This window comes from Molothrus ater, chromosome 1, assembly GCF_012460135.2.
Source record: "Molothrus ater isolate BHLD 08-10-18 breed brown headed cowbird chromosome 1, BPBGC_Mater_1.1, whole genome shotgun sequence".
NCBI lineage: Eukaryota > Metazoa > Chordata > Aves > Passeriformes > Icteridae > Molothrus > Molothrus ater.
This window is the reverse complement of record NC_050478.2, coordinates 37,448,935-37,593,113: the sequence shown is the minus strand read 5'-3', so window position 1 is coordinate 37,593,113 and position 144,179 is coordinate 37,448,935. Positions and strand designations below refer to the sequence as shown.

Genomic DNA, 144,179 nt, shown 5'->3' with positions numbered 1-144,179 from the left:
CCACGATCTGATTTTGTAAACTATGACTATAACACTGTGTAAGATCAAGTGCTGTCACTTGCTGAGCATCCTTATCTCCTTAGAGATGAAACTGGTCCAAGGGTTTATACAAATAATCACACTGTAAGGCACAGAAACACTGTTATGCATCTTATCCAAGTGTTGGAGGCTTTCCTGCTGATGGGAACAGTAGGGATGAGAAAAGTGGGAAATTAAGACAGCTGCACAGTTCTGTTGCTTTCATATGGGAATGTGCTGGAGACAATCTATAGGGCAGCATTAGGAATGCAGGAATTGTTACCTCCAGAGCAGGAAAGTGTGATTTCAGGTGTACACAGAGCAAAAAATGCGACTGAAAGTCCCCTTGCCTCCTGATGAAGATGGATCCTGATCATCACTGAGAGAGCTTGTCAGTATAAATTTATAAAAACCTTTGTAACTATTTAGAAGTTACTATTCTTATGTCACCTTTAGTGGGGGAAAAGGAGAACCAAACAAAACCCAGGCTGCCTAACTTGGTTTTAAGACATAGTTTCTTTTGTTACATTTAAACAGAAAAGGTCCAAATTTCATTTTTGACAAGTGTCTTACTTGACATTTTATATCACTCATGTCTGTCACATTGTATTTTCTAATGCAAAGTGACATAGGCAGCACTAAGCCAGAGTCACCTGTCACACTGTTGTGTCTGCAAAAAGAATTTCTATGAGCTAGAATTTGCTTAATTTCAGAGGTAAAGTAAGGATGCCCTACAATGAACTTTTCCTTTTCTTTCCAGAAAGCAGATGACATAGTGGAGAACACCTTTCTGATCCCTTGCAGTTTTATTCCCTGGGATAGGAAGTGAATTATTTCTATAAATGGCAAAGGGGATACTGGCTCTTCTCTCAATTTAATAGTTTTGGGTTTAGTGAGCATCGTAATCATTAATAATCTACTCGATTAAGATTAAACTAAACTATGCCAGATGTTAAAACAAAATGTTAAAAAGCCAACAGCTGAAATGGGACTGGAGCAGTATAAATTATCCTTCTAGTACCTAAGAGAGGCAGTCACAGAGAGGATGTAAGCACTCTCTCCCAAAGGAAGGAAAGTGACAGAGCAAAAAGCAACATGCAGAACCTGGGGTATTACATAAAGTTATTTACTGTGAGAGCAGTTAAACATTGGAAGAGGTTTTCAGAGAAGTAGTGGGATCTCCTTTGCTGGAGATATTAAAGACTTGGCTGGAGAGGGCCCTGTTTAACCCAGTCCAATGGCCTGCTTTCAGCTAGAGCTTGTACCAGATGATCTCCAGAGAGACTTTCCAACCTAAAGGGTTTCCACCACTCCAAGATTCTAAACAATTATTTCTGGGGGAAAATATTGTTTAAAAGCAAACAAAAAAAAATCACTGTATGCTACTATCATCATGTGTTATTTTTTCAAATATAGCACAGCAATGTATACTAGCATATCTCAGACACCTTTAAAAATAAAGATGAAGCTCAAAAGTTACACTTTGTTGTGAGCTGAGGCAAAAATTATCATTCACTAACTGTCTGTATAGCACTTTACACATTGCTGTTCAAATGTGGGTAGCTATGGGCACCGTAACAAAACATTTTGTAACTCTTCCTATTTTTTGCACAAACACCTTGCACATTAGCACTTAACCTTATCTACAAACAAAAGCTAGTAATGAACTAAAACCCAAAGGAGTACTTAAAAACATAGCAGAGAAAAGAGAAAGAGATCAAAGCTTGTGTTTAATTAATCCAGCCTTTCCCGATGCTTTCTGATCTGCTTACTGACACTTAGCTAAAAGCCAAAACACTTGATATTCAATAGTAGACCCACATAATAAAAAGCTTAAAAATATTTCTGTCATAAAAAAATAATTAATTAATTAGTAGAAACCAGGGACATCAGATGAGATCGCAGCAATAAAACTGCTTAAGATTTTCTGGAAAGGAAATTTTTATATAGAATGGGATCAGTTTACTGACAGGGCTGTCAGCAAACTTGACCTGTTTTGTATACTGGATTTTTTTAGTAATTAATTAATTTCCCCAAAGTCTTTATTCAGTTAACATTACTGATAGAAATGCTTATAAACTAGCAAATGCTCCCAGTTAAGTTTAAAAAAAATAAACAGAAAATACATCTATCCATTTCTATCCCCTTCCTCTTGCCCTTGTACTTTCTGGGAGATCCTGTAATTCAGTTTTCTGAATAACTGTTTCTTGAGAGATGAAATGAAATTCTCTTTTTCCAGCTGCCCATATCATATCAGGTATCTTAATCAAGACACTCGTACTTACCACAGAGATGCCCTAATTACCAGACCATTAAAACAGTCTATCCCAGGATATCCATTAGAACAGTCTATCCCAGGATATCCATTCTCTCCTTTTGTGTTACACTTAATATCAACCATTACCATATGCAAATGGGACAGCAATGCTCTTGTCTCCACTGAAAGGTTATACAACCCAACATCCCCATCCTCCCTGATACTGCTGGTACTCAATTATTTACATCCCAAAGAAATTTAAGAATCAATCCCAAGTGACACACATAACCAATTCTTTCTCTCTTTTCTGAATCTCTTATTTATTTCTGCATGTTTCAAAAGTAAGACCACCTAAATGCAGAGCATAGCAGAAGACTCAGAAAAGGGGCCATAAGATAATTTTATTCCTAAACAGGCCAGTTCAACATCTGCATATTTTTGTGTTGATCAAATTTACATCAAATGATCTGCTGTGGTTTTAACTTTGTTTCTGGTGGAAACCTGGTATTTGCTAGCTCCTAACCTGTAAGAAAGACCACAAGCAGACTATGGATAAATGCCTAGTAGTGTCCCCTCTGGGTCAAAGTCCCATCTGGCTGTTTAGAAGTTCAAGGACCTTTCTTAAGGAAACACGAGATCAGACAATCTTATCTATTTGGTTTCAGGTTTTAGGAAAACTCTTCTGTTTTGCCAAAACAGAAGTCAAAATTTGGAAAAGTCAAAGGCATCCCTTGCTGGAATGGCATATATGTCTGCACCAGACCCACAAGACAGAACAATCTCAGGTATAAAGAAGGAGTTTTCTTGGAGTAATCAGTAGTTCCTAAAAAGCAAAACTGGTTGACTTCAACAACCCTGGTTCAAACAATTTCTTACATTTTTTATTTACAATTACATTATTTACAATTTCTTACGTTTCATTTTAAAGATATTGAAGAAGTTACAATCGTAGGATCCAAGCCTGCTAATGAAATCTAGCAGGTTTTCCATAGGTTCTCCAGGAGATTTTTTCATCACTCTTCTCAAATACTTATTTTTCTTTCAGGAAAAAAAAAGAATATACCCTTTTGCTTGTTATAGTTTTTCAGATAGGATGTATGTATCTTTCATTCCTTTAATATTCTTTTAGGTTCCTCTTGCTCATTCTTACCCATCTCTAATTCAACAGAGCCTCATTACTGAATGATTTTTATATCTTTTGAATTTTTTTTACCATATATTTTTGTGGCTATGTTAGAGACAATTCTCTGAAAAAAAATCCAAGATTTCTTGTTATTTTATTTCTATGTAAGCAAACATACACCACTTAAAGTCAGGGGGAAATTGGTGGGGATTTTTGTGGGGGGTGACGTGATTCAGCCCTAACTCTCAAGAAGTAAATAAAAATCCCATTCAGGATGTTGGATTAGTCATTGGCTATTTCCCTGACTGTAAGTCTTTCTTTGAACAATTGCACTACAAAATTAACAGGCTGAATAACCATGCTGTTGAATTAATTAACATGTTACATTTATTAAACATATTGTTACAAATGTGTATAAATAGAGCAATTCAAGTGTTCAAGGAGGATTTAAAGGAAAGGAAATTTCAATTAGTTCCTGAAGTTACAGGAGAAAAAACTGAGTTATTTCCATACCAGAATCACATTATCCTTTCTATAAGATGAACAGACACATAACACGATTTAAAGAACAGCTGAGATTTAAGGACACCACAGGAAATTTCTTCAATAGCTTTGCAAAGAAGATATTAAGATGAAGAAATCAAGTGCACTTTCAGCAAATTTCCAGATGACACCAAGTTGAGTGGTGCAGTTGGAACAACTGAAGGCTGGGAAGCCATCCAGAGGGACCTGGACGAGATCAAGAAGTGGACCCATGGGAACCTCATGCAGTTCAACAAGACCAAATGCAAGTGCTGCAGCCGGGTCAGAACAACTCATGGTATCAACACAGGCTGGGGGATGAACAGATCAAAAGCAGCCCTGGAGAGAAGGATTTGGGGGTGCTGGTGGGTGAGAAGCTGGACATAACCCAGCACTCACAGCCCAGAAAGCCAAACCTGTCCTGGGCTGCATCAAAAGGAGTGTGGCCAGCAGGGCAAGGAGGCATTCTGCCCTCTGCTCTGCTCTGGTGACACCTCAGCTTCAGTGCTGCATCCAACTCTGGTATCCCCAGCACAGGAAGGACAGGAACCTGTTGGAGCAAGTCCAGAGGAGGGCCACCAAAAATGCTTAGAGGATTGGAGCACCTCTTCTACAAGGGAATTCTGAGAGAATTGGGATTGTTCAGCCTGGAGAAGTGAATGCTCCAGGGTGGCCTGATTGCAGCCCTCCAGTAACTAAAGGAAGCCCACAAGAAAGATGGAGAGTAACTTTTTACAAGGACCTGTAGTGACAGGAAAATAGGGAGTGGTTTCAAACTGAAAGGGGGTAGCTTTAGATTTGATATTTGGAAGAAATTCTTTACTGGGAAGGTAGTGAGGCAATTGAACAGGTTGCCCAGAAAAGTTGTGGATGCATAATGCCTGGAAGTGTTTCAGGACAGTCCTGTTTAGGGACAGTGCCTCAAACCCATGGAAACTCAGGAAAGTTGTAAACTAGATTCCTATGGCAGTATTACAGATTTCTCATGATGGAAATACCAAATACCATAGCTTGCTTTAGACTTGCACAATCCAAACACACTATGGGTCCTTCCACAGAGATTACTGCATGTGGTTGGTTAGTGTAATGACCTTTAAATTTTATTCAGATAAAGGTAAACCAGAACAGCACCTGAGCTCTCCAAACCTTTAAATTCTCCAGTGAAATTATGGTTCTATGCCACTCAACTAAAGCATTTGCATTAATCAGTCCTAGGCACCACTTTTAATCAATGAATATCATAGGCTTTCTATGAGTCAATGGAGACAGAAAACCTCCCACAAGGAGAACATCCAAAGAACATCCAAAATTAACTCACAGTTTGAATTGCCCTTTTGTACAATGCTGTGATCACCCTCTTTTCCAGATGCAGAGAGCACAAAGGAAGAGCAGTGAGGTATCTGTCCTGGATGTCATTTTCCAGCAGTGACACCAGCTTCTCATCCCAGTCCTAAATCATGCCTCACCAATCTAGCAGATCCAGATTTGCTTCAATTTTTCATATGGTCATTTAGGCCTCTGCTGCATGCCCTTTGCTTCTTACTGCTGTCAGAAAGATGTACAGAACTTTTTACAGCCCTGAAAGATATAGGAATGTCATTAAAATGAACATAACATTACTAGAATAGCAGAAGGGGAAAATGAGCTCTTACTGTTTAATCAGCCCACTTAACAGTCTGGATTTGTTTTATTATTCTAATTTTACCATTCTAATTTTACGAACATTTACCCTAACCCTCATCTTGTTCAGATTCCTCCTCAAGTCCTAATTCATGACTGTTTGCTTAATACTTGAGGGATTAAGCCAGTGAAATTTAAACAATTTACCACAGGTCTTAAAAAGGTTTCTTTTCAGTTTTACTAGCGGCTTACTCATTTGATAGATCAGCCTGCTCCTAAAGCTTGCCTCTGGTCCACAGTGGGCAAATAGATTTATCCAAAAGAGATCTTATGGAATTCAAGTCTCCAGCTGCAACATTTGCAGGCTCAAGCTTGAAGGTGTGCTACAATTTCAGCTTTGATTTCCAGGCTGTGAAACATCCTCTGTCACAGAGGACAGGAGTGGAACACTTGGCTTGAAACATGTGAGAATGAAATTGTAAGCTGAGGCTATGCAAACTGAAGAGAAGTTCCAGCATCCTTCTTTAAAGTTCCCCTGATCTGTTGGAGAGCTTGAGCTGGAAAAAATGATGATGAAGCAGAGTGTAGAAGGCTGTGACACATATTACATGCCACTTGGGCCAAACTGCAAGTATATTGACACCCATGAAGTGGAAGCAAAAAAATAATACTGATAATAGTGTCTTTGTGCATACTATGCTTTGATAGAGGTAGCAATGTGACATAAAAATTAGCTGAGAACCAGAAATTCTGCATGATCACATATAACTCACTTACCAGAGCTTGGCTATCTGAAGGTAAATAGAAGTCAATCAGGTTAACTCCTACCCTGCATTCTCCTAAGCTGTCAGTCATATAAACAGACAGAATGCAAATGTGTTAAGCTGATGTGAACTGAAATGAAAAAAAGCCAATAATGACACCAGAATATTTTGAACAAAACCTCAGACTTGCATTCATTCGACTTTTTCATTTTTCTGCATTTAAAATTTATGTTTTGCTTCATGTTATGGGAAATGTAATAAAAGCAGTTAACAACATGATGTTAAGCTTCATTTGTGAACTGTTTGAGAAAAATCAGAATCTGCCCAGCCCATTAGTGAAGTGAAAATTGTACAGGCAGAATTCCAGCACTTTTGAATAATTGAATCTAGATTTGTTCATTAGAATAACCTTCAGGGAACTATAATGCAGATCCATGACATCAGCAGCTTTAATAGGAACAAAAATGTGAATTTGTCCAGAAGAGCACCATAAGGCTGATCAGGAGGCTGGAGCAACTCTCCTATGAAGACAGATGGAGAGAATTGAGATTGTTCAGCCTGCAGAAGAGATAGCTTCAGGGAGACCTTAGAGCACCTTCTAGTGCCTAAAGGGGGCCTACAAGAGAGCTGGGGAGGAACCTTTTACAAGGACATTCAGTGACAGGACAAAGGATGATGGCTTCGAACTGGAAGTGGAGAGGTTAACTTAGATATTACGAAGAAATTCTTTAGTGTGGGGGTGGTGAGGCACTGGAGCAAGTTGCCCAGAGAAGTTGTGGATGCATGATACCTGGAAGTGTTTAAGGCCAGGTTAGATGGGGCTTTGAGCAATGTGTTCTAGTGGAAGGTGTCGCTGCCCATGGCAGGATGGTTGGAACTGAATGATCTTTAAGGTACTCCAACCCAAACCACTCTAGGGTTCCATGGTGGCAGATATTCTCAAAATTTTTCAACACTAAATTTCATTTTGCCTACATACAAGTATACACTATACACATCTCCTTACACAGAAGGTTATTAACTTTGTCTCATGCCACATGTCAATGAGAGAAAGTGACAAATATAAATATATATAAATGTTTTTTCAGGCATGAGGGCAGCAGCTGGGGTGTAAGTCTCCTCTGCTGTCTCCCATTACAGGGTTCTCAAGAGGCAATGACTGTAACAGTGTCTCAGTCTCAGTCATCCACACCTACCAAGTACCAGTCACACTTTTCCACTGATTTCTCCTCTGCCTGAGCCTATCTTCACTTTTTGCCCAATCCTATGGCCTATCAGAAATCTCTGTCTTCTAGGCCTGTATATCTGCAACAGACTTCTAATAACTTGTTCTCAGCTTCTAAGTCTTACCTTACTTCAGTTGATTCTAAAAATTTGGCACTAAATTGGATGGGAAAAAAGTTTCCAAGTGGAAGTATAGGGATCTCTTACTGTATTACACCTTAGCCTAATGACTGTATATCTTAATCCTCCTCTATCTTGACTTCTTCCTGGATGAAGTCAGACCCCTTTGAAAGGGATAGTAACATTTCCTTTAATGTGGAAGCAGGGTGGCAGGGGAAGAGCAAAACTTGTATCACATCTCCCAAATCCTCTCTTGCTTTTCTAGTCCATCAGTAGGGTGGAAAGAAACATGTGAGAAACGGCTGTGGGAATGCTTTCTGTGGATAGCTGAAGCAGACCTGTGAAAATGACAAAATACCATCCTACTTTTGTAAGCAAGTGATGCCACATGTACAGGTAAATTGGGTATTTTACTAAATTTGGCAGTCCATGCAATATTCCCCAACTACAAAACTGCCTGAGTTTCTACAGTTTGAAACTATTGCATAATAGACATTACAGGGCAATCAAAATGCAAACAGTTTTTACTGGTTACGGCTTTCCATTATTTATAGCTTCATGTCCCTTTTGGGAAATGCCATCCCAAAATTAAACTTAATTTTAGTCTCCAAAATTAGGCAAGTCCTATGACTCAGTGGAGGAGAGAATGTTACACATGCATGCTTCTAAATGGAGCGGGCAGTTTAGTCTATTAGAATTCATTAGAGACTGAGTCATAATTGTGAAACTGAATTTACTTAGGACAATAACCTTCAAGAGAAAGTAAGTATGACAGTGAGCCAGTTCTCATTTCAACAAGAAGTCAGGCAGCCTCCAAGCTTCCTTAAGTGCGCTAATCCCTTCAAGTTCCTGCCTGGCAGGATTTAGGCTGCCTCCTCTTCTTTCATATATAAGAACTTTACCACATATGACACCTGCAAAAAATGTCACATGAAACTGGCATTTGGCTGCCTGGACTGTTTAGTCTGTGTAACATCATTATCAAGACACTGAGAATTCATTCCCAGTCTAGTTAAGGAGTAAAATTAGAAAGGGACCACATACAAAAATAACATGAATAAGTAGAAACAGCTGAAATAATTCCCTCTGCACACAGCAAATAAAGTCTAATAATAATTTATTAAAACAAAATGTTAAATGTCAGCTGAAGATCCAAGGTTAAAGTTAAATATTGGAAGTAGTATTCCAAGAATGAGAAGGCCTAAGTACATCACACTTGATCACAGATTATTGACTGACTTAAAAATCAGTGCTTAAAGAATCAACACATTGTCTGTCAACAGCTTCTCAGTTTGGCAGGAGAGACCTGCACCCCACTATGGAAGGGTTTATTTCAGTACTTAATTCTCCCAGGTTGAGTACAGCAAATTCTTCAGAGTCAGATTCTTTCTCCATTCTGACTTTGGAAAATACTTGGGGAAAGGATAACTTTAACAGTAGAGAATTTCCATCTATTTGGCCTGGTATGGTGTCACAGAAGTAACACTGGTGAAGACAGTTTAGCTCAGTTACAAACTTTGACAGTGATTGCAGAACAGCAAGCACTCGCCTTTCATTCATTCCTGGTTGAGTGGCTGCGCAGTGTGTGATATTCATGTACACTCAGGTGGTTCTGAATTTAATTTTGTCCCTAAAGTACATCATTTACAATTAATACTGATGCTTCACAATTCATTTAAGCATACAGCAGTCTTCTGTTTTCCACAGTGGCAGTTACGTTCCAACTCAATTGGGACCCTCCCTAAATCTATCCTCTAATAGCTTGCTTAATTTTATTTTTGTATTCCACAGTCCTTGATAACAGCAAGCTAATTTCTGTAACTCTGTTTGATGAAAATGTGCTGATGGAACTCATATTTCACTTCATTGACTGTAATGAGCTATTTCATCAAACTGTCCATGTGACACTATTATAGACAAAATGATAAATTTACTAATTTATTCACTAGAAATTTCATTGGAAATTTAAAAAGGAAAAGAAAAGAGCCATGAAGTGAGTTACATTAGACTTCCACCAAATGATATGTCAGGGTCTACATGAAACAAAAGCACTGACTACTGCTACACTTAATGAGGTGTAAACATTAAGTATGTGTTGATTAATCAGTAGGTTGCTTGAAACTAAGAACAAACCACAATACAGGTTTTCCCTTGTAAATATTTACAAGCTTTACCTTTTCAGTGCATGGGGTGCTGCTACCATTAGAAATCAGTTTCATTCACACACCTCCTCCCTGCCAGTGAGACCTCTTACCATGTTAAGCACATGGATTTGGATGAATTCAGCAGCTGACAACCAAGCTGTCATACCAAAGAAGTAATTCCTCCAAAGATAATTTTTACAAAGATTATTTGCATTTGCCTCTTTTAAAGAGGAGGAACTTGCAACTACAACGTTGTGTGGGATGAAGCACTACTTTGGAAGAACATCAGGAAGTATGTAATTATATGAGACGATTCATCTCATGCTAATATTAGGCCTGGAAATAGAGACAAGTATCACACGGCCTGCCTGGCTTATTTTAATTAGATGTCCTCCACCTGCTATTACAGTTCTGATCCACATATTTGATTGCTCTGCCACAGACCATCCGGAAACCTAGGAACTAGCCTGGAGAGCATGCCACTGGAAATGCACAAAACCAACCGCGACAATTATTCATAATTCTTCCTTGCATCACATTTTGTACCTATTCAGTGGCTTTCTTCATATGTACTCAAACCTGCAGCACACTCCTCCTGCAATACTAACTTCCTACACTTGTTCATTTTGGAAAACAATTTTGTAGGTTAAAAATATAATTTATAAGCCCACACAATTTTAATTACCTTCAAGAAACTATAAAAGCAATAACAAGGCTCAGAATAAAATAATATTTCATATAATGGTTAATTAATTATTTTTCTGGTCCATATACTTTAGAGGAAACCATTTTACACAGGGAAGTGTACTAGGGGTCTTTTTGTTTGGTTGGTTTGGGGTTTTAAATCCACTTGACTGTCACTTTCAGAAACTCCTTTCTTTGCTAGTATAAGCTAGTCTTTGCTTGAGGGAGATGAAGTCTCTCCCTTTTTAGTCTGGAAGACTAAAATCCAAACCAGATGATTGCATGAAGAGCCCAAGCAACTATTTGTAAGACTTATCTTGTGTTCACTTAAAGATATGCCATTCAGCATAAATAGAAAACTACCATGGGGACACAGCAAGAAGGCTTGTCTTTTCCCTCAGAGCCTGAACATTTTAAGACAGCCCACTCCCTACTCAAAGCTGAAGATAGCCACCTGAAGGCAGTGACTAAGGAGCAATCACCTTGCTGCTGGACAAAGGATGTCTTCTTAGGGTACATTACAAGAAAAAACTGCTCAGTTCACATGATCTAATTCAAGCCATGAACAAAGAAAGCAGTGATTTAATATTGATGTGATTAGCTGGCAGTCAGTAAACTATACATTCAGGATCAGTATCACAACACACAAACCACAATATTAGAATGAAATGTTAATTAATGGCTATAAATTTCTAAGCACACTGTAACTAATCCCAGAGTTACAGCATCCCCCAGGTTCACAGTTGAATACACACCACTCTCTTACAAGGCTTGAGGGCAATAAACCCTTACCATTCTCTTCTGGGGGTACAGTTTCCCTACTTGCACCCCCATCTTGCTGGAAATGTGGGTGGTCTTGCTTTGTTTGTATCCCTCTACAATCCCTGTGTGACTGAGACATCATACCACAAGTTAGCACACACAGATCCTTATTTTTTTGCTCCCAATCCTCTGACCACAGCGGCTGGATCACGCCAATGTGAAGGACGCTCTGTTAGGTCTAGACAGAAATTGTCATGCCAAAGGATGACTTTTGGAAGTATCAAAATAGGTTTTGACTGCTGCTTTCTTCCCACTTCCCTCCCCCATCCTGTCACAAATTTACATGGTGCTTCCATACGTCTTTTCAAGTTGACTCATTCATTTTTTTTTAAAATTCTTGGTTAGATGGAGGGCCATGTGGGTACCCCAATGAGGTTATACCAACTGGTCTAAATAGGGAAAAAAAAAACAGTGAAAAAGCTCTTCTGGAGAGCTTATTAGTTTCAGTACATTTCTACCCTTATCCATTTGAATAGCAGCTCACACTCCATCAAGGCAACATTTGCGGCAGACTCATGGCAGGGGTTAGCAGACCAAGAACATGGTGCATTATACTGCTACCAGACTCCTGCTGGATTGCACTCTGCTTGCTTGCATCAGGCACTGGGAAACCTCCTGCTCTGGCTTCAGTTTTAATTAGGCCTCAAATTGACAAAGATTTAGTCACATGAGGGATCAGCATTTTGTTCTGCTAAGGTACTCAGTCCTTAGGAACATAACCTCCATAGAAGGTACTTTAGAAGTTCAAACTTGGCTTTAAAACTAGGCAAAAAACATTGAGGAATGGAAGCTGCTCTCTTTTTATGAGAGCAAGTTCACCACGCTATAATTAAGATATATAGTTATGTAAGTCCTGAATGCATCAAGTAGCAAGAGAGTCTTCCTAAGAGACTTGTGTGTAATAGGCCAATTAGTCCCTAGATCCCTATCCTGGATTTTGAAAACAGTGAGAAGATCCAAGAAAGACTGATTCTTTTTGCTACTAGTAATGCATACTACATACCCATCTTCATGCATGCTCAACAGTAACCACTATGCTGATGATACTTGCTCAGTATCTGTCTGAGGAAGTTCTCAGTTCTCTTTCAGCAGGCTTTTCATAACACATAATTAGATGAGTTTAACTGTCCCTGCTAAATCTGCAGTCTCCAGAATTCCACTGTATGGTTAATTTACTTCTCTTTGTTCCAGAGCTATTGTGCTGGTTTTTGTATTCCATGGATTGATGTAGCAACCATCTATAAACATGAATATAGTCCTGGCATAATAGGAAAAACATGCAAACAAACAAACAAACAAACAAACAAACAGTTTCTTCTGACATGCAAAGGAATACCTTTAGCTCAGGCCAGACAGTTTTTATGCATAGCATGGAGGTAACTAGGAGAAGCAAGGGGCCTCTGAAAGTCACTTTTGCTCTCTATGATACATCAGGGAAGCAGAAGATACAAACTACAGGAGATATTAAAGATAGTTTGGTCCTCTTAGCCAAAGAGCTGAGTCTGGAAGCTGTTACTATAGGGGTTTAGGCTGCTGCTTTCAGGGGTTTTCCTAGTGGAGTAACAGTCTGTTAACAGTAAACAGAATGGGAACACAGCAGAAATATCATAAATCTACCAGTTCAATGCAATCAATATTAAATATTTAATCAAGTCTATTAAAATGGATAGCAATGCAAGTCTTCAAGGAAAACAGAAAAAAAATTATTTAACAGAAAAGACATAAAATAGTTTTCTGATTCAGTAAGCAGAGTAACCAAGCATCAGAGACTACAGATTAGACAAGTCTTTTCCTTTTCCTGGTCTCCTTATACATGTTCCAACCCATATTCAACTTTACAGCAAGACAGGTAGCACCCATCTATATGAATATGGAATAACCCATTTGCAACATTCTCAGACCATGCTCTCCCCACAATTCCTCAAGCATCAACCATGTACATCATCCCAATGCCTCTAATTTATGTCCTGTTTCTTAATAGCAGTGAGGAGAGTGATCCCAGAATCACTTTGCAGTGCAATGGACTATTAATGTGAGTAAAAACTGATCAAAGAAAGGTCACATTAAAAAGTCAACTACCCAGCTGTCAGTCAAAAATGTAAAACACACATGCTTTTAATGGTGGTAAATGTAAGATCCTTAAAATTGAAGGGCTATTCAAGTAGCTCTACTTAGAGGCATATAGAAGTAAAAAATTATTAACAAATCTCAGAATGAAAACTGCATAGAAATTTTGACATCAAGCTTTTGGCAGTGGAACTGAAACAGCCATTCCTTGACTGAAGTGCCGTTATACCATGAATATCATACTCAATAAATACAAAGTAAACTTAGCAAAGGAGACCAGTCAGAACAGAATGATGTATGGCAATCACCAGGGTGAACTTTCAACCACAGGGAAATTGCCAGTAATCAATTCTAACACTAAAATATCTTGTTTCATAACAATTAGAACACAATTTACATAGCATAGAAATTATTTCAAGTTACGAGTCATCATAAAACACATTCTTTCTATGAGGCGGTAAATTCTACCAACTAAGGTCTACTAGGCCTATATGCTGACCCTTGGTCAGCAGCCTGGGACTAAAACACTCCTTTTCACAGATTCAATTGCACTCTACTTTTGAGTTGGCACAAAGCATTTGTTGGACAGATCAGACAAAGTCTGTAAGCCCAACCAAACAGGCTTCCTCATCAGCTCAGAAGAAACTCTTGTTGACATGGCTGTCCATGCGGCAGCATAACTTGTTTTGGTCCTGTTTGCCTAGGCAAGATCAAAACACTGGTCATGGTACTTGGAAGCCAACTGCAACTTGCATGTTCTATATCTGTAGGGAAAATACGAACAAATTAAAGTTTTAAGAATCCTCCTTAAAATGCTAGGTTTTCTTTCAGAAGACAGAAAGAAATTTTTAAGCACAGTTTTGGACATCTAATCTGAGTCATATTACACACTTCAGCAACTTTGAGGGCTCAGAAAGAATAAAAATTAACGACATTTAATAAAAGCAAAATTTCTTTGGCAATTTCCATCTTGCTAACCTTAAAACACCAGTTCCAAACTGGATTCAGGGGACACTTTATTGGTACAGAAGGCAATTTCTTGAACTCTATCACTGTTCAGTGATGGACATTTAACAACCTGGCTGATCAAGTGTATTAAATGAGGCATTAAAATGTTTTAAGGCAGAAAGTAGGTATTAAAATTTCTTTGATACATTGTATGCATTTAAAGGCAACTAATTTAAAAGTTTCAGGTCTTCTTGATGGGCATATAAAAAGGTTTGTTATCCTGAGATTTTTCTCATTATTTGCTTTCGGAGTTCATTTACCCTTGATTCACTTATTAATTCCAGCAGGCTTTACTGTTCTCAGACAAGGAAAAAAACAGCATTTCATATACTTTGGCACAGTTATGGTAGATTAGGAAAGAAAAAGACAGAAAACAGAAGAATAATCCATAACCCAAAAATGACAATAAACTTCACCTATATTGCTCATTTCTCCTCTAATTTATCTATCCTGTAACAATGATATAGCTAAGGGCTGAATTCAGAAGGCTTCAGAAAAGAGAGACACTGCTCTTTTCAGGGGCAAGGTGAGCTGGCCCTAACTATTGCAGGGATAATTATGCTTCACTAGCTAGTGAAGTTTTCAATGAACCTGTTCATTAATTGAAATTCAGGGAGATTTCTTTTTGCAGTACAAACCAGCAAGAGTTTTGCTTTATTTCCTGTACAAACAAGCAGAAGGTATGAATCTGAATTAACTGCTCTTCAGGAAGAAAGGAAAGAACTAAGCAAGGCTCTGAATAGTTATCAGCTAGGGAAAAGCTGTAAGGAATAGCAAGCAACAAAATTGTCTGAATTACAATTGGTTGCCTTACCTACTCCTAGAGAAATATTACAAAAATTTAGGGAGGTTTTCAGGACTGTATCCTTAAAGTCTAGATGCTTAAACTCATTAACAGCATCATTAACTTTTTTTTTTTTTAGATCTAAGGAGATCCACTTCAAGGCATCTGTAGGTTTTTTGCCCTACTATCATAAGCATTTTGTTTTAAAAACTGCTTGTAAATTTAGCTATAAGCCTTTGTAAAGTCTAAGCCTATTTTTCCTTATGGTCAGATTTGACTTATTTCCCTTCATATCAAGGCCACCACTTGCCATTCTTTTCCTTTTTCTTTCACTCTGTCTCCTCTGTGGTGTATCTGGACTCAGAACCTTTGTCTCCACATCTTGTTTGTTTTACTAAACAAGAACACCAGGTTCTCCAAAATCATTACCTCGGCAAGAGCTTTCCACAAACAATGTAAGTGCATCAAGGTGGTTTTACAGCTGAAGAAATAGCCCTGCTGAGAAACAACGCCTCTTAGACCAGGGATTCAGTTAACACACCCATGCTGCCCCCAGACAGGCTAAAATCATTGGACACTGCTTTTTGGGGTCAGGGCCACTCTTAGTGATGGACCCTTTTGTTCTGGATGTTTCTGGGATCTGCCAACAAGTCCCTACTTTTTTTTTGCATGATGTAATTTCCATAGAGCTTGCCAAAAGTCTCATTTGGCTAACCCATGTATCAGGAACAGCAACACATCTCTGGGAAACTGTATAAAGGACAGAACGGAAGCAGATATTAAGCACAGATAAGTCAAGATACCCTTTATCATTTGAGGTACTGATGATTGAACTGTGCACAATTTCAAGGTAGAGTTGCACCAAAATCCTAGATCTTGATTCATCAATGTCATGGCAATGCTATTTATATATATGTCAGATCTGTCCAGAAATGAAATTCTCAAGGTTTTACTTGCTTTACTTTTACTAGTTGTAATTTTCTGTTTGTAGTTTAATAGACATTGGGACAAGAGGAAAAGAGAGCAGTGGTTCATTTTTCATAACGGTTATTTTTTTTAAAAGGGATTGACAGAGGCTTTTTTTCCCCAATTATAACTGCTGCTTTGAGCAGACAGTCAAATAACGATCCCCATATCCATGGCATAAATCTTTTTTTGTTAGGCTATGTTTTACAATTAGCGTTTGGCCTTCCTATGCAATTACAGTTCATCAAGCACAAAAAGTATTTGTCAGTCTATTAATTTTTTGCTGGAATCCTCCATTATTGCTCACTTGAGTGTGCAGATCAAGCTTCTTCAGGATCCAACTGGTAGTGACCCCTGTCATTAAAGAGGAATTCCATCCACTGCTCAGCCCTCCCCTGCATCAGTGGCTCCTAACTTTCTCATGCAAATTCTGTCAAGCCAAAAATGTCTGCGTCTGTTCTCAGTCCAGTGATGAATTATTTTGGAAAGCATGAATAAAATCAATTCAGTCACTTGAGTTAAGCCAGCATGAAAAATAAGCTGCGCTTTTGCCATATGTGCTGATTGAAATTTTCAAGCATGGAAATCTTAAAAATGGCTAATTCTCCACACGTCATTCCAGGTTGTTTTATAAATCCTCACAGAGGAAGGAAAAATTATTCATGGCTAATGAAAAATGGTTCAGTAATTTTAAACTTATGAGCATTTAAAGTCACACATTTGTTTAAATTTTCCCTGAAATAAGGGATGAGTTAATGCTGCTCAACTTTAAAGCTAATCAATTATCAGTAATGTCCCTGACTTTAAGTCTGTTTTAGTATACAATAAGTGTGGCTGTATCACATTTTTAAGTATCTTAAAAAAAAAAATACAATAAATAACACTGACATGACATTCATGAATCAAGAACTAGGATTCTAAGGTATTCCCAGAAATATGTGATTCCTCCAGTATCAACTCTACCATATCCAAAACACTCAGTACTTACAGCGACAGTTCTGCACCGTGTGAATCTTGATGACCTATTTTTTTCTGTTATTTAAACTCTTATCTAGCATACAATATACAGTGGCTAAAACAACAAAATTATGCTAGTGGTCATGTGTCATGGGTTGGGATAGGGACAGCTCCAGCCAGTAGGGTGGGAGGGAGGAATAATGGGCTGTGCAGCCAACACAACCATATTACCTACAGGTCAGGGTACACCAAGCTTCTGAGTCAAGACTTACAGAGAAAAGGGGAAGAAGCTTTGAGCTTTTGGACCCCACCCCACTAAATCAACATTCACTCATACGATGCAGGAGCCAAAGTTTCTTTGGGACTCCATAGAGTCAAATGGAGGGAGAAAAATCCTACTTTAAGTGCTTTCAGCTTTGAAGATAACTGAGGGTTAGGGAAAGTGAGATAACATGTCAGCAGATCATTACAGGTATGATAGTAACTGTCACCTTGGATTTATTTTATTTGACAGCCATGGAGGTAAAGTCCAGAATTATGGCAGATATAGGGTTAAAGCAGTCAAAGAAGTATAAAAGAAGAAAGTAGGGTAAAAATACTGAGATGAAGGAAATGAAAAGAGCTATAGTGCAGCGCATATGAGAAGATTAAAAGACCTACAATCCTTTAAGGAAACACTACTACCTAAATTTAAATCAGTGAAGAGTATTGAGCTAAAGACTATTTTTCTCTCCCAATTTCCTAACTGATCTCTCTGTCAAAAGTTTGATCCATCTAGAATAAAAATTTTTAAGCATAAAAAAGTGCATAAAAATGAAATAAGGATCTCAGTTAGGCCTCTAGTATTTTCATCTGACCTATTTTTCATCACTAACTAGCTACAGCTTTATGTTAGAAAGGCAAAGCATCTGTGTAATCTTAGTCAATAGTGTTCTCATTAGGAGTAACTAATGGTCTTACAATTGTTTGAAACACTTTGTTTGCTATAGGAGCAAGGTGAAAGTCTTGCAGAAGTAAATTAATTGTGGCAGTATTTGTGCTAGTTGAGAACACCTGCAGCTATTCCTGAGACCCAATGGTCAATGACACAACCTAATCTGGGAAGCAATGATATGAAAGTAAGGACCTTGTCAGTTAAGTAATCTTGCTGGTTTTAAAGATAAGGAATTTTTTAAAAAACCCAACCCCCTCCCACCAACCTACAATATTTTAACATAACTAGTATATTTTAAATAACGATTCAGCTGTAAAATCAACATCATGGGATCAGTACCTTCCATGGGGCTTTTTCATCTACATTTATTCCTTTATATCTCATTTAGTGGGGTTGCGTGTATTCAACTGTGCCAAATATACAAGTGTACACTGTTCCAAGTTTATACTGCAGGCAGTGTCCTCACAGGTTTCTTCACAGGTCTGCTGGATCTGATCAGAGCACAGGCTCTCTCCCCCAGACAGTGTCTAAATGCTTTTGAAACAGTCCATGTAATAGTTGATCTCAGTTGTGAATTGAGTCTGTGGCAGAGCTAATACCTTGATGCTAGTCAATGATCAAATGCTCTCAGTGAGAAAACGCCTGCTGCCTCAGGCTATGTTTCAGATTAAAGTCAGATCGAGTGCTAGGTTTTTTATGTATTATATATTTGTATTACATTTTTAAACTTTTCTTGAAAGTTTTTAACACCAATATAAACACATTATCAAGAGATTAATATATTTTAACCATTTTGATTCTCTCACAACATTTCAAACTTGTGAAGTCCTCATTCACCACTTCCTGTGAAAACCAATAAGAACCAAAAAAAAAAACTTTCATCTTGTTAATAGTGTGAACAGATGCCAGTAACGGTGGATCCTTCTACCTCTAACAGAGCAGGCATTACTGGACAGATGATCCATCCATAGGAGAAACTAGCAGTAGGACACCTGATACATATCTGCCCCATGCTAAGACAGCAGGGATTCTCTGATTTGCACAGGGTATTGAACCAAACTGCAGCAGCTGCATCTTTTCAGTCTAAGTGTTTTCATTGTGGCCCTTTTCTTCTATCCGTAATTGCTTAGTGGCTAGTAAGTTTAAACAGTGTGGAAGAGAATAGAACTCATTTTTATTTTACCTCAGTGGTTTAAAACTTATTTTGAAAGGAACTCAATCATTTGATTCTAAGCTAAGAGGGCAGAGGATTATCTGCACTCTTCCTGGTGTGGTTACACTGCCATAGAGCCAAGAGAACAAAGATTCTATGAGAGGAAATGTTTCAGCAAGACTATAGCTGAGGGTTAAAGCTCCTCAGTTCCCATACTGAGAATAAATTCACTTTTTAAATCAACTGTACTACCCTATTGTGACTTTTACAGGTTAGCAACCAGCAGACTTCCAGAATGGGCAAAAGGACTTGGTCATCATGTGACCATGCTGCACACATGCCTGATAACCTGGTGTAACAAACCTCCTGAAATGTGACAGGACTATTTTAGCTGAAATGCAGTTCATGGACCTAAATCAGGATTTTAATTTGTGGAGCTATAAATATTGGGGAATATCTAGATCTTCACTCAACACAAGGATAGGGTATTCCAAGCATTGTCACTGAGGCATCTTTTTGCAAGTGTACTGATGAAAATAAAAAGACCCTCAGTTAAACAAACACTGTTGCCATCTGTTATCCTTTCAGTTATTACAATCTCTAACTCCAACAGCTACAACTCAGTGCCAAATATATGAAGCAGTGCTGCCATCTGAAAAACATGAGTATATCCTGAGAACAGAGCATACTGTGCACTACCTTATATTTAGTAAATAACTGCTGTTTAACATTAAACCTCCTTGTACTTCTCATGCAGTTGCCTAGCTGCAAATGCAATGTCAGGTATTTTTATCTTTTGCAAGACTATGCTTCCACGAGCAATTATAATCTAATTAAAGTCATTAATGTTTATGCGCTAGGGAAACATTCAGTTATTTGTAGGCATATGAGTTTTTCCTGTCTTCCGATCCTTGTTGTAATTTCTGCTTTGTTGAGCACTTCTAAATATCCACAAGTTACTTGCCACCTTAAAGCTGTGCCACCATGTAGCCTATGGCACTGTTTTCAGTGCTTCTATTTAAAATTATACTGAATTAAAATGGGTAAAATATATTAAAGTTTCAGAACTGGAGCAGCTTTTGAAGCCAGGGTTTCTTTTTTCCTTTTACCAAAAGATGTTCAAGTTTTTCATACCATAAATCATGCCTTAATCAGAGTTCCGAACTGTCTGTGCCTTTCAAATGCAAGCAGATACCTAGGAATGTCTGAAAGAATACACCAGTGATTTCAGAACAACATAGAGCACTACTTTAATCCTCTATAAAAACTATTTTGGAGCTAGGAAGTGTCAGTGAGGTAAAGATTTTAAGATAGGGTTGGAAAATTTCCCATTATTTATCAGTTATATAGCAAATCTTTTCACCACTAAATTAATAATATTTTGTAAAGTGCTAGAGTTTTATTTTCAGAGTTCTGCTGGGACTTGATCCATAGACAACAAAGCCAATCCAAAGGATCCCACAGATTTAAGCAAGCTCAGGAGCTAACTTCAGTGCTCTCTCAGTGTCAGAACACAGGCCACAAGGCAGAAGAAAGGACAGTGGTACAATTTTTACAGGGTGTCTCTAATAACTTCCAGGTTTCCAGGTTAGGGCTTTTTCTGCTTGGAACTGGGAATGTTTGGGTGCAAGGTGAAACAGCCAGCCAAAGAACACATGATTTCATTTCAAGCAATCCAACTCAATTACTGCAGAGGGTGTGGGAAGTGATCTGTCTGTATCACTGCTGTCAGCCCAAGGGAGGATCACTACTGATGGCCTGTGACAAGCAAAACATTTTCACAGCTATGTCTACTAGTCTATCACCACAAAATGTTCCCCATCACTCTAGAGAAAAGGGGATTTAAAATACAGCTGTGGAAAAAAAAAAAGTATTTTCTCATGTAATTCCACATTTCAAACATTTTTCACTCCACATGAGTATGAAACTAAAGTTCTTGAAGGTTTTCACCAAGAGAAAGCATGCTTTCCCTGACACTTCCAGATCAGATTCACCAGGTCTACAACCTGGTCTAAACAAGGGGTGTGAGTTTAAGCTTTTTTCTAACACAGCATGAGCACCAGGTTTCCTGGGGGTGGGACTGTTGCATATATATGTTATCTATAAACACTCAAACATTTTACTGCAGCCAGGACTTGATCCCAGTAGTGTTTGTGAACTTGATTGCTATGGTTTGGGACAATTGCTTATCCATCTTTATCTCTCCCCAGCATGGGGTCGAGATAGCTGTCCCAAACTAAGCTAAATATACTTCAGTTTGACAACAAGTCACTTAATGACAAAAGTAATTTCAGTAAAATATTCCCAACCAGTGTCAGTAATGCTCCTTTTGGAACACATTCTAAAGAGCAATCAGCATGGCCAGCCTGACCTTGTCTGAAATCTGTTCAGAAGACATTTACTTAATGAGACTAGAAAGCTAGAATAGAGTCTGACGTGGCCTGTATTCTCCACAGACTGGGATGCTTTTTAGCTGGAGTGCCCTTTAGTAGGGGTCTGCTGGCTCTAAAGTACAGTCCCATGGTCAAGGCAGTATGGGTCATTAACATTGAGTCAGCAGGATTTAAGCACATATTTTACATGCAAGTTGTTCTAAATATGGATTAAGAAATCATTGATCCTTGGGAATTATTCTTAATATCTGTAGAATTAAAAAATGCCGACAGACATTCTGTCTCAATAACATAAGCATAACTTCATTTACAATGTTTTAACTTGACTTAAGAACATGTAGAGAAATAGTCTTTCTACAAACTGTTGCATCCACAATCCTAGGGAAAAAAAAAGTAAAACCTAAAATATTTTTCTCTGTTTTCAAACTAGAAAGATGTCAAGCGGTTCTGAACAGCTGAGTTGCTTGCATTACTCAGGGGAAGTGTTCATCAACATTTAGGCATGTAAACTCCATATATTTGAGGTTCCTTTAGCACACCTTGTTTACTGTGTATGTCAGGACATTGTAAGTTTAAACATTATGCTGAGAAGGTTTAATTATCTGCTACTTGCATCACGTATCTCCAGCCCACACTTTACTGTCCAAGCTATTAACTGGAAGTTTGGAATGTGACTACAGGTTAAAATGGATTTATTTGATTAATGTGTGTATACAAGTGTGGGTTCTCTTGTGAACTATTCAAGTGTTGAGTTTAATTGAGCTACAGCTGGTGCTGACTATGTTTTCAGGGAGTAGGGATTTACTGACTGATTGACTGTCTTTCCCTTTTAACCTGGATGAAGATGTGTTCAGGAGAAGTGAAATTTCCTGATGATACAAAACCACAGGGAGAATAGAAAAAAGAAAAGAGCAATAAACTCAATGAAAATAAGAGCACATAAAATCAAGTAGTTTATATAAAAGGAATGAAACTAGACATGCCAGTTAGAAAATGCATGAAATCAGGGATTTTGTTTGTAAATCTCCAATTCAACTGGGGAGGAAGGAAGAGGGGAAAAAAACCAGTAAGAGCTGCTATTCCAATGACAATGCAAATCTCCTTTGGAGAGGCAGAATAAATTAAATTAATGAACTTTTAAAACCCTTCAGCTGAGAACCTCTCTCCCTTGTTGGCAGAGCTAGATACAGCTGTTCAAATGGTATCACAGAAGGAAAGCAGAAAATCAGAAAAAGTAATTTCAAAAATTTCCTTCCCTGCTCAAGGATGTCAAAAATCCTGTGTAACTTGTAATGAGTACTGCTTATCCTAAGAAAAGGCAGAGAAACCAAATGCAAACTGCCAAGGTGTAACCAAAAGTATAAAAGAGAAATAGAGCTATCCAGTTAGAAACAAACAAACAAAAAAAAAAAATCCCCCCAAACCTCCACAGACTTCATCATCTGGAAAAGCACTGCAAAATTTAACACTTGCCATCATTTTGCCTGGATAGAGTTCTGGACAGTGACCCAGAAAGAGGCCACCACAAGGGCCCTTTCCAGATATTCTGGATGTGCAAAACCAACACCCCACATCCATCCTGCTCCTATTCCATCTTCCAACATTAACAGAGCACATCCTGCCCTTCTGTAGGTGGGAAAGTCACTTCCGTATTTCAAGTTTTTCTTCTGTTTGACCTTTCCTTTTTTCCACCAGTAATGTCATTGCTGTCTTTCCATAAAATGTGATCTGTTCTTTACATGAAGGTTTAATATAGCTTTTTTTTCCTCCTCTCTTGCAAGGGAGAAATACAGTCATTTTTAATTCTCCTTAACATATATCTTGTTGCTGCCCACAGTTATAAATTAAGATGTTCTAGAAATATGCTTTGTTTTCATGATTCATATTTTTATTCACTGAGAAAAAACATGTTCTATGCAAAAATAATTGAGGAAATCTAATTATTTAGAAAATCAAAGTGGTTTTGAATAATGTCCCTAGTATGATTTTGCATGTACAGTCTAGAAAGCTGCAACATCAGATTTTCAAGAAATTTCTTGGTTTTTTATACTAGGATAGGAGAAGTCATAAGAACACTCTGTGCCAGGTTTGCCAGTATCTCAAAGGCTTGAAAATCTCAACTGTCATTTGACTTGACAGGTCAGGGAAGCAGATGTACTTCTAAAAACACACATGGGAGCTGGGAGCGAAGGCATACAATGTGTGGGACTGTGATGACATTATGTCACTGAGAATTTTGTCTTTTAACTTGGATTTCAGAGCATAAACCCCTCTAGCAGGCCAATCTTAAGCTTCTCTCCCCAGTGCTGTAGCTTCTCTCCTGTTCTATAACCCTGGTTGACAGATATATCTGTCAACAGATGGCTGATTGGAAGAACTGGCTCTTTTTGGCACAGGGGGTCACCAAACAGGAAAGAGCCATGTGCTCAATATAATACACAATAAAATGTGAAGCTTGAGCTCAAATGACAGAGTCTGTTTCCGGTAAATGAGATCTGACAAGTCTAAAGAATGTATCGAAAGTGTAAGATTTTATTCACATGGTAGTCAGAATAACTCCCCAAAAAGACCTATCCTTACCCATCTCAGAGGAATTCAATGCATGCTAAAAACACTAAAAAATTAGAATAATAGAAAAAAAAACCCAAAACACACAAAACCACAAGAAAATACACACTCCCAGTAGTAACCTCTGATTGCTGACTATCACAATGGCAGAGAGAGCCATAAATTCCCCAAGTTCTTTGTTACAGTGTGCACAGTACAGTGCAGAATAAGAATGAGTCGGTGCCTCTGCTGTTGACACTTCTTTGAATAGTTTCCCATTCATATGGATAGAAAAGAAACAAGTTGTGGGGAAAAGTTACTGAGAGTTCTTCCTACTTAGCAGAGTATAGAGAAGGTGTTTACAGTGTGGTATCCCCTCCTTTTTTCTTCCAAGTATAATCTGTGCTCTACACAAGAAATAAATTAGGCATCTTTCCAGATTTTATGAAGAACATTTAGAAGAGAGATACAAGTATGGAATAAATTTAAAATATTCATGAGAAAATAATGTAAAAACATATATAAACATTAACATGCTGAATTTTAAAAAAATTGTACCAAGATTGACAACTATGGCTTCATCCTTGCTGGTTTGCTTGTATGTTATCAAATATACCAATATACTGTATTTCCATTTTATTCCAGCAAAAGGAGATAGCCTTTGCTTTGGCCAGCAAGTCTGATACTTCTTCTGTGCTGGAGTAATTAAAAGCAAAGCCAAAAAGCTTCTAATTTCTATAAGGATGTATTGAAATCCCACATTTTTTTTATTATCTTCCTCCAAAGTACTATTTATAAATTCTGTCTTTGATAGCTTTTCTGCAAACTATTTGTGAAGCACATTCACTTGCAGAGTAATCTGGCTCCACCAAGTGACGATTGCTGTGATTGCTAGTCAACACCTGGACCTAAGAAAACACAAAAGGGTCCTAAATATTAACCTAATTTGGTAATGTGGGATTTTGCTGGATAGCTTTGAACTTCACTATATCATACATTTTAAATAGATTATCTTAAAGTGTAGATGGTAAGGGAAAACACTGAAGCAACGCAATGAACTTACTTGTCCCACTGGATGAAATTTTGTCTTACAAAAGTACCCACTGGATTACTATTAGTAACTCCATCAACAACACCTGTGAGAATAATTGTAGGAGGGTAGGAGGGAGGCAGGACAGTAAATTAGCTTCCTGAAATTCACTCCACACCTTCCAGGTGAGGATAGATAATGAGAGAAAGCCTGCTGGAATATCAAGAATGCGTATGAATGAACTTGCTACACACAGTCCTTAATGTAAGGTCTAAGAGAACGTGCTCTGGACAGCTAAAAACAAAGTGAATAAAAATCACAGGTGTAAAGAAGATTATTATAAAATGTTTTCTGCAAAACTAATTTTGAACGATGACACATTCTGAAAGGGAAGTTTTTAAAGTACTTCAGGTGGCTAGGGAGGGACTATGAAAAGCCTGGCAGTGAAACTGGAATTGCTTTGGATGCTGCCTGCATTGACTTTGTGAACCCACCCAAAGACCCTGGGCTTAGATTTTGCAAGCTGACAGTCAGCTGACAGCTGACTGCATGAAAAAGTATCTCTGCTGAAATTTGAAACTACCATGATGCAGTTGAAAGGTTTTAAATATCACTGTTAATCAATTGTAAACTTTATCATAAACAGCAGGATTTCCTTTATCATCATTGTTACATGCAGTAGTTCGTTTTGGTGAGGAAGACTATGAAAAGGCTGAGCAAACTCAGAGTTTTACTTTGATTAATTCTTAACAGAAAAACCAATGCAAGGGGCTGACAGCTATTGGTAAGAATCATAAACCAACGCCCATGGATGTACACATACACACATACAAACTATTATAAATTAATTTAATATATATTAATATCTTTGGATTATCATTCTCTCTGCCATTGTCCATAGCTATACAATAATGCAGTGTTTATTTAATTTGTGTGTTCTCAGTTATGTGTTCTGTTCCTTTGAAAAGACTGGTTGAGGAGGAAGCCTGCACCATGGAACAGGAGGTAACTCAGCATGCTCAAGGGAGAGAAAACCAGAGAGCACCTCAAGAAGAAATAGACAGGATATTTACAAGAATGATCAGTCTGGCTCTAGAAAGACTGGAAAGAGATTGCAAACAGGACTACACAGAAATTTGGGCACCCAGCAGCTCAAACCTAGGGTCTGTCTGCAGTGAAAGTGGACAAGAAGAGAACAGTGCATAAATCTTTTTTCTGTGTGTGTCACCTCAAGTTGCCTTAAGAGTTCTTTATATAAAAAAGTAGAAATGCAACTATTTATTTAAATAAAGTTTAGCTTTTTTTAGCCTAGAATTGTTTGGATCTTTTGGGGAAGCTCATTATAAGATGAAAGCCTGAGGCATTTCACATCAAAGCTGTATTCCACTCTGCATCTTGTCACAGGAGGGAACAGACAACCTTGCAGACCAATAGAAGCTGCTAGTGTCCTAGATCCTGGTGTTATTCTGAGAAAGGGCAGGGAGTGTGAATAAAACAGCAAGGAAAATCACCTCTGGATCTGAACTGACTCCTTTAGAAGAACACATTGAGATGCTTCTAAAAGCGAGTTTTTTGCTTTGATTTCTTTGATTTCTTGTTAGTCTGACACTGCACCTAATGGGGGCGGGGAGGGGAGAATTACAGAATTACATGTATTCTTCATGCTGAAGATCAGGGGCAAATAAAAATCTTGGGGTTTTTTTCTAGGACTTTATTTCTTTGAAATTGCAGACCTTTATGACTTATAGACTCAGTATCAATTAGAGAGAAATGCAATCTTTGGAATCCTGAACAATTAGTGTCAGTGTTATTGTGTCTAACAAAAGCTAGCAACACCAAATTCCACTGGCGCATAAGAAGTCATCCACTCCACAGTTAAAAATCACAGTTATCCCAAACTGTAAACTGACTGTCCAGCAAACAGCAGCTTAATCAGGAAGTAGAGAGCAATAAGCAGGTAGGATACAATACAAATTAAAAGAAAGTGAAGATCTTAGTAGAATCTGTGCTGAAGGCTGAACTGAAGAAAATAAATACTTAGTTGAAATATCTGGTAATTCTAATTTTAAATTGTACTTTGACGTAAGATTTCAGGATTAATAAAAAGCCCAAGTGAGTTTTCAACAGGCAACAGATAAACTACAATAAGCCAGTACTAAGGCAGACACATGAAAACATTTTTAGCAAAAGAACTATGGCAACTGCAGACTCCCTCATTCCTTGTTCACTAGTAAGTACTCCAGTTGACTACAGAAAACCATTCACTAAGACCTAAGCCTCTTTGCTATCAAATAATGCACAGTCTGACAAATTATATAAAAATAACAGAATTAAAATGGGTTTGCAGCTGGGTAATATGTGGTTTTTCAGTCTACAGGCAATCAGATGAAATATGGTGTGCACATTGAGCTACTATTTTATGCATAGCAGTATTTTCCTCCTATTTCTAGAACTTCTGTGCTTCTAGACCTCTTTAAAAAAACACAAAAAAGAGAGGCCTAGGGTTAGCCATTACTTCTTAGCTGGCCTAAGCTGATCAGTAGTATCTGTGTGTGTGTGTTTATTTCCTTGCTGACTGGGGCAGCAGCCAGTGTATCTGATGCAGGTGCAATAGTACCTGTAGGAATTAAACTAGGAAAGCCAGAAATAAGTAGCTTTATTTAAATGTATATAAGAGGAACTCAGAGAATCTTCTGCAACAGTCTACATCTAGTTTCCAATACAAAAATGGTAGAAGAGATGTGTAGGAATGTGATTGCATGTTGAGTGGGCTCCATGTCTGCAATTTCATTTTCTCTACAGCATCTGCATAGCAAACTGCCATTTGAGGAACTCTGTTCAGATTTGTGCTTCCTTCTTGGTAAACAATTACTTCAATCTAATTTATCTCATGAAATTTCTATAAAACTGCTTTGTACTAAAGAATTTGAAGTTTTTTATTAGATCTCCTTCCAACCTTTTATTTTAGAAATTGTTGGCATAACAGTGAAACACTTTCTGAGAACACATTGATTGCATTAAAATTTGTGATATAATAATTTAATTACTTTTTTCAGTAATATTCCAGTATTTTTCATTTATTATTTACAATCGTGACAAATGCTGTGCTCTATCTCTATTGATTTAAATAGTTCAGATTGAAAGAAATTTCGTCACAGTATCTAATTTTTCAAATGCTCTAAAATTTTTAAATATTTGAATTACACAAAATAAACTAAAAGAACCATGGAACATCCATTAAAACAGTCTTTTTCAACATAGTGGTTTTTTTGCTTCCTCTTTCTCAATACAATCTCTAGTTCTCACCATGCCTAATGTATCTGTCTATAAATAAAAAATAACAATATCATATCTTTTTATTCTGATTTCTCCAACAAAACTGAAAGAAAATATTCTGAAAGGACAGAAAGCCAGATGAAATTGTGGGAATAAAAAGCTGTAACACTGGACACTACAGTACAGTTGCAAAGCACGATAATAGAATGATAAAAAGTACCAAGATACAGAGGAACACAAGGAGAGAGAAGTGCAAAGATAACAGAGCTTGGAGAATTCTGCCTCTGTTCCACTTTTCTGTCAGTCAAAAATCTTGTAATGTTTGAAGTTCACATCTGCAGCAGTTCAGCTGTCTTTCCATATCTCTTTACCATTGTCATGCCACTTACAGCTTTTGCTGGTGACAGATCTGCTTTAACTGTTGAAGTAAACATCAGGATGTTAGTGGCAAGCTAAGCTACAGAAAGAAAACAACCTCAAACCTTAGAAGACATTTTAATGTCAAATGTTATGTCATTTTGTCCATACAATTATGATTTCAGTTGATCCTCATGAGTGTTTTTCATCCAAACCCTCATTTCTTCAAAAGAAACTGCAGCCTCAGTGTGAGTGGATCTGTTATCAACAGAAGCATGGAATGATGGTTGCAGGGTATTGCTTTATTTAGAACTGACCACTCGTTTTTTTGCCTTTGTTTTCTGTCTGGTGTTACCCACAGCATTTCCCACAAAGCATTTAAATAATAAAGCAATCCTGCTTATTTTAATATGGGCAACATACCTAGAGCAAAACCAAACAGAGTACTGGGGGGTAATGGTGTTTGCTTCTTTGTCTATCCTTGGCTGTCAGGTTTCATAACTTATTATAACCTATCTTCCCCTGTCTACCATGTCTTGTTCTCTGTGGTGGACTGAAGTCAGTAAAAAGTGTTTGTGCAGGACCTCTTCTGAGACAACAAAGTGTCAATCTATATCTCTGTCTCCTACCTATGAACAATGATTAGCTCTTTGAAAGTCATTCACCCATGACCCAAACCTCAGAGAGCTGACTGCAGCAATGCAACCCCAGCAGGAAGGAAAATTGCCTTTCCACACTTCATAAAATTCAGCCTTAACTGAATATTCTGTTCTAGAGGAAATGCTGGCTGTCAAGACATTTTTTTCCCTACCCAGTACCAGTGTGTCCCAGCCAATGTACATGCCAAATGCTGCTAATTTCTTCAGACCTCTGTCTTTCATCATGTTTTACCAGTGACTTTAGGAGCCAGTAAGGATTGCACACACTACTACAAGGCCTCAAATAAATACTTGTATGTAATGTGTACTTATAAGAGTACTCATGTTTAAAGAGAAAGGTCAGCTTTAACCCCAGGTTTACCCATGAAAATCAAGACTCTCTCCACTGACACCACAGAACCTAGAGAGAGAAGGTATGCAAGAGTAGGAAGCTGGTGGCACTCTGTTCCATCAGGATCCAGGACTTCTGCACTTATTATCATATGATTAATATTCACCTCTCAGATTATGGCAAGTATATTAGCATTAAGAAGAGCTACACTAAAACATATTCTTGTATCCATGAATGAGTTTCATTCCATTATGCCTGACAGAATCATCATCATCATAATCATCATTATTATCATCAAGATCCACTATGCAGGTCATTTTTGCCTTTGTCTCTTTATGCTACAATTCTACTGGTGGCATGTTCTACTACTGGGAAATAGGACAAACTGGGTAATAACTGGTGGAAAGCCACATATTTGTACAAACAGTAGAAGGAAAATAGTTTTGTCAGTAAATATTCAATGGCTCAAAAAACCCCCAAACTTTAAAAAAAAACTAAAAAAAACCAAACCTTCAAAGCTTAAAAAGAAAAAAAGTTTACTGCTTGGTAACCTTGAAGCAGTGCTACGCTTCATTTCAATAGTGTGAGACAGAGGTTAGTAGGAGACTTGGGGATAGAAAATTTGAGGGGGAGGAGGTTGCTTCTGACTGCATGCACTGGAACTGCTTTGCACTGGAGAAAGTCAGGGTTCTGGATTACTGACAGGTGGTACAATGATAAATTAAGGTACTCAACAGAAATGTTGAGAAAATGTTTAACATTTAATTTACACTTTTGACACATTATTCCTCTTTGCTCATTAGACCATTTAGTTTCAAGATTTCAGATTGGCACTTATATTGCATACTGCTATGGATTAAGACATTCTTTTGGGATTCTGGATTTTCCCTGGCATTGAAAGGAAAGATTTGGTGGCAACTCAGACATATATAATTCAGTGTGTCTAAAGTGGAAGACACAGCTGTATCTGATGCATATAATTACCACTGCATATGTTTTTGTCAATGGACTATTTCTCATAAACAGATAAAGATACTTATTAATCTTTCACATCCTTACTTACATTAAACTGATTAATAATTAAAAACATTTTAGAATTAGTTAGAACACAAAGATTTATGTATATATATGCATTTAGAACAATTTAGAATACATATTTACATCAAAAAGACACTGATACAACTAATGTAGGAATGCTGATTTATAGCTAATTAATTTTAGCTTAATGAAACTCATGTTGCCTCATGCTTCAATTAACTCAGGCTTCTTTTCCTCTTATATTTGTGGTTTTGCTTGTAAGTAGATCAAAGTTATTTTTGAGAAAGAAAAAAATTAGCATTGTAATTAGAAAGTGGTTATGGATAACTTAGAATAGAGAATGTAATACTAATAACATATTCCAAAATAGAAATGGTCTCAACTTTAGCAACTTATGGCTCTAATTTGATATATCTTTCTGAAATGTGAAAGAAATAGCACATAGGGACATACATTAAAAAAATGACACCCCAAAAATGCTCACAGCTCTTTTTAACCTTGCTGAAGGACAAATATCAATTATCCGGTTGTCAAAATCTTTTCAGGTCATTATTTCTACGGGATTTTCAGCCAAACTTGCTCAGACTAGTACACCTTATTTACTCAAATATGTCTGTGCCAGCTTCTTCAAAAAACATTTGCTGCTTTTCTGCTTTCAGGAAGAAGAGTGTGCATCAGCATCTTGCAGTTCTCACACATCAAATATTCTTAGACTCTTGTCATACTTCCAAGAGGATAATAGCTACAAACATCGTACTCCAAGCTGATCAGAGCTGAACAGTTTCAAGGCAGCTCACAAATGAGCCATCCAATGGCCAAGCACTGCAAGGCAGCATCAGTGTGCATGTCACAGCAAATGAGAACAGAGCTGACTCAGCAAGACATAAATGATCTTCCTAAACCCCAGACAGGGGGTTTAGCAAGACAGCCCTGGGTGCCACTAATCAGTCTCTCTTCTCTGCTAAGGGAAGGAAATACTGCTGGTGTGGAAGAGCCACTTCTAAGGATGTCCTCTAACAGGACACTTGCAGGATTCATTAATTTGGTACTACACATAACAGTATATTGTATACATCTTTCCTTTTGTCCACACAGTATGCACTGCATTCCATACATCGTGATTTCCAGCTCTGCACCTCTTTGTGGTAGAGGTAGTAAAATATGAGTCGTATCTACCATCCTAACTCAGCAACTGTGATGGTTAACACCAGATAGTACCAACATCACCACTGTGGTTGTCTGATGTAGGTTTGGACTTGGAGCAGCTGAAAAGATGGGTGGGGTATTTAAGTTGGGTATCTGAAGGTTACCCAGCTGCCTGCATCAACAAAAGCCTACCATCAGTCACCATTTCATGGCTGCTCTTCTATGCCCTACTAGTGGTCATCAAAAATGAGTGAAAAACTAAATACAGCAAGTCTAAACATCTGTTCTTATAGAGCCATACACTTCATCCTGTTATTGAAACCAGTAAGAGTTTTAAAAATATTTTTCATCAAGTACTGGATTATCAATGCCTCTCATAAGCATTCACTCAAAAAGTTAAAATTCCATTTGTTCGAAGGCATTGGTTTCAGTAGCAATAGAAGTAACTTACTTAAATCTGCACAGGATATTTAATATCTGATTTTTTGCTTAGTTGGGAAAAACAACTTTCTAAAAAACTTTGAGGCCTAACATAATGTATTGGACATCACCATGTAACATCACACTCAGGCAACTCTGATAAGTAGTATCCAGAATGCTCCCAGAATCATGGCTCTGATTCCTGTAATTTGCTGTCATTATATGAAGTAACTCTTGCCTTGTAATACAAGACAATAAATCTAAGATGAGAGCACATCTTTCCATACTGCAATTGCAGTTGCAGCAGCTGTTTTGCCACATGAGTACACCCACTAGAAATAAACTAATAATCCACAGCAACTCTGGCAGCAATGACAGCATCAATCTTTATGGAGGAAAACGTGAAATTGCTTACAGCAAAGATTCAGTTGAGCTAGAAAAATTCACTACTTGGAATCCTCCGCTATAAATAAGTAAAATGATACATATACAGGGTGTAGCCTGCAAATAATCTAATAGAAACAAAACTGGCTATAGAGATGAGACACAAAGGAGCACACCTCAGTACCAGTGAAAATGTGATTATCAGGATATAGAAATTCAAATACAGGAAATAAAAGATAATCTGCAGAAAGATTCCAAAGTGTTTCTGAAAGAGTTGTAACAAAATTGATGGAAACAATAAAATGAAAAAAAGGTGATATAAGTGTATTCAGAACAAAAAAAAAAATTTATAAAGAGTAGCACTTAGATAATAATGAGGAAAGCATTGTTTCTAATAAATGACTAATGGATAAAAGACCTTACCAGCACTGTTGGGAACTATCAATTGCTACTTGGCTAAATGCAAAACACCTGCTGCCTTTAAGCAGACAAAGTTTGTAGGGAAAGGTATTGCTTTGGGTTAGAATAGGTGTGCCTAGCTGGAAAAAAAAAAAAAAAAAAAACCACAAAAAACAACCTCCAAGCCCCAGAAGCTGAATTCAACCAGATAGTTTCATCTATGTTTAGAGACAGATTTGCAAGGCTCCAGGTGACACTGTTTGCTGCAGCTGAGTGAAGGAGCATGCCCAATCATGGCCTTGAAAACAGTGAGAGGCCTGAGGGAGGGGGATGTGAAGCTAATCATACAATAGTGGGAAATCAGCATTTCTACAGACTATGGAGTTCTTAATGTCCAGTATGCCTCTATTTTTCTTCTGGTTTGGCAGGGGAGGGAGAGAGGGGAAGGGAAACAGAGGTGGTTTGGGGTTTTTTTGGTTGCTTGGTTGGTTTTTTAAAAACATTTATTTTCTTCTTCCCCCAGGCCTGTGAGGTTTTGTTTTGGGAGAGTTTTTTGGGGCTGGAAGGATGGGTGGGTTGTTGTTACTCAGGTTCATCAAGTAGATGAGAAAAAAGAAAACAACGTGTAATGAGAAACTAAGATTGTCGGTTGCTATAGTTTTGTGTGTTACTGGTAAGTGGGTCTATAATGTGTGTAAATTGCTCATAATTTTTCATGCTCAATCCTAAAGAAAATATGGGTTTTTTACACGATCTTATGTCTCCAAAGGGAATTGTCACACTGCATCCAGGGCTGGGCTTGCAGGACAACTTCTTTGCTAACAGGAATGCAACACCAACTTTAACGCTATCTATTGATAAAGTAGGAGAGTAAGTTAAATATTCATTTATACTACTGTAAAACTACATAGATGAGGCCTTCAAGGCTGAACTGGAAAAATTACATGACTTTGCAAGGAGTGGGAAAGGACAAAAGCACACACATCATGGTTTCTGTCATGATCCACGAGAATTTTTCAAGTTTGAAATCAGATTGCCACAACATATCCAAGCTGTAATGAATAAAACCAGGAAATCAGGAATAGCTGTAAGACCAAGAAAAAGTGTAGCAGCTATGAAATGCTGATTTAACAGAATCAAGAATACCATTTATTCTGTTAACAAGACATCATTTCACTGATTTTTTTTTTCCTCCCATTTCTCTCAGTGGTTAATCAAGGTTCAGCACGCCGTGGTAAAGATGTGTATAAGCACACAGGAGATGCAAGTTCCCTCATGCTTGTCAGGAAAATCCACAAATGCCAGAGAGGTTTATGTCCAAAAAGGAGACAGAGAAGTCCTGTAACTTTATCCTAATAAAGAGAGCGTCCACTGGGACACACAGATGCAGGGTTTTCTCTCCTGAGGTTTTTTGGGGGGGACAGCCTCCTTTTATCCTGAACTCCCGGCCGCACGTTGCCCTCTTCCTTTGCCCATCGCTGAGGCACTGGGAAGGTACAGCCTTCCCGATCCACCTGCCACATATTCCCCCCTTGAATCTACTATTTTACCCCAAAGTTCAGAAACCTAGGCTTGTGCTTGTCTGTTTCACAAGCCAAGCTGCCTGGGCTCTGCAACAAACCTGCTGCCAAAGTTAGAGACACCAACACCCATTTCAGAGACTTTAACACCCACACGTTCACCCTTCAAATCGTCTGTAAAGACACTGGCTTTCCTCTCTCGCTTGTCCTACGCTTCACGGCCTGGGCAACTCTCTCGTGGGTAACTCTCACAGCGCAGCTCCAAAGCGTGAAAGGCTCATGCTGCTACTGGTGCAAGAAGCGGCCACAGGTAATAAAGCACCACAAATTAAGGAGTTAAGGAGCTTAATGTCCGGGCCCTGCCGTTTAACCCTCAGCTGTTCGCCCCGCCGTTACCGAGGCGGTGCCGGAGGTGGGCGGGGCCAGCCGCGGGTGCGCGCGGCGCTCGCAGCGTGACGTAAGGTTCGGGGCGCACCAATGGGAGGCGGCGGCGGCGACGTTTGAACGGCGCGTGGCGGTAGTGGCGGGCGTGGGTGGTGCCGCCCCGCGGGGCCGAGCGGGCGCTCCTGCGCGTCCCGGGGGCCGAGCGGGGCACAGGGCACAGCCAGGTACAGCCGGGCCGCGGGGAGAGAGAGCTGGACGTGCGCGGAAGGGGGAGCACCGAGCTGCGGACGAGGGAAAATCCAGGCCGCTGCTGCGCCCGGATCCGTGCGGGCCTCCGCCGGGGACTCGGGCGGTCGCAGCCGGTCGAGGGGAAGGGCTCCGCTCTGCGTTCGCCCTTCCGAGGAGGTACGGCCGGCCGTGCTGGGTGCTGGGACGCTGTGCCTGCACTTAGAGGAGCCGGGGCCGGCTGCCGGCGCCTCGGGACACGCCAGGCGAGCTCTTGGCTCCGGCGCCGGTGTTTAAAGCCCGGCCTGGCCCTGCCGCGGGCACCGAGCGTTTTGCAGTTCAGCCTCCGCGCGGTCGGGACAGCGGCCTCGGTGAGAATGGCCAGAGCTGCCTGTCTTTTCCTGGCTGTGGGGCTTTGTTGCGTGTGTTCCTCCGCTTAAAACTGCCCCGAACTTCACTCGTCTCTCCCTGTGCCTTTTCCTTTGGCGTCGGGGGTGCGTGGTGCAACCCCAGCTTCATGGGTTCCTCACACTCTCTACTTTTAAAGGTAGAAGATGGCAGAATCCTCGAGAAAGTCCTTCAAAGACAGTCTGAGTGATATAAAACAACGTATGAGAGAGAAAAGAACTCAGAAATGGTTAAGGCTGGGTAAAACTACCCAGTTCTCCACCGTAAAGGCCAAAAGAGCAAGTAAGATGCTTAAATGTCTTAGGACTTATAATTTATTTGTTTTCTTTTCAATCCCATTTGAAACACTCACTGTTCTGTTGCAGACAACACCTCCAACAAAATGAAGGTCATTCAAGCAAACAACAGAGATTTGGCTCTGTCCTTGCAAGAACACAAGCTCAAACTGAGGGAAGCTGAAGCTACCATTCTTCAGCTAAGGAAAGAGTATCACATTTTGAAGGCTCAAATGTTTGACTTGCAAAGAAATCATAGGTTCCAGCAAGAACAAGGACATGTGGAGGTATTTGTAATAATAACTATATGAGCTGGTGAAGCTGAACATCAGAATATGTACCAATCCATTGACAGATATTTTTATGATCTTAAATGTTTCATAAAACATTAACTCAGTATGTTCAATGGGGATTTTTTTCACCTAATTTGGTATGCTGGTTCGGGTACCTTGACACATGGTAATGAATTTTTTTTCTCACTACTCTTTCTTATTTACCTAAAATAAGAAAGACTTTCATTTTTGTTAATTAAGATTTTATGTTTATTCTATCTTCTGTGAATTTTGTAGGGAGCTTATCACATGTGAAGGCACCTGACGGAGGTTTCTTCAGATTTTAGTTATAATGCTGATAAGTTTGTAGTTAATACTAGAGTATGATAGTAACAGTGTTACTGTTCTTCCTTTGCCCATTAGAACCGACTGTCGGCCTTGAATGAGATAATTTCCAAAGTCTCTCAGAATTTACTGGACTCAGTCACTCTCCTTGGCCCAGCAAAGAACTTGTGTTCCATAGATGTAGTAAGTGCCTTTTTGTCTTGAGGAGCAGGACTTCTGTTTCTGATTGCTTTCACTTCTTCCACCATAGCTGCACGTAGACTTTTAGATCTGAGCCCTAGTTCAGAGCAAGGACTAGTCCACAGTTCCCAGTATCCCGGGGTGCACACTGTGGGGGTGTGTCAATAAGTTATAAGTGGGACTGCTAGGCAGTGGTTGGAGCACCCTGATTTTCTGAGGCACAGTTCCTTCCCCTGTCTGCTTGCTGTAGGATTGAGCTGGGGATGAATGTGCTGATGTGCAGAGGCTGAGAAGGTGGCTGGCTAACACCCACGGCACTTGGTATTAGCTAGACAGAGAGTCAAGGTACTCTTTGATGCTTTTGGGGTAACTTGGCTATTGTCTAAAATTTGTTGATGGTGCAAACTTGTTTCAGCCATATAATCACAGTAAGATTTTGTTGACAGAATCAAAGAGTGCTTTCTTCGGGTCCTGGAAACAGTTGCAGTGTCACAGGACCAACACATTCAATGTAAGTATCATTGATTAATGCCTGTCTATCTTTGGAAAAATCTGTTACAGGAAGTTTAATTTTCTGACTGGAAAAAGGGAAGCAACACAGTGTAATGAAAACTGTTCCTTGTGTTAAAATCTACTGCTGTTCAGTAAATACTACTTTCGGTATTTTTCTCTAGAGAACCTCTAAAGTGTGTTCTAGAAGATGGTCCTGTACTTCCAAGTGGGATGGAAGCTGGTGGTGACAGAAATTCTTTGTCAAAGATCTGTATGGAATCTGAAAGTGACATTTCCTTTACCAAAATAATTCCAAGTGAAGGTAACTAAATCAAAGTATCAGATGTTGCTCTATTTTTGAATTAGGAAAACAATGTGTGAGTACAAGTTTAAAACATTGCTGCTTTTAAAGGAACTGATAAGTGACTTTCTGCTTCTTGTCATAAAGGGCAAATACTAATGCTGTCCACTGCTAAAATGTTTAAATGAAGATGTCCAGCAAAATGGGGAGGAATTTAAAACTGCTTTATCTTCTCTATAGCTACATCCAGTTTCATTATCTATCAAACAGTTCAACCAAGTAAAATTGCCTTTATACAGTCCTTGGCATTTATGAAATCAATAAAAACTTGTTAACAAAGCAAAATACTCAGGAAAATAAATGATCTGTAAATAACCTTCCAAAATGAACAGTTTAGAGGAAAATGCCAGTGTTATATTACCTAACTGCTTTCTGCATGGAAGCTATATTAAGCAGAGCTTATCTCAATTGCCAAATCCTAGATTATAAAAATCTGTGGAGAAAACGCAAAGAATAGTCTGAATTTTTGACAGGTTCAGAATTTTTGCACATCTTAACATGATTTTTCTGTTTGCCTTTAATATGACATTTTCCCTTCAATTATAAGGGCAGCCATCTGATTTTCATCTGAACAACACAGTGCCAGAGCTGGAAAATGTTTCTTCAAGTGTAAAGTTTGGATTTGGTAGTGTGTTACCAAAAAGTGTATCCACCAGACGTCACTTTTCGACGATGAGGAACCATGATGTAATTTGTACTGGTGTATTGGACCATTTAGAAGCACCTGATTCAGTAAAAGAACTTTCTGAACAGGATGAAATTAGGCTTGAGGAAAGTCTAGAGAAGTGTGCTACAGAAAATATAAATGCAGCTGTTCCTCACTTGAATGAAAGCAAGGTTGATTCAGAGCTGGCATTGAAGCAGAAAACTTCTGAAACTGCACAGTTCAAATTGAAACGTAATTCTGATCTTAAACAACCAGAGTGTAAAAGCAGAGAAAACCCTCAACGAAGGAAAGAAAAGCATCAGAAAGGAAAACTGGAATGGCCACTTAGTTCCCAACAAAGACCAGGAAAATTGGGTAAAAAGGCTTCTAAAGAAAAGCAGAATTTCTTGGGTGGCATCAGTGATGCTTATGACTTTCATTTGGAAGAGAGTGTCCATCTTACACCTTTTCGACAAAACAAGGTGAACAACAGTGATACTGAAGTGGAGGATGAAGAAGATTCAGCTGAAACCAATATCATTGAGTCAAGCAGTACTGCAGGGGACTCAGATGACAGCCTCTATGAGCCTTACAAGAGTAAATCAAAGAAAAGGCAAAGTTTGGTGGATGAGAGCCCTATGTCACCAATCCATCCAAGGCCAAGGTCTAAAAGATGTTTGGCACAGCGTGAGCAGAAGCTCTGTCATGAAGAAGAGACTGAAAACAAATCAAGTGATAAGTCTATTAGTAAGTACAGAAAGTGTTCTGTAATTGGTTTTGTTTTCTTGAAAGATAACATTGTTTAGGAGATTTAGGCTTTTTTATTATTTTTTTTTAATAGCAACTAAAAGAGTAGTGTTTTAAGAAAGGTTAGATTTTCTTTAAAGCTTGCTTATCTGAATGAACTGAACTGTGCCTAATTTCTTCACAGAGCAGCCTTCTGAGCCATCTCGTGGGCATCTCTGTGATGTTACCAATACAGCTGCAGTGCTCCCCAGCACTGGGGATGCAGAAATTGTCCCTGAAGGTGAAGGACCTCAGTCCCCAAAACGCAAGCGGCGAAGCTGTAGTGTTACTGTGAACTACAAAGAACCGAGTATTGTAGGGTAGGTGTCTTGACTTTTCAGTTTGACATGAAGTTCATGATGTTCCATCCAATAGAGGATTTGAAAAGCTTATTTAGATCTTGAAAACAAGACCTTAAAAAAAGAGCTCAAAGTACTCAAATTCTAAAGTTAATAATACAGCCTAGTTTGTGTGAAATGGAGCTTACTAGCTAAAAGTTATTATTTTGAGTGATGTAGGGAACAGAACTCATTTTGCCTTTTTTTTTTTTCTTTCAAACAGGAAACTCAGGAGAGGAGATCCATTTACAGATACAAAGTTCCTGTGTTCTCCAATTTTCAAGCTGAAAAAAGATGCTAAGCGACATTCTCGCAAGAAAGACTATGAAAATATCCAATGAGAAATTGGTTAGTTGTCTTTGAGATTCCCAGAAAAACCATGCTTCTGCCATGAAGAAAGTCATTTCCTGGATGAAGTATTTTGTTGCACAGTATGTTATATAAATATGTAAATATTTGTGTGTCTAGCGTTAAGGACATCAGATTAAGGGGGCCTGGATTTATTCTAGTGACTTATTTTTAATGATACAGATTGATTACTTTTATAACTGAAGTGATTCTATTCAAGCTCCTTTTGACCGGATCTGGGAGTATATGAGAAATCTCTGATGGATAAGATGGTGAATGTCATTGTATGGGTGAACTTCAGGCACTTAAACTGTTTTGAGCAGCAAGTATTTTTAATAACTGTGTTTGTACAGATCTTGTTTATGTGATGGCTGTAGTTTCATGTAGAATCTTATAATAAACATCTTAGTCTTTTGAAACAGCTCTGAGTGAATTGATGTTCTTTTGGCAGTTTCCATAGTTGCTCCAAAGGCACTAATGTCAGGAGTGGGCATAACAGGCCTGTGTATTCTGTGCTCATCTTATGTGGTGGCATAAGCACTGTTTAGAAGCAACTCTGCACCTGCAATTTGATTCTGTAGCTGCAGCTCTCAAATGCAGCAATTTAGGCTTAGTAGGTCCAGCATCGATGCAAGTTAGCAAGAAACAAAGCAATTTTTTTGTAAAGGTTAGTGAAGTAGGTTCCACTTGGATCCCAACTGTTGTGGGACATTCATAACAGTTAATAATAATTTTGTCCCTGCTTTGCCCAGTGCCTTTCCCAGAGGAAGAGATGGCACATTTGAGCTTGTGCTATTTAGTGCCACACTAGGCTGCATATGAGGACAACAGTGTTCTCAACTGTCCACCACTCAAACTACTTTCACTTTGCTTGAGACACTTAAGTCTTAATAGGTTTGTGAATACCCAAATGAAAGCTTCATTTTAAACACCTAATGGGAAAACTCAAAAACTACATGTTCTTCCTTTGTTTTATAAATCTGCCTGTCCTACTTCAATAGGTGCAAGATCTCTCCCTTTCACTAATACAACTATTACTTACTATTTTATTTGTAACTTTTTCCATGGCTCTCAATAATACTAATACTAGCTTCAGCTACTGAGCATTTGAAAACAGTTGTTCACAACACAGTCTTTGGATTTCCACTAGTCCTAGAATTCCAGTCTGGAATTCTAGGACTAGAGGAACTTAAGCAGAGTGGTTGAACTATAGTGTTAGAGCCTCGTCCTAATAATGCCAAGGTTGTGGGTCCTATCCCTGTATCAGCCATTCACATTAGAGGTGCACTTTATGATCCTTGAGGGTGTTCTGTGAACCTCAGGTGCTTTTTCAGGAAACAAATCTGCAACAGCTGTTTTAGCAGGGAGAGAAAAAGAGCAGGGTGATTGTAGAGCAGCCCAAGGCAGGTGTGGTGGGTCTGGGTAGTTTTTTTCTTACTGGACTGAGCAAGCTTTAAAAATTGAAGTGATGAATTGAAGTACCAAGTAATGAAAAAACAGAGACCAAAATAGGTAGGGTTTTGTACATATATAATTTAAAACTATTCTGTACCAGTACAATATATTAATTTGACAAATGTAAAGTTCATCAGCTGTTAAAGCATTTGCAAAACCACATATCCTACCATAACTTTATTGCACAGTATCTATGAAAATATTAATTCTTAAATTAGAAAACACGTTTCAATATAGAAGAGACAATCTGATTGAAAGACGATAAGAAAATCTACTCTGAAAATAACAAAAATTCACAGGTTACCAAGCTTAACAGGTGCATCTGTAGGCCCAATCTACAAAACAGGTTCATAGTATCCTGTTCTGGCTATTAAAGAAAAAGTACTCACTGTACCTTTGTTATAGATCCCAATGTAGGTCAGACTAAATTCATACAAAACACAATGGCAAGTCCAGCATTTACATTTTGAATACCTTGGGTACCACATTTACTACTTCTAGATAGTTCCTGACATCTCCTTGCTGAATTGATCTGTGATCTAACATTGCACAGGCATTTTGCAGGAATAGATTCTTTGACACAGCACAGGATTGGTTTTCTCTGTCTCATAACTTGAATTTTACCAGTATAACATCTGTAAATATAAAACACGAAGAATGAAAGTTTAATCTGTTTTTCACAAAAGCAGTTATAATTTACAAACTCTAATTAGAAAATGTCAAGGGACAGCTTTTTGGCCTGTACTGATCTCCATTAAGAATTTAAGTGTACCTCTTAACTGTAGTGTAAGCAGCAAAATGTATATATATTTTATGTATATATGAGTGTGTGTTCCTTTGGAAGGTATACTAAGAGTTGTATAATGTTAATATGTTTCTGGGTCTAAATAATCACAGTTAATATGCATTTACAATAAAGCTTGGTAGAAAATCCAGTTTACCACAGAGCCAAGTATCTAAGCTTGAAGCTGTCCTATGTTGCCTTCCTTTGTGTACAATAGTCTTATTTCTGCTGAACAACCTAAAGAATTTAGCAGTGAGGAGTAGTAAGTAGGGTGGATCATGAAGTGCAAAAAACCTTAACTCTACTGAGCCAATTAAAATTGTCTAGTAGATGCAAAGTAGTCTCTAAAGTTATTTTGGGTACTTATGTCCTGCATAAGCCAAGTCACTATGACATTGCACATCTAGCCAGATTTTTTTTTCTTTTTTCTTTTTTTTTTAAAGAGTGGTTATGAGATTACAATTTGCAGGTAAAATATTTATCAAAACTGAAAATTAATAGAAAAACTTGCATCTATCAAAGATCACAGGCAGTCCTTTTTCAGAACTGACTGCTCTTCTCTCACAGCTTCTCAACCAGCTGAGTGTTTCTTTTAAAAAATAATATCTTATAAAAAGATTCTACAAAGAAACAAGTGTTTCAGAACCCCCCCACACCTGTTGTTTTCCCTTACAATTTTCTTTTTTACTGGAAAAAAATAATAAAACTTTATCAAATAGGTACTGCATTAGGTAAGCTATAACATTAGGTGAGCTATAACATCTGTTGTCTGGGAATTTTCTTCATCTTCCCAAACATGTGCAACTTCCCCCATGTTTGTGGGGTTTCTGAGGCTGTAGCTGATAAACTTATTAGGAACATAAGGTAATCGGCACACAAAAGAAATATTCCATAATTAAATACATTATAAAGCATTTTAATAAAATAATTTTTGTAACTTCAGTATAATACATGTTTGCAAAACTAAAAGGGTTTTTAAAAGTGCTAAGTATTAAACAGAAATTTCTTAAAAGTCCCACAACTCAGATATAGAACGGCTTTCCCTGTCCATAACATAGGCACACTATTTGGTTGTAAAAAAGACAGTGTCACTTGTCAATTAATCCAGCTTCTTTAATTTTTGTGTAGAAGAATTTCTCCAGTATATTGGCACATTTGTAGTATTCGCTCTCGGGGGGGTTGTACTCTCTGCAGTTTGTAAAGACTCGCTGCAAGTCTGCCATGAATAATTTCTTAGACACGTAGTACCTGTTCTTGAGTCGCTCACTCATTGTTTTGAGATCTGCACAGAAGAAAAATAGATTAACAGCGTTGGATTCAAATACGTTTTGTGTGCAGTGTCCCTTCAGACTGATTTGCCATCTAACACGAACTGGCAAAGCTAGGATTTGGAATGGAAATTGCCTTCAACTCAGGCAGGGTCTGTATTTTAGTTTCAAAAGTAACTGAGCTGCTGGAACTAAGCAATATCTCACTGTAAGGATTAATTTATGTAGTGTTTATTTTTCATTCTTTAAAACATTAAAGCTTTTTTGTTCTGTTCTCATACTTAGAGCTCTGAGTTTTCTGTGGTTAGTAGATGTCCCTAATCCTCTTCTGACTGTCCTGAGACAACCTGTTCTCAGCTCTGCTGGAGGAGGCCTTAGGGGTATATGGGCAAAGAATTCAAACATCACAAAACATGTATGTTAAACTAAAATCCTTGCTGCTGTGCAAACACAGCAGAGAAGATACATTGGTCTACACTACAAGCAGGATTTGTAGCCTTGAAAAAAAAGATAAAATTTGTTCTACACTCTACATATATTTTTATTACCTCTTCAGAGTTTATAGTTTTATATCCTTTTTAAGAACCATGTGAGAACTGATCTCCCCTGCTTTCAGAGCATCATGCAAAACATTTACTTAAAGAACATTCTTTAAGAAGTGTTCTCCTTTATACTAAAATCAGTCATCCATAAAATATGTAAATGATCTGTGTTCTCCACATAGTCACTTTCCCAGTAATTCTCATCAAGCATTTAAAAATTCTGTCTACATTACAAGTGTTCTAGGAGTGAGTACAGGAATAGAAGTAGTGGGAGGTGTGCTGGATGCCTTGGCTTTTCTCACCTCAGATGCTCTAACTAGTTTTTAGCAATGCTTGAGCCAGGCATCAGCAGCACCTTTGTGAAACTGAAACAGAAGTAGTGGAAATGAAGAAGACAATGTCAATGAGTATTGCAAGGACATCAGAGACCAAAGACCTCCAATGCCAAGAAATTAAACTTTTTAACTTCAGATTTAAAAATATGGTTGTGTTTTTGTTTTGGTAATGATTTGGGGGGTTTTGGGGGGTGGGTTTGGTTTTTTTGAGGGGAATTTGAATTTATTAAAGGAGAAGAAATCCTTTCAAATTGACAAGACAAGATTATTTAAGGAAAGTTTAATGGATGCTCTCAAATACTTTTTCTAATGGTACAGAACTTGCCACTCTCTAGTTTTGCACAATATTTTGCAAAAGTAAAAGCTCATTCAGCTCCCTTTAAGTCTGAAATTCAGGTGCCTATACCTAAAGTAGATGTCCATAGACTAATTATAGCACCCAGCTGAGAAGGCTGTTCAGCTCGCCCTATAGCAAATGTTGCCTGGCTAGAGAGTTAAGCTGTTCTCCTCTAAGCACAGTGAAAGTTTGGTTCCATCTGTCACTCAGCCATACAGCTTTTGAATGGCAGATGAAAAGGGGAAAAAAACCCCAAAGAGTATTGCTTGATACAGCACCTGAAGAGCACTTAAAACAGGGTAAAAAAGCATTTCTACATGAGAACTGACCTTAGGAGGTAGTAAAAAAAAATTACAGCCATACGTCTCAAAAATTGTACCATTTAGTCTGTATACAAACATAAAGGCAACTGTTCTATCTTGTCTGAACAACTTTTTACAGTATCAGCCTGCTGGCAGGGAGAGCAGAAAGAAAGCTGAATTTATCACAAATCAAGGCACAGTTTAGTCATGCTGGGTTCCTTAGCTGAAAAAAAAAAGCAAAACTAAACCAAAGACTTCAGCTCAATCCTCAAAGTAAACTGCTGCCCCTACCTCTACTGTAATGCATCTGAACAAGAAAAGAACAGACAAGATTCCTACTTTGAGTTTGACAACCCAGGTAAGTTGTTTGTAACCACTGTTCAGATTAAACAGATTTCTGAGCTAGACCTCTCAGAAAAGCAGACAGAGAAAACTCTGCCACAGAAAGGGACTCACATTCCTTTTCTTCATTGGTAGAAAATAAATTTGTGTTGGGGGTACAGGAAGCCAGCGATTGGTTTATAAAGTATATGTACATCTGCTATTTGGGAAAGGTAATTTGAATATAAAAAAATAATTAAACTAATTTGATAGACATGGGCTTGGAGCCCATGCACAAAGCAACATGAACAAATACTTTTATTTTCTGAGAAACCGATAGCTAATAGCCTGCCATGAATCTGTATTTCATTCTCTAATGATATTAAGGGGTTCAGAAACTGTAATCAAAATGATAGAGGTGAGTATTGCACAAATGAGGAAGGAGTGCCAGAATTCAGTTTTAAATCTGGTGCAGTACAAATCAAGCATTCTTTTAGAGTATCACTGAATTATCATTGAAATTATGTGTCCCAGAAGTCAAAAGCTGGGTCATAAGAGAAGCAGTCAAAAGAAAAACATTAGCAGTTTTGTACTTCCCTTTGCAAGCAATCCTACACAAACAATAGCTGCATTACTTAGAAGTAAAAATAAATAAAGAAATAAATGTAACACCTCAGAAAACTGTGGCAGATCTAAAAGAAAAAGATAAAAGTTAGCTTAAAATTAGTTGCATGAAGCATTTTCCTAAACTCAAATTGGAGCAAAGTATTAAGACTTACTTAGAAAACCGTGTGACCTTTGAAAATATTTTGTCTATATGATTTAGAAATCTTAAATCTGTATTTGAAAGCAACTCAAATGCTCAGGTGTCCCTGAAAGCTTGCCTTCAGGTTTTTTAACATTATGAGTAGGATCTGCAGTAACCAGTTACCACACACAGGAACATATCCCTACAACTCACCTACACCAGCTGAGTCCTGAAAGCTTCCAGCTGATTGCACCATTTAAGAGTTTGTTAGAGCTCTCTAGGGCACACTAAGATTTCAGATAGGTACACCACACATGTTTCAGAGAGGTCACAGAGCACTCATCAATTTCAAACGACAGCATCACACTCTTGACACTTCACAGCTGCAAGGTATTCAGCTGCAAGTAACATATATCTTTTACCATAAAACAATCAGATTAAATTTTATCTGCTATGTCTGCAGCTATAATGATTTTTAAACTCTACTTAAAAAATGTTAATGGCATTACCCATGGGAAACCTTATAACTTCATAATATCCAGGAGCTTCTGTTCTCTTCACGGGTTCCATGAAGGGCCAAGCGCTTTGATGGCTCTTTGGTAAAGAAAAAAGTAAGGTATCTAATATGGAAACTAGATATTGGAAATCATTTAAAAATCTTTACAGAAAGTAAACTAGAGCTAGCACTCACCTTGACTTGCTGCAGGATGGTTTTTAACGTGCTGTAAAGTTGATCTGGATCCTTGGACTCCTTACTTGAAGGAAATATAAATACAAAAAGATTAGTTTGAGTCCCTTATCTTTGTTCCTACTATTTGCATCTTATCTAAAAGCAACTCCAAAGTTTCAAGCATTTTATGGAAGAAATAAAATTTAAAACAAGCAAACAAACCCAAACAAGAATCCTCAAAAAAGAACCCCACTACCCAAACCACACTTGCCCATAACAAAAAATAAAATTAAAAATACCACCAAAAAGCCACTTAAGAACTCATCTCTTGTAGATTATTTGATTCCCAGTGGATGGAAGGAAATATCAAGTGACATTGTTGTTTAAAGACTTTTCTCAAAGGAATATCCCAACTGCTTCAACATTTTAGTTTGTGTAGCACTTACCCTCTTTCTTTTCCGCTTGGTTTCCAGCCAGTCTCTCCTGTACACCAACAACATGAGATATTACATGGGAACTACAGTAGGTCAAAACATTAACTGAGTTATTGCAACTCAAAGCCATTTCAGCACTACTGCAGTAAAATGGGTTTGTTTTAATAAAAGCTACTCCTAATAAATAACATAACCATCTAGCCCACAGCTCCATTTAATTTCCTACATGATTCTTCCACCAGACTGCTGAAAAGATTTTACCATATTTCTATATGAAACACATTTCTTTTCAATAATTCAATACATATTTTACTGCAACCCACCCCTGTAAAGAATAATCATGACAAAGTTATCCAATCTGATTCCTCAGGGACAACGAATAAATTGCAGAAAAGCATAACCAAAAAAAAGTCCCCCAAAATATGATACTTAATTATTTTTAATTCTGTTTTGTCCTGTACGTTCATGCCTAGCACAGAAATCATTGTTGTTCAGGAGTACAGTGCATTAAAATGGTGCCAGAGGGAAAATGCTGCCTACAAATCAAAGATACAAATCAAAGAGCAATCACATATAAGTAAAATTATACACACGTACAGAAAACAGGATCAGCCTGGGATGCCTTGGGGAAATCTCAAAGACAGCAGTTGTAATGGAAGCACAACAATCTTCACAGAAATCAAATCAGCAGACCAAAACAATTACATTCTAATCAAAAAGAACTATGTGACTACATTAATATTTCTAGTCTTGGACCTTTCTTGGGCTATTCTGCTTCTGTTCTACATTAAAAGAGTTTGATACATACTAATTCCAGGAATGCTCTCTATAGGAATCTGCCGTACTCCATCTTTGAAGCAAGAGAGGCCAGGATAAACTTTTCGGATTTGAGCTTGTTTTCTTTCTATGAGTTTTTTAATGATCTGTAATAAAGCAGCAGAGAAAACAAAAAATAATTTATTTGGTCTAAAGTCACCCAGAAGATTAATGCAAAACTGTGATGAACAGAAACATTCTTACTTCCTAACTTTGCAATCCTTTTCCATGAAGCTGAAAATAGAGCTGAGCTACCTGAGCAAACACTGATTCTGCAAATGAAGCTACTAGGTCTCTCAGCTATTTTGGCACAAATCTAGAAAGAAAGGAGTCATTGCTGGCTCTATTGATCACAAGCTGCACAGCTCTTGGGAAGACTGGAGCAGAAGCAGAGAAGGAAATTTTCTGGAAGAAAGTTTGAGAATGGGCTATAAAATTTTAACAGCTGGAACTTCTGAAGTGCTTCAGCACAGCTGGTCAAAAATTTCAAGGCACATACTGAATGCATATATTTTTACATGTACATACATGTTCATATTCAAAATTTTAGAAATTATTCACTTCAAAGTCTCCATATATCTATCTGTAGGAGTTGCTTATGTATCAATCAAAGATTGATACATAAAAAATCTTTCATGAGAGTAAGATTTTCTCTGGAGGATGTCAGAATGATGCCACGCTTCAGAATCAAAATTCTACTTGCTTTGCAAATGCTAGGGAAAGGCTTTTCCCACTCCTGGGTACATTCTATTTTACTTTGCAATCCCATTACCTCAAATTCTAAGCAATTTTCTTTGGTGGTCTTGATACCCAATTAGATACTTATCTAAGCTTTGTGTGTCTTGGATATGTGACTTTCAAAACTTCGTAACTTGGAGTAAACAAATGCACAGCCATGCACACTGCCAGTCTGATAGAATAATTTCTTTGGAAATAATAAAAATGGACATATTTTTATTTTTAAGGACCTTCACTCCCTCATACAGAGTATTTCCTCTCAAAGAAGAGGAAAAAGATAAATTCAGACTTTTTTTAACAAAATTAAAAAGTCAGGTTTGAACAACCTTGAAAGAACAAATTATACATAGTGTTTCTTTAAAAAACAAGGAAAGTATTTAAAAACAAGCGGGAGCGTCATAAATATTTTGCTAATAAACTGCTTTATTATATAGAATATTATTAAGGACTAAATAAAAAACAACCCACATAAAATCCAAAGAGGGACAGACTGGAAATTAAGACAGTCCACCCTTGATTTATATATTTTGAAAATGGCAGAAAAAAGAATCCTCTTCCTTTCAAGTAAAACAGGCCATGCAATACAAACACCCCATTTAAATGTCAGTCTAATGAACACTACTGATATGGGAGGGAAGGAATTGACAAAGTCATTAAAGAAATCAACCTCACAAGATTTTGCTTAGTTAACTACCACAAAATTGAACTGTGAATTACTTCTCAAAATACCAGGACTTTAACAGTCTTGCTCTTGTTAAGTCAGCAAGTTAGAATTTGATGCTTCAACTACAAAATTTTGGCACTGGGACTTGAATGAAGGGATTATTCTAATTAATAAAAGTATGTACTCAAATTTAAGCACCAAAGCAAGAAGAGAGCTAACCCAGCACCCACTGAACTCTTTCTAAACATCTGCATAGAGAGTAACATTCAACATTTCATTTCAACCTTCACCTCTTTTTGCTTTTTGATGATGACAGAAAATTCCGTGTAGGGGATCCTTGGATTTAATTCACATCCCATTAATGTGGCACCCTCATAATCCTTGATGTAGCCAACATATTTTGCTTTTGGTACTTTAATATCTTTGGAGAAACCCTGACAAAGAGGAAAAAAAAAGAACTTATATTGTCATTATGCCATTTTCCTTTTACATGTTTGTTTTAACTGAAATGAATGAGAATTGAGAACCAGATTCATCATAATGTTAAAATACAAAAAATACAACAGTGAGTTACAGACCATGGTTCAGTGTCAGTGTTGCATAAACCTTCTCGTGGGAGGCAATTGATAAAAGAACAGTTAATTGCTAAGAAGGGCAATAGGGGAGATTGTACTCCGTTTGAATGTGTGAAGAGTAGATTGTACCAGTTTTATATGCAGAACCATAGAACTGGCTGGAAGGAACTTGAAGAGGTCATTTAGCCCCATCTCAGCTCAGAACAGGTCTCATCATATCTGGCTGATCAAGGCCATGACCAGTCCTGAATATTGTAAAAGGACAGAGAATCCACCACCTCCCTCAGCAACATTTTTCAGTATTTCACCACTCTCAGGACAGGAAAGGAAAAAAAATTTCTTCTACCTGGTTGCAATTTCCCACTATTCAGGTCATCTTCACTGCCTAATGCTGTACACCTCTGAGAAAAATCTGACTCAATTTTGCTGACCAGATAGTTGACACCTGTTTATCAAATCTATTTGACAGAACAGACATTGCCATCTTTCCTGAATTTGAACCTCATGCTTCAAATCAGGAGGAGCTGTAAGTGCAGGTCAGGTAAGTTTTTATCTGTCACAGGTATGCCTATTCCTTCTTTATACTTCTTATAGAATCAGTGAATGAACTGACATTTTACTAGTTTTTAGACTAGACAAATTATAGACTATACCATATACTTATGTTATTATGATAGATAATTCTATCAAACTAAAATGTATTAGAAGCCAAAAACATTACCCAAGATGAGCACATTTTATCTATAAAAAATACACATGTAAAATTGTACTATATATTTTATCCAATTACTTTGTCATGCCTAGTTATTTAGCCAACCCTACTAGATACAAAACTTCTTGCACAAAGTAATTTCTTGCATTGAACTTACTTGTTTTTTGAAGTAGCCGATAGCATATTCATCTGCATATGTGAGAAAGTTGAGAATGTTGTGTTTGATGTGGTACTCCTTCAGATGGTTCATTAGGTGAGTCCCATAACCCTGGGTGAAACATAGCAGGAAAAAGCCATGACAAAGCCTCTGGGGACTGCACATATTAGAACCTGTGGACCCTGGGTTATTACACACTGTTTTTCAAAATGCAATCTTTCCTTCCGATCCTGTTTAAAAGAGTTTCTCTTAATTAACTGGGTGTTGCACACTCAAGAACAAACTCTTTTGAGCCTTGTAGGGGTACCTTTGTGACCCAGCATGGAAGTTGTAATTCAAGGTGCCCACCTCTTTTTTTTTTTTTGTTCCTCTTTTAAATTAGATATCAACCATCAAAATCACATACTTCACCCATAACAAAACTGCACATACTGTAACAATAGAGCATCTTTTCTGAGCCATGTCACTTCAAAACTACAAAGCAGTAACAATACTGAAATTATTCCAGTGTTCTGTGCATCTCTAGCAAAACAGTCTTTGCCTCAAAGGATTTATTATCTAAGCTTATCATAAGCATAAAAAGGAACAGTGAACAATTACCATAATAAGGAGCAGAAAATTATAGGGTCCACAATCAAATAAACAGCTACACCTTCTGACTGCACACAGGTATGATTTCCACTTAAATTCAGCCCCAAAGTAAACAACAGGTTGCATTTATTCACATTGCCAAGGAAGCTATAGTCATCCCCTTCTGCTGTGATATGAAGAAATGTAAAATAGATAGGTAATCCCATAATAGTGTTTTGTTCCTGCAAATGTTTCAATTTTCTCATCATGCAGACTAACAGGACACTTAGAGAAACATATATGGATTCCTTTTGGGTACTCTGCTCTTGAAAACTGGGAAAATTTTTACTTATGTAAAAAAGCCAGAAAAAAAATGACTTAGAAAATACAAACTTCTGATTTAATTTACAATTTCATAGACCCAAATATGGCAAGTGCCAGATAGGAAACTAAGCCACAGACAGTAATACTTAAAATTATTTTGTAACGGGGGACCAAACTACCTAAAAACCAATTCAATTTGTATGGGAAAACAATTCCTATATTTTTTTTACTCCAGCCTCAAATTGAATTAAAATAGGAATATATTTTTCCTAAGACCTGGAAGGTCACCCATGTGACCTTTTTTTTTCTCAGTTACCTGTTGACAGGGCCAGCTCACTCAGAGCAAAAAGCAGGAAGGCAAATTTTCAGAAACACTCAACTGATACAGCAAAGCACCCAGAGGATAAAAGAATAAATAGTGTGCTATGCAGTCCTGGTTGCAATCTGATGGGTCAGAATTATCTGCTCTATTATTTTGAAAGATTATTCCTAGAAAATCACAACACACCTTTGGCAGCCTCACCTGTGTAGTGCAGTTAAGCACAACGTAGGCATATTCTGCAAGGATTTGCATTTGTTAAAACACTCTGAATGCTGACAGGTCATTGCTTAATGTAGGGAAATGCTCCTCTCTAACACCAGAATAAAATCAAATATAACCTGAGTATTAACAGTTGTTACAGACTTTCAATCCCACTGTGTTACTCTTTTGCACCAGGGTGTACAATTTTTGCATGTTAACTGCTATACACTCTGAGTTAGGCCACATCTCAGCTCTTGCTTCTTGAAATGAAAATCATGAAGCTAGAGCACCATCTAAAGGCAAAACACTGAACCAAATGGTAACTAGCTGGAAAAGCTGGAGGAATCTCATGTATTCATAGTGCTTTGTATTCTTTCAACACAATTCTCAAAATTCTGAGAAAATGCTGTGGCATTAACTCAAAAAAGAGTGTACAGAATTGACCCTGTACTTATTTTGAGATGTAAAACTACACCTAATTTTTTTATTATATCTCATTTAGATTGAATTTATGTAATGTCACAAAGTGCTTGAACACAAATGACTGCCCCGCACAAGCAATACATATTTCAGTCAACCACGAGGTGTTACACTAGACAGAGACACAGCTACTGGGGACAGAGGCATGAAAATTCCAAGAATGGCAGACTACTGGCCACTATTGCTCTGCTGAGAAAAATTTTATTTAATTAATTAAATACAGGTAATCCTACTATTACAAAGATGATGCTAAATCTGCACATTTTAGTTTGGTTTTTGTATATTTTATTCAGAATTGCTGTATCTTTCAAAATCTATTTCTGTCTGGCAACTCAGCAGGGTATTCAACATGACTAAAAGTATTAGGAGCACATGCAGTGGGTGAATGGGACTCAAATCCATTTAATAAACACTAGTAATACAGAATTCTTTTTACCTTGACTTGCTCATTGGAAGTCACAGCACAGAAAACAATCTCTGTAAATCCTTGGGAGGGGAACATCCGGAAGCAGATACCACCGATAACACGACCATCTTTTATTAATGCAAGGGTTTTATGTTTCCTGAGCAGACAAAAATAACAATCACTTTAATTCATGCACATAGTATATCAAGTGCCATTAACCTTCCTTTTTCAGAAACTTGATTCACTTCTTTCCATGATGATAATGCAATTCTGTATGCCTCCTAAGTTAGCCACTGTATCTATAGAAGAGTTGTTACTTTAATACCATGCTTTCAGTTTACCATAAAAGTGATCAACATAGAGCAAGCTCCTGGCTTGGCCAAGTATGCTGAGATACTCAGGTAATGCCCAATAAATAAAAGTTGTATTGCTTTCATTGAATCTATTGTTGATAGTTACACCATTGCACAGTTCTCAGGGTGATTTTATCCTGAGTAAATTAGAAATTAATGGAGTTACAGGAGAGCAAGTCCTTTCTAAGGGATTCCTGTTTTCTTGCATGCACTCTCCATAGTTAAGCTATCAGTCTCAAATACAGCTGATGAAGTAAGAGAGGACATTTCTTATTTCTAATCACACACTCAGACCAGAATAAATATCCATTTCTGTTGCACTTATAATGATTGCCAGGAAAGATGTAGCAAGGTGCAATCTCAACTCTAATGTCAAGGATAAGGAATTTTAGTACGATTATCAAGGTGCGAAAACAGTGCACCATCCTTTAGATTATTCAAGACACAGTAACATATAAATCATATAAATGATACAGTCAATATACAGATGATGTATTTTGGGGAAAAAAGTTTGTGCCAAAAGTGACCCCCTGCCAAAAAGCCCAAAGAGTAGTTATATATGCCACCACTGAAGATTTCATACATATTATATATTCTTTTTTTCTTGTACATATTTTAGTGCTTTTTTAAACTTGTGGAATGACAGCAGCAATGCAGTAGCTTGAGCTTTTGTGGTGGTTTCACCCTGGCTGGATGCCAGGTGCCCACCAAAGCTGTTCTATAACTCCTCTCCTCAGCTGGACAGGGTAGACAAAATGTAATGAAAGACTCATGAGCTGAGGTAAGAGCAGGAAGAAATAATTCAACAATTACCACCACAGGCCAAACAGACTTCACTTGGGGAAATTAGCTGAATTTACTACCAATCAAAATCAGAGCAGGATGACAGAAAGTAAAACAAATCCTAAACCTACCTTTCCCTTCCTCCTTCCTGATTCTCTACCTTCTCTCCCAAGCAGTGCAGGGGGGTGGGGAATGGGGTTATGGTCAGCTCACCACATGCTGTCTATGTCACAGTTTCCTCCTCAGGCAGAGGAGTTCTTCCCCTGCTCCAGTGTAGCCCCTCCCATGGGCTACAGTCCTTCAGGAACTGCAGTGGCACGGGTCCCTTTCCATAGAGACACAAGTCCTGCCAGCAAAGCTGTTCAGGCAGGTAGTGTGGGCAACTCTCTTCACAGGTCACAGGATCTGCCAGGAGGCTGCTCCAGGGTGGGCTTCCCACAGGGCCACAGCTTTCCTTCAGGCATCCACCTCCTCCAGCATGGGGCTCCTTCACAGGCTGCAGAGGGACGCGAGCCTCCCCAGGGCGTTCACCATGGAAGGGTAAACTGCTGGAGCAGTTCATGGAGAACTGCAGCTTGTGGGAAGGACCCATGTTGGAGAAGTTCATGGAGAACTGTTTGTCATGGGAGGGACTCCATACTGGGGAAGGGAGAGAGTGTGGGAAGTCGTTCCTTGCGGAGGAAGAAGAAGCAGACACCACATGGGAACTGAGTGTGGCCTCCATTCCCCATCCCCCAGCACTGTTTGGGGGAAGAAGGCAGAGAATCATGAATGCAGCTAAGCTTAGGAAGAAGGGACATGGGGCAAAAATATTAAGATGTAGTTTTTATTTTCTCATTATCCTATTCTGATTTGATTTGTAAAACATTAAAGTAATTTCATCAAGTTGAGTCTATTTTGCCTGTGATAGTTATCAGTGAGTGATCACTCCTTGTCCTTCTATCCAAGAATTTTGTACTTTCTCTCCCCTGTCCAGCTGAGGAGGGGAGCAATAGAGCAGGTTTTGTGGAAATCTGGCATCCAGCCAATGCCAACCCATCACGGTCCCACAACAAGAAGCCACTTATTATTAATGCAGCCACCAAGATGGCACTTGGGTACAACCCAGTTAGATTGACCAGGAGTTATGAGGGCTTGAAAAGATGGCAAAAGTGTAGCAGAGGCAGAGCTGCTCTCCACCCCTCCTCTGCTGCAAACAGCACCAGACTCCCTCTGCCTCACAGGGCAGCCCCCTGTCCAAGGATACCCACGGATCAAAGACCAAGCGGGTGATGTATTCTTTCGGCATCCGAGGCAGCTGATGGGAGAACACGTTCTGCAAACCAACCAGCCACATCATGATCTTCTTGTTGGGCTTCTGGTTCAGGGAGTTGCCAACCACGTGGAATTCAATCACCCCCCTGCGCTCCTCCAGCCTCGCTGCCTCGTCCCGGGCCGAGTGTGCTGAGAGGAAGTTGGTCTGCACCACAAAAACGAGGAACAAAATCACAGTTTTGAGATTTCACATCCTCTGACAGAACAGCTTTAATGAACAAACAAATAAACCCCACTCTCTTTTTCCAACAGAACTGCCAATGACTGCCTTTGTAATGTAGCTTTGCAGAAGGGCCACCATCAAATAAGACAGATGTAAGTCTACTCTACAGTCTACAAAGGCCAATCTGAATTTATGTTGATAAAGATTAGATAACAACAGCAATGGTTATGACTCAAAAAGTTCCAAAACCCCTTGAGGGATAGCACACATCCAGTTGAAGCCTATGCCACTAAGTCTTCATATTTGCTTTACTCTTATCCAGATTGGGCATTACTTGTGGATTCGCCTAAACATACTGCAAATCACACATTTCAATGGCAGCACAGGAAAAGTAGGTCCTTTTCATTTTACTAGTGCTTTCCACTATCTCTGCCACTACTGTAAGAGCCTAAAAAAAAGATTTCAATTCCTACAGAATTTGCTGTTACATATCTAGCAATTGCATCTATATATCTAAATGCAGATTAAATTAATACAGGAAATTTATTTAGCTTATTTTTTTCAAGATCATTTTACAATGCCAAAACATCTCTGTATGCACATACTGTTTACTTTTTTGAGCAAAGTTTGGCTGCTGGGTTTCTAGTCACTGCCAGCCCCAACAGCCAGGCTGGCACAGCATTTGTAATATGCAGAGCCATCAGTCACAGTGCATAGTTTGAATAAGAAATGTAGGTGGTTCCAAATCTTCAGCAGTTTCTAGCTAAATCTTGGCAAATGAGCTGCTGGCAAAACATAGCCTGGCAGAGAGAACAGAAGGAGGAAAAGCCAGCCAAGGAAAAAAAAGTGCAATTCTGAGCATGGCACAATTCCGCAATTCTGTTTGTTTTTCTCTTCCAGCCGAAAAAAAAAAGAGCAACTGGGGAAGACAGAGCAAATAACTGTTTAGATCAGTTTCTGCACCAGAGAGAGGTTTTTACTTTGGATCTTTCATTCTGTTGCAATACTTGAACCCTATTTAACCTTAACAAATCACCTTTTTTTAACATTAACAAATTTTTTATTTAAAAATTTAAAAAAAAAATTTAAGGTAAAAAAATTTAAGGTTAAACTGCTGGAGCAGCCTGTGAAGAACTGCAGCCTGTGGGAAGGACCCATGTTGGAGAAGTACATGGAGAACTGTCTGTCATGAGAGGGACCCCATACTGGAGCAGGGAGAGAGTGTGTGAAGTCCTTCCCTGTGGAGGAAGCAGCAGACACCACAATGGGAACTGACTGTGGCCCCATTCCCCATCCCCCAGCACTGTTTGGGGGAGAAGGCAGAGAATCATGAATGCAGCTAAGCTTGAGAAGAAGGGAGGCATGGGGCAAAGGTATTTTAAGATATAGTTTTTTATTTTCTCATTATCCTATTCTGATTTGATTTGTAAAAATCTGTTAAGGTTAAAAAAAATTTGCCTTTTTAAACCATTCTGTAACAAAAGCACCTTGCAGGATAACCTGAGATCTATGTTCTTACTATCAATAGCTCACAAGTCTCTTTCCTAACTGTACACAACACATTAAAAAACTGTAGAACTATTTTTCATGTTTATGATGTATTTCACCAGTATTTTTTGTTCACCAAATCATACCCTTTCAAAGTCTATTTTTCTTGACAGGACTCTTAGCTTATCACATTCTATCCATGTGGAACATTTACTAAGAACAGACCATTCACAAACAGACCATTTGCAACACCAAGCCTATATCTCACCTCTGGCCCAAGCATTGCTGTAGGATCTGTAATTGTTGACATTACTTCATTGATTAACTCAATAGGGATATCTCCTACAACCCTTGGTCTCTTCGAATCCTCCAGAGAATAGGGTTCATTATTTTTTCTCTTTTCCCCTATAAAACAAAACTCGGACAAATTAGAATTTACCAAAATGTCACAAACAAGCACTATGAAGTCTAGCATATCCTGTAGTTTATATGAAAAGTTTGAGGTTGGGGTTTTTTTGTTGTTTTTGTTTGTTTCTTGGTGGTTTTTTATCCCTATAGACAAAGAGAAAGAAAAATAAATGAAATCTGGAAAATATTTATCACTTCTCAATTTCCACTTTGCATTGGGGTATTAGCATGAAGCAGGAAAAATATACCTCTCCTTCCACTACACCTCTGTGAATTCACAGTTAAACCATTTGCTTTTTCTTTTTCTTCAAAATCCTCTGCATGGAACCTCTGTGCAACTGTCTGGGAAGATCAGTGCTCAATACACAAATTTCTTGATAACACAAAATCCCCCTTTTAGGATTCACTGGAACTAAGTATCCATCATATAATTCTTTCACCTCTTCTAAAACCAAGCAGCACATACAGTATGATGTGTCATACCTATTAAAAATCCATATAAAGTTTCCAAATCAAAATTTACCAAGTTAATTATTAACTGCCCTACTGACTGCAGAGCCACATGTATTATACAGCAAAAGAAACTAGTTAAATTCATAGAAGAACAGTCCACCAAGGACTAGCAGAGGTACAGCAACAGAGATCCAGCTGCTAGCTCAGGATTATCCCACTCATTCCCACTTCTGAGGGACAAGTTGAGAAATGACCTCATGGAAAACTGCAGTTTAGGAGCTGCCCTAAGTTTCTCTGTAGTGAACACTGAGACTCAAAATTGACTTTGGTTTTGGTTTTTCTCCTTCACTGAGGACTCACTTTACATAAGCTTGGGATCATCTCTCTGACCTAGCAACCTCTCTTGACAGGCTCATTAATCCTGAGATGTTTGAAAAAGGATTTATTAGGAGAATTTATGCATCCACCAACTCTTTTCCTTATAAGGGTTTTTTTTCTCTTTGACCTAACCTCAATTCAGGTTTTAAATTTAACCTAGTTGGTCTGTCTGTGTTTTTCTTCACTGCTCAAATGTATGCATTTTCAGTACTTGAAAGATTGAAAAACCCAAATGTGATGGCTCCTTCTACTCCACCATTATTTAAATGAAACCTCTCCTCATGGCTTATAATAGATGTACTCCAAAGAAAGTATTTTTCAAAAACCTCTGACACCACCAGACCTGTCCCCATTTAATTTAATTTAAACAAACCAATTGGTTTTTGTTGCAAATACAGTTGTGATTTCTGTTAGTTAAACATTACCATAGTGGAGAAAAAGGTATGTCTGTGTAAATCTTTCAGCAAAAACACCTCAAGTTTGCTAATGTAGAGTGAAGGCAAAGGTTACCATTTACTGCAACTACTGATAATATGAACAGAAGTCAAAAGGCAAGGCTCCTTCTCCATTACCTAAGTTTGGGTCAAGGGCAGAAGAAACTTTACAAGCTGGACTCATATTCCCACTGTTGGATTGCTCCAGAGATGAAGGACTTGCACTGTATGCAACAGATCTTGCAACAGGAGGCGGACTGATAACTGCAGTGACATAAAAAACAAACAAGAAAAAATCAGGTCACGGAACGCATTCTGGTGCTGATGGAAACACTGTCACAAAGATGGACACCCACCACCCAAAAAGTAACAGTGAACACTGTGCAACAGAGCAGTGCCACCAGTTCCCAAGTAGAGATATCAAAGCTTTATCTCAGTGCATTTTTCTAAACTGAATTCTACCTAAGGAGGGACTGCTGGATAACAGGGATTGCAAACATCAAGCTTCATTAGTTCGCAGTGCTGAGCAGAAGCTAAGAAAACAAACTTCTTTCACATACCTGCCAAGCCTGCTGGCATTTAGCTTCATGAAAAGGTTTTTTGTAGGGCTCTATTGAAAAGCAAAAACTCATAATTCAGCTCCATCTATCCAATTTAGAGTGCTCTAAGACTGGTTGGACAAATCAAACTCAAAAAAGGAAGAAGCTGTTTCACCAATTAAGAGAACGAAACTATTATTTTAAAAGGTCACAGACTAACATCTCTCTCTCTCTAATATATATATTTAAAAAGCCCCACATTAGTTCTAAATCACGCAGTTTTTTCATTTGTGTTACCCACCACTAAATGCAAATTACCTGTCTGGATTCCCAGCTGGCCAGTTCTGGAACTGGACACCATGAAATCCTGATCCCAAATAGGAGAATTCTGGCTGTACACTTCTTCTTCCAGCATAGACAGAAACCTAGGTACAAAACCAGGCAAAATAGCAACTAATGGGATAATTCCAAACAGGTTCTTTTTCAAAATAAGCACTTGCAATGTTTTTAAATTAAAAACATTACTAAGTCAGCAAGAAAATGCTGTTGGCCAATGCTATTAAAAAAACCCCATATATGCAAAAATCACAAGCCAGAGTAGACATGAAGTATCATAATTCAGTAGAGTGCTTTCACTTACTTAACCTTACCTCTGATTACAAGCAAGTAATCTAATTTGCAAGTGCAGAAAGAGACAGTTACAAACTACTTTTACAGAAAAAAAGAGAAATGAGAAAAAATGAGAAAGCTATGAGTTGATTGATGTTATACAATGATGGCACAATATGTCTGTTTTGATAAATCAGTATTTTGCAGATGCATTTGCTTTCTGCCTTTGATAGAATCCCAATGTTACTAACAATGCTCTTAGGAAGATATTTTCATTCCTCTAAGCATCCTACTGTAACTTTTAATTGCATGTTTGTGGTTGCATAACAGTATTTTTAACCTTACTTTGGTACAGCTACAGAAACAGCACAATGTTAAACCTCTCTCAGCATTATTGAATTCCACAGATCAGACTCTCCAGCATCCTCACTCTCTCAGGGCTGATACACCAATTCCCTCCCAGCAACAAGACAGCTGTTTATCCTACGTTGCACAAAAGGGGTTTTCAGGCCACAAGTTGACCTGGCACATTTCTACTCTCTGGAGCCATCTATATGTATAAAAATTGTTCAGCTAAAACCAACAGGACTGTTGAGTAAAACTTCCTTGAACAGGATAGGGATTTTCAGGATCAAGTCAAGACTCTTGCACTGTACATATAGGACAGCCATACCTAAGCAATATGCAGGGTTTGCTGCTCTCTGTACAGCTGATAATGGCTAAAAAGTTTGTAACAGTGACCTGACCATCTGTGACAGAGCAGAAGGACAAATTCAACTTTAGCCAAAGCTCCATTTCCAGGCAGCACAGAGGCTCTGCCTTCAGCCCCATTAGCCACTCCTTCCTAGGTATGCACAGACACAACCCCTGGGTGCTCCTTTTGCCCAAAAGGAGATGCAGGGCAGAGGAGAGCCTTGTGCCAATGCCAGGCTCCATGCTCGGAGACACAGGTCCTCTGCAGGGCTCACTCAGAACAATGCCAGAGGAAAGACAAATGCTTCAGATAAGTACAGCCCATGAAAGATTTAAAACGTTATTCATACTTCCCACAGATCATCTGCAAACAGTACTTGTCTTTTTTCCCCCAGCAGAATATCAAAAGGAATTGCAGTGAATAATAATGCTTTTCAAATTACTGCAAAAGGCTTTAAAAGGCAGTGGAAACAGGGGCATATGCACAACTGCTTCCTCCACAAATCTGCTCCTTGCATCAATGGGATGTCAAGTCCTTTTCTATATCTGTTTCAGGGCCTGTATCCACTCTACCCCAAAGATACTGTACATTTTTCAAAGTCGTAAAATAAATTATTAATTATAGGAGGAGCAACAAATCCTGGCTCTACTCAGCTTAGGAAAGTTCATGTTGTTCTTCATTCCCCTGAGCTCATCTTCTGGCCCAACACAGTAGCTTTCATAGATAGCATCAGTGCCACCAGTCTCCTGTAGGTTCATTTCATTTGTTGTTAGGAGGGACAGGCTTTTAAGTATGACTTGGAGAACCAACCTACCCTTGTAAAATAAGGATATATTTAAAGTGATACACTATTTTAACAGGAATTCATTGCAATGAATGATCCTGTCATCATCACTACCCCTCTTTACCACCAGTAAAATGTTTGAAATTAATGACTGTCAAAGTTGAGCAATATGTATGTTTCAATACCTCTATAGATAATTATTGCTGTTTTATTGTAAGAGATTGTCATCAACATTCCAGTACTGGAAAAGATACTCAGTATGAAATTTATGAGTTTAGAATTCAATTATGTAGTTTTATACTGACTCCTCTCTAATAACCCCATCTCTTCTGGGGGTAGGGTGACTACTTTGTTTACTATTACAATGTTGAATTAAACTGAAATTATTATAAACTCTGTTCAACACTGCCCCTTTTTTAATTTTCCATCACCAAAGCAGATGTGAGAATGTTTTTGGAGGTCCATTGTTTCCAAGGACTACAGAAAAAGAAAGTAATTGACCTACAATACCTGCTAACAGGAAACCAGTACAATCCCCCAGCAATATGAATAATCCTAGGACAAAACAAAGCAAGCAGTTGTGTACATAAAATACACTAATCTAAGTTATGGCAGTAAAGAAAGCTGCAGTATCTAGTTGCTACTGAATAAAAAGATAAATTATTTTAAGCTGCAGGAAATTTCTCCCTTTCCACAATGAAGTTGCTGGTTAACTGTGAATGCAGGCACACTGTGACCCCTTACTTTGGAAAATGAGTGAGGATTAGTGTTCGTTTTTCTTGAGGAAGCTTGTCTTTTTCTTGCCTGGCCTGCTCCAGCAGTTGTCGTCTCATTACAGTAAAAACAGAGCGAAGCAACGTCCTACCAAAAACCTGGGTGGTTTCATACCGAGGTAGACTGTCACAAAACTGAGGGACATTGCAGTAACAAAGCCACCTGTAAAGAGGAAAAAGCCAGATACTTATCACCATCTAACATATGACTTAATGCAGTAAAACCACTAGCCACATCATTTATAATGCAGCTGAGAGCTATATGACTGTATAAATCAGTTCCACTACAAGGCTGGACAGAGTTGAGCAGCATTTATATTGCCCAGTTTTTACAGAAATGACAACCAAGTACTTTTAAGTTTCCATATATTATTTTTCACTGCAGTCTAGTTTACACAAAGTAGTCTTGTTCCAGACAATAATCATAGATTACAGACAATTCATGGGTATGTCAGGGATTCTCTCCACAGCTCATCTATTCACCCTCACACATCTCCTGCCTCTGACTCCAAAGACCCTCAGCACAGCCTGTTTTACCCTCTAAACTTTTACCTTTCCCCACATAGAGGCCAAATGGGTGACACTTGTAACTAGCTCCATCCCATTCCAACTGGATTCCTGCCCTGGTCTTCCACCAGTTGGCTTCTTCCCATCATACCCTGCCTTGTTACTCTTTCATTACCAGTCTCTCCATCCATAATAAACTTTGCATTGAGGAAAATTACAGCATGTCATGTTTCTTTTCTAGGAAAAGAAATTATGGTACCAAAGAGATAACTCAGGAGCACACTGCCAATGTACATCACAATATCTGTTAATTCTATAAACAAGATTTTGATATCTGTGTAAGTGAACAGTCATTGGAATCTGGAGCTTTAGCAGAATCAGACCATAACCACTATGAAAGCTCCAGCAATGAAAAGAAAATATTAGGAATTGGATGCAAACATACTGTGCTGGATCTTGCACACATTTCCTCATCCAGACCCAAAGTACAGCCTGTCTCGAAATGTTCTCCCAAACTCTTGTGCCTTAATCTTTGCAAACATGTGTTGCAAAAGACTTGTGAGATAGAGCTATTCACAGACTTCTACTCCCTGTTCTTGGCTGATAAAGCACAGCTCTCAAAACACAAGAATGCATGTGAAACTCTGATACAGTTTCATTCAAATCCTCAGGTTCTCAAATGAAATTGGTGACTGCAAAAATTCAGGTGTGCCCATAGTGCCCAGCAGCACCCTGAGCAATGCCTCAGACAACACAGAGAAGGGAAGCTCACAATAACAAGTGAGATTTGGTGGGAAGAGCACTTTGGGTCATGGGGGGACCTTAGGGGCTGTGGGCAGGATAGTTTGAGAAAACACAAGTGACAAAATAATTAACAACAAAAAGCCACCAACCAGAACCAAATAGCTATAGAGTCCTAATAAAAATTAACTCCTACCACCCCTGGCTGACACCACTTATGAAAACAAATGGAGGTCAAACACCCACCAAACATGGTCTTAGGAGCACCATGGATTACAAGTGTCCTTTATGGTGACAGGACATCTGGGTCAGACACTGCACAGACTGCTCTGTCACCAGCCAGAGTCTCAACTCACACCAGGTTTGCTGCTGCTCTCCATGGAGAGGAGGTGTGCGAGAGGAAAGGCCACCAGGAAAGCAGCCAGAAGGTGGTGCTCACCCTGGGCCAGCAGAGATGTCCGGGGCACTCCTGAGAACAGTGTGCTGACACAGGTTAACTACCTGCTGCCTGACCTGCAGGACCCTGAACTGCTCTCACTGAACTGCTCACTGAAAAAGGCACTGCACTACTCCTCTGAGAAAAAGAAAATAAATAGAGACATGTCTTTTTATCCTAGCTCTTCATCCTCCAGCGACTCAGTTATTCCTTTAAATTCTAACAATGCATTAAATGGTCATAACAAGAACTATAATTTTAAGGAACCTAGTAATATCTGTTCCTCATTTATCATTCAAGCACTTGCAAAATTAGTTTGATTTTTCAACTCCTCTGTGATTTGGTTTCAAACAGTGATGCTTTACAATACTAAATGTTATCTTTTCTCTTTTTCTTTTTTAAGTTGAATAATAAATAGGGAACTTACACGAGGCTCAAATGTTAAGACCAAGAGCACTTCACAAACACAGACCTTGCAGAAGCATTGTTAGATACAAATGTTCCAGCCTCTACTCCCCATTCTTGGAGAGTAGAGGCTGGAACACTCTGTCCAAGTGTTCCAGCCTCTACTCTCCAAGTAGAGTAAGAGGCTCTAGAGATAAGAGCATATCTTTCAAGACCCAAGGATGCAAGTGAAACTGATATAGTCTCACTAAAACCCTTAGGATGTCATGTTAAATCCATGGCTGCAAGAATGCACAAGGTCCATCTATGGCATAAAGATACTGGTGTACTCCTGAAGTTTGTACATGCCCTATTTATAAGGAAGTCTCCCAACAAGCAGAAGCAGCATTACCTGGTGTAATTCACTTTATACCCTGCAATATCATCATTGGGTGATCTCAGTCTTCTCTGAGAAGGTGTCTCCAAGTGCCAGTAGTTAATGCGGTTCAGAAACATTTTAGCCAGTTCCACTATTGTCTGCCTTTCCTTCGAGGGTAAGTGGCTAAATTTGTACTGCACAAAATTATTCACACCCTGAAAAAGTAAAAAAAAAAAAAAACTCCGTTTAATAATTTAGCCATAAATTTTACAGAAGTATCCTCAAACATTCTCACTTTATGTTTATCGTGAACTTGCATGGCATGGGAAAGAAAAGAAATGTTGGAGACCATGAGCTCCTTGCTTAGCTACTCATGCAGATGCCACAGGCTGGTACCTGTGTACACAGCAGGAGATACATCCAGGTATTTTCAACCTGCTCTCAGCAGCTGATGGAAAGGAAAAGAAGAAGAAATTCCTTTTTTCTGTCCTTCTTGAAGTCAGTGAACAGAGAAAGCTCTGGTAGGCTTTAATCTATACATAAATCAACTATCATCCTCAAAACTCACCAGCTACTTTTCAATAATGGATAAGGGCTTATGGACTTCTACTTAAGTTTATGTCTGCAAACCATATTTCTTCAAGAAGTCTTAATACTTCACAATCATGTCTCCTCATTGCACTTTGGACACTGTCCAGTTTGAAGAAAAATCTACTGAAGATGATTAAGATGAGTGACTAAAAGTGCTGTAACACATGTATTTTATAAACCCATTATAATACTGGGGCTTAGCAAATAATTTGTTTGATTGAGTGGCTGAGCTGCCAAAAACAGAATTGAAAATACTGGTCTTTTTTAAAGTGAAAATGATTTCAAAGTAAGATGTAACAAGAATTATCCTTTAATCTCTATGCTTTATTTTCTTAAGCATCTTGAACATTATGATGAAATTGACAAAAAATTGCATTGTACAAAACCTTTTTAATAGTGTATTTTAAGGATTAGGAGCCATGGGGGATTACATACACATTTTTTGTTTATAGTCAAACTAAAGGAGAAATTAGAGTGAAGACTTCTCAGAAATTCTGCAATAAAGTGGTTTGATCTTCCTACACGATAAGAAATGAGAGCTGCAAAGAAATAATTACAACAAGTAACAGTCTTCACATTTAAATTATCCTGCTTAACAATAGAACATCCATTCATCCAGGGATGGGAAAACATCGAGCTCCTGTTTCAGCGAGGTATGTGAGCCTCTGCACAGTCTCACTGGAGTTCATGGGCCCACTTCTCTGCCAGGAGTGCATACTTAGGAGCTTGCTTAACCAAAAACTGAATTTGTCATATGGTCTTTATCTACTGAGAGTAACAAAAGCCTCAATTGTTCTTTGGTTTCAGCTTTGTTTTTTTCTTGTGTACCCTTTGAAAGAGAAGGCTATGATCTCACTGAATTGGACTGTAACATTTTTCTTGATATACAGAAGGCAAGCTTCATTTTAATATTGTATTTCAAAACTTCAACAGCATTTTTCATCACTTGAAACAAAGAAAGATTAGAACTGCCCACACAAAAGTAGCATTTCAAGTTAATTCTCTAAACCCACAAAAAAAAGTCAGTTTCATTAAAGCCTAAGACCAATGATGAGAAATAGAATACAAATAATGTAACTATTGTACAAACACTAAAAGGAGAACCAAGAGCAATCTCCTATAGCCCCCTATTTGGTCCTGAGCAGAACACAGAAACATCTGCAAAGTGCTTAAAAAATGCCATGTTTTCAAAACCAGTGCTTACATTTACAAAAAGAAAAACAACCCACAAAAAAATCTCAAAACAAACAAAGCCTCCAAGCCCCTACCAAAATAAAATTTAAAATACATAAATAAACAACAACAAAAAAAACCACCACACACTAACAAAACCCACATTTTGACTCTTTACCTGTTCAATGCTAGGTTTCTCAAATGGGGGACTTTCCAAAGATCCTTCTACTACAGGTTTTCCCATCTGTAAAATGCACTTCCTCAAAAGCTGTTAAAAACACACAAATTTTTAAAAGTTAGTATACTTTCATACAAAGAGTCAATGGAAGTCACAAGGGCACAAGACACTGTGAGCAGTGTTGGAATTCTCCTGGCTATATATATATATATATATATCTGCTTGTTTAATCACCTGAATTTGTAGTTACTAAACTTCCCTGTGAAATCACCTTCTCTGAAATGTGTACAAGAGGCTCCTCTGAGGAAATGCAGGCAGCCAAGTTACCATTCATGTCTACTGACTCTTCCTGGTATGTCAGTGAAGGAGGCTGCAGTTTATACATGGCATTCAGGGTCAGTTCCTCAATCATCTGGATGGCTTTTTGGAGTAAGAATCAGTACATTGCAAGTACCAGACCATCCAGCCCACAATTACTCAGTAGAGTAATCATCCTAGAAAAAACTGTCTTGGCAGATAAAGTCAATGCATGCCTGCATGGCAACGAGATTGGCTTATGTGTGAGAACGTGAAAAATCTGAGAAGATACCCCACAAGTTCAGCTTACTTTGAACAGGTAGAAATAAACTTGCTTGGTGTCTGCATCTTCTTCTTTGTGGACACAGGTGAACAGATATTCCACATCCAACACAATCCCCAGGAGCCTGTTCATTTCTTCTTCAGACACATTCTCCAGGTGAGAAACATGAGCAGCTAAAACAAAATGAGAACCCAGACTTGTAAAAGGCTACTGAGAGGACCCATAGTACAAGTGTAACCCAGGAGATCTCCAACTAAGCCTTAACTGTAAAGGCACTGATCCTGTAATAACCCACTTAAACAGAACCCATCTTATCAGAGGTAACTGAAACCTGTGTCACATCACAGCAGTTTGTAAAGATTGACCAGTGGTGGCAACTTCCACAGCAGAGGAATGGCAGCTGCCTGGAATCACATCACCTGTTAACACTTAAGGCTGACTACACAAGCCCTGCTTGTATGAATATGTTGCACTATATAACTACATACATTTTTGACCTAGAGCTATGGATTTGAGACAAGGTTTCTTGACTTAAGAAAATAAATCCAGAATTTCCATAAATTATGTCATCCAGATGTAAGCAGCACCTTATTTCAGGAAGAATGAAAAAACCCAGTTCCAAAAAATGTCTTTTTGTTTTAAACTGGGCATTTTTGGCTAAGTCCCTTGCCTTCATATCATGTAAGATCAAACTGTGCCTTGTGCACACTATATTAACAGAGATTTTGCAGACTGTACGTGCTCATTTGTTCATTTCCAAGTGACAAACTCCCTTTTATCATCTCCAAAGGTAAATACAGTTCCACATCTGTAATTTTCAAAAGCTTGAGGTTTCTCCCTGTAAAATGGGACACTCATTTCAAGCTCCTTTGAACAACTGGCCCCAGGAAGAAGGAAGGCAGTGTAAAACAAAAAGTCAACTCCCAGAAGAGATATTTGCATTACAAAAAGCAACGATCTTAGCTGACTCCAGGCCAATGTAGATGGTATGCTTATCCTTTCCTCTGAAAGTACAAGAAAATATCCTTACAAAGAAGGAGAAAAATACTTTTAAGTTTGGGCATATTAGCTTTTTATATTTTAGTAAATTGTATCTATATTTACTTCTTAAGATTAACATATTTTTTCAATGGAAATCTGACTCCTTAGTTAGGAAGCTGGTGAGGAAAAATAACACTTGACTTGAAAATGCATTTACTGGCCACGCAGCAAAGATGGTTTGTTTTGAGAAGTTTAGTATGATACCAAAAGGTTTAAATTCAATATCTTTATTTGGCTTCAAGTGCAAAGTACACTGTAATGCAGAACTTTAAAAATATGACAGCAACTGTTTCCACTTAAATGAAAATTTATAGTATAGTGTCTTAGGCACATGGCCATCATAAGCTTCCTTTGAGGATAAATATTCTGGGCAGAATAAAATCATTTAACTTCTGTCCTTAAGACAGGTATGAAGGGTTAATATTCCCAGCAGTCTGTCTTGATCATTTGCAAGTAATAAATATCCTTCTAGAAGAGCTTTGCATTAGAAACTGATAACATACCAAAGAAACCTTGCCTTCAACAAATGAATAAAACATCAGCATAAGAAGCCATTTCTATGCAGTTTCCATAACAATACTGAACCTTGACTACTTAGTGGTGTTTAAACATTTCATTAAACTAGAAAATTATTACCTATACTGTGAATCTAAAAGTTAAGTGTGTTGCCAGCACGTATTTGCCAAAGGGACACTAATGTTTATACACCAGGCCAACAAACTATCTTTATTCAGATGTTCACTGCCCATTCCCAAACTCTGTGACTGTTAGTAAGTGGTTTATTAAAATTAAAGCTTTGGTACACTGACATCAAGTACTGCATCACTCTTGACTAGAGTTACAAGTCCCAATCACATGCACTGCCCAAGTGGTACGCCTTTCCTCAGTTGCTGTTATGCCTAAAAAAAATTTAAATATCTCATGTATAGATCACTAGGGCATGCACAGAAAAGCAAGCAGAAAGAACAAGGCTCAGTGACAGGAAGACCTGCAACTTCAGCAAGCAAGCACTGGAGTGCACAAATTAGGAACAGTGAAAACACAGATTAACAAGGAATGTGTCCAGCCTATCTCAAAACACTCCAACCAAGAAATACCCAAATATGCTGTGTGAAGGTGCACAGCACGTGGAAACCCAGGGCACCGGGAATATTTCTCTGTCTGCTCTGGAGTGCCCTGACACCCAGGGGAGAACTGACTTTGACCCTCATTCATGGAGAAAGTTTCCTAGACTTCAAGATAGACTAGAACCCACAAAAGTGTGAAATAGATTATAGAGAGTAGTGTAGGTGTATCACGTGGTGAAAAATTTAGGTTTTGGGATTTTTAGTATGTTGTGGATAGAAGCAAGATGGAGGGCACAGGGTGTCATCCTGGGTTTCTTCTTCATGCTTCTTCTTCCTTCCCCTTCATGGGTTTGGGTGGCATTTTGTAATTGGGCAGAAAAGTTTGCTTTGCAGGCTCTGTGGGATCAGTTATTGGGTTAAAAGGGAAAATAATCTAGGTGTCAGTTCTTAATTGGATAGTTTAGTCTTAAAAGACCTTGGATCAAGAGATAGTTAGCCATTTTGTGCCTTCTAATGAAAAGCTGCTGAACTCACAGCAGTGAGACTGTTTTACTGATAAGAAATAATAAACACTTGAGTCCAAACATGAACTACTGTCTCAAGTGCCTTCAATCCAGACCCAGAGAAACCAACAACAGCAGGAACCAAAGGCAGTGATGGGGGGGAAAAAAGAGACTGAATGTATATATATGGTGTATTAGCACATTAATTATCTAGTTTTAAAAGTGATTCAAGACTGACAGCATTTGGCAATTAACAAATGCACCCTGAAACACAGGAGAAATAATCAAACAGAAAAGAGTCTCTGACCATGCAACACCTGGTCTTGTGGCTGGTGGACAGTGACTTGTCCCAGCATCTAATCCAGCCACAGTGTTAGAAAATATATCACCCAAATAAAAGAAATATTCATTAAAACAATCACACTGAGCCAAACGGTGGGGCTGAGCACCAAAAGGATGAATATATATGTTGTGGATAAGTAGACAATAATACACACAATCAGATTGATTTATGCACCAAAAGCTGCACTGGCTTGAAGATAAAACAACACCCCTAAAAAGAGACATCTCAAGCAAGATAGTATGTAGGATTGAATTCACCTCTGGATGAAATAAATAAATTCAGAGAAAAAAAAAAGGAAAAAAAATCCTCTATTTTTACATCATGTACAGCTTTAAGCAGCATATATCTATATTGCTACTTCAATGGCTTTCTGAGAGGAAAAAGCAGCACAGCTAATGTGAAGCCCACACACCTTGTGGTAAATCTGGTTTTAAAGGTATTCAGCAGAAATACACTAATTTAGAAGAGATGAATAGGAAAATTATCTTGGAAAACACAGGTGAAAGACATATTGTTCCAGTAGTATGAGGAAGCATAGAGCAACTCATTTGAGTTATTTTAAATTAAACATCTTCCTCATTAGCTGCAGTCAGAAGAAGTATTTTCTAAAAAAATACAGTAAACAGTAAATAAAAATACAGTTTCTTCATAGAATACTTTTGCTGGTTTTACAGTTCTGGTTTTCCCTGGTTTCCTGGCTAAAGAATGATTTAATATTATTTAATAAACCAAAACCAGGCCCAGCTTTTAGAAGAGCTGAGCTTTTTCTACAAAATACAAAGCATCCATAAATTCTGCTGAAGAACAGAGAACTGGCAGGCACATCTTGCAAGTTAAAAAAAAAAAAAAAAAAAAAAGAAGAAAGAAATAGCTCTTTCTTCAAAGGCCAGGACTGAAAGGGACAGGTAACACAAGCCACCCTAACTGCACAAACAGAAGCAGCACAGAGAAGATGTGTGATGAAAAATTGAAACTAACTTGGCTAAAGTGACTGAATTTTCTGTGATACTATGCATTTGTTAGTCTTCTCTTGCAAGCAAACCCAGATATTTGGAATACCAGGAAAAAATCCTGCTGAAAAGCCTAGAAATAAATGACATGTAATGAGACCATAAAAAGAGGAGGGAAGAAATAGAAATAAATCCCATGAAATAAAAAAAAAAAAGTATTCAATTGAAAGAATTGAAAGGGCAATATCTTTTTCTAAAGTAAAATAATAAATTATCTATTGTGAAGGGTTTTTTTAAATTTCTTTTTTTTTCCATTTTATTGTCCTAAGTTTTGGGCAGCAACAATAATTAAATAGTAAGTGCTTCTTTTAAATTAGTTCTGAATTTTATTTTAGCTGAATTTTTATTCTGTATTTGCCAAGAAGGACGTGGATCTATGATGGAGCAAGTTGAGAGGGGGGCAATGAAGGTGATCTGAGGGCTGAAGCACCTCTTCGATGAAGTCAGGCTGAGAGTGTGGAGTTGTTCAGGCTGGAGAAGGCTCCAGGGAGATCTTAAAGCAGCTTCCAGGACCCAAAGGCAGGCCCCAAGAAAGCCAAAGGGGGACTTTTTCAAGGACATGTAGTGACAGCACAAGGGGCGGTGGCTTTAGAGTGGGTCAGATTAGATTTCAGAAATGTTTTTTTTACTTTGAGGGAGGTGGAATACCAGAACAAGTTGCCCAGAGAGGTGATGGATGCCCCATCCCTGGAAACATCCATGTTAGAGCTGGTTGTGGCTCAGAGCAATGTGATCTAACAGAAAGTATCCCTGCTGACTCTAGGGGGGCTGGACTAGATGATCTTTAAAAGGTCCCTTCCAACTCAAACTGATCTGTGACTGATATATATACAGAAGCACCCATCAGCTTTTATTTTGGATAAGTATAAATTCTTAAAATAATAATACAGCGATTCAGCGCTGTTTTTCAGGCTGTGTGGGAAACAAATCGTCATTTATTCTAAGTCTGAAAAACAAAACCAAAAACCACAACAGTATTTAACAGTGGATTTTGAGCAGTTGCTTCCAAGACATGCAAGCTGCCTGCACAATAACTCAGACCATGCTAAGATGTACAAACCTAGAAAAGAAAAGACACAGTTCTTTTTGCAGGTAGGATTAACTGGTTTAGTGATGCTCAAGAATATTTTATACTTTGTTCTAAAGTAAGGAAACATAATACAGTCTACAGCAGAGAGTCATTCACTTTGTAACGAAGGCAGATAGAGCTATGTAAGGCTACGGCATGTGTAACACAAAGTATAAAAATTGTTACGAGTAGCTTAATGATGCTCTTGCACTTTAACAAGTTTGAATGTCAGTGCTGATACAAGCTGCACCTTAGCTAGATTTCTTTAATACTAATTTTAGGATTATTTCCACATTAAACATATCTTTTAAATATTAAACATATTCCAATCGAAGCTATTGACATTTACACCTAATCGTGACTCCCATTTCTAGGCCTTGACGTGAAATGTTGGGGCTCAGGTGCCCGGAGCGCGAGGAGAAGGAGAAGGAGGAGGAGGAGGAGGAGGAGAGGAGGAAGAAGCTCACCCAGCGCGTGGCTGCAGCTGCGGCAGGGCTCGGCCAGGCTGACCGCCGCCTGCTGCAGCTCGGCCCGCGGCGGCGTGGGAGGCGGGTTCGGGTTCTTCCAGCCATTGCATTTACAGGATTCCTCGGCCTGAAATCAAAGCAAAGGGATATCGATCAACGCCACAGAACACAGGAATTTGCTGGAACTGTATTATTTCAAAAACAATAATTTTTTTTTTTTTTGGAGGGGGAGGATGAGAAGAGGGGACTTGGGGAGTTTTGCTGTTGGTTCGTTTGCATTTTTATATACCACATTACTTATTTCCTTCTTTTCTGGAAATTATCAGAAACAGAATAGTGTCCCAAACAGAGAGATTAACACAGAATACATAACCAACCCTGCCTAGCTCCTTTGCAGACAGCCCTCACTCTACTGAAAAAAGCATTCAAATATTTACTAGTAAACCAACATTTGCAGATCCTGCTGTTAAAAATAGGTTAGAAACTGCTGTAAAATCGTTGATAGATCATTAAGATGTTCTGTTAGTTTGGTTATTATATTGTAAAAAGGGTTAAAAGGGTACTTTTAAGAAGTGTGGTACTCTATGTACCATCATACACCGAAGTGCACCACCCCCAAGCAAAACGAGCCAGCCTGGACAGAACTGTCATGGGCCAATCAAGCACCTTAAACCTTCATGCAAATGAAGGATCCAAAAAGAAACCAATCCAAAGGGACAAAAAACAGGATAAAAAGGGGCATCTGACCCACTGAACGTGTGCTGTTCCACCGGGGACATCACTGCTGAAAAGAAGACCCAGCGCCAGCACTGCAGCATCCTCGTCGGGACCGCTCCTGCTTGCCCGTGGGCCCCCATGCTTTAGGCCTTTCTTTTTCTTATAATTAAAGCTGAAATCGCTTAGAACCGGGAGCTTGCTCTCGTTTTTATCACTGCCACCGAGACAGATTTAATTATTTAAACGGGTTATCCAACAGGCAGCATGTTTGTCACTGCCTCATCAGCTACACTGGCACCAAGGAATCTCACACAGCTGAAACCAAGCCCATGTCAACTCAGGCAGGGCTAACTAATGCTGAAATAACCAAGCAATAAATGCACTATTGGTGGAGGCTGTTTAAGGCAAAGAACGTTTGGCCACAAAAGCAACAGATGCCAAAGACAGTGGCATTTCCACTGCAACCTGCTGCTTTCCCTAGGAAGTTTGCTTATGCTCACTGTGTGTGAAACAACCACCAAGAGAATGCAGCTAAAAGGGAAGACCATGAAGGAAGAAGTTGTGACTTTGGTAATCGTGTCTCAAATCATTCAGAAGATCAAAGTACCAATTCCAGTTATCCAAAGAGCAGCTTTACAGGTGAGGATTTTCTTCTGCACATCCAAAAGATCTTGGTTATTCTAACATCATTGGTACTTCTATTTGAAGATCTAATTGGAAAGAAAGCCTGCTTTTCTACTCTTCAGTGATATCTGTGCACCGGGTTGTAAAAAGATACTCATGAAATTGCACTGCCGAGACCTCAGTGAGGAAAGTATGCCAATTGCTGCATAATATTTATGGCTGAAACAATCTTAGTAGGAAAAATTGTAATGGTAATATATGCAGCACTAATGTATCATTTTTCAAAACTGATTCTGCATGCATTTAGTGTGATCTATTTCAGGAACCTATTTCATTTTCCTTTTAAGTTTCCAAATCCCATCCTACCTAAGGAAGAAGAACGCAGGAGAAGCAGAAAGGATCACAGCTTGACAGCTCCTAGCACTGACAGCTTTGCAAATGGCTGGTAAATTGTTCTTTTAAACTCATTTCAATATTCAGTAACCTGAGAACCAAGAAAACTGCTGCCTGCAGTTTGCTGAGCACCACATGATGTTTTTACCATCTCTGAGGCTTAAGCATTTACCCAGCTGGGCTCCTGGCCCTGGGTGCCACGGCCTCTGCCTGTCCCGAGGCAGTCTGGCCGGCACCAAGGGCTCTGAGCAGCATTTTCTGTAGGCACCGGGGTGACTCAGAAATCAACCTGCAAGTGCCCAGCAAAACCATCTCTGCTTTATTTCCCTTGAAAAAGGGACAACCTGCATGGCCTGAACCTCCTGGCTCTCCAAACTCACTGAGAGGGTGCAGACTGCCTGCCAACCCGTGCATTTATAAAGTGAAATCAGAGAGGCTTCAGGATGAAATGAGGGGAAGATGAAAACAAATTCTTTTTCTAAGTCTCATAAAATGCAATCTGCGAAGATTTATGGTGAAGTTTATGTTCTTTTCCTATCGTGTTTTCTGTGAGTAATGTGATTGGCAGAGAAGTGAAGTGTAATTTTATGGCAGAAGCCGTCTCTTGCAGTTTCACAGGCATTGAGCCAGTTGTGTTTTCATCCAGCCCTACAGGCCCTCCAAGCTAAAGGGATTTGAGGGATCAGAGACTGAGGGATACCTGTGAAGCACAGACTGCCCCACTGCAAGGACTCTGGACATCTGGAAGATGACACAAACCCCTTATTTTCAACTAGCTTCCCAATGCAAAACCAATGCCAAATAAACTATACACATTTGTTTTGTGAGAAAGGCAATGTTGCCATGAAAGTTATTGCATTTAACATAAAGCTACAGAAACTGTCAACCAAAAAAAGTCTGAAAATGAGATTCTTGACAAAGAAAACGCAAGAAACAATTGTGAAGGAGTTGTCAAACAAAAAAAAAGAGATTGACTATTATTTTAGGGAAGTAAGATTTGACCCTTCCCATGCAGCTGTCTGGACAAATGTTCAGCACTGTAGATTACTGACATATCACCATGCTTATTATTTATTGCCTTAAATCAGGCCACAATGAAGCACATCCAGAACTCCCTCTTAAAAATAGGCACAAGCTCTTCGAGATTTTTTTCCTCTGAGTGGAAGAAGTATGTCACAGAAGCTCACCAAACAATATTTACTATCAAGCCAAAAAAACTATAAACCGTGAGTAACTATGCAAACTTTAGTGTTGCACCATAATTAACAGCAAAGATGCAAACAGATGCACGAATCGTGATAACAGCTCAGTTAAACTGACAAAAATAAATATCAACCCACCCACAGAAGAACAAAACCAGCATGCTTGATGACAAATTTTTTTCTGCTCTTGTTGGTATTTCCTCTCCAGATCTTTTTGCAACAGCTGTTAATTGGTATTGTTCGAATTATTCTTGAGACCTTAACCAACCAACCACTAGGGTGGGGTTTTTTGGTTAACCTCAATAAAACACCAGAATCAGCATTAATGTTCTGTTAACCAAGGCAAAACAGAACCTAAAAAGGTCCTCTTTAAAACTTTTATTGTAGACGTTGACAGTGCATTTTGCAGTGAATATGCAATGTGCATTCCTCAGTGGCTTAAATTGCTGAATTGTTTTAAATGTTCCACAGCATTTTGCTCCTTCAATCCTTTCTTTGACTATCTTCAGCTTTTTTCCTTTCTTCCTTTTTTTTAATGTCACTCATCTGCTTTTCATTAGAAAATAAAGTATGACTTCACCTCTGCAAAAACTTAATGTAAGATCAAAGCAGTTTTGAGGGAAGGAAGGAAAAGTATTTGAAGTAGAGCATCCACTCCTTGAAGCCCTGTTTTCTGGGACATCTGCAGAGCTCTGATAAATCCACTGTAGAACTTGTGCCCTAATGAGGCCTGAAAAATAATGACCATCATCTTTGCAGGCCCAGGGATCATGAACACCACACTTCATGGGTGGTTTTTAATTAAATTGGAGGAGTGCAATAAAATAAAACACAACAACTACACGCTATTGCCTTCCCCCCTCCCTGCAAACAAACAAACAAAAAAAGCCAACCACAAAACAAGCAAAAAGAAAAAAAAAAAAACCCCATTGCAGAAATTATGTACATTTTGCACTGCATAACACAATTTCAATTTTCTTTTTAACTCCTTCCATGTTTGGTGGAGTGTTACAATAGGAGAAATCAAACTGTCCGGTAGCTCTGGGCAGTGAAAACTATAACTCTAGGAAACATAAGGTGATCATTTCCCTTAGAATACTGAATAAGTATTCACTGATAGGTCAAAATGGACCATGAAAAAATACAGCACATTTTAACACAAATTGTCAGAATTATATTTAAAAGGAAGTACCTGAAAGTTACAATATTGCAAATATCTCAGCCCCTTTTGGGTGAGTTTCAGCTCTGCAAATAAGAATGAATTAAAATGTTACAATAACCTATTGACTAAAATATCTCTCCCCCTTTTGGGTAGTGAATGGGCAAACTTCAAGCTAACTTAATTATAAGGCAAAAGACCCCAACAGTTCTAAATCTGAGTTTCAAATAGCTGTTGTGCAGGATTTTTCTTTCCAGCTAAAAATCATACAGGTTACCCTATTTGGTAATTGAGATGCAAAACAGGCTCAACAGATTATGCACAGAACATTACAGATCTTCTCTATTTCCAGCAAGTATAATTACTCTAGAAAACATCTTCTTCCTCCCAACACAAAAGCTGAGTAAAATACCCTATAAGCTTTTTCCTGCTGGTAGCAAGCTCAAAATGATAACTTTATCAAAGAGTATCATATAAACTATAATAAATACACTGATGAATTTAAATAATATATTTTTCCTACTCATATGTCCAGTACCCAAGAACCAGACAGCTGGACACTACTCAAAGAGCCACTCATATGTATCAGGAAATTAGCTGACCCATTTAACTTTAACAATACAAAATAAGCAGTTTAATGGGCAGCTTAAAGGGCATGTTCTTAATTTATTGATTGATCCAATTATTTTATTCCCTGTACTTTCCAGTTTCACTTACAGAAGAGAAGTAGGCTACCATATAAAGCTTTTATTAATAATAAGCAACCAGTAAAGTTGTACCTTGTAAAGTTAATGGTAATTTCCTATTTAAAGGAAGATGCTTTAATTGGGGCTGTAAGACATTATAAAACCGACCCACTCCACAATGAAAGTGATAAGAAAGCTTTAGATTACTTCTTTGTCTCCTATACACTTCTGCAGAAAACAATACATTTCAAGTTGAGCTTCAAGGAGCTGTACTCAGTATAAAGAGCCCAGCAGTCACATGGCCAAATTGGCCTCATCTTAATCTGCCTTATAAAAATCAGGAAATAAAATATTTTCTAATGGAAAAGGTGGTACAGGTTTACCCTATGAAAGCTTTTTTTTTTTTATGTGTGGGAAAACTAGAGGCCACTCTAGAATGAGAAGTGGGAAGAAGTGCTTCCAGGAAGGATCAGCAGCTGCTCTGGAGCCTGGGGCTGGGATTTTACTTCCACATCTGCCCATTGCTCACCTGCTGCAGGGCCTTGGCTAAGTCATCTCACCACAACCCCTCTCACTCTGTCTACTGTGCTTATCTAAAGCAAAAAGCTTTTCTTCAAGGAGATATTATTCTTTGTGCATGTGCTTTAGACTACTGGGTTCTAATTATATCTGTAAACACCCAGGCATTACTGTAAGACATGTATAATGAAAAATAAACAAGTTTACAGAAAACTTAGTGTACTAAAATAGTACATATTTCACCTTATTTACAAAAAAAGCTCCCAGTGAGACGGAAGAGAGAGTTGTATTTTTACATATTGTAAACCAATAGGGAAAAAAAAATGCAGAGGAGGCTTCCTCCTACATCTTCATTAAATATATTTATGTGTGTAAGTCACACAGTGCTGCTTTTATGTAAAATGCTGCAAGCTCACATGCCTAGTGCTCAATTTCACAGTGGACAAAACCAAAACGATGTATGCAGCCATTCATACACACACAGACACAGCAAGTGCCAAATACAAAACCCCTCACAGCACACAGCACTACTGTGTACCTCCAAAAGTCATGAAAACAGCACCAACTCCTCTCATATATCTTGTTCAGAGTGCCACCCTCCTCCTTCAGACTTGGGCTTCTAAGAAGGTTTTTACTAAGAAGAGCCTGTTCTATGCCTTCCACCCAGACTTTTCTCACAGAGGAACAAGTCAAGTGAAGCAGCTCAACAGCTACAGCTCTCCTGGTCCAGTTCTTTTATCAGGAAAAAACCCAAACTCCACATTTGTCTAGTCTCAGCTCCCTAAACTTCAGGTTCATTCTGCTCAGGATACGTGCACACCAAATATGTATTTACCAGCAGTCCTTGTCCATGTTTCCCATGATGAAAAGGGATGGGCTGTAAAGAAGGACCAGGAGGACCAAGCACCCTGCCCCTGAGCAGTGCCCTTAACTCTCCTCTGCTCAGCATTTCTGCTCTCACCAGTGACACTCACCCTCTGCACAGTCACTGACCTCTCCACCTGCTTGTGTTCTGACTTTATCCCTAGCAGACAGGTGCTCCCTGGCTGTTACTCCAAACATCCCTGAGGCTGAGCTCCTAATAAATTCTGCATGCTGAATTCTGCAATGAAACTCCTGTGGGAGAAGGTGATTGGTGTTAAGGATGCTGTTACATATTTTAGCACTCCAACTTGCACAGCTCCATGTAGATTTACATAAGATCCACGTACAGTCACTAGTTGAATGAGAACAGATGTCCCCTTTGGAGATGGCGTGAGTGTTTGTCTCCTCTCACTCTTTTGCACTCACACGCACAAATGCAAAATCAATGAAAGAGAAGTTGCAACCCAAAGTAAGAAAAAGTTTAAAGTTACATACTGCACTGCTACAGTTGGCAAACCAGCTTATCGAGGCTACAGTTTCCAGCAAATCACTAATGTTACAAGCCAAAAAGAGTTCTCCTGGATCACCTGCCAGGTGCTCAGGAAAAAAAATAAAACATTCTTCCACCCTGCACTATCCTTCCCACCTTATCCCACAGGAGAAGCTTGCAAGGAGCTTCCAGCCTGCTTACTTGTTTTTGTTACGAGATCTGAAAACAAGCTGCCTGCCACTGAACTGCTGTAGAGAAGTCAAACAGCAATTTTAATCTGAACACAGTGCAGTGTTTAGTGCTGGAACTGTGCCTACATCCTGGCAGGACGAAAATCCCCTGACCATGGGTCCTGCTCCATTTATCAGTACCAAGACACACATCCAAGACTTGTCACAGACGAGGCCCAGCAAGGACACCCAGCAGAGCACTGACAACGGGAGCTGTTCCTGCTCTGTACCCCATCACCAGAGTCCTGCAAGAGGGAAAGAGGAGCTGACAGCAGGCCACAGTGTACCCTCCTTCCCTCCCAAATGGCGCTCACCTCGCTTACCACAAAGCACCTGCAAGAGAGAGGCTGGTGAGCCCCCAAAAAAGCAAGGGGTTTCAGAGGAGACAAGGCTTCTCTATAGCACAGCAACATCTGCGGGGCAGAGCACTACAGGAGAAGGCTTTCACCCTCAAAAACATCATCTGGAGGTGCATCAGAGGGGAAAAAAAAGCACCAACCAAGGAAGAAAAAAGCAATTCAAACACACACACACACTTCCCTAACAGCCCACAAAAAATTTACCCACTTCACAACCAGCTTCATTTATTAGCAAGTCTTGGTAACATTAAAATATGGGGGTGCAAAGGGGAATTAACACTGGGAAAGCTTCAAATCATTCTGCCCACAGTTAGTGCTGCCAAGTCCAAGTACAGCAGCTGCTCTTTAACCTTATTGGCACTGGTGTAATCTCACACTGTCCCATGCATGCTCCAAAGCTGAAATGTAGGTGCCTGCACATGTGGGAAGAGCTAAGACATTGCAATGTGTGGCTTCTGTAATTTTCCCTTCCATGGCAGCATTGCGCCATGCCCTCAACCTACAGCTAAATCTCCTCGCACCGCCAGCCAGAACTACAGAGCCACGGTGCAACGATGCCTCGTCTCGTATGTCAGCTTGGCCTTTCACTTAACATCTGCCGAAGTAAGAGAACAGAGAAAATAAGATGCACTTTTTTCACAAACAGCTACTCTCGAAGCTGAAAGCATTACTAGGGGATCTGACATCAGCACTGCCAATCTAAATATGTCAGACCCGCTGTGCATCCACAAATTGCCTTGACAGCAGCAGCGCAGCCAGCGGCCCGTGCTCTGAGCACAGGCGACAATGACCGCGGTCTGAGCTCTAGAGGCGAGAGCGACAGCTCTGACCGAGCTCCCTCCCTCTATAATAAACAGGCGAGTCCTGCTTCTCCCACCAAGAAGAAAATCGCAGGTGGACAGAAAGTGCTTGTGATGGGAAACCAGGAGCAGCACTCCTGAATGCGAGCGCAGGCAGACACGGAGCAGAGAGCCCTGCTGGGGCAGGCTACAGGTGCACAGGGGACCCCGCCGTCCGCTCGGGCACCACACACCGGACACCGGCCCGGCGCTACGTGACCGCAGGGGACACAACTTTCCCAAGCGCGGAGACCGCGCCCCTTCGCCCCTCTGCCAGAGCTGCTGGCGACAGTGGCAGCTCCAGCCCGGAGCAGCGGCTTCAGCGGTGTCAACAGCTCCGCGCTGCGAGACCGCGGCCAGGGCGGGCTGGAGCAGCCCCCGCCCGGGGCCGGGACCTGCGGGCGGAGCAGAGAGGTGCCGCGCTCCCCGCCCGGGATGTTTACGCGGAGAGCGCGGCAGCAGCGCTGCTCACCCAGCGCTCACCGCCAGCACCGGGAGCCGCCCCGCCCGCCGCCGCCTCCCACGGAGGGACTGCCGGAGCAGCGGGAGGGTCGGGCAGCGGGACGGGCAGCGGGACGGGCAGCGGGACGGGCGCGCTACCCGCGCGGTCCCGTATTCGGTGCGCGCGGGTTTAATTTTTGCGGCCACCGGCCGAAAAGCTCCGGGGGAGCAAGATCCACCGGCACCGCCGTAGCCACCACTTCCTTGGGCAGCGCCGGGCGGCAGCCGGGCCGCCCCCGCGCCCGGCAGGGCACGGCCCTTCCTCACCGCCTCTCTCCCTCTCTCCCTCCCTCCCTCCCCTCCCCTCCCCTCCCCTCCCCTCCCCTCCCCTCCCGTCAATCCCCACCCTCCGTGGGCGGGGGGGCTCCCGCGGCCGCCCGGCCGGGTACCTTGCAGGCAGAGTAGACGCCCAGCTTCTCCAGCTTCTTGGCCCGCGGCGCGGCGCGCAGCTGCGCCTTCTTCCCCGCGGTGCGCGCCGAACCAGCCCCGCCGGGGTTCTCGGCGGCGCTGCGGACCGGCCCCCCGGCGGCCACCCCCGCGGCGGCCGGGGAGCCCTGCTGCGGCCCGCCGCCGCCCGCCGCCCCGGCCCCGCCGCCGCCAGGCTCCGCCATGCCCGCGGCGCGGCGGCGGCCGCCCGTCCGTCCGGCCCGCCGGCGCGGCGCGGTGCGCCCGGCCTTGGACCCTCCCCTTCGCCGCTCCGCCGCCGGCGGCTGCTCCCGGGGGGGCGGGAGGAGGGACCCGCCGCTCCGCGGGCGGCTCCTGCCCCGCCGGCGGGGGTGGGGGGCCGGCACCCGCCTCCCGCCGCTGCGCACCGCAAGGGCGCGCCCGCCTCCCTCCCTCCCGCCCCCCCTCCCTGCGCGGGGGCTGCGCGGGGCGGGCGGCGCCCCCGCGGGAAGGGCGGCGGCACCCGCGGCGTGCGGAGCCGCTACGGAGCCATCCCGGCCCTCCGGGAGGCTGCGCGGAAAGTTGCCCTAAAAAGAGGCGGCATCGCTGGCAGTGTCGCACGGTCCCGAACCCCGGCGAGCCCGCGGTGCTGCCGCAGCCGCCGTGGCCCCTCGGAGCGCCGCTACTTTGTTTGGCTTAACCATTGCCTTCCCACACTGTGTACTCTGCGGCCACCCTTGAAGGGTTCCGTCTTCTTCCCCAGATCATTTCTAATTGAATGTAAAAGTACGGGTCCGTTTGAAATACCGGCTAATTCAAAAACTCTCTGCTCAGTTTCTCGTGTCATGGTTCTGGGGCTTGGTTTTTTGTTATGTCCAGAAACAAGTGTTGAGAGCAGGTCAGTTCATACCTTAAAGGGATCACCCTTTAATTGAAAGTTAAATTAAGGAAATGGCCCTGCTCCAGAGAGCGCACTCCATGCACAGCAGCAAGTGCACCGGCTGTGAGGCGGTTCTGCCCCGCTGCACGTATGTAAAACCGTGGTTGAGCCGTGAGAAACCACAAATGGCAATTCCGTACTACGGCACCACGGTTTAAAGGGTTGACATTGAGGCTGGGCGTTTGCGTGGGATTTACGGTTCTTTGATGTGTGAAGTTAAACTATCAAAAAAGCAGTGTGAGTTTGGAGGGAAGTCCCAGCAAAGAGAGAGGGCTTTGCAGGCACAGGGCGTTGGCACCTTGCATAGGGAAAGCAAAAATAACTCTAGGTTTGTGAGAAATAATATCTGGGGGGAAGGATGGGTGCCAAAACCCTGCGGCGTCCTTCTTCCCTTCGCAGCTCCTGGGGATATTTTCAAGCATGGTGTTATACAGCGAGTTGGCATATTCACGAAATTACAGGAAACCAGAACGGAATAAAATGAAGTATGTAATGAAACAGGGAGATCTGTTGTTTTTCTCTATTTACTTATTTATATTTTTATTTTGCTGAGGTTTTTAAATCGGCAGCGTGTTGGTGGGCTGGGGGTCAGACCTGCTCCCCGGCCTCTGCCGCGGGCCGTCCGGAGCCGGGGTACCCCGGGGAGTGCGCGTCGGGGCCGGGCTGGCTTCGGGCTTCCCGCAGCTGTGACAGCGACCCGTAAGATGGCTGCTGCCATCCCCGGCGCTTTAAGACGGACTGGTTAAGGTGGAGGAGCCGCTGCCCTTGGCGGTAGCAGCCTCAAGATTAATAGGAAATGAAACGTGATAGGAAAATCCAGTTTCTCTGGAATTTAGGAGAGAATTATCTTCGTCTTTTATTTTTAAATTTAAATAAGTGTCCGAATCACGTTTTAAAATAACAAATAGCCGCTGTATATTAGCAACCCCTAAGAAGCTCTTTGCTTGCATTTTCTTTATGCCGGTTAGGTTTCTTCTTTCGGACTTGAAAATGAAACTGTTCTTGCTTAGTTTCGCTTTCAGCTTTCCCACGACTCCTCCTCGGCAGAGCAAATGTTACGAGCAAAGAGCACATCTGGAACAACACGCTGGCTGCAATGGACCACTTAATATCCCCGCCTGAACATCGACTCCTAGTTATCCTGCGAGTTATGTACCTTTACATGCCCCTGTATGTTTTTCCTTTTTTGTTTTGTTTTGGTTTTTTTTTCCCCCAAACACCAGGTTCTCCTTTAACCAGGTAGATAATGATATTTAACCCAGCATTAAGTTTGCACACTTGCATGTAATGAATTACAGTTTTGGTACTGAAAATACATTTACTGCTTTCACACAGATGAATAACTCCACCGATGTGCATCAAGGCCACTCAGTGGGCATTTATGTCTGAAGCTGCACAGGTGAATGCTCACAGGATCACAGCCTAGGTGAACAACCTTATTCTTTAGGAACCTTAAAAGCCTGAAAACTTATTACTTCCATGAAAGTAAAATCCAAGATGAAAGTTGTCAGGAAGCAAATAATTTTACTGCAGTTCCTTCTTGAATCCTCAGGAGCATGGCTGCCTTACAATGTCATGTCTCTTTTTTTCCATTATACCTTGATGCTCGCCAGACAACCAGAAATGTAAGTCTACCAGCTTGTGGCTACAGATACAGTTACTATAGTAACATTTATAAACACTAATTTCACTACACTTGCAGACCTGCTGCCTGCTAGAAGCTGCTTTGAAAGAAATCACTCTAACTATGAATAGGTAAGTTTTCCTCTTTCTTTTTTTTTAACATGAAGCCTGATCATTGCTCACATTCTAACTTTGTGCAAATATGTTGTTAAAAACAAAAAGAAAAAGAGCTTTACTTTGTCTTAAACTGCTCTAGTGAAAAGAAAAATATTACATCTAAAATTTTAACAAGACTAAGGAGTGAAAAGACAAAAAACAAACCCCTTATGCTTTGACATATGAGTGGACCCATGTCATTGTTGCATATATCCAGGCTGTTTTCTTCTCTTGGCTGAATTCAGAAGTGCAGAACATACTAATTTTCTAATTATAATGCATGCATAAATCTGAGCACCATGCAACCCCTCTGTTGCTTGGTTTTTGTCATTAAACATGAATATATTAAATTAGATTCAAACTCACAGTATCGTCTGAAAAACCCTCACCACATTTTTCAGTTTCTGTCCTTTGGGGCATGTCAGTGGGCTTGCACAAGTTGAGCTGACTCTGAAACCCGAGTTGAGGAAGCACAGGTGGGAGCAGATGATCCTGCCTGTGCTGCTCAGCTCACAAGCTCAGGTGAGTAGCCAGGTGACTTCAGGAATGCTACTCATCTGCATCAAATTAGGGAAGCCAGGGGCCAGGTGAGACACAGGTGCCAGCTCATGTGGGTTTCAGGTCTCACTCAGGCTGCTGATAGCCCCGAGGAGATCCCTGCTCAGAGCCCATGCTCCCAGCAGATCAGACATGCATTTCACATTTGTTGCTCCTGCATGAATTCACCATGAACACCTGACAGGCTTAAATGCAAGAGCCTGTGTGTTAGTATTATTCCAAGGAGGCAAAGGAGGCAGCTGCATTCTTGAGTCACAAAAGAGGAAATCAAAATACAGTTCAGGGCGTGCCAGACTCCTGGTTATTACCAAGTTGTCATTTAGGGCTTTTGGGGCCTATCTTGCTCCCATAAATTAAAGAATGACTCAGTTAACAGCAGCCTAATGCTGAATGCTACTGCTCTGACAGGGACCACCCAGCCCACAGCTGAGCTCCGGGAGTCTACTCCTAACCCTCCTCCCTGTCTCACAGCCCAGTCAGATCCAGCATGCCCAACCTAGCCTTGTCTCCCTCCTTTTGTCAAGAGAGATTTTCTTCCAGTGCTCCCACCTGTTTTTACTCTTGCCATTCAATTCCAATAGGAAAAGCATAGCTCTTGCTCTTCCAGGGAACTTGTCTGAGTATGAAATCCTATTGTGTCCTTTCATTAGTGCATTCCTTGTGGGTGAGGTGGCCTCCCTCCTGGCCACCAGGCATTCAGGAGTGCTATCAATAATTTATGAATCACTGGAAGTATTAACAATACTAAAGTTTTGCTCATTAGGCTGCCTCTAGCATCTCGTCAGCTTCCCATGGTGCTTACATGTGACTCTAACAGCACAGACCTTCCCATCAGGTTTTTACTCTGATAGGAAACCTCACACCCCAATTACCCAGTTTCTAAAGGAAAAAATGCAGAAAAATAAATGGACAAAATGTCATTTGCAACACCCATGGCTGCTCCAGTTGCACAAATTTCTTGTTAGTGATGGACCATTTAGCAGTTTTTATATGCTTCTTACGCAGAGGATGCTCTTCCTGACTGCAGTCAGACTTTTGATTTAATCCAAACCAAGTGAGAAAACTAAAGGCTGGAGTCACTCCTGCCTTTGCATAATTTGTGTGTGTGAGGTCCAGAAGATGTTTGTTGAAGTTATTTAGCCATCAGCAGTCACTGCATAGGCTTACACTGTATTATTTTATGGTAATGAGAGCTCTGGATCTCTTCTTGCAAACATGGGATGTAATACCTATTTTTCCCTTACCTTCTCTTTGACTCCCCACAATTCTTTTGTTTATGCCTTTCTCTAATGCATTTTTTATGTTCTCTCTATTCCTTAATTCGTGGCAGAGATCCCTGCAAACCTCTGGGACTCCACTTGGTGCATTTTGACTGCTTGTGCCATGTAGGGCAGGTTATTTGGTGGAAGCCTGAAATACCCCTGGGAGACTGGCACAGGCACTGCTGGCAGGGATGGGAGAGAAAGGGCCTCCTTTCTCCAGGTGCCAGCCAGCACCCTTGATACAGAAATAATATCTATGTCAGTGTTGTAAGATGAAGTTTCAGTGGCCTAAGCACATCTGGTTGTGCAAACCCAGTCATGAGCATTCCACATATCTGTATGAGGGACCACCTGGAAATCCTAGATTTTCCAGGAACTAGAGACACCCATAGGCACCACTGCCAACCCCTCAGCCAAGCAGCAGAAACTAAACAGCTAAAAACTTCCACTTGGACTGACTGTAATAGTGAAAAATGCAGAGCAACCCCAGGAGTACAGCACCAACCCCAGCTGGGGATCTGTGGGGTGAGGGAGGCAGGATGTCAGCAGGAGTGCAGAAGGCACAGTTACATTATCACCACCCATCTTCTACCTTCTGCCACAGCTTTCTTTGTGGGTCCCCAAACCCTCACATCCCTCACCTCCTGTGCCAAGGCTGGCAGGCTCACCATCCTCACTCATTGTTTCACAGCTTCTCTGCCCCACACAGGCCCTTGGGAGATAGCAAACTGCTACTTCTGCCTCACTGAGACCGACCCATCTATGAGGAAGAGCTGCAAAATATCTGGAGTGTAGAAAGAGCTGGTTTGTCGTTGTTTCACTACTCCCATTTCCCATTTTGATGCTTCCTCCCAGTTGAGGAGCTGCAGCTCTGCACAAGTGGACAGAGTCACAAATTATAACTCTTGCCCAAGAAGACCTAATGATGGGGACTCTTATTTTATAGGGTGGCACAAAACCAGAGGGTCTGGAATCCCGGGATTCCAGTTTTGGACAACACTTTAGGAGACAAATAAGGAGACTAATTATCTTAATTTATTCCATAATTATTTTAATTATCGATCACTTCCTTCTTTCTTACCTACTATCAGGTTTACAGGTGGGAGTACAGGATTCCAAGTCCTGAATACAGGCTCTGCCCCTGGCATTCTCCTGTGACTCACAAGTTTGCCCTTATCTCTTCCCACACCTATCATAACTAGACTTTCTTGAAGCTGCATCACTGCTTCTGGGGATGCAGTAAGTAGGCTATACATGCACACCGAAGTTGACTCACTTGGGAGAAGATGTCTTGCTCCTTCTGCACCATTCCCTCTGTGGATGGTTTTAGAGAATGAGGGGATCAGTTCTGATAAAAAAATACTGGAAGGTATAGGGCATGGCTCCTGGGTTAGCAAATTAGTTTGTTTTTTCATGTGAAGACTTTTTCAGAGGCCTTAAGGAAGGCTTTGTAAGGGTTTTCATGTAAAATATTTGCTCTTTGCTGCTTTGGCCAAAGATGACCACGTGAACCTGGGACCTGCTAAGGCAGCATCCCCCAGCAGAGGCTGGCTCCAGCTGTGCAGCAGGGCATGAGCTGCACAGCACAGCCACACTGCACCAGACCAGTGCTGATGCCTCACTGCCCACCCTGGGTGGCTCCTTGACACATGCTGGTGGCATCAGGCACCCTGCAGCTCAGGGATAGTCCTGGCCATGATGAGAGTCTCTGTCATGGTTGCTGTATGTGGGTGTGATGCATTCACAGTTTTCCAAGGGAGGTGCTCTGCAAGAACTGGGCTGAAGGTGTGGAGGCGATGAAGCCATGTCCTGGTGTCTCAGGCACATGGGAAGGAGAGGACTGAGAGGGAAGCACAACCTGAGACATGAGCAATAAGTAAATAAGTACATCAGGAAAGCAGGAAAAGACAGGCAAGGAAGCTGGTGCTCATTCAGCAAGAATTTGTTTATATGTACTAGATGAGAATATTTTGATGAGAAACTCAGGGAGACCATGACCTCCACTTTACATCCCACAGTCCTTCTCTGCCTTGTCCCATCACCCACAGGCAGGCAGGCAGGCAGGCAGGCATCTTTCCAGCACTGGTTTCAGCATCAATAACAGTCACCATTTTCTAAGACCACAAGTATGTAGCAAATAATAAAACCCCCAAACCTAAGAGAGGAAGGAGTTCAGGCCTGGAGATTGTGCAAGCTAAGTTCTGACTGTGTCAAAGGGAAGTGAGGAAGAAGCTCTCTCTGGGTGGAGATAGGAACAACATGTGTCAAAGGGAGATAACTGCATATGGGACTTGTCTGTTCAGATACAACTCAGATCCTCCATCCTCAAAGCTCAGGAACATCTTCCATCTTTGGTAATTAAAAAAATGATGATTGTAGTGCCAAACTGCAGAAACAGAAAACAATCTTGCCTTACCTTATTAACAGCAAGCAGCTCCAAGTGTCATAGCTAGAAAGGTTTTCCAGAAATATGAGATTTACTGAGACAATGGTATCATCTGCCATATAGGCCTCATGCTCTGCCTCATTCTGCCCCTTTTAGACAGGCCAGTGTATGGCAGACTAAGCTCTGACCAGGAGGCTCTTTGTTATGACACACAATAAATACAATTTTTTTGCCCTTGAAAACACATAGAATCTCAAACTGTGGTTCACTCCCCATTCTTCTACATCTAATTTCTTTTTATCTGCTTCTATTTTCATCTCAGAACATTAAACTGTGTTGGGTTTTGGCTCCCTAAATAGGCACAGGGAAACTGCAGTGAGCTAGAAAGCTGAATTTTATCTTTCACTGTGAGGCTGGCAGTGCTTTAGCTTGGTGTATTGTGCTGTCAGTATCTCACTGTTATCCTTTAACCTGACAGCAAAAAACCTCCCAGTCTGTATTTGTTCCTGATGAGAGAAATACAAGGAGAGAAGGACATATAGACTAATCTTTTACTTCATTAGGGATCAGCAAAGCAAATGTTTCTTATTTTATATTTTTACAAGGTTTTTAGCTATTAACATAAGCAATTTATGCATAGCATAAAAATTAACATCAGGGCTGCCCTTTAAATAATTATAAGCAAAGTTATTGCACCTAAAGAGTTACAGCCTATCCTGCTACATGAATTATTATGTATATTATCCTGGTTATTTACACATTGTAATTAACTGGGACTGTTTTGGTGCTTTGAAAATGTAATTTCTTAGCACTTACAGCCACTTATGGAGATACAAACCCATGTAAAATGTGTGTTAAGAAATTCAGTTTGCTGAGATCAAACTAACATTTTGCTGGAAGTTACCCATTTCCTGTCTCTAGTCCAAGGGGCTTTTATATACACTAAACATAAAATGGGCTACTATTTAAAAGACTGACAAAAAATAGCTTACCAGGTGTTTTGTATACATTAGTCCTAATTTCTCTCAGGCTTGAATGCATCATTGTAATGAAAGCACTGAAAAGTCTTGTGACATCTCTGTCTCAAATTCAAATTATGCAGAATAAAGGAAAAGGGATCTGCACAAGCAGCTTTACCCATGCACCTCCTCACTTTTCCCTGCTGGAGAGGTGCAGCATTTTCAGAGGAGTCTGATGTTCACCTCTTATAGAGAGACACTTTCCTATAAACTGATCCTACAGCAGATTGAGAGTTGTAGCCAGCTGCAAGCCACCTCTGGAAGGATAAGCTATCTAAACTGTCATAAAGGGTTTTTAAGTGGCTCTGCTTAATATCAGAAGATATGTTGTAATTGATCTACCTCAGCTGATCAGAGGCTCTTGATTCATTAAGATGTATTAGGATTAATTTCAGCTAAAGGAGGTTAGGGCTTTGACTTTAACAACATTTTATCTAACTGCCATGACAGAAAAGAGGCACACATTGAAACACAAACTGCAGAAATCCTTATAATACAGAGGTGATGGAGACAAGTAGTGAGACCAAAAAAAAAAAAAGTACACTGCTGCTAAACTATCTTCCTTTGCCCTGGTGATGAATTATCAGCAGTTAACAAAGGTTAACTAAAACAGAAATCTCGTAACAGAGAATACAACAGCACATGCACTTTTGTCTGATTTTTCTCATCCATAAATGCTAGATACTAAAAAAAACCCATAATCAACTTGATTATAAACACTGTGTTTTCATACTTAGTAGATGCATGAAGTATAGGCTGGCAAGCTTAGCTGCTCACATGGTGTCAGGATTTTGTGTTATGGTGTCTGTGCATGTATGTCACGTGCTGGTTTAGGGGGAGAGGATGTTATGCAAGCAGCAGTTCATACTGAAATTTTCCAAGCCTGAAGCAGAAATCACTTGGGAAAAAATTCTAGGTAAAATGGCTTAGCTGTTCCTGAGAACAGGGTTTGGAAAATATGTTGTTTTGAATGTATTAAGCTAAAAGGGTTTTTTTTCCTAGAGAAGCTCCAAGACGGTCAGGTTTTAAACTACCACTTGGCAATTTGGCTGAAATGGCATCAGCAGTGCTTCTTTTCATTCTTGTCAATTTGCCCAAACCAGAGCAAGTTACAATATTTAGAAAGCAGCATCAGTTTGCCCATGCCAGGTAGAGACATGCCAATGTGCAGGTAGTAAATTCAGACAGGTCCCTCTGTGCCACCAGGGTTCTGTCAGGAAACACCTTACTCAGAGGCTCTACAGCTCTGATCCTTGGCTTTGCAGCACCAGGTGCCAGGCCTGGAACAGCACTGGGGGGAGCAGAGTGAGGCAAGAGAGACCAAGCTGATGGGGGACACTGGAGCAAGGAGCTGCAGTGGAAGAACTGGAGGTACAGGGGGCAGGAGGAAGCCACAAGCTCTGGCTGGAGGACAGGTAGAGAAGCTGGTGCTGACTAGAGTCAGGTCCTTGCAGTACCGGAATTCTACACTGCTAAATTCTCTGAGACACATAGGCAGAAGTTCATTACTCACTTGAATTCCTTGTGGATAATCCCACTCCCACATCATTTTGTGATCTTGCCAATATCAACAATCCCGGTACTTCTAAGAAAGTAAATAATTCTTTAATAAAAGCATTACTGATTTGCTAAGATAAAAATTCCACATGGCAGAGAGACATGGAAGACAGGTTTATTGCGCTGGACAACCATGAAAGTAGGTCAGATACATGCTTTCTGCAGATTCTTGATGGCTGTCACAGTGTGACAGCTACAGAAACAATTGTAGCAAAGCTTCCACTTCTATTTCTTAAACAGCTTTCTCACATGGATTCCTCCCACAAAAATAAAAATGACAAAGAGCAAATTCTAGAAATTTTGCCAGACCAATCAAGCAGATTACAGGGAAAAAGAGAAGAACCAGGCAACGAGGAGACCAACAAGACCAGTCTATTATGAAAGCGTATGCTAAGTCCTTTTGGAGAATGCAGATTTTTACAGCTGGAAAGGAATGAGGTTTCCAAAGTTCACTGGAGTTCAGTGGGAAAATAATTCCTAGAGAAGAGATGGATGGCACTGGGGAAGAAGAAAGAAAACATCCTGAAAACAACACACACAGCCCATTAGGGAGGACAGCCAAAGGTGTTGCTGGGCTGCTGCACGTTGCTATTATAGGTAAGTATATTCCACACCAGGATTTTTTTTCCCTTCATCCAATTAAGAACAAAAAAAAAAAAAAAAGAAAAAAGCAAGCCTAAATTAATCTAGACATTTGTTGGTAGTTGATATCTGGAGATAAAAGGCAGCAATTCCTTTAGCTTGACAATATGAAGGAGACATGATCAATTCCCTCACAACTGACACTGCTATCAGACAATAGTATTCAGCTTCTTAGATAAGTAGCCTGAGCACAATATTTGATTTAAAGCATTTAACTCAATTTACTAATGTAAAAGACAGAGTTAGGAAATATTCCATAATACACAAGTCACCTCTGTAAGAATAGTATGTTTTTGTTTTTCTTTTTAAATCAAGAGGTTTAAAGTGTCATCACTTTAGGACAGGCTTCTGATTTTTGATGATTCCAAGTCCTTCTATCAATGAAACATGCTTAAGATATTCTTTTAATTAATTTGTTTCATTGGACTAAGTGTCACCACATTTTGCTACCGGCAAATTGAAAACATGATTTGAGGGAATAATCTGAATTATTACTTTCTGAAATAGGAATCTGTTGTATTTTACTCTTATGAAAGAACTATTCAGACCTGTTTCCTTATGAAGTAGAACCTTGCTTTTCTTTAGTGCAGAATCAGTTATTTATTACAATCAGAAACTATGATACATTCCTAATGCTTCTTCACCCACCCCTGCTACAGCAGACACTAGAAAAGCTCTTGCAGACTGGCAACTCCAGTCATTGTATCTTCCCACCTGGTGATTTTTGTTACCAGTTAAGCACTCTCCTGTAGGTAAAACAGCTGTGAGATTACAAGCAAGATACTTGCTTTCCCACAAAGGAGCGCACAAGCAGAGTGGGTAAAAAAAAAGCAGAGTGTGTATAAAAAAAAGCAGGGGGGTGAAGAGCTCCAAATGGATTTGTGTCTGCAGCTACATTCTCTTCCAGCCTCTGCCTGAAGCACATGCCCAGCACTACATCACTTCTCTATCACTCTCCTTGGCATTAGTAAGGAGTGGGCTGACACTGCAGCTGACATCAGAGGCACTCTTTCTTCTGTGATGTGTGCATTCACACAACTTGTAAGACCTCCTCATATTTCTCCATATGAAATTTGACCAAAGTTAATGAAGAGGGTCAAATATCAGTAGAAAAAGGGAGAACCATTTGAGAGACTTCATTGTGGTCAAGACAAAAAAAAAAAAAAAAAAAAAAAAAATATCATGTTCTACATTTGAAAGAAACAATTCCAGATATTGAAAAAACACTTTCCCTTAAGAACAACTTGCCCTCATCTGCGAGCCTGAGAAACACTGCAAACCAACTTTTTCATGCACTGACACTGCTCTAGGTAACAGTGGTGATTATGGTGATCCCATAATCTCCATTCTTCAATGCTTGCTGCCACTACAGCTGTACTTTACCTCAAATAAGCTTTCTGCAGCTATGTGACCTTGACTGGTACAGGTATCAAAACAGGTAGTTCGGCACTAGCCCACCTGTTCTTTCAGGAAATGCAGTCACACCTTTACTGGAATACAGCATTAACTCACAAAAAGGCTGCAGTGCTTTCAGAGGCATTTGTTTCCACCTTATTGGAAACATATTTTATTTCAAAGAGATTGATGAAGGCAAGAACTGAGGCCGGGTGAATTCTTTACCAAATTGCTTCTGGGTCTTGTTACCTGCCTCACCCATTCCTTACAGAGAGGGTTTCATGCTGGTTGCAATTAAGGATAACATAAATTCAAGCTCTGCTAACAAGTTAAGGTTTGAAGTTCATCAGAGGTACTTTAAATCTTTTATGATTAAAGTCCACATTTCTGAACCACTGCTAAATACACATTTATTTAATCTAATACAATTAATTTTCCACCAAATGTACCACATCAAAGGAAAGCATTCACGCAACATCAACTTCCATTTTTCCCCAAGGAGTGCATTCTTACAGAAGTACAGACATGTTTCTTCAGCTCCAGGTAAGCAACTTAAGAGGATGGTCAGATACAAGGAGCAGGAGCTGGTGACATGGGCCATCTTCTTCATTTAGTCCCATATTGATAGGTCAGATAAGTTTTATTGACTCTTTTGCCCTGTCTCTGGTTTGCAGACAAGAGAGACTTGCATCCAAAAGAGACTTTAATCTTAAAGATTTTACTCTTTCTTGCAGTCAGATTGTTCCACATGGGTTATATTATGGCCTTGGGCAGGCATACAGTTGGTGGTCTTGCTCCAAGGGTTTAAAGGATATTTTACACATTCTTCTAGAAAATGGAAGATGGAAATCAGAGGAAGGAGGGGGAAACAAGCACAAGGAAACATACAGAGCACAATTTAAGGCATCTAAAATTTATAATTAATTAAAAAGGTGCATCCTTCAGTTTGGTATTTTGAATCACTTTCTGATTTAAGGCAGAAGAAATCTGCCTTCACAGACTAGACTCAGCTGTCTCCTACACTTGATGATGCCAATACTGCCCAAGAAACACAATTACTGTGTACACAATGCCTACTCATACACCCTTTTCAGAGATCTGTGCCCCAGTCTAGCCAGATGTTATTAAAAATACAATATAAATGAACACACTGCAGCCAGCTTCATGCCTAGAAAGTCACCACATCCCAAGGAAGTTCCTTCTGCCTGGCATTGCTTTTGCCCTTATGACAACACATCGGAGCGGACTGAACACTTCCCCTAACACAAGAAATGGTCTCCCAGGGCAGGCACAGAGGATCTCAAACAACACAGCACTTTGATTCAGAGCTCCTTCCTTAATGCTCTGCACTCAAATCTGACATGACCAGCCTCCTGCAGTGCTGCAATTACTAACACTTTTAATTCTCAGATTTCAGAAATGTTGAGGGACAGGGAAAATACCTCTTCCTACTAAAGCCAAGAAATTAGTCCTCAACTTCCCATAACGACTAAGAATTCTTGCTCCCTTGGGTGCCTCAACCAAGGGATTTAAGGCATCCTGTAAGTAAACAGTAAATCCTACATCATGTCCAAATTATTTTCAAGTACTAGAATTTGTAGGCTGCCAGAAACAGTTTGAGCTGAAACTTCTTGCTGAGTTCATTCAGACACTTGAAAGCACATGTTCTCATAGGAGAAGTATTTGAGAAAAATAGAGAAGTTGCACCTTGACAAGAGTGCATATTTTTCATATTAGACTGCACTTTAAGCTGAATGAAATGTCACCTAAGACTCCTCTCAAGAGTTTTTTTGCAGTCAAGTGATTAAGATTCCAGAACAGTCTTCTAAGAATAGAAGGGGAAAAACCACAGAAAACTTTGCTGTAAAACCAGAAACAGATTCAATGATGGACATATTGTTGCCTGTGAAGTAGATTATTAACTGTGATCTTAGGTTTTTTCCCAGTCCTTAACAAAATGCTGATACTGTAACAGCAGTATCTTTAAAAAAAACCAGTATGCTGTAAATACTATTTAAACTTCAGATGATGTACGTGCAGTCTTACATAAAAACGGAGTCATGTCTCCTAAGAGCACAGCACTTGTAATGTGAGAGAAAACACTTCAGAATGGTGGAAACATCAGCACTAATAAACCAGATTTGTAGAGGGATACCTGAGAACTACAAGGGCTCTTGGACATCACAGAGCTCCAGTAAAAAGAACATCTGTTATATCTGTACTTTATACTGCATCTGTCCCTATAAATGTTACTTGACAGTTTCTTATTTTGACTTCTAACGGGCTTCGAGGGGTTATGGATTACCTGAAGTACTTGCACCAACTCTTAACATTCACTCATTATTTGAGAATGCATGAATGCTGTTCAACAAAACAGGACATTGTGTGTCAGTATCTAGTATCCCTTACTGGAGACAACTTAACTGACTCAAGCACTATTAATCATCTGCAAGATAGAATACAGCTATTTTATTCCAAACAAAGTATTTTTCAGAGTGACTCAAAAGGCAACCTGAAACAAAATCAGTGAAAATGTTCTGGGAAGAATTATAGGCATAGTAAAAATGGAATTCTTAATAAGAAAACCAATGACCACAAAAATCAACCTAATCCAGAACTGTCTCTTTTTAGTACCAATGAAGTAAATTCAAAGAACAGAGATACACTGCTCCAATTCTAACACACAAGGTGACTCTGAAGAACTCAGTTTGACAACAGAAAATTTTATCCAAGTTTTCATCCACAGTGAGACTTCAGAGCAAGAAGAAACCAACACTTTCTGTGCAACAGGTCCAAGTCACAGCTATAAGCAGCTGTGAAATAATGTGCTGGCATCAAGGTCTAAAGCAATGACAATGCCCTCAAAACAGACAAAACCATGCCATCTAATTATGACTCAAATACACAGCTGGCAGAAAAAAATGGACTCCAATTCATTTTGTGACAAACTGCAGGTGATGTTGGTCAAGAACTGCTAAAGACTGTATCACCACTGGGTTCTAAACCACCACCACAGTTTGAAAAAGACACAAAAATGTACCCAATCAATTGCAAATCACAAGCTGCAGAGGAGACACAGTCAGCTCAGAGACACTGCAATGCAACAAGTCACCTTGTGAACAACTGGCAAAGACTGCATTAGCTGCAGGTTCAAGAGACAATATTACTATTTTGATCATACTTCTAAATGGATGTGATAAGATATCCAATTACCTCAACATTTAAAGATTTATCACAGGATAACTGGAGTGCCACAATATATATATAGGACAAGCTTATATTTAGCTGTGCCATGAATTTATTGTAAGCATCTTAAATGCCGACCCATACAGTGAATCAGACATCTTGTCTGGAACTGTACAAATGCAGTAAAACCTCCTGAAACTCCCAATAAGAACCAGTAATCAAAATTTTTTTAAACCACTTTATTCAAACCTGAGCACCTCAATATAAAACTAAACACTGGTGAACTGTCATTTTTCTTGCTAAACCCAGATTACTGCAAATTTAAAATCTGCACAAGTAAGTTTCTATCAGTTCAACATTTAAATAGACTAATTCATCTCTTCTGACACACTTTGTAGATTTCATATAATGAAAATAACTAAAAGAATTAGTGCAATATACTGGACTGATCAAAATAAAATGTACTTTGGAAAACAAAGTTGCAAAGTTCATTACTGACAGACAGCAGTACTTATGTTACAGATACAGGAGCATCATTTATTACTGTTCTAGCCATAAAGGAAGAACTCAGAACCCCCTTTGATTAGAGAGGAAAAAAGTTAGCTTTAAGTAACTGTACATTCTGTATACCTTTAAGCAACTCTTAAATATTACAGAAAGTATTAAACAAATGTAGACTACAATGCAGAGTACCTATTTACAGTACATTAATATCCAAATTTAAAAAGTTGGATGTACATAATCGTTAGTGCACTATTTTTTTTCCTTAGGGGAAAAACAAACTGTAATGGCCAGCAATGATCAGAAACAAGAAAGAAGTCACAGACACCGAGTTTGTTGTGGTTTTACTTGAAGAGCTCTTACAGTTTGTAGAGGACAAAAAAACCCCATATCCTAAGTTGTAGAGTTGAATTTACTGGTCTGTACCCTCTGAACAGATTAGAAATGAAGTTAGACTTGATTCATCACTAATTCATTAAGATAACTAACTGGGTTGATATAATTTACATACAGTGTACCAACTAAAACTCCACTTTCTGGCAAGCATAGAATTCTTAAAATTGTTAATGCAAGTATTATCTGTAATAAAATTATTAACCTATGGAATGTGTAACTAAACAGTGGATACCTGCAGAAACAACTGGTTGCATCAATACTGCAAATAAGTTTAAGTAATTTTTAGACCCTGTTTCTAAGGAGGTTTTAAAGCACAATTGAGAATTATGAAAAGACCCAATTCTATTTATTATAACAGTGATCAGTATTGAGGCTACAGGAACTGGCCAATTAGGTCCACAGAAAGTAGTTCTTCTACACCTCTAATAATAACAACTGATTTTTAAAACCTTTCAACTGAAGGAAGTTTATTCCGCCTCCATCTCTCCTCTACTGCTGAAACATTACAGCCAGTGGTGGATACATGCATGTTAAAATTTTAGGTGAAAAGAAAACTCTGTATCATGAACTTGACTATTATTGTAAGTCTCTTCGCTGTTTGGAAGCTGTACTGGACCAGGTTAAGCACTCCAATTCCATGGTTATTAACAGTTAGGAAGCAGAAGAATATTCAGAACAGTTTAAAGCAATTGATCTTTTAGTTACTACAACATTGACTCTTGGGTGGTTGTGTGGGTTCAGTAAGGTCTACTCCTCTTCCTCTGGCAGAGCTGGCTCCTGCATTCTGTGGTTCATTCTTGGGCAATTTTTTTGCTGTAAGGTGAACAGGAAGTAAGAGTTAAACCTGAGATTTTACTAAGATTAAATCACCTGAGTAAACAGAACAACACATAATAGGCATATCAGTGTACTCATTGGATAATCTGATTTGATTCGGTGCACTGGTAATAAAAGAAGTGAAGACACTTCTTAATGATTAGCTACTTTATGATTTCCAGGAGTAAAATGGCATTGGTAACCTGAGCAGTAAAATTCATCTGCACAGGTGTGCTATGCCAGTAAATGACAGCTCTTGTGGGAATCCACCCACACAGAACAGGCTTTAAGATCAGGATGTTAGTGCAAAAAGATACAGAAACATTGAAAAGGCAGAAAACACAGACAGAAATGGGTCAAATAGTTCCCAGATATGCAACCAGAATAAGTGTTTGCAGACAACATATAAAACGGCCCTCAACACCAGATCAAGCCACTCCTGTTTTTTTTTAAAGCTGTTTCTTCAGTTCTTATCAGTCAATTGACTGGTAATTTCTTTGTTGCCCTTGTAGCTCCAAGGTTCCTCCTCAGTCTTAACACAAAAAATAAGGGTGAAAGCTGTCACCCTTCTGAGCAGTAGCTTCTCCTGGATTTCTCTCCATCAGAAAATTGCTAAGTTCTACACAAAAGGACTTCCATGGGCCTATCTTACCAGGGCCCAACAACCACCCTTGCTCTATAGTTTGGATGAATGGTTTCACTCCAAAGTAATTACTTTGGTCAGTTTTTAAAAGAACTTTTTCTAAAATGAATGAAACCCAGCCAAGAAACTGCAGAGCAGACATCAACATGCTGTAGTACCAGATAACCTCAGGGTGCTGGGCAAAAGGGTGGGCCACAGGGATCCTCTGATATCCCCTCCAAGCTGGGCTGTTCTACAGTTCTGTGGTAAAATCCAAGAATCCACACAGTACTAAGCTGCTGAGCCACTACAAAGGGTCAATGCACCAATAGAAAAATGTCTTCGGAGCAATGTTTTGGATTCTAGAACTGTATCTAGAACTGAATTAGCATTGGGAATTTTTAACTGGGAGTTCTGAATGAGTGCTGCAGCAGTCAATTTAGAAGCAGCTGCAGCTTGCATCCAACAATTTACAATATTAATTTACAGTTAATATGAAGCAAGTACTTCTTATAAAGTGTTGCTGATAATTTAATTTGCATCTGCTGGAAGTTTGAAAAACACCAAAAACTACTACTGCTCTCCTGGTTTGGAAAGCCGAAGATTAAGACCTCTTTAAAAACATTTAATTTAAACATCAATGATGTTTTTTCACAAAAAGCAGGTTAGTGAGGTGCAACAGACAAAACAGATTGAGTGAGGTTATTTGATGCTATACATTACTACTACCCACTAGCAAAGCATCTACTATAATTAAGATAACTACTAAATAGATTAGTGGCCAGCCTAAAAATGAATTCTTTTTCTTCCGCTTTCAGAAGTCTATTAACAATTAAATACAATTTTGGGTATCAATGGAACACAAAAGTTCTTGGTTTATACTTACTACTACAAGCTAGCATCTTTACAGAAATCCCTAAGATTATGTTAAGTTCAGAATATATGAGTAGATCTACTTTTCACATGCAACATCCTTTACTTATAACTTGGACACTGAATTTAAGCACACATTGCCATCTTTGGCACAGCTTTTGGATTTCAGATAGATGCTTAAATAAAATTAAACAAATGAAAGGGAGAAGGGAGTAAGAACACTTCAATACCAAAATAATTTACATGAAAAACAGAGATCTTAGGTTAGGAAGATTGCCATGGTCTGAATCTCATGAAAACCATTCCCTTTAAAGTTCTCATTTTGTTCACAAACTCACCAATTGCCATGAATATTTCATTTACGTTCATAGATGTTTTGGCAGACGTCTCCATGAACAATAGGCTGTTGTCATCTGCATAAGCCTGTGCTTCCTGAAAGTTAAAATAAGAATACATTTCTTTTTTTTTTCTTATGAAGTAAATTCATACAATCATTACACACTGTACTTTAAATTGCTACAAAAAACCAATCTCTACAGCATTTTGAAAGAAAGACAGTTTGTGGAAACACTCATCTGACAAATTTATACACCAGCTATGGAGAAGTTACAATTTCACCAATCAGTTAAACAATTTAAGTGGAATCTTAAAGATCCCTACTAATCTTAAAAATATCCAGGTGGAAAAATCTCAGACAAAACTAAATAATAAATTAAAATATTTATGAAAGAGATAACCCCAATGCAGAACATTAGCTCTGATAGTAAGAACAAATAAGCTTCAAAAGTGCCATCAAATGTCAGCGAGTCCATTATTACCCTGGAAAAAGGCAGTCTGTGAACGATCTTGAATCTTTCAACCACTGAGGCAGATGGATCAGAACAGTTTTATTATCCTGATATAAATTCGCAATTACCGCAAATAAGCAGTAATCAGTAATTTGCCATGTTACCTCCCTTTTCAGTATGAATTTTAATCTGATACACTGCTCTTAAGAACCATACTATTTCTGCCACTTCTTATTAGTCAATTCAGCTGAGAATCTGCAGCTTCTTATGATTATGTAACTGCCTTTGCATTCAATAAGAAATCCATGAAAAAGCTGAACTACAGAACACCTTTGATGATCATAAGAATAATTGACGACTCTCTATAATTAAGTGACACCTGATAGAATTACATAGATCTTATCTGAAACAACACATTAACAAATACTTAGAAATCTAATATTTGATTTGCAATGAGAAAGGCTTGTCAAGCCCACAAGGAGCCCACAAATCCACAGTAGCAAACCTCCCCTACATATGAAAAACATTAAGACTGTAATTGTTCAAAAAATAGCACAGGTAGGTCTACTTTGTTAGTTAAATGTGATTACATTATTGACTGCAGTCATGTATGAAATTTTTGTTAAATACCACCATTTTTCATAAAACACCAAAGCCGCCTGTCAACTGTCACAGAAGTATAAAATTAAAAAACTGGCAGAAAAATACCTAAATCACTGCTAACCTTTCAATTCAACTCTATAGTTACAAAAGGATTCATTACTGTATGCAGCTGTATCTCAAACAGTGACCCCAAACACAGATTAAAAATCATAAATTACTGACTAATAAATACTATCTTAATTCAAATTCAGCCAATCATGAATGGACCAAAACTACCTGCAGGTAGTTTAATTCAGTTTAAAAGCTATTTTCTGATGACTTGATTAAACTTTCTAGAAGATAAAATACACACCAGTGAGAGCACAGCTGTAATCACTAAACCAAAAGAAATACCATGAAAAGCTCAATTAAAATTTCAACACTGCTTCAACAGTACCTAAGCAAGTTAGGCACATCAATCAGCTTTGTATCATATGATAATCAAAATTCTCTGGCTGACAAGCCAGACAGAACAGTTTGCACTGAGTTACTGCTATCTCATACACTGAAAGTCTAGTTACTGGTAATTTTGGGTAGAAGACAGAAAGAGGTCACATCAAAGAACAGATACTCAATTAGCCTTAAAGATACACAAATAAATTAATTATTCCTCAAAGTCAAATTAATTATTCCAAAAAGCCTATTCCTCCACATTACTTGTACAGAAATAGGTTTTTGAGTAGCATGTATAATTTAATTAGTCTCAGTTGACATTTATATTTAACAGCATGACCTCCATAATAACTAGATAGGCTATGCATATAAGCTCCCTGTAGGTTTATTTACTATCTATTCAAACAAAATGCAATTCTTATGAACAAAAATTATGTACATACCTGGAAATCCACAGCTCTTTTGTTAGCTAGATCAGCTTTGTTTCCTGCTAAAGCTATTACAATGTTAGGACTCGCTTGTCGCTGAAGTTCTTTGACCCAATTTTTCGCTCTGGCAAAGGACTCCTGTTAATGATTATAAATGATGCAACTGAGTTTTATCATCCTTTTGTACTCACCTATTATCCCCATCTCTGTTACCTACACTTCAAGCACAAAATGCCAGTGTAAGGCTGCTACCTTAGTCCAAAGGCACACTCCAAATTGCCAACTGAGCTTTTAAAATTAAACATTCCTACCTTAGTTCTCAACTGTGCTTAGCTGGGATAATGCTGAAGTAAATAGGTAGGAAGATCTTTGTGTAGACAGAGTAAGGAAAGAAGTGGTTGAGAGAGAAAACAGGAATTTCAGTTTCTCTGGAAGATTCAAGTGTATGAACAGCTACATTGAGAAGGCCTCAAAATTACTTTTTAATTACTGAGGACTGTTCATTATGGTACATGATTTCTGTGGTTTTTTTGAGAGATTTGGGTTTGAAGTCTAATTTTATCAGAAACTACTGAAGCTTAACTCATCCAAGTTCAAATAAAAAGAAATCTAATAACCTTCAGTTTTAGTCTCAATAGCTTGTGCTGCCTTTCCAATCCTTAATCAAAATTTGCAAAAATACAATATTACAATAATGGCTGCACTCTCAGAAATAAAGGTGCCACCAGCAATGTGATGAGAGTAAAAGCTCAAACTCCATGAACTGATTTAAGGGTGGGTTAGAAACATTTTTACAAGAGGATTTCTCCTCTTCTTTTCCCTCTTTATAATAGAAAAACCACCCCAAAACAACCAACTAACCAAACCAAAACACAACAACAAAAAAAAAACCACCCCAAAACCAAAAAAATAACAACAAACAAAACCCCAACTCTAGAAATAGTCTTTTAGCCAGAAAAGTTTAGACACAAATTAATTGACATTACACAGTGCAGTATGAAATGAGCAATCTAGTCCAGCAGAAGGCATCCCTGCCCATGGCAGGAGTGTTGGACTAGATAACCTTTAAAGGCTTCTTCCCATCCAAACCATTCTATAATTCTACAAAATGATGAACTGATTTACACAAGTCAGTGAGGAAAAAAATACGTAAAGATCAGTGCAAGACTGGTAACGCCCAAATCCCCCTTATGCATCCCCAGTCCAGCACTTACCTCGTTTGTAATGTCGTATACCACTATAGCTGCTTGTGCTCCTCTGTAGTACATGGGTGCTAAACTGTGGTACCGCTCTTGCCCGGCTGTATCCCAAATTTCAAATTTTACTGTTGTATCATCCAGACATACAGTCTGGGTTAGAAAAGCAGCTACAAAAAAGACAGAGGTGCTGAAACCAGAAGTTTGCTTGTATCTCTATATTCATATATAGTTATGCTCACAGAGATGCAAAACATTTATAGCCTACTATTAACATACAACAGGTTTGATGCCATCATTATTTCCTATCTATTCAAACAAAATGCTGACAGCCTGACTCTGATCATCAAAGAGGAGTTATTTAAACAACTGGACTTTCCTCAAGTTAGACATAAGAAAGCAAAAATTGGAAAGAATTCCCTTTTTCATTATAGTGAATCTGAGTAACCATAAGCCTTCTCTTAAAGCTTCTAGATATGGTCTGTTGAAGCAGGATGGATACTAGAGTACCAATAACAGCATCCCATCATGCTATAATCCAAAAGTTCAGACATTTTCAATTCTACATATTTGTATTACTTGATTTGCATCTTAAAACTTTGATTTTCAGCTCCTAACAACTTTGCCTTAGCTAACAGGTCTGGAATAAAGAGGCACTGCTTGTAACTTCCTATTCTCAAAGCAGCTATATTTTTGACTTTGCAAGTGATCTCAAGAATTAATTTCAGCACAATTTCAACAGCCTGCAGTTTCAGGAAAACTTGCAGCCATTGCTACTAGGGCTGAATGCATTACCATAAATAATGGTCTTCCAGTTAGAGAAAATACTAACTCATTCCAAGTTTTTAAACAGTTACTACTAGTAAAATTTTTCCATTCAGATTAAGGTACAATCAGAAGTATTGAGGTGAGTGCCCACACAGCATAGAAAACCATATTAAAAACTAAATGAAGGAAAGCCCACTACTTAGCTGAAGCAGGAGCTCTGATCACTAGGCACACAGATGGTCTGTGACCAATTTAAATCAAATGGCTGAAGAGACACTGATCCGTAACACTTGCATACCTGGGATTTCATCCTGTCCTACATACTTCTGAGACATCATAGTGTATGAATCATTCTAAAACTGCTCCAACCTTCAACTCAACTCATTACAGAAACCAAAGTGAAGCCAATCTTGCTCTGTAAAGGACATTGTAACTAGCATACAGAAGTGTCCCTGTCTCAGCTGTAAGCAGCAGCTGCATGGTACTTAGCTGCTGGCTGGGGTTAAACCGTGACCAGAAGCTGACTCCTTAAGTGGTCAGGTGCTCCTGCTTCAGGGGTATTAGCATCCATCACAGATGAGCAGGCAGGCTGGAGAAGGTAAAAGCTTTGATGTTCCAATGTTAAATCAACATAAATCTCTCTAAATGCTACATATCCGAACACTAGAAAAACAGGCTCCACTTGGCAGCTCCCTAAGCAGCCCAGAACCCAAACAGAGTGGAAAAACACCATACACTCTGCACTAAACTAAGGGGCTTTCTCACCAGAACCAGCTCAATATTGTCTTTCTCCAAGGCAGAGACAAGATGTTAAGCAAGCTGGTTTTCAAGTTCTCACAGACATTATTCTCTTAACAAGAAATGTACCTACTCTGCATAAATGAAGGCATGTACTAGGAAAGAGAATTAAACAAGAGGTCTATTCTTTGCAATCCTCTTGGTTTTGTCAAAAGTAACATTTCAACCACTTTAAAATGACAGTTAATTTCTGCAAAAAAGATAAATTTCTTCTACCTTCCCAAGGCCACAGTGAATTGACAATTAATCATCTGTTAATTATCTGAAAGTCTGTCATCTTTAACAGCCATACTTTTGTCTTAAGCAACTAACAGGCCTTGCTACACTAGTCTGAAGTGGCAAAACCACACCACCACCATCCAACATGTCTGCCTTTCACTGCACTCCCTTTCAGATGTTTTTATCCAGATTCACAATGCACATAAGCCTCTCTTTGTTAAAAGGCCCTTCTGTATACAAAGAAAATTATGCCTTAGGCAACTACAAGCCACAGAGTTAGACAGCTTTCTCTATAGAAAACTTTTCTGAATCCCAACATTGCTGCATGTAACAGCTCTCAGCTGTATTATATAGCATTTCCTTGTTTCTATTCGATATAGAAGAGGCACAAGTTAATACAGATTACACTAAACTTTATATATATAAACTTGAACTTAGGCTCTTGTTTAACCTTTGTTTAGATTTTGATCAGTGTAACAGGGTTTGGGTTATTCCAAACACTAAAACAAGAAAAAAAACTAAACAGAGGTTAAATGAATTTTGAGATCATTGAAATGGAACAATGAATTTTACTTAATTTTAACTGTTTTTCTAAACTAAAGACCTTGGTGATATTGGAAAGTTAATTCACAACCCATCTTTGAGAATGTTCTCTGTATTACCACACAGCTGTTCATCAGAGCATGCAGAAACTTTCATACTAACACCTATCCTCAAGCCATGATAAAATGCACAAAGCCAAAAGTATGCATTAGCAAGATTGCTAAAGTAGAAAATATGTGGTTGTCTATTTATGCTGACAGATAGAAAAAATAAACACATGTAACAGCTAGAAATAGGGCAAAAGAAGTATGCAATGAAATTCAGCTTCCATTTATTTTGTAAGCTTTCCAGCGTTTTTACATTTCAACAACTGTTGGTGTGTGAAGACACATACAGACCACTGAAAGGCCTTCACATAAATATTACAATGGAACAGGCTGACTCATGCAAGCTGCAACAGCAGCTACTGGAGAGTATTTATCAATTCACAAAATCCAAACTTTGTAAAGTCTGTATGCTGTTAGGTAGTTTTAGGATACATTTACATCTATCCGAGCACAAATAACTCCAAAACACAATATAACTTAAGAAATCTGCCAAGGGAAAGAGTGTGATAAAAGCTGTTTAAAGCTAAACAGATTTTTTAAAAATTCTGGTAGCCAGCACCTGTTTTGTTTGAAGTCACAGAATGGAAAAACAGCACAATAAATTCTGTGATTGCTAACACAGAAATATATCCAGAAATGTAGCAAGTTCTCCAAAATCAAAGTCAGAATGCCTAAGTGACAAACCCAAGCTTTATGGAAGATGCAATGCTAAGGTTTTTTTCACAGAAACTAAGCTCATAATTCTTACTAAGCAGTTATTTTATGCATTAAGCATGCAGCACAATTAAAAGAGCCACACACCCGCTTACAAACAAAATGTAACATTTAGTCCAGGTTTCAAAACTATGCAGTTCAAGACACCTTTACTACCTCCGTTTGAAAAGGATGTTTGTGTTTAACTCAGACAGTTATAGTTCTCAATTACTGACACAGGTTTGATCCTTGCTGTCAATGAGCCACTCTAGAAGTGCCATTACATTAAAGGCTTTCAAGGGCATGGACAATATAAACACATAACATGAAACAAATTAACAGGGTAATTTTCTCACCTCCAATTGTACTTTCTTGAAATTCATGAAACTGTCCTTTTACAAAACGAAGCACCAAACTTGATTTGCCAACTGCAGACTCTCCTAAAAGTACTAGTTTAAATTGGCAAATTTTATTTCCAGCATTTGGCCCGTTGGGCCTTGTCGCTCCTCGATTAGCCATGTCCAAATTAGAAAGCAGTCCTTTGTTTCAACAGCTTTTGAAAGCAAGTTCCACTGAGATCTGAATCCTGGTTCTTCTGCCAGTAACAACCTATTTTGTGAAAAGACAGTGGGTACATTAGATTTACAAACCAAGTAAGACAAGTCTCATTCACTAATGCAATGTATTATGTATAACTTCACCTAGTATTTACCAAATTCAACAGTCCAGACTACAAGTACCATCATTTGTAAGTTGTCAACTATAGCCAGAATTATGATACATGAACCAGTTATCTTCTTCAACACCTAGTCTTCCCATCAAAGCTTCAAATTAGCATATTAAAATCCAATTATGCTGCTTTTTCCAAGACCTCAGTCTCCCGTTATTTCTTAACAAATCAGGACTGATGTATAAGACAACAGGTTTAGACTTTCAAATTGTCAGTAGAATAACAATGACAAGCAAGAATAACTTTTCATAATTATGCTATTGCTAACCAATATTCCAAAGTCAGCAATGCTCAAGGATGCTAAAAAACTGAGCAATTTGGGAAAACCCAACACCACAGCAGCTTCTTTGCAAGTGTAGCTCATCAATTCACTTCTATCCCACCTATCAAACACAATTTCCTTACATAAAAGTACAGATCTTCACACGCAAACCATTAATATCCTCTCTAATTAACAACTGTACTGAGAAGCAAAAGTGAAGCCTTCCATATGAAAACCAATTGACCAGTAAGAATTCCAGGCCACTTTGCACAAACTACCAGACAACTACCATACAATGATAAATTTCTATTTCCAATAGTTATACGTGTCCTAGATCAGTATTAACAACAGAGATTTTGGTAAGAACAAGTATGAACAGTGTATCGCTTAGTCTGCTTACTCTTCTTTCCAGCTGCTTAAAATAACCCCACCCACAGTACTTATTCATATAGAAAGGGAGGCCTTTAGACTCTGCTGGTACCACTTCTGACCCTAATATTTATGCTTTTACACACTTAACAGTAGATACAAAACAAAAGACCTCTCAAAATTAGCTCATCATTTTGTCCTGCTCCAGCTGATCATTTATTTGAATTAAGCACACTTTGCAGGGATACAGCTTTTCTAACATCTAGGATGCGAGTTAGGTTAGAGTACATGCTCCTAATGCAAAAAAATGGCTTTAACTCATATGTTGCAAAAAAGTAAGCAAACATATTACTTTCAAATTACTTCCTGTTCTTTATTCCTTGTGATAAAGCAACTACATTTTAAACCAAGCAGTATTCTTTAACCACCTTCCTGTTTCAAACACAGATCAGGCACTTGAGCATTCCAGTTTGCTACAGGCCTAGCTCAGATGCTAAGCCTTCCTTCTCCTTCCTAGCTCTCCCCTTCCCTCAACCCAAGTCCTGAAGAACCTTCTTTCCTGGAAAGCATTCCAGCAGTCTAGCAGAACTCTACCCTTCAGTAAGATACTCCCTTTCAAGCTAATATTCAAGGAATAAATGAGAACAAAAAATCTTAGCATTATTTACAGAAAAATGTAACAGCTGAAAAACAGGTAGTTTATTTCCAATTGTAAACAGAATACAGGTTTTAAAAAATATTTTCAGCATCTTAGACACTTTTATTTGCTCATGGTTCCTCCTTTTCTCATCTCTCTCAAAATAATTTCCTTTCTTTGAGGTAGAATATAATGATTTTGCATTCTGTCCTGAGTTTGCGTTCCATTTCACTATTACATCACACTAAAAAGTACATATTTTAAACATTTCAGTTGTGCAACATAATCTATCAAGCATTACCTTTTAGCTGTATATTCTTAGAAACATGTGAAAGTATTCACAGTGAAAGAATGAAGCAAAAAAGCCCCTGCAAATCCTACCATCGTTCCTATTAACAACCACATTAATTCTATGCTACAACTCTTATTCATTAAACTAATTTTGGTGAAGTATTTCAGAATACGGGAATAGATCCAGTTATTTTAAAAATATCAGACCTTTCATCCTTACACCATAAAACGATTTTGCACTACTAGTGCGTTGGCTCTCAGGCAAGACTCTTCCCCCCTCCATGATGTGGAAATATGCTTCAGAAGTTGTGGAGTGATTTGGATAAAAATGGATCAGTGACAACAGTTAATCTCTCCCTAACTGTACTACAATAGAGAATGCAGCAAGGCATAACCAAAATATAGGTGGTTCAGAATACTGTTAGACATTTGTTTATCTTTTCCTTTGGAAAAATAATGAAGACAATTAAGTTATTTTTGTTTTAAAATGGAAAAAAAACCATCTGTTTGCTGTAGCATTCCAGTGTGTTTGGACAACCATGAAATAATTTAAAACCCTTTAATCTTAATATGTCCCATGTTTTTCCAGACTGCAGCATTCATAAAAACATAAGGACAACATCCAATGACTGTGTGACTTGGTACTCCTGGGAGCAAGTGACTTCCAGATGACACACAACACACAGTGAGGAAATCAAGTCACTGCACAGGTTACTCCCTACGACTGAATTTTTTGCTTGCTGTTTCCCATACTGAGAGCAAAATGAGGTATGAGAAAAGAACATTTAGCTTGCATAATATTTATCAATTTCACCTGAGCATTTATGGCTGGTAGTTATTTCAGATTTTTATCACTCATGAAACAGTAATTACTACCCCTGGCAAAACTACTTCAAAACTACAAAGCTGACACGGGTTGTCAAGAAAAATATCTAGTTTGATTTTTATTGGTGCCCAAGCTACAGAAGCCATAGTTATCAGAGACCCTCAAAGTTTACATTCTTACAGCATCCCTCCCCTGAAATCATTCTAGCCAGTCAGATATCATGTACAAAGATAACCAGCTCTCAAGCTGATAGCAGACCACAGGACCTGACAGGAAGGCCATCTAAGAAACATACTGCAAACCTCATTCATTCAACAGTCACATCAATACATCTAATAAATTAATAATGAATCCTACTAGTCATACCACCCACTTTTCAACAGCTCAGGATAAAAGAATGCAAGACTGAAAACCTGATAGAGCACATCCAGATGATTGTGACATATTAAAAAAGTCACTAACACCTTCTATCAGCATATATGGAAATCATAATCTTTTGAAGTTTCAGATGATGCCAAAACTCTGTAGCTGAAGTTCACAACATGGCAGCAAACTTACACAAAAACAAGAGAAGTACCTGCTTGATGTGAAGAGAAGCAGTACTGCAGTTTGACACAGCCACTGCAGAATGGTTTTGGCCTGGTATTTTCACATCTGTGAGCTGAGCACACAGTGCCTCACAAAGGTTCAGAAGTAGATTTCAATGCTACAGTCCCCCATGCACACTCCAAGTCTCAGGTCACATTAATTCTACTATTTCTTAATTCATCAGTAAAATACAACCCAGGAGGAATAGTACACTCAGTACCCTACACATACACTGCAAACTCAGCTCTGGTGAAAATTTCCTGAGGAAAAAATCCACTGATATGGCTCCTTTTCTCCTCCCCTTCCAATTTTGTATGCAATGTAATCAATATGTTTGGAATATGTAAAGAAAGAAAAGCTGGGTAAGACATTTTCATTCAGCTACACGAAGGCAAGTACACAACTGCTTGACTTGAAATAAGCTCTTAAACCAATACATATATGGGAGTTACAGAAGTGACCTACTAATATAAAAATCTGCTAAAGAAAATACTATAGAAATTTTGTGATGGACGGCTTCACATGGATGGAAATGAGGGAGATTTGCTTACTTTTATCAAGTTTAACATAAAAACTCCACTTTGCAGTCTTGGGCAGTACAAATACATAGGTCACTGCTAATTAGGAACTTTCACTCTTCTCCTGAATATTCCCCCCCATGACAGAGCAGATCCATATCCATGTCTATGCTGAAGTGCCAGAACACAAAGCCTGGAGTATATTATTAGCCAAGTACTCCTGGAAATCCCACCAACTAATTTACTGGATGCTGAGTATTCTCACTCCAGAAGAGAAATTTGTATGCTGTTGGACAGTCTTGAGTTTTATTTATGAAAGGGTCCTAAGTATAACAGATCAAACACAAATCTTATTATGCTTGAGTCTGTGTACAAAATACCAATAGCCCCAGCCAATACCTACAAACTCTCAATTTAATGGCATAATTCAGACATGTAAGCATAAGCACTGGTCTATTTTCAACTACAATACAGCTAATACAGAAGTATCAAAGTAACACTGGTGACAAAAGCCAGCCTACTGAAGAGATTAAGACAGTGAGCACTGTTCCTACAATTAATGTGATTAAGTGTATTATCAAATAGAAAGGCCACACAAAAAAATTCACGATAAATTTAAAACTGGAACATTCCACCACTTTTATATCTCACAGCAAACAACACTGTTTCTTACTAAAACTTTTGTACGCTGCATTAACGGACACAAAGCATACAATGCTGAGGCTACAACTATTATCTACTTTAAATTTCTTCATATTGGAATTTTTGGAACGTTTTAAAAGGCAGTAACTACAAAGGCTTATATATTAGCCACTCCTACTAACTGAAGTTTCCTTCTAGGTTCAGCAGAATTAGTGTGGCACCTTACTGCAGTGTTCAAGACAGTGACAGAGATAACCAGCAAAATGATCATCATATGTAAGCCATATTGAACATAATGGGACTATAAGTTAAACAAGTGAATCAACACAGTTGCTGCAAAAAAATCATAGCCCTACAATTAAAGGTAATAGCCATCTCATAAGCTCATCTGAATGATGAATGGTACCAATTACTTTCAGATAAACTGGTTTATCATACAGGAAATGTAAGTGACGACTACAATACCATTGTCTCTAGCCACCATCTACCTTTTCCTGACATTTCCCATTATGGAAGAACAATACCTACATGCAATCTGTAGGTAAGCATGACTGTAACTCTGAAGAGACACTACAAAACTGGAAAAAAATAAAAAAATCCATGATTTTTACTTTGCCTGAACGTTACATGAAAGAAACTGATTAATTTCTGCTGCTTAAACAGCTGTTTAGCCTCTCATTGCCACCTCCAAGCTCTGAAAGAGATGTAAGGTAGGAAAAAATACTAAAAATGCCGAGAGAACAGCCCTTCATGGCCCTGTTTGGAACATTTTGATAGATCTTACGCAATTCAGGCTCTCCTCTAAAGCATAAAAAGCTTAGGTTTGTTCCTCCACCCTACCCCAGCTTTGTGTCTAGTTCCAATTCTGTGCGATGCAGAAGATATCCAGCATACTAGGCCTGTCGCGATCCCCCCGATGGCGACGCCTTGTCGGGAGCAATTTACTTCCCACCTAGTTCACGGTCCTTCTTCCAGACGCAAGCGAAAGGGAAAGCGAGGGACCCGTCACCCAGCCTCCCCTTCCATATCTCACAAGCACCTCGAGGGGCACAGCCCTCCCGGCCGGCCCCAGGCAGCGATACCGCTCTGCAGGAGCGCCCGCAAGCAGGGGAGGATCCCCGCTCTCCCGGGCCCAGCCCCTCCAACCCCCGCCGCCACCTCCCCTCCCCCGCGGCTCCCTTCCAGGCACAGGAATAAGGGGAAGTGGGAAAACCGGGGGCGCCATTTTGAGCCGGGAAGGGAGAGAGCAGCGTCCCCTCCCCGCACGCCGGGCTGCCCACCTCGCCGCCCGTACCGCGGCACGACGCTCCCGCGGCGCCGGGGGAACGGCCGCCGCCAGGAGCCCGGACAAGGCGCGTCCCGCCGCCGCCGGGACCCCCCCGCGCCGCCACCGCCTCCTCACCTGGCCGGGGTGGGGGAGCCGGGGCGGCGCCGCAGCGATGTCCGTCCGTCGGTCGGGGCTGGCGGGCTCGCCGGGGCAGGGTGGGCGGAGGAGGGGTAAGAGGGGAGGCGGCTCCTCGGTGGGGGCGAGGGGCGGGGGCGCAGCCGTGCCTCACCCAGCCCCGCCGCCGACTTCCGCCGCCGCCTCTGCCCCGACCAAAACACACTCACACACACACACAACACGCACTTCCGCCGCCGCCACGTCACTCCCGCACGCGCCGTGCCCTTCCGGTTCGCCCGCGCCAGTCGTCACGTGGCTCCCTTTCTTTCCCACCTTTTCCCCTCCTTCTTTTGTTCCTGCTCCCTCCCCTCCCTCCCGGCCGCTCCCACCGCGGCCGAGCCACTCTCGGCTGTAGGGTGTTCCCTGTCTCCCGCTTCTTCCCTGCGCCCGGGGGAACAGTCCCTGCGAGCGACCCGCGCGTCTTCCATCTTCCATTTACGGTGGGGATGGTGAGGCACTGGAATGGGTTGCTCAGAGAAATTCCGGATGCCCCATCCCTGACAGTGTTCAAGGCCAGGCTGGGTGGGGCTCCGAGCAACCTGCTGTAGTAGGAGGTGTCCCTGCTCAAGGCAGGGGAGTTGGGAGTGGATGATCTTTAAGGTCCCTCCCACCCTAAACTATTCCGTGATTCTCTGCTAATCCTCTAGGGACTGCATTGCAGCCTGAGGAGGCCTCTGAGGAGCCAGGGGTGGGAGCTGGGCATTGCACACGCAGACAAGTCAGGGTTTAATCCTTTAAAAGAACCAGTTTCAAAGGTATTAGTCAAATGAGTTGAAAGGAGGAACTACATGGGAAAACCTGAATTGCCATCGGGAATTTGCCTTTTTTGAACAGCCACTGATAAAGCCCAGAACAAGTCTCGCTTGCTTCATAGCACAAAGCATGACCTTGCGAGAGAGCAGGATAAAGGCCAGTTGGCCACAGGCTGTAAGTGGGTTGCAGCGGAAACAGAACAATCATGATAAGTGTTTCTTCAGTATAGCGCCTTTAACAAGGTCTAAGAGTTGGCATTTGAAAGAAAGAAACAAGTAAACTGGTAAGACATTTAGTAAGTGTATCAATAATGGTATTTAGTAATTGGTACAATTTAATGAAGATTGTTTGGATACTCCATCACAGGAAATAATCAAGTTGATGTAGTTGCATTCTCAGAATACATTTTTTATTTCAACCACATATATTTAAATGAAGCAAAAATCAAGTTATATAAAGCCTGTGGTCAGTGTTATGCTACTTTCCCCTTCCTTAGTATAGTATATCAATATTTGTACATAATGAAGTGAATGGAGTGAAAAAATATTGGTTTATTAATCTTCATCAGTTCTTCTTTTCCATGCACTTTTCCATTGGTACTAGTTTGCTCTCAGAGGAACAATTTCCCCTTTCTTCTTTATTAAGTTGAAGTTAATCACTTACATAAGTGCTTTGTGAAAGGCCGATATGTAACTTCAAAAAAAGGAAAATAGTCTTTGCATTCACCAGTGATATAGAATGCCACACTAGCTCCAGAGAAACATGTTTGTGTAAGTAAAGTATACAAACTTCTTTGAGCTGTGAGTTTTCCAATTGTAAGAGTTGTCCTTTAAATCATGTAATCCTGCCCTAATACACTGCTTATTTGCCATAACCCTCTGACTGGTCTCAATACGTTCAACTGGATTGCAGGATTTGCTGAGCAAACAGCAGATTCCTGATAACCAAATGTGTTTTACTACACACCTGACAGGCATGCATTGGAGCACCAGACAATAACCAGTCAACCTGGCTGCTGCTCGCTCACTCACTCACTCACTCACTCACTCACTCACCTACCTCCCTGCAGCAAGACAGAGAACATAACAGAAAGAACAAAAGTAGGAGAAGTTGTGGGTTAAGATAAAGACAGTGTAATAGATGAAGGAAAGTGGAAGCAAAAAGGCAATACAGAGGAAATCATTAGCTACCTCCCATAAACAGGCTGGTGTCAGCCAGTCTCCAAGCAGCAGCCAACTTGCAAGACATCTCCTTTGTCTACCTCCATTTTCTATTGCTGAGCATAACGCTGTGTGAGATGGAATATCCCTTTGAACAGTTTGGGTCAGCTGTCCTGGCTGTATTCCACTCCCATCTTTCTGGACCATCAGCAGCATTTCTCCCTAGGTGGGGCTGATGACAAAGTGGGGAAAAAAAGAAAGTCCTCACCCTGTGCAAGCACTGTTCAGCAGTAGCTGAAGTATTGCTGTGTTATCAACAGTAGTTTAATCACAAATCCATAACACAGCACCATTCAGGCTGCTATGAAGAAAATTAACTCTACCTCAGTAAGACACAGTACACAGATGAAAAGTTTTTGTGGAAAAATATTACACCAAATCTTTAGAATTTACACACTTTAGAATTATTTGAACTAAATTCAATTTAGAAATTTAACACGTCATACATGACATTTCATGTTTCACTTAATCTTATCTAATAAAGAACCATACTATTCCATATGTAAGGATCATTCTCTATGCTTCTGATATAAATAAATACTTCATAAAATGGAAATAATCTTTCAGATTATCAGATGTACCTGAAGTTCAAGGCTAAATGGAATTTTTGGTGCAGGAATTCTATTCACATTGTAAAGTTGGTGTTAGGAAGCCTGTTTTACATGCAGGAGGTTCCTGCTGGCTAACTTAACTCTCTGAGTGCAAGGCAGAGCTGCAGCACATCTCTCTTGCTTTGTGAAATGCCCAAATTGTTCACAGCTGGTCAACGCTGACAAAGTGGGACAGCAAACACCGAGGGTTTGCTGTGAATGTGTGAAATAGAGGCACAAGAGAATGTGGCAGTAATCAAATGACCAAGTTCTTGTATTTACTGGTTTTCTGTATTTCAGGCTTGACAGGTCTCTGTGAGTTCTAGTGGTGAAGACAAGTTTCTTCTGTTGTAGTCTGCACAAAAAGATGTTGAAGGAAAGCTCTGAAATCACACAGATAGCCCCTACCAGTGGTCTTGTTTTCATATTTTATTTTTCGTGGTTCATAGATCATATACCAAAAGTGAAACTGCTGGGTGATATTAACAAATTTATGTTAGTGGGTCATGGTTTCACCAGGTGGCATTCCATCTATTTTAGCATGTCTCTGTAGAGTTTTAATATTATGTTCTGCTCAGCCTTTTTGTGTTTAAATCTAATGCTAGATGTGTAGTAATAAGTTGAATTTGACTTTAGAGAATGTGCAGAATCTCTTTATCGTGTTTGAACTCCCCTTTTTTTTTTTTTTTTTTTTTTGCTATAACATTCTTTTTTTCTGTCTCCTATCTCTACTTGTGTACATTTTCTCTGTACCTACCTTGGCTTGGTCGTACCATAACATACAGAAAGTGTGCAGTGCATAGAAAACAGTAATTTCCTATCCATAAATGAACTGAATAAAAAACCATGAAAGCAACCAGGCAGTAACAGCAAAGTGCATCAGCATGGCTGAGGCAATTAAGACATTTCACAACATTCTGAGTGTTTTACACAGAGTTCTCTAGCCTCCACAGACCTTCAGGAATATACAAACTTAGTGCTTTGACTCCAGTCTATGCCAGTACCATAGTCAGAGTGAGAGCTGTGTTGCAGAACATGGGCTGCTTGCGCTTCATAAAGAAAGTAAAATGCAGGGTTTTGGACAGTTTCCATTCCTTTTTAGCCTAAATGAGACAGTAAAAGGCATTAGGTTGTGGGAATTGGATGTCAGAAATTAGTGAAATGTCAAGTACTGTTGAGGAAAAAAAGCGCTGCTGTGGAATGGAAAATTTTCAACTTTTTCCAAATAGTTTTCTCTAGAGATTCTACTTTTGACATAGGAGATGACAAATTCATGCTGAAGTAAAGAAAGTTTTAATCTTTTTTTCCCTAAAGTTGAGTTCAATTAGTTTTTGTTAATTCATCATCTTTAAAATTACAGGTCCTTCCCACTCCACAAATACTCTTTCTGTGGCCAAAATAACTTTCAGTATAAGAAAGAATGGATGTAACACTGGTTCCAGAATGAGAGGAATTATAGGAAAGTAGGTTTCAAATTGATTTATAGGGACCCACGTTTCTGCAAAAAAAGGAAAGAAGCACAGAGAGGCAAAAAAAAAGGAAAGGACTTCTGCTCTACTTGTTTCTGCAATAGGCACTCTTCTTACATGTCCAAGTCCTATTTTTATGCCTTTGACACAACCCACTCCATCGGGGCTGAGTGGATGGTTTCAATTAGCAAGTGTGGCCACCTACTGGGGAAAAATAAATCAGTAATGCACAGAAGGTATAAAAATGATACCACCTTGAGCACAGGTAGAGAGCCATCTAGAAATACAACAAACATTAGGACAAAAATTCCATTTCCTGAATTTTATCCTGGGATAAAAAAAAAACCAGTTTCCTGTGCCATATTATTACCATCTAATTTTTACATTACTGTACTTTGCTCTTCTTCTCTATAAATAGTTCTCCCTTCTGACAACTTCACTAGATAGAAATTTAACCTTACAGATTAATGGATCACAAGGCAAGACACAACCAATCATTTTATTTATTAAACTACCAAAAAATATTGTTTTGTTTTGCAGGAAAACTCTAAACTTCAAGCAACAACAAATATGATTGAAATATGAAAAGAACTGAACACACTGAGACTTTACAAGAGCTTCTTTAGTTCCCAATTGGACATGGATGTTCTATACCAGGGGTGTGGTGCAGCCACGTCTACAGCAGAAAACACATAATGTCTTTTGAAAAGACATATCAGCATTGCCACAGCTAAATCATAGTTGATGCTATACTGATGCTTCTTGCCTGGAGAACACCAAGATACATTTGCTTGTATGTGCTGGAAGTTCATGGATCATGCCACTGACAAGTACTGTTGGTGACTTGGACAGCCAGAGCACATCATTAGACAGCAGTGGCTGCCTGAACCTCTCAGCTTCCTTTTGTAGAAAAGGAATTTAGTTTTAATTTAGCATCATTCATCTAAAGTCCTTACCAAACAAATGTTAGAGCAGAGAATGAAATGGTGACACCTGGTAATGTTTGATTAATTACAAGTAAGGTCTGTATATTTATCTAAAATTGGTTTTGCCATCGAAGGACTATAGAGAATGGAGCAAGATGTGATTAAATTGAGATATTTTGCTGGGAAGAATAGGATGGTTTGCTACATGTCATCTGAGAATAAGTCTTCGTAAGAACTGAGAGTCTGTTAAACAGCGGTGAGACTTGTTCAGTCTTACCCACGCTGCTTTTCTGAAATAATCCACATCTGTTTCTAAAAGGCAAATACAGTGGGTTAGATATACGAGGTGTTGACTCATTTAAGGCAAACAGTGAGAGCACTCACGTGTCTGATACATGGGGTAGTGCTGACGGGCTTCTCTCACCCACCTCCAAGCTATGTGTGGGTGAGCTGCAGTTTTCTCTAGAGGAACTGCCCCAATATTTTAATAGCATGTGACAACACTTGTGAAAGGGGCAGTATTTTTTATTACAGTAATAAAGATTGGAAGTTTGATCAAACTTTTGACCATGTAAGACCTCATTTAAACCTCAAGAGTCAACCTGCCTATCTGAAAGCTGGTAGGTTTTCAAAGATTTAACAGTCGGTCTAAGAAATGTGCGACCTCTGCGGCTAGGCCTTAATTATTTTTCTAGATCATGACATTTACAAAACAGCCCGATGCAATTTATTTCCTGACTTTTCGCGAGGGGTGTGAGATGTAAGGGGGGTGGCGGGTGCTGAGGGCGGTGGAGGGAGGGTGAGCAGAGAAGAGGTGGGCGCTGGTGCGAGGGGATGGCGGAGCGCTGTGAGGGGCAGGATGGACGGCGCTGGTGCGAGGGGATGGCGGAGCGCTGTGAGGGGCAGGATGGACGGCGCTGGTGCGAGGGGATAGCGGAGCGCTGTGAGGGGCAGGACGGGGAGCGCTGGGTGCGAGGGGATGGCGGAGCACTGCGAGGAGCAGGATGGAGGGCGGTGGGTGCGAGGGGATGGCGGAGCGCTGTGAGGGGCAGGACAGGAGGCGGTGGGTGTGAGCGGGATGGCGGAGCGCTGTGAGGGGCAGGACAGGAGGCGGTGGGTGTGAGCGGGATGGCGGAGCGCTGTGAGGGGCAGGACAGGAGGCGGTGGATGTGAGCGGGATGGCGGAGCGCTGTGAGGGGCAGGACAGGAGGCGGTGGATGTGAGCGGGATGGCGGAGCGCTGTGAGGGGCAGGATGGAGGGCGATGGGTGCGAGGGGATGGTGGAGCGCTGTCACCGGCGGCCGCACGGCGCATCTCGCACGAGCGCTGCCTGCGCCGCCGCCGCCGCCGTTACTGAGCGAGGAGAGTAAGCGGTGGCCATGGCGGAGCAGCCACCGCCATGCCCCAAAGAGACGCTCCCCAACGGGACTCCAGAGCTGCCGAATGTGAGTGCCTTCGCCAAAGGAGTCCTGCCGATGCCCCGGAGCCGCGCCCCCGCTTCTGTGCCCCGCTCCTGTGCCTTTCTGGGGCGGAGTCTCGCCGAGGGAAGGGGCTGGAGGAGGGCAGCGTGTGGGTGGGGATGGCGCATCTCCCTGCGAGCCCCTTCTCTCCCAGAAATGAGGGTGGCTCCTTCCCACCCTCATCAAAACAGGGACAATTGGACAACGTCCCGTGCATAGTGCCAGATCCCAGTTTGACTAGTTGTGTGTATTAATACGAGCCTCCTTATACGTTATTTATTTTTTGATTGCATTGTTTAGGCTGGAAAGTTGAGTCCAGCGGGCAACACAGTTGCGAGTTGTCTCAAAGAGACACCCAGGGTGAGTTGGTTTTGTAGAGGCTCCTGTTTTGTTTTTTTTCCTACATCTCTTCACTTTTGAAACTACCGTTTATTTCAATGTTGTTTTTTATCACGTGGAATTTCTAAGACTAGCCGGCAAGATTGGAAAACACTTCTGGCAGTTCATTTTCATTCCACATGTTTTACAAAAGTCACTGTGCTTGCTTAGTTGGGACTAAATATAATTGTTTTAGGCAGTTTTTCCCTCTGGTAATGCAATCGAAGTAATTACTGGAAATTATTATTACTTCTGATGGAGGTTCTTCTTTACAAGGATGCCTGCCAGAACTGGGAATCTCGCTGGCCCTTCCCCATGGCTCTGAAGAGTCAGAGGCTACTGAGACACAAATGGATCCTGTAAATAGCAGGTCTCCATTTAAATAATAATTAAAGAAACCCCAACACTCTAGTTTAAATAATTTCCAAAATTGCTTCATTGATGGTGGAATTGTGAGTCGGGTTAAAGGTTTCTGAAATTTATAATTGTAACATCTAGTTTTCATCAAGAATATGTGAAGTAGCTGTTACCCAAATTAAAAAAAGAAATAAAAATTATGGGAAGTGTTGAAACTTAGCAATGCTAGTTTGATAAAATTTAGTCTGGGTTTTGTTGACCTTATGCTCACAGTATCAGCATCTGCAGGATCATATGTGTGTACTGCAGCCCTAAAGCATCCTCATATTTTGTTCTTATATCTGGAATGACACAAATATCTGGAGTACATTTTCTTTTAATTAATGTTTTGTGAATGTCTGGTGTAAACTTGTTTTTGCTTTGCCTTACATATAGCCTGTTACTCCCACTGCTGTACGAAAGTTTCGAAAGACAACAGATCCAGCTCCTGGTGCTAAAATAATATTCTACGGCAGTGCAGATGATCCCGATGTTGCAACACACCTGACACATGGCATAAAGTCAACCTCCCAATGCAGTGTAAGAATGTGCCTCCTTTACTCTTGTTTAAGAATGAACCTCTTAAGAGTGTTCTTAATAAAAGCAACTGATGTCTTCATAGTCAGGGATAAAGGTGAGTGATTTATACTGCAGCATTTCACAGCTGCTGTGAATTATCTGAGTTCTTAGGTCAAATCATAGGACTTAGCATTATTGAACCTGGAAAATATTTGAAGTTCAGTGACTGTTATCAGTGATGTAACTTTTTGTAGTGACTACTGAATTGTTAATTTAATTTCAAGATTTAAGTTAGTGAACAGTCTTCTACCTACAAATTTTGCTGCTTGCTTTTTTTTTTTTTTTGGTGGGTTACAGAGATAAACCCAGTTGAGTTCTTAGCAAAAGAGCTGTTATTTGCAAATGTGTTTACAGTTTGGTGTAAATCATTCTGTATGCTTTCTTACCTTTGGCTAGAAACTGAGTTTTTTTAGCCAAAAAGTGATGGTTTGGATATATCAGACTATTTTGTGTGTATTCTTTAGAAATTATTTTTGTAATCTGTAATCAAACAACTGATGAGATCATTGGTAGTTTTATCACACAGTTAGTGTTCCTGTCTCTAAAAATGGCAGTTGGGTTACGAAAGTGTATTTTTAGGAAGGAAGTAAGTCCTAGTATTCCAGGATGTTGAGTAGGACATTTATTAGGCATATCCAAAATGAAAGACAACCAGGTTTTGGTATCTTTCCTTAGAAGTTTTTTGTTGAATGGATTGATCTGTACTGGATTAACCTGTACTGTCTGTTGAAGACTTTGCATTATTAATTAAATATTATCTCTAGGAAGGGTTGGAAGTCTAGTCACTTTGCTAAGCATAGGTTTGGATCAATTGTATTTGCTACTAATTTTTTCAGTATTTTTTTATATAATATTTAATGAGAGTCTAATAATAAATCTCTAGAATCTCCATTACTTTGATAGCCTGAAAAAACAAATCACTTTAGTTTTGGTCACATTTTAATTTGACTATAGTTTCTAATATGTGCTAAGAAAAGAAAGACTGCAGTCAGAAAATGTATATATTAAAAAGTGGAAAAATGAGCATAAAAGTAATACTTATTGTGAGACTCAATGGATAAAATTATGTCAGTGTAACCATGGAAGTTTATGAGCAAACTTTTGTTTGTGTGGGTAGTCGTAGTGATGTGTGAATGATCAAAGTTTGTTGGTTTTCCTGCCTCTGGTGTTGTTTGTGATGTCTTCAGGTAGCTTCATTGATAAGTCCAGTTGCTAAAAGTGAATTTCAAGAAAAGATGCAAGATATGAAAGAAGCAATTTACTTCAGTAATCGTGAAGCACCTTTGGGTAAATCACATGATCAATCTTTGAAGTTACCTGAGGGCTTGGATATAATTAAAACTACATTTGGAATTAAAGTCTTCAAAGGTAGGAAAATGTGCTATTAAAACATATTTCCTGTAAATACAAGATAATCTGCAATTTATTATCTAGCACATGCTCTAAGATTCCAACAACTCCATTTTAAGAGAAGAGGTATTAAATAACAACTACTAAAAGGCCTAAAAATTTTTCAGTTTTGATGAAGAAACAAGCAACTGAGAACATATGGTAACTACCAGGACTTTTGGCTCTCTCCTTTCTGTGTTTATAGATTTCCTGCGAGAACTGCAGGGCAGCTGTCAACTTACCTTCCTTTTCCCAACAACTCTAATAGGTCTCATGGAAGAAACTTCCTTGACATGTGTAGCTTTCTTCCATAGACTGGAGGAAATCACATCTGTATTGCCCATGTAGCTTTATTGCAAAAGTTCTGTTCATCTGGGTTTCTGTGATTCTCTCCCTAGTCCCATGTCATTAGGTGAACAATGAATTAGATGTTTATTCATCTATTCATTAGATGAATACAGACTGACTAGCATGTGGTAAGAAGTATCATCCTTCCACAGTATTAGCAACTTCTCTAACAGGTATTGTTTACAATTAAGAATGAATGAAACAAGATATCCATACCCCTTAGCTCCCCCAACCATACTTTCTTTATTTGTTTCCAGATTTAACAGCTGGAGAGCTTGTAAATCCACCAAAAACCTTTGAGGAAGTGGATAAAGAAGCGAGAGAAGGTCATGATTTGTATGTTCTCTCACATGAGGATTATTATGCAGGTAAGGTAAAAGGCTCATAAGAAACCACGTAAAAAATTCCTCTAGGTGTGTTCAGTGCCTACTGTATGCTATTTTTTGAGATATAAACTATTAATTTTAACCACTGTATTAATAAAATAGATATTACTTTTAAAAATTATGTGAAAAAACAGCAAGTGAGAGAGCATGATCTCAGTTTCTAGAACTGTCAATCACTTCAGGATGGGCATTTAAAACAGTGTAAGAACTTCATGAAGGAGTTGGAAGCCTGGTGCTGTTTGAAAAGCAAAATATTTCCAGGAAACTAGAAACTCACAGATGCCCTGGTTGCTTTTTGAGTTTGGCATTGTCTGTGCCACTGAAAGCAATCTCAGATTTGAAGTCACACACTGTGAGCCCAACCCATTCCAGTACTTTTTCCTCTAGTTCTTGTCTTTCTTCAGGATCCAAACAGAATTTCAGAGCAGGCAGACTTTCTGATGAGGAGCTTAGCATTAAGATCTGGTTGTGAAGAATTTCAGGCTGCTGGGTGGCTCTCTGGAATGCAGGTCCCTCAGCCTACAGAATCCTCCAGTGGGACTGTGGGCTGTGCCTGCATTGCTTCAGCTCCTGGGGGCTGTACCTGTGTGATGCGGTCTGCTCAGGGGTGGTTACCCTTTATTTCACAGGTCTGCACAGGAGCAGAGTGACAAATAGAACTCTAAAATTCACTACATTTATTTTTTTTTGCAGCCACTTCGATTTTTCCCAGTTCTATGACTTCCACTTTGGCTGAAAATGTAAATTTTATGTGGAGACTATTACATTGATGTGAAATTATAGTACTTTGTTGTCTCACTGAGAAATTATTCTATAAATAGTATTGGTACAAATTGGCCAAACCTGTAACTTCATTTCTTCTCTTCTCTGCCTTTCTTGGGTGTTTTAGTGAAATTATCCATTGTCTGTTTCTGTCTCTTTTGTTACATCCATCCACCATGGAGAGGCCAAGTCAGAAGCAGAATGACAGAAAAAAAGTCAACTATGTGCCCCACCAATAGTGTAAAAAATGCCATGCTGCCATACAGCCATATGGAGCCCTTATTAGAAAACATGCAGTGAATAATGTTTTTGGAAGTTCTAATTATCATTCTTTTTAAAAGGTGATAGAAAAGACTTTGAAGAAAAAGAATGACTGTTTTTTCTGTGACAAAAAGACATAGCAAGAGTATATCTGAAAATGCAACACGTCAAAAACATTTTTTGCATTTTTTGAAAACAATCAATCAAATAGTACACATTTCTGCTCAAGTGTAGATATTATAAAGCAATGTTTGTTTGACCCTCATCACTTAGGCTACATGATTTAATTTATTCTGTTGGGCTTGTCTTTAATCAGACATAAAAGAACATCCAACTGAAGCAGTTTTTGCTTTTTATTTTGCCTTTTCACTTTTGACAATGAGATTGTTCCTAACTACTCAATAAACGGGGAGAATGCAAATTATTTATCTTTAATTGAACAGATCTGTTGGTTATTTGCCTTTGTTTCTTCATTGTTTTGTCTTAAGAACGAAGATACTGGGTACATTTTTTTCTTCCTTAGGTGTTTTACACAGGTTGAAATGCCTGCTTTTTCTGCAGGGGAATCAGTTAATAGGAAGTATAACTCACACTTTGACAAGTCTTTTGTTTATGGAATGGAAACCCCTCACTATGAAGATGGGCGAAATACAGCCAAGACCTTCAATTGGGTCCTGGACCTGGATTCGTAAGTTGCAATGAGTTAACTAATTAATTATTTAAAAAATTATCAGGAAGAGTGGGTCTTCCTATTTGAAGAAAATTGTATATCTCACAATCCTATCCTTAGCTGTATTGAACTGAATAGAAAATGCAAGATGTGATTTTCAGAACAGTTTATCCAGATAACTTTTACCATACAACAACTCTTGGCATGTCTTATGCATTATGTAAAGCCCTTTGATTTTAAGTAGCAAGATAGTTTAATCACTAAGTTGAAAGGACTTGCTGTTTTCTTTTAATATATAATAATATTTTAAAATAGTATTGAAAAAACATTGAATATTTTAAAAAGTATGTGCAAGAGTTATTTTTGTAATTTGTAGGAAGAGAGCACCACACCTTGTGTCAAAACGAAGTGATGATTTTAAGGAAAAATACCAGCCTCTGGTTGGAAAAGTTTTTGATCCGTAAGTAAGCAAATATACCTTCTGTTACAAATTGATCAAGCACAAAATTCACTCACTTTTGCCATTTCTTCAATATCTTTTTATGTCTTGGATACAAAATATACTTGTGTGCTTGATGCTTCCAGTGCAGCACTCATTTAACAGAAAAAGACCTTCTACCTGCCCTAATTAGGCTGATAAGTACACAAGTTTCTAGTAGAGGCTGTACTGTGTCCATGTAGTGAAGTTAGGTCTTACTATTTAAATGGTCAAGCACTCTTTAAGACATTTTTTCCCCCAGTATTTTGCAATTAGTAAGTTTTGAAAGGACTGACACATATCACCTAATGTTTCGGGATTTGACCATTTTGCTTACTCTCACACTATTTTTGGTCTTCTTTGTTACATCATCTGTAATCTCACTGTATTACTTCCTTGGAAAAGGACATGGAGCTAAATTTTATTACTGAGCAGCATTTACCAATCTCTGTTGAATCATTAGAATGACTGACATTTATGAAGCAATCTGGGACGGTTTGTAATTTTACAGAACAGCGCTTAAGAAGCACCACAGAAGTCAAGGTACAGTGTGGTTAGGATCCAGGTGTGCTGCAGATTTAGGGCTCCTGAATGTATCCAAAGGCTGTCTTTGCAGATGCTCTAGATTTCTGCAAAAACATATCTGAAGGCTCACTAACATGGACTTTGGTAGCAAAAGATAATTTTAAACTCAAGATCCCAAGCCTAGGTTGATGTGGGGAAGTGTTCTCATAAATGCATGTGAGCAGTGAGCACAAATACAAGTCAGTTTCTTCTCTCCCTGTCACTGTGTCCCAGCGTACTGTGAGACAGACTTGGAGCATGAGCGCCATGAAGCAGTGTGATCAGTCAGGGATGGGTTGCAGTGTAGGCTGAAACCCACCACTAATATTACAAGACAGATACAGGCTAAACTTAATCTTATTTAGTGAATTTTATGCTATCCACGTCCTATGTGTGATATGAAAATGATAAAAGAAAAATATACATAGTGGTTTTTAGATTGTGCTATTTCCATTTCTCTGTGTGGGTTTTTGTTTTTTTGTTTTGTGCTTTAGAACAAAGCTCTGATAATCTTTTAAATTCTGATGGGGATTTTTGATTCAGATAAGTGTTTTAATTATTTTATTATTAAAAATAAAATGAGCATTGTATCTTTTTAAAATTAAAAAAGGAAGGAGTTCTTTAATGTCAAAAGAGAAAACTTCAATTTTTGGAAAATAGAACTGAGAAAAGTTTTCCACATGGATATGGGCTTGGTTGCTGGCTTTGGTAGACAAAAAATTGCACATGGAAAGGCAGAGATGTGATTCAATTTTTCCACTTTATCCAAAAGTAGTTTATTTCAGACATTTCAGTTGGAGATTTTGTCTAAATATTCCCATTCTTTGACTACAAGGACTTTTCTTGCATGTTTCTATCATTTTCTTTGGAAAAATGGCATAGAGTGTTTTTCTTTATAATGAGCATAAATGTTCAAAAAGTTAATGTTTGGCTGTGTTATGTTATAAACATTTGGCTGTGTTATGTTACAAACGGTGAATGTTCTAATCAGCTTGTAAAGGGTTGCTTTTCTGGAATGGTAATGTTGAAACAAAGTCCTGATAAACAAATTTCAGGTAAACTATGAGTATCATCCCTGTTATTAATCACTTTTTTTTTTAACAGTAGCTGAGATTTTATTTTGGGTATTAATAAACTGTTTGGCAATTAACAAAAAAATGTTCTTTTTGACAGTATAGCAGATACTATGAATGTTCCCCCAGACCATACATTTGGATTGGCAATCCGTCCAGATGAATATGGTAAGTTCAAGAGCAGAATAAAATCTTACCTTGCTGATGAAACTCTGCTGAAGTAGTAACTGTTGGTTGTATGTACAATTTTCCTAAAATTTTAAGAGGCAAGGTACAAAAATTTGTTGACAATAAATTTTTGAAATGTAAATTTGAGTGGATTTAAAGTTGCTAGTGGGAAAAAAGAAAATGTCAAAAATATAGAAGCTTTAGGTTTGGGATTATCATGCTGGTTTTTCTTTCTTTTTTAAAGCCTTTTGTCCTGGTTTAAGAGGAAGTGAGTTTTTTGGGATGCTGTGATAAAACCAATGGGTGTTCAGATTTGAATATTGGCACCTGGTGTGGCCTCTGAGAACGCAGGGGGTTAAAAGCAGAGAACGGCCAGGGGGAAGCTCTCTTGGGTTCTGGTGGTGAAAGAGGTGAGAGCTCCCCTGCTCCCCTGCCCGGCTGCTGCGGGCTGGGCGGGGAGGGGAAGCCATGCGGCCGGGTGAGGTAGGCCGGGTCTTGGACAGAGAGGGGAGGTGAAGGCCCCTGCAGGATGGAAGGGTGGAGGAACATTGGAGAGTCATCAGGCAGTCTCCCCCCGCGCAGAGAGAGAGAGAGAGAGAGAGAGAGAGAGAGAGAGAGAGAGAGAGAGAGAGAGTTTTTCCTGTGGCACAGAGACTGCATTTATGGGGAGGCAATGGCTCGGAGCAAGAGAGTTCAGTGTTGGTAGGTGACGGAATGCCTGAACAGAGACAACGGGTGAGGAGGGTGGTGGTGCCCTCGATCTTCAGTGAAGGAGAAGATCTCTGTTCTTGAGACCTCTCAGCCCCAGGGGGTGAAATCTGGGGGGGACAGGTGTCCCAAAAGTGAGAGACCATGCTCTTTTTTGAACTGGGCAAAGCACCCTTAAAAGGAAAACCCTAGAAGCAGCTCTGATCCATGTGCAGTGGTGAGAGCACTGGGCATGGAAGGAAGATGTCACGATGGCAAATGTGCTCCATGCGGTGCCACGTGTGACATGGAAACACACAAGTTTCAACTGTGTTTCCTGGTGAAGCCTATGGCACAAGAGGGATTCCTCTCTTCTTCATGAACTGAGAATTGATTATCTGAAGGGTGGTGATGGACTGAGAGTTGGTGATCTGAGGGGTGGTAACTGAATTCAGAATCCAAGGTTTTGTCTTACTGTGATGTATTGGGAATTTGGTGGGGGGAGGAGGAATGTTTGGAAGGTTTTCATCCTGAGTTCTGTGTGTTTCTTTTATATATTGTAAGTTAACAAAGGTTTTTTTTTCCTTTTATTCCTAAGCTGGAGCCTGTTTTGCTCTATTCCGGGTCACATCTCACAGTAGACACCAGGGAGAATGTATTTTCATGGGGGCACTGGCATTGCACCAGTGTCAAACCATGACATGTAACAAAATGGGAAATGGCAGAAAACCCTTATTGACATCAAAGTGACAAACTAAAATGGCTATTTAAATCAATCATGCATATTCCCTCTCAATGATTTCTCAAGCACTTCTCTAAAAAGAGTAAAAATTACAAGTAATAAATAGGAATAATAAGTTTTGAAGGTTGCAAGGAGATAGAAAGCAGAGTACAGCAAAACTTCTTTATTTTCATTATGACAAAATTTTGAAAGCTATTCAACTCAAATAGTCAATGGGATTGACGATGTTTTAGCATTGTGTTTAATAGTTAGGGAATACAGTCAATAATTGGGAAGCAAAAAAATGAAGTGGATCAAAGTCGTACAGTTAATCTGGGCCAGAGAAAGTCTGTTCAAAGAGTGAATAATCTTTTACACGTTTTACTACGTAGTATAATAAAGTTCATGCTATAAACAAGAGCAGAAGGAGCTGAACAAAATGCTTGTACACTGCTGTTAGAGGGGGATTAGGTGAGCTACTCATGTTTGTTACTGTACTGTGAATGAACTTCTTGCACTCCAGAAAGTGGCATTGGTACCTTGGGAATTTGGATGACGATTGTAGCTCAGTGTGCTAAAGTGTTTAAAAATACTGATAGAGTTAGGATACATGGAAAATGGGAACAGTAACATAAAGATATTGCATTGTCTTTCTAGAAACCTGTGATATAATTATCCAAAATACTAAATTTTGGATAGTATATAAGTATATACTTATATCTCGTAAGTATGTGGAACGCGACAGACTGGAAGTGGTAGATCAATAATATATGTTCTTTGTTAATCAATTATCTGGACATTGAGTAAAAACTACTGCTTTTAGAAGCTCTTGGAAGCAGTGGATGGATTTGTGAAGCTGCATTATTACGTTCCATACATTAGGTTCTATGTGTGAGTAGAAAAATAATTATATGAACCATTTGATCTTGCAATGAAGTAGTTGTATCAGCTGTTCAGCAGTGCTGAAAATTAGCATCTTGAAACTGAAATTCTCCTTTTCCTAATGAATGCAAGCTTTTTTTTTTTTTTGGTAAATGTTTGATTACTGTATATGCACAACTAATTGAGGAATTGTTCATTTTTATAGATGTTCATGATCTTCTTCATGTCCGGGTTCCATGTGAGTTCTTCCGTGGGAAGGACAGAGAAAGAGTTATCTTGATTGCAGTTCGAGAAAGTCTGAAGAAAGCTAACTATAGGAATTTTAATGTGTTACTAGAAGCATTAAGACATTTTGATAAGGTTAGTGCTCTGAAAAGGTATAAATGTAAAGGAATGTGTGACATTAGGCACTCCTGTGCTGTAGAGATACAGACAAGAAGAAACACAAGCATAGCAAAGTAAATATGGATGAAGACTGTAACTGTGAAGATAACTTCATAGTTATTGAATGTCTCATCTACTGTGATATGCTATGGAATTAGACACAATAGTATTTGGAGCTTTTCGTAATATTATTTGGAATATCCAGGTTAGAGGGACAAGCAGGATTGGACTTCAAAGTCTGGCATTCCTTTGCAAAGAGTAAACAGTTGGAAGGGGTTATGTTCATATTTTCTTCCAAGCTGTACTTTTTGACTGAGTTGTCAAGCCTCAGAATTTCAGGTATTTTCTTTTTTTCTCTCTGGAAAAAAATTGTAATTGGCATTTCATATGTAACATTAATTGTAATGTATACAGAATGATTGATGTCTTACTTTTAAAGATAGCTTGGCTTTTCCTCAACATTTATGATTAGATTGCTATCTTGTTACAGTAGCCTGTCTCTCACACCTTTGCTCTCAAATCACTGTTTTATTTAAGTTGAAAATTAACATTTTCAACATTTTTGACATTTTTCAGATTTCTAAAATACTTAGGGTTTATTTTTGTATTCAGCAATATTACTCTTCTTGAAATAGTGTGTCTGGTGCTATTTATATATATGTATAAATATATATACATACATGTATAAACACGTGCATGTGTTTCTTTTGGTGAAGTTACTTTATGATGGCTCTTAGAGAATTATAGAATATAACAACTGTTTTGTTTACTTTGTAATAGAATGGTGATGGAATGATACACAAGGAAAAGCTACGAAAGATCTTTTCTCAGCTGAATGTGAATCTGGATGATGAGCTCCTGGAATCCTTATTTGACTGCTGTGATTTGGATAAGGATGGTCTGATTAATTACCGGGACTTTGCGAACTTTCTGAACTGGAAAGATAAAATGGGTGTTAAAGAGTTTGAAGAAAAAATAATTACAAAAGGTAGATTCCTTAATACTGGGAAAATATGGGGGTGATCTAGTTCTTAGGATAGCTGTTGAAAGGACATTGCTGTTGGAAACTAGGTGCTCCTTTAGAAGGGTAGGATTTAGAGACTAATTTAACTACCAGCATCTCAGATACAGATGTGTTTCAGAATCCTGGAGTTCTGTGTTGCATGCTAAGATTGACACTGGGAAGTTTCCTTAGTAATACAGATCAACAGAAAGCAAAATATCACCTAGAAGCATTATCAGGAATGTAGATGAATTATGTTACCTCCTTTACAGTTAGTCAAACAAAGTTTTTTGCCTCTTAGTCTATAATATATTGGTAATCTATCTTGGCTGTCCCATAACTTTTTCCCTTTTGTAGGGAAAAAATTAGATGCCTATCTTCCCAAAGACACAAAGAAAGAGGATGAACCACTGCCAGAACAGAAAGATCTTGAGTTAAAAGAACCAGAAAGCTCAGGAAAGATGCCAAAACCACTTACAAGATCAACAGACCGTGTATATACAAATTATCAAACATCATCTTCTCAGTATAATGCTGTAGTTGGTGGTATCCCAGCATCCTGTAAGTACAGTGGACTGTGCTGCTCACTTGTGAGCATTGTTTAAGACAAAATTAGGAGCAAAGTTAAAAAGTGTTGCTACAGGTTCTACCAATGTAAAATAGCAAATTAATTTATTTAAGCTAAGCTTTTTTTAAGATTAGGAGTTGGAAGGGATGGCCTATTCAACATTGAAATTAATCTACATGTCTTTGAGAAATTATGCTGGTAAATTTGGATATTCTATCCCCCTACGATCATGGTAGGGGGATAGAATATAAGAAAATAAAGGTAGTATAGAAAGTTATCATACCCCTAAAGAGTTGCAGCTGGGTTAATTATTGAAGATTAGGAGCAGGCCTGACTTTAACAGGCCATAGCTGTAGCCAATAAGAAGAGTGTTCTAAAAGAGTGGATTGGTTGGTTGAGGGGAACTGGAGTCAGTTGGCTACTGCAAGAAGAAGAAAGAGTCAGTGCTTGGAGGAGCTGCCTACAAGAAACATCAAGGAGGTATGAAACTCTTACACTAAGGAGACAACACTGTGAAACCTTTGCACTATAATGACAACACCATCACCTAAAATAATTTCAGCTGGGAATACTAAGTAAGTACTAGTATATTACTGCAAGATTCCTTGTTTTCCCGCTTCATGATGTAGCTGAAGCTAGGATTTCTAAAAATGTGAAAAAAGATAAAAGGAAGAAAATTTTATAACTTGTTACTGAACTTATGTCAAGCATCACATTTCTTCTTTTTTCATACAAAATGTTTTCTCCTCCCTGGCGCTATTTATCTGTGCTACCTGTTGATTGATTTTCACAGGTTATCCGTTGTGTGGCGTTCCAAGTATTCGTTCAGATATTCCTGCTCCTCAAATTTGCCGCCTCAGTGACACGACTAATTATGGTGACCAGGGCAGTAGTTTTTCACTTCTGTACCCTTCTGTCTTCAGTCAAAAGGGAGTATATGAAAAACATCTTTTAAAAAAGAGACCAAAGGCAGAGGTATAGTGAATTTCTTCAGAGTATTCTTCCGAGATAATGATTCTGCTAGTCATATGGGAGTGGGAATTCAAGTAAACAGGTTGTAAAATTCATAGTGCAACATTACCATCTTGCTTTACATCCATTCAGCCATCTGAAAAATATGTTCTCTTCACATTCTAAATTGTTCGTAAAGCTGGTAGACGTTAATTTTATTGTGATCCAAGCTATTGGAATTTCTGAGCAAGGTCTCAAGCAACCTGGTTTAATAGTAAAGTTAGCCCTGCTTTGATTATGTGATTGGATAAATGATCTCCAGAGATCTCTTCCAATCTAAGGTATTCCATGAAACGTCTTAAAAAGCCCCACAAGGAGATTTTTAAAGGTGTATACGAATAATTTCTATCACATAGGGGTGTTTAATGGAAAATTTTACCATAAGTGTCTCTCCTCAGACAAACTTGGCAGGTTTTTCTAATGACAAATTCAGCAAACAACTTGAGAGTACATTTTAAGTGCTCTGCTGAGTCACAGTTGTAGGCTCAGGTCTACAAAGGATCTGTATAGTGATGGAGGACATTGGGAGTCACACAGCAATGCTGTGCTGTCTCATAATTCTCAAGACAGAGATGGGACATGAGACTCTAGGGACTTACCTGGGGACTCCATGATTCCTCTGATACATCTGCAGCCTCCTGCTACTCTGTTTTCTCACAGAACAGAATTTCTCTCACATAAATACTAAAATAACTTTGCTGTTTCTTCTTCAGTATTGTTTACCACTTTGTTTTTACATTTGTATACAATTCATAGGGAAAAATATTAAGAGAGAACTTCATTACATGACATACAGTTTATTAGACAATTGTGATGAAATGTGAGATTCCAATCTAAAATGAGAAAGAGGCTGTGGCAACCTCTTCTTCATTACATTAGTGACCTCTACTCATTATATTAAATATTCAGCAGTCATGTTTGAAAGTGGATCTAGAAACTGAATATATATTTCACAAAAAATAGTGTTGCTGGTTGGTGACTGGGGGTAGAAGGCATGGTGTCATGCTCATCAAACATCTTGTTAGAATGTTGTGTACATGAGCTTTTACCACTTTATAATCTATCTCTGAAAGCAGGAAATGAGTGCATGCAGCAAATAGCTAACAGTAAACAGAATTCATACTTTATTGAGAAGCCAATTACATCTGTCAGGCACTAGATAGAGCTGTTCTCTGAAGTTATAACATGTCCTGAGATGTCATACTCTACTGTAGACTATACTAGCTATATATAGAATTCAGTGCAGAACCACCTCTGAGTCTGTCGAAACACCCTATGTTCATGAAATGGGATATTTGGCAATTTTATGATTATTGTTTTGATATGTATAATCAATGTTTCCAAAAATTTCATGGTTAATTCCATGATTATATGATATTATTATTAGATGAAAGCTCAGAGTAATTTAATGCTGGTTTTGTATAGTGTGGTAGGAATGAATGCAAATTCTAACTATGAAATAGTTTTGTGAGGTGACTCATCTTGTTGCAAAAGAACAAAATAGTTATTGGACTTGCTGTTTTCTTCACGAAAATTCTCTCCAGTCTGTTGAAGAGGATAGAAGTTATGTAGTTGAGAAATAGTGTGTAATTTGTATGCAGCATGTTGATCATGGGTGAGAGTGAGTTTTATCCTGTCTGCAGACAGTAGTCTGTGGTTTGGTCAGTGATGATTTTACAGCAGTTGATGAGTCAGGACAGAGCTCTCTCTTAACATAGTGAAGCCAAATTATGAGAACATGTAGTCCTTTATTCTCCCTGCAGTGGTGCCCTGTGAAGGAATATTGCTTTTAGTTTAATTTCTATATTTCACTAGCTTGTTGAAGACAACGGATCAGATCTGGTTTGTTTTACTCATGGGTAGTATGATTGATGTAACTGAAACAACACTTATGCTTAAAGAAACAAAATTCAGTCCCTTTTTTCCTCCTGCAATTTCAGCTTGCAGAAACACTCAGATTTATTGGCTAAGATGAAGCTGAAGATCTGCTGTACTGGGGATCAGGCCTATGTTTATACAGACATATAAAAGACAGTATAATAAGGCTGATTTGACTGCGTTAAAGGTCTTTATCAAAGCATGCATAAAGCCTCCATAGCATAAATATAGCACATGTACACACACATATATGATACAATTGAAGAAGCCAAATGTTTGCTGATACTAACAGAAGCACAGAGTGAATCAATATTCTTCTAAAGTTACCCTCCTCTAATGAGTCAACAGGTCAGTGTAATGAAGCATGCAACAGGAAGCATCCAAGTGAGAAAACATGGAAAAATCCCTTCTGCTGAATTATTTTGGTGTAAAATTATAGCAAGGCTCAAAGTTGATGTGAACCATTTCATTTTAGTCACTTCACCCACTTATCTATACCAGCTGATGACCTTGTGTGTAGTACTGTTGCTGTGAAATGCAGATAATAATAGAATCTGATTTGTGTTGGTAACTGTAGACAGCAAAAATAGAGTGGATAAACAGAACTTTACTTAGGGCTTTTGAAAAACATTTACTTTTGCCTTAGTCTTCTGTATTTGATTTTTGTCCCAGCATTGAAGTAGTGCATCAACATTACTGTATTAATGACAGACAATTTTGTACAGCTTTCATTGCAATAAGATTCAGATTTACTTAAATAGGAACTTCTTTCATTAAGGATGCGGGATGTTGTCTGTAATTTTAACTTAAGAGTGGGAAAATATTCTTTGGCAAATAGAGATTGCTAAATATGTCGAAGCCAGACACTGTAGAGTTTAACAAAATGCTGACTAGAATTACATTAATTGCATTATTTTGTATTATTTTTGTAGATTAAACAAATTCTCCACAATATGGGCATGAATGCTTCAGATGAAAGGTTTGAAGAAATATGGAAGCAAGTGTGTACAAAACATGAGATAAAAGAGCTTTGTGATTGTGAAGAAAGTATGTGGAATATACTGAATAAGATATGTGAATCAGGCATAGAATTCTAGACTCTGATTCTAGTCTCTGGGCACTGCTTTTATTTAACATTAGTCATAATTTTGGTGCTGAATAAAAAAATAAACAACAAATATTTATGTGTATTGTCTTTCTGAGTAGTGGGTTCACCACATATATATGAAACATTGTATTTGGTAGGAACTGGTATCCATGCTTGTAAATGTAGTACCGATATTTACAAATATATCCCATTTTTCATTTTTTAAAATTTATTTTTTCTTTTTTAAATGGAAAAACACTTTTGAAAGTGCTAAAAATAAATGTTTCAGATATTCAAGGCCTGTCAAAGATTATTATCATATCATGGCATTTTCCCTTTCTTCTCATGTTCCATAAGTCTTGTCAACAGAGATCTGGTTGTGGCAAAGTGTTTGAGATGTTTGAATGTTCATGTGAGAAAGTGCTTTACTGTCAAATAGTAAGAAAGGTAAATAGCAGTAGGTGTGGGATCTAAAGTGTTGTCATGAAATAGACTCCATAAAAACCTATAAGTTAAGAAGTGCCAGAAATGAATGTCCAGTTTGTGGTAGAGGCTCCTATTCTTTATGCAACCTTATGACTATTACTTAATAGTATTCAGCTTTCACAATGAGGAAAAAAGATATTGAGAGGTGCTTATGTAATAAGCATTACATTGCTGAGTAGTCAGAAAAGTTTGTGAGGGCTTTCAGAGAGCCAGTTGTTCATTTGTGACCAGTGTGGTTTCTTGGAAAGAGAGAGTCATTAATAGAAAACCCTTAAAGATTATTATGCAAATCTCAATGAATAGATGAAAGGTCCGATAAGAATAAGTAATGGAAAGAAAATAATATGAAAACATGCAACTGTGAGTGGGAATGTTCACTCTTCTGCTACAGTACTGAACTTTGATGTAAACCAGATGGAAATTGTTCACTATTTAACAGTGAGAAATATTACTTCTAGACTTTCAAATTCAAATGAAAGATCCTTGCCCAATGTAATCTTAATATACAGAATTTAAAGAAGGATGCTATTTTGTCACCTATTAGTGTTTTAGTCCTTAGTAAGATTTGGAGAATGCTGCCAGCCAAAAGCGTTACTGAGTTTTACAACGAAAGTAAAGGTTTCTTTTGTTAAATACTAGAAATGCACATGTAATGCCAGCTTAATGTTTTAGTTCCTTCTTCTGTTGTGTTTAAGATTCCTCTTTTGCCTATGTTCTAGGAGCTGGTCATTTACATGTAACTAGCTTGTTACTTGAAATCTGCAAGCCAGAGCCTTTTGTACATATTTTTGTAGCATTAACAGTAGCTGTCTTACATCAAGTAGAAAGCATTTGCTTTCTGGTGTCTCCAAGGACCAGGTGGTAGAAATGTTGCTTGATGAAGGCAACTTCTTTCCTGCTGTGAATGAATGTTCTGCACTGTTGCTGCCTTGCCTCCCCATCCTTCTGGAACTCTCTGCATGCACTCAGAAGAATGCAGGAAGCAGACTGACTGTCCCAAGTGGAACCATGAAAGAAAGATAAATGTACAGCTGATTACAATTGAATTTACAATGTTGGAATTTTACCACCTTCAGCGAAACCCTCTAAAGCTTATTTTCTGCTCATATTATGTGGGAAGGAAGAATCCTTTACACCTTTGTGGCAGCAAACTTTCAAAAGCACTGGAGAGAATTACTTTAGAAAAAACAAAATATTTTTCCTCTTCAGTAGAGATTTTAGATGAAATACTCAAGCTCGTGTCAGGGGAAAATGAAAAAAAACTTCTGGATCTGTGTGTATGTATTTATGTATGTGTATATATATGAGATTTGTTCAGCAGCTTGAAATTCTGTGAGGTTTTTTTTTTGTTCTACCATAAAGTACTCACTTGCACTCCTCTTTCAGTAGAATCCTTTCCTTTGTCAATGGAATTGAATTAATTTTGTTCTTGGTCAGTCTGCTAAATAAGTTCTGAGTTAAGAAGACTGCTAAATCATGGTTTCATTTTTTGTGAGTATATTTGTAATCACAGACTAAAGATTTTCTTTCAGGTTTGGGTTTGAAATTACTCCTCTGAAGCTTGAAAAGATAAATTACTGAAAAGATTTGTAAATTCTGCTTGTAGGTGCTTGTTTTTCATCACCATACTGATTAGGAAGCCCTTGAAAGATTTAATCACTATGACACAGTGGTGTCTCAGGAGCTCCCCAATTCTTTTGCTTTCTTTTGTGAAACAGTTTGTGTACACAGAGCTTTGGTGCAGGATTTTCTGTTTCATGTCTGTTTGACTTCCCAATATGTGAATTCAATGACATGTTTTTATGCTTTAAAGCTGCAAGTTGCGTTCTGTAATTCTTGAGGGTCCCTCAAGACATTCCAAAAGACAAAAAATATAAGCTTTGCTTTTGTCTATATTTCAGTGTGATTCTAGGTATAGAGCTGGTGTAACAAGGACAGCACACTACCTTGCACTGATCCAGGGGCTGTATTCAAGGTGAAGTTTTTGGAAAGAGATGTGAAGACAACTCAAAAGCCATGTGTTCTAAGAGTGAATGTATAAATTTACTGGTTGAGGCAATTTATTCTGTTAACAGTTATATTAAAAAATTACATGTTGACTGATATGATGGACAAAACTAATAAACAACAAATTGTAGCAAAGGTAAATATTTTGTCAAAAATTGATGAGTTGTAGACATTTTGTGTCAAATTTTCTTAATAGAATTTTCATAAAAATAGACACTGGATAAAAGACACAGCACATTCAGATACTTGTGTGTTATTTCTCCATTAATCTCTGTTTCACTGTAATGAGTATTCCAAAGAATAATGTATTTAATAATGATGCATTTTTAATGCAATTGATTGGTTCTGTCAAATGCTCAAACTTCATTTTGGAGCAGATGTATTGGTTTTCAGGAGCTGAGCAGGAGCTCTTCCTATATGCAGAGATAGAGACCAGTGTTTGCTAGTCCCCAAAAGCCATGACAGGGAAACTGACTTTCAATACCTAAAGACACCTCTAAAAGATAAGGTTGAAGATGTGAATGTGTAAAATTACTTTCATTCTGTATTTCTGGCACATTAGAATGTGAATATTAGCATATATAAGAATGTGAATGTACACAGCTAGTATGACTTATTTGGCAGTGACTTGTGCTAAGTAAAACAGATGTTGGACTAGATTTTCTGTTATTATTACTGTTACTATTTCAGTTCTCTAATGAAAATAAAAAATCATATGTGTAGTGACTTTTGTTTGACATGCTGGAAGATCCAGCCCACTGTCTTCCATAGAAATGTATGTACAAATATATGTATGCCTGTCCTTGATATTATTACTAGATAATGTTATTGTATCTGTCTTAAAAAGATATAGTGTTTTTGTTCTGTATATCAAGAACAAAACTGATATACAAATATACAGGTATTGTTTTTCAGTGATTTATCTGATCAAGTAAATTTCCTGGTCCTTGAACTCATTCCTTGAAGTGAATGGCTGTATATAATTATTTGTGTGCTAAATGGAATGCTAATAATCTCTTATACTAAGAAGAGTACTTCAAATGGATGCCTAAGCAAAAAAGGTGCTGGGGGAAAGTGCCTAGAAAGATGGCTCAAGTCTTTGTATTGCCAACAGATGGGAGCAGGTATGATATTTTTGGAATGACTTACCCAGCTTAATTAGTTGATGTTTGTCATTAGGATGCATTTCTTTGGACAGTAGTTATTTGCATTTGACAGTCTGTCACAGACCACCATTTGCCTGAGTGGCTTCACCTTGCTGGATGGCCAGAGTGCTTTTCTGTCAGCTAGGTACAGGTTTAGGTGTGCCAGAGAAACACTAAATGCTACCATGGTTAAATAGTTCCAATAGGATCTTTAGTACTCTTTAATACCCTACTAATTTTGGAGATGTCATCATAGATTATTCAAACCTGTTGGAAAGATTTTGAAATCTTTGATCAGGACTAATCTGCAAGGAGAAAGGTAGTTAAAACAGTTGCTAGTAGGTTCTGATATCCTAAGACAGGTGCTTGCTGATTTCTACCAAATGTGTGTGGCTTCTTTGAGGCCTGGAGGATGTAGAGAACTTGTGCATCCTGGGTCCACATTCTTAGTTCCAAATGTGGAAATTTATATTCCTGGGGACATAGGTATGCACAGCTGTGTTCTGAGATTATACCCTAAGAGATGAAGTGTTAAACTCTGTAATAAAACTAAAGAGTAAATCTGCTCTATTCTGTGTGTTTTCAAAGCAGACTTCTTATTCCAGGGCCTAGACGTAGATGAAAATAGCAAAACTAAGACTTAATCTAAAAGAAAGGAGGTCCTGAGTACCACTGACAAGTTTTAGTCATGGCTTTTGTGAAGGCTCTCTTCCTCTAGTAATAAGGATCATATGTTCTGTGTCCTAAAAAAATTATCCTGTGTGTGGTGTATATTCACTAGATAAGGTTCTACCACACAATCAGATCAAAAGTAGACAGAGAGCTTAAAAACATGTTCTTCTAGAAATAGCTTTCTTATAAGCCTTGACATTTTCTGCAGATTCTAGAAATTGTCAAGTACTTCTTTGAGTCTGGAGTGGTACAAAGGACTAAAATAGGAGTGAAGGCTTTTCAAATGGTACCAGTTAATCACAGGGTGATGATTTTTTTTTTTCAGTAGTTTTCAACAGATTCAAAGACAGACAAACAGAATCCCAAATGACTGCTTTACTAAAAGTGTGTTCCTCAGTGCATGACAAAATGTAGAGTTTTCTGCTTGTGAGCAATGAATATAAAATGAGAATGTAATGAGTATCTGCACAGGGCAGCCCAGGGGTTCTATCTAGCCTAGCATGCCAACTGACAGTGGTCAAAAACATGTTTATGGAGAAGTAGCCCACCAGGGCAAATGCTTCAATGTTTGTTCCAAGCAGTCTCACAGTGCTCCAACTACTTGAGCTTGAAGTGGTTGAAAGGAAGGAAGAACTTTTCTGAGAGGCATTCTTAACATTCAATGATCTTAAACATGTTTCTCTTCATGAGCTTCCCTAGTGCAAACCTTGAAACTTTGGGATGCTCTACCTTCTGCAACATCTTTTGTAATGGATTTCCATAGTTTTAACAATACATTGAACAGAAAACCTAGCTCCTTTGCTTATTTTAAACCTCCTTTCTAAGGTCTTAATATGATGTAAGATGATCAGAAACAACAAACAAATCAATTTCCAAATGCTGTCAGTCATACAGATGTTTATAAACCTTTGTCACATCCTTCCTAAGTCTGGACTGGGGACTGCTTGCTTACCTGCATAGAAATGATTCTTAAGTCTTCTTTTGATAGGTTATCTTTTTCTGAGAGGTTTCTGATTCTGCAGCACATTTTCTGAGGTACCATGAGCATGGCTTTAGAAGGGGCAGACAGGAGCTTTCTCTGTGCTGTCAGTTGATTTCCCCCAGTAACAGTATTGGGAATAATTACTGTATTTCTAACATGGAAGCAGGAGCAGTTTCATAGGAGTGCAGTGATTTTGCACTGAGTCAGAGGTCATTGCTGAGGGCAGCAACCATGTAATATATTGGTGTATGCTTACTGCAAACATAGTTCCCCATGACCTGCTTTGCTCTTATGTACCGAGTCAAGTAGGCTTGATTCTAGGTTGCATGTTGCTTGGAGAACAGAATTTGGTTCCCTTTATACACCTGGACAGTCTACATGATTTCTTTAATAAAATGTTTTGGAGGTGTAGGATGGAAGATGAAACCTAAACTTAAATGGCTTTGCTTTAATAAATACTCTGTTGTTGTCCAGTTGCAGCGGGAATATATACTAGTGCTATATCTGTATTTCTTGGTCTTATTCAGTGGATTTATATCAATAACAAAATATCACTCATACAGTGTTTCGCTTAAAGGACAGTCCAGTTGAAAGCCAAATGTAAATGGATTTCAGACTTCTGATGTTTCAATAAGAATGTCTTTTGAAGCCCTTATTTGCACCAACTTTAGAAGGGAAAGCATTACAAAGAATTTCTGAGAGAAAAAACAAACTGGTGATTAATTACTTCATTTGAACTGTACTTAAATTGCAGTTAAAATAGTAACATGAATAATAGGGATGTAGGATTGGAGGGGTTTTTGGTGTTTTGTTTTGGTTTTATTATTTTTAAAGTCTTCTCCTGTGCTTATTCTACAGGTGGGGAAACAAAGACTCATATTACCATTCTTTTGAGAAGTGCTAGATTCATTTGTATCTGTGCAGCCGTCTACTGAAGACAGTAGGCAATTGTCTCTGTGTACATGCAGGCATATAATTGTCTGTCACAGACCTGGTTTTCTTTTCTAATTTAATCACACAGGTGGCTAAGTCAAGCCTTGTTAAACCGCTGTAAACCCTTATTAAACCACCATCATCAATGATTAATACATCCTTGCTTAAGAGCGTTCACTTCTTAAGTTGCTTTGATGTGAAACCTAATGCCAGTAGCAGAGATAAGATTGGGACCAAAAGCTTAGATATCATGCCAAGTATTTATCTTCTGAATAATAGCTGTTGTTCTTAAAATTGTGTTTGTTTGCCTTGGTTTTGTTGTTGTTTTGTTATTTTGTATTGCTGGAAACAATATCAGTAGCCTGAGTATGTTGTCACAGAAAGTGCTGGTACTTTTTTACTGACTCATTTTATTGCTTCATTTCCCACCATTTATTGTGTTTGTCAGTTTTTCTGTTCAGACAATTTACTTCGGGCTTGTGAGATTGACATCGCTGGAGCACACAGCGTAATGTTTGCAGGTGGTCAGAGATGTGCTAACAATGTTCCAGTGTCATGATTACTGGTCTTATTATTTGAGAACAAAAAGAACTGAGAGATTACTCAGTAAGATTCTGCATAACAAACATTTGTTTGTAAAACTAGGCATGGTTCAGATGAGTGATGAGTGCTTCCCTTTCCACTGCTGCTTCACTAGAGAATTAGAGAAGCAGATTGCTATCCTGGAATGAGCTTTGCATGAATTGAAGATTTTCTGGCCCTGGGGCTTGAAAGATGTCAAGTGTCATGTCCAATTCTCCCTCCAGTTAACAGTTAACAGAATTGGTAGGGAAAACTGACTGTTTGGAATGAAAGGAAAAGAAATTAATGTATTGTATGCTGTTACACATTTTTGTGGGTTATTTCCTTCTTAAATGCAAAACCAAACCAACCAATCAAAAAGGAATGTAGGGAATGTGTGTCTCCTTTTTCATTTTGCTCCACTGAACAAGTGGAAAAAAACACAATAAGAAAAAAAAAATAGGAGAATATTGGGAAATTGGAAATGAGTAATGTATGAAAAGGCCCATTTTTCTTTTCAAGAAAGATGTGCATCAAAAGGAGTTTGCTTGGTTTTGGTTTTTTGGTTTTTTTTTTTTTGGTAAGAAGAACACAAGTATGAAAATACTTTTTGGTCAACTCCATCCATTTCTGCCAAAGAGATGGAATGAGTTTCATGGAAGAAAGCTGTAATTCCCTAAAGGGAAATTCCTGAAAGGACATTGAGCCTTTCATGAAATATAGCAAGGAGTTTGAGAGAAAAACATACTGTAGCTGTCTGTAGAGTGATAGTTGTTCTGCAGTATTAAAAGATGTTTTGAAACATTGAGAGGAATGTTGTGTATTGGATTGTATGACAGCAGTGTGCCAGTACAGTGTGTTCCTGATTCTTTATTTTGAATGACTCTATAAATATAATAATAAATCACCATTCTTCCCTAAGTTGTTAGTCATGCAATAGAAGTACAGTACTTTATTATTCTCTTTAATATCCTTGGAAACTGTAGGAATATTGATAATTATCACTTTATTGAGTGACTGCTGTTGGGGTGATGTAGAAAATATACTTGCCTAAATATTTTGTAGTGTTTCATAGAAGTGGGAGGATATGTTGTATTACTTCAAATCCATTTTCCTGTCAGAATTGTGAGCTGCAACCACTGCATTTCTGACAAGCAACCCGTTTGTTTGAATTTCTAGATGTCATTCACATATTTAATTCCAGGATTCCAGGTTAGTAATGATATTCTGGCAAAGTGGTTTTACCCAGCATTTAATAATCTATTTCATTTTAAACATAAATATTGTGGTAATTGAGGTATGTGTTTGTGAGATAGGGTTGTTGTTGATATTAAGCACCACATCCCTCTGTCTTTCTCCTTAACTGCAGGCAATCTATTGAAGCACCAGCTTTCCTAAAGGTTCCTTCACATTAAGCAGAAGGAAAGATATGAGTTTTGTGGCAGTTGAGTTTCTCAAATATTTTTCTCGCTATTCAAAGACTAAGAGGAGATTTAGAATCTCTTTAAATTAAGCACATGAGCTTGGAGAATGTTTGGGGCTGTTCAGTGTGAGGAAGAGAAGGCTCCAGGAGTACCTAAAAGCAGCTTCCCAGTACTAATGGGGGTCTATAAGAGCTGGAGAGGGACTTTTTACAAGTGCATGGAGTAAAAGGACAAGGAGTGGTGGCTATAAACTGAAAGAGGGTAGGTTTGGATCAGTTGTTGGGAGGAAATTCATTACTGTGAGGGTGTTGGGGCACTGGAACAGATTGCCCAGCAAAGCTGTGGATTCCCCATTGCTGGAAGTGTTTGAGACCAGGCTGGATGAGATTTTGAACAACCTGGTCTAGTGGATGACATCCCTGCCCGTGGCAGGAGGGCTGGGACTGGATTGATGCTCTTTAAGGTCTCTTCCAAGTCAAACTATGTTTCTATGATGTTTCTGGGCTCAGCACTTGATTTACCTTCCTCAGTCCATGGGCTGCATTTGTGCCTTCCATTGCCATGTACGTTATGTTAATGTTTCCATCATGTGGAAGAGAGTATTTTTCCTTAAAATTATTTGTGAGTTTGACCTATGACATTATTAAAAAAAAAAAAAAAAAACAACCCAAAATCTTCTCTTGTAGCACGATGCTGCCCCAGCATCTGCTCTTAGTGACTGATGCGATTTAAATCTATTGACTTATTTCTCGATGGCAGCGAAAGGAGCGGGAGGAAATCCTTGTCCTTGCGAGCTGCTGTTCAGCAGTTTCAGCTTTGTCGTGCGGCAGCGGCCGTGCCAGCGGCAGGCGGCGCTCCAGGATTTCCAGAGCCGCGGCCGGGGAGCGCCGGAGCCGCGGGGATGTGCGGATGCTGCCCGACGGCAGGAATCGCCTACGCCGTGTTCTCCAAAGCCAGCACCGTCACACTGGGTTTCCCTCTCTGCTGAAGCCCGGAGTAAATGCCGCCCCTTCCTCCGCATTGAATTCTAAGGGGTGGGGAGGGGGACGGGACAGTAATTTGGGGATATTAAATATTGCATGCTCACTCTGGTCTGTGTAACCTTCCCTGGGAGAAATGTGCTTCAATAATACTGAAGAATTGTGTAAATAAGTACCTTATCTTGCTTCCTTCCCTGGTATATATCTGTGTAAGTAATCACGGTGGTTTTTGTAGTATATGTATGACAGGATTTCAACATAACAGGTTTATATTTTCAGTCAAGTTCACTAAGTATTAAACCAACACACAAATGTCCAGAATATTTTTGTCTGTTAGGGTTAGCATAGCTACTCCCTGCAGCAGACTGTTCGTAACTCAGAGATCCTCCAGAAACATCGCATTTTGTCATTGATGCAAGCAACAATACGAATGATATAAAAATCTATAAATATATACATTAATATCTATGAAATATAAGTTATGTGAAAAGTTATTTTTCCTTTAATAGTAAGATTTTTATTTGATGTATATAGCAGCCACCGTGAGTGACAATTAGAATGGGAAAAAGGAAAACTCCAGAAAAGAA

The 144,179-nt window shown here is 39.2% G+C and overlaps 5 protein-coding genes across 7 annotated transcripts; 3 read left to right on the top strand and 2 right to left on the bottom strand.

Annotated features, from left to right (window-relative positions):
* Positions 1-35,358: 35,358 nt before the first annotated feature.
* SGO1 (shugoshin 1) lies at positions 35,359-40,137 on the top strand. The gene is made up of 9 exons (XM_036406714.1): positions 35,359-35,456; positions 35,824-35,966; positions 36,050-36,246; positions 36,655-36,759; positions 37,203-37,267; positions 37,431-37,570; positions 38,157-39,002; positions 39,187-39,361; positions 39,603-40,137. Exons 2-9 carry the CDS (start codon positions 35,831-35,833, stop codon positions 39,718-39,720), a joined length of 1,782 nt encoding a protein of 593 aa, XP_036262607.1. The 5' UTR covers positions 35,359-35,456; positions 35,824-35,830; the 3' UTR covers positions 39,721-40,137.
* A 1,103-nt stretch (positions 40,138-41,240) lies between these two features.
* KAT2B (lysine acetyltransferase 2B) lies at positions 41,241-81,739 on the bottom strand. Its single transcript, XM_036405371.2, has 18 exons — positions 81,503-81,739; positions 72,531-72,657; positions 67,058-67,203; positions 66,451-66,540; positions 64,542-64,723; positions 62,033-62,224; positions 59,520-59,626; positions 58,801-58,926; positions 57,258-57,394; positions 55,275-55,483; positions 52,919-53,045; positions 50,586-50,696; positions 49,432-49,575; positions 47,732-47,846; positions 46,936-46,972; positions 46,511-46,574; positions 46,329-46,413; positions 41,241-43,248 (listed from the first exon to the last, which is right to left on the bottom strand). Exons 1-18 carry the CDS (start codon positions 81,722-81,724, stop codon positions 43,055-43,057), a joined length of 2,415 nt encoding a protein of 804 aa, XP_036261264.1. The 5' UTR covers positions 81,725-81,739; the 3' UTR covers positions 41,241-43,054.
* Positions 81,740-82,448: 709 nt separating this feature from the next.
* Positions 82,449-97,022, top strand: PP2D1 (protein phosphatase 2C like domain containing 1). Its single transcript, XM_054514295.1, is given in 11 exon segments — positions 82,449-82,589; positions 83,007-83,136; positions 83,460-83,607; positions 84,618-84,738; positions 90,936-91,362; positions 91,365-91,407; positions 91,409-91,461; positions 91,464-91,642; positions 95,144-95,171; positions 95,174-95,345; positions 96,992-97,022. Coding segments are annotated over 11 exon segments (1,473 nt in total).
* On the bottom strand, positions 91,098-112,413 carry RAB5A (RAB5A, member RAS oncogene family). Of its 2 annotated transcripts, none has more exons than XM_036401206.2 (6): positions 112,270-112,413; positions 106,361-106,613; positions 102,895-103,046; positions 101,696-101,818; positions 99,768-99,861; positions 91,098-97,931 (listed from the first exon to the last, which is right to left on the bottom strand). In XM_036401206.2, exons 2-6 carry the CDS (start codon positions 106,521-106,523, stop codon positions 97,816-97,818), a joined length of 648 nt encoding a protein of 215 aa, XP_036257099.1. In that variant the 5' UTR covers positions 106,524-106,613; positions 112,270-112,413; the 3' UTR covers positions 91,098-97,815. The 2 variants fall into 2 exon arrangements, with proteins under 2 accessions (XP_036257099.1, XP_054370532.1); XM_054514557.1 differs by lacking the exon at positions 112,270-112,413 and adding an exon at positions 111,820-111,844.
* A 6,169-nt stretch (positions 112,414-118,582) lies between these two features.
* On the top strand, positions 118,583-134,606 carry EFHB (EF-hand domain family member B). Of its 2 annotated transcripts, XM_036379244.2 has the most exons (13): positions 118,583-118,714; positions 119,030-119,089; positions 119,900-120,043; positions 121,270-121,450; positions 122,077-122,187; positions 123,790-123,916; positions 124,275-124,358; positions 126,114-126,181; positions 128,677-128,831; positions 129,636-129,843; positions 130,216-130,419; positions 131,220-131,401; positions 134,248-134,606. In XM_036379244.2, exons 1-13 carry the CDS (start codon positions 118,649-118,651, stop codon positions 134,410-134,412), a joined length of 1,755 nt encoding a protein of 584 aa, XP_036235137.1. In that variant the 5' UTR covers positions 118,583-118,648; the 3' UTR covers positions 134,413-134,606. The 2 variants fall into 2 exon arrangements, with proteins under 2 accessions (XP_036235137.1, XP_036235138.1); XM_036379245.2 differs by lacking the exons at positions 118,583-118,714; positions 119,030-119,089 and having other exon boundaries at positions 119,963-120,137.
* Positions 134,607-144,179: the final 9,573 nt, after the last annotated feature.

Bases quoted from the DNA above. Each gene is read 5' to 3' on its own strand.
- SGO1 (XM_036406714.1), top strand. From the start codon at position 35,831: ATGGCAGAATCCTCGAGAAAGTCCTTCAAAGACAGTCTGAGTGATATA. The intron at 36,760-37,202 runs GTAAGTGCCTTT...TTTTGTTGACAG, and splicing joins ACTTGTGTTCCATAGATGTA to AATCAAAGAGTGCTTTCTTC. The intron at 39,362-39,602 runs GTAGGTGTCTTG...TCTTTCAAACAG, and splicing joins AAAGAACCGAGTATTGTAGG to GAAACTCAGGAGAGGAGATC.
- KAT2B (XM_036405371.2), bottom strand. From the start codon at position 81,724: ATGGCGGAGCCTGGCGGCGGCGGGGCCGGGGCGGCGGGCGGCGGCGGG. The intron at 67,204-72,530 runs GTGAGCTTCTTC...ATTTTGTTTTAG, and splicing joins CAGCTGCAGCCACGCGCTGG to CTGCTCATGTTTCTCACCTG. The intron at 46,575-46,935 runs GTAAGTGCTACA...ATTTCCTTCAAG, and splicing joins CCAAGCGGAAAAGAAAGAGG to TAAGGAGTCCAAGGATCCAG.
- RAB5A (XM_036401206.2), bottom strand. From the start codon at position 106,523: ATGGCTAATCGAGGAGCGACAAGGCCCAACGGGCCAAATGCTGGAAAT. The intron at 103,047-106,360 runs GTGAGAAAATTA...TCTTTTTTGTAG, and splicing joins TCAAGAAAGTACAATTGGAG to CTGCTTTTCTAACCCAGACT. The intron at 99,862-101,695 runs GTATGTACATAA...TTTAACTTTCAG, and splicing joins AAAGAGCTGTGGATTTCCAG to GAAGCACAGGCTTATGCAGA.
- EFHB (XM_036379244.2), top strand. From the start codon at position 118,649: ATGGCGGAGCAGCCACCGCCATGCCCCAAAGAGACGCTCCCCAACGGG. The intron at 126,182-128,676 runs GTAAGTTCAAGA...TCATTTTTATAG, and splicing joins AATCCGTCCAGATGAATATG to ATGTTCATGATCTTCTTCAT. The intron at 130,420-131,219 runs GTAAGTACAGTG...TGATTTTCACAG, and splicing joins TGGTGGTATCCCAGCATCCT to GTTATCCGTTGTGTGGCGTT.